Here is a 144,179-nt window from a genome sequence, read left to right as displayed (position 1 = left end):
GTGTCCTTGAAATGCTTATAAACAGGAGGAATCAATTCATGAATCTGAAAAGAGAAGTTAGAAACAATAAAAGAAAGGTTAAAATGATTATCACAATAAAAGCAACCATTTCCTCTGCAAAGCTCCTACTTTTCTACTTTTCCCCTCTTCTGTTTTTATGAACAAGTCTCCCTTGTTCCCTTGTTACTCTGTACCCTGCATTTCTATCCTAGTTGGAGAAATTATTTATTAAACATTTATTTCTAGTCTCGTTCTCTAACTTTAATGGTGTTTTCCAAAGATTCCATCAAATCTTATCTCTCTTTTCTAATACGCAACAGAAGTGATTCCATCCTATCTAGTCAAAATAATCCTTTGAGTTGCGTATTAAATATAGATATTTAAAGTCTGAATGTGAATCTCTGGGAAGAAGCCCAAGTCTGTATTTTAGTAAGCATCTCAGATAACTCTTAAATGCAGATACACTAGGAAAATAGCATCTTGGACTATAAAGGTATACCTATTTAGTGAGATATCATTTTATGCAAATTTGAGACAAATATGTCTGTTAGAAGAGACATGATCCACTAGGAGCACAATATCAGTTGACACGAAACCAAGATGGATTGGCTTATAGGTGAATTATATTTTATCCTTCTGCATTCAGAGGAAGTCATTTTGATTTTGATAAAAGAGGGGGGGGCATTCTGTCTCTCCCAGGTATGTTCCACATCCATTTTTCAGGGAATACATGTGATGTACTTGGACAGCTTTTGGTCCAGTGTATCTCCAGGTGTTGTTCCTCTCCTATTCACCAATCTTTATATAATGGAGCAAATCCAGTGATAACCACCCTCTGCTTTTAGCATTTGAAGTAGCATTTGGGACAGGAACGATGCCTCACTCTGATGAAATTTGATACAATTCAGCATCTGATAGTGAAGAAGCATCATAACCCTGTGAGTTACGGAGAACTTACACCTGATTACGCGCCTCCAAGGAGCAAATATTCCCACTCTGCTCCTGGAAAGGCACAGCTCCAATCAAATGCATCTTACCTTTTATTGTTAAACTGTTCAATTCCCTTGACTTTGTACACCTTGTTTTGGTGTCTCTATTTTGTAAAATAATAGCACTGCAAAATAGTTTTTAGTTTAGAAATTCCTTATATCTTATAACATTTCAGACTATTATGGCTCATTACCACCTATTTCTATAAAAGAACAGATAATAATAAAGCAGAGAGAAATACAGTGTCTTCCCAAGTCCACAAACTTATGAATTGTGTAGGGAATGGAGGGTCAGGACTTATTCCTCTTCCAAACAGCTCTTCCTCTTCCCTGAACAGGTCTGGACCGCTGAGGAGGGAGCATCATCCTTGTTTGGTGAGTTATTCTGGGAGAAACTCCCCTGTCATTTACCATCTGTTATCTGTATTAGGATTGTAGCAACTCAAAACTTGCAGAGTTCTAAGTATTCATCTGAGTACTTCCTCAAGTGAGGGGCTCAGAATAAGTATAGGGCTTTTGAGGGTAAAGAAAATGAACTGATTTGGTAAAAGGTCAGGCAGATATTTAACCAGAGAATTAGTGCTTTAGCTCATGACTTCCAATCATCACACCCATGTTTTGTGTTGTTTCCTACAACATCAGAGAGACTTTATATTTCCTGTGAATCCAATGAATGAACCCCCCTTCTCTAAGGTCTCTTTTCCCTGTGAAGTCTTAAGAAAGAAAAAAAATATTTCTTCAGAAAATGCTTGTTTTCCTATCAATTTTGTTATTCAGCAGTGAAGGCACCTTTCTGTTTCAATTTTATACAAATGATAAACTTGATTACATAGAGTCCCAAGACTACAAAATGATACATTTCCTTTGTACCTTCTTACAAAAAGTTCAGTATTAAAATTAGTGCTTATGGAAGTATATTTCAAATTTCCAATTTGTTAATTGACAATTGTATTGCTTAAGAATATGAGTTATGAGGCACATTCTTCACAGCAAACTTTATACCATTTTAGCCAAGATCATCACAAGTGCATTAGAAAAAAAATGTCTTTCCCAAGTGCATATTCCTGTAATTGTTGCCACTTCCACAACTCTGCCCAGTTCATGATTAAATCAAGTTCAGATTGTGCTTCTCAACCCTCTCTGATGCCATGCATCATTCTGTAGAAAAATATTTATAAAAGGAATTAAATCAAATATTCACACACACCCCAATCATTATGGGTGATTAATTTTCTTTTCTAGACTCCATTAAGGGCCTTCACTGATATTCTTACCAGAGACTGAGGTCTCTAATTTATTTCTCTTCCCCCTCCTCACAACAGCCCCCATTTAATGGCCCAGGGTCGTGCTGGGATACTCATTAGTTTCCTGCTAGCTGTTCTGCCTCGCAGCCTCCAAGGCCTCAGCGTCACCTCAGAAATCATTAACGTAACTGGCGCTGCGATCTCCACCTGCCAAGCATAGAGTAATCATTTAGAGACCGAAACCTGTTCCTCCATAAATGAGCATTTTGGAGGAGAAAGAAGTTGGGAGGGAAGGCTCATGTGTTGCAGTCATTTTCTCCAAACAAATGAAATCTCAAAACTTCCAGGAGAAACCAGATGTTTGCTAGCACCCTGGCCATGGTTGGGGAGCAGAAATGGCTTGGTGGAGAAGCAGATAAGCTGTGCTTTTGGTTAAAGAAATGGACACGATGATGTATTGAGGATCAGAGGACATCTCATCACATTTGCAGCCATCTAGGGCTGCCTGCTGTTTCCACTGTGTTCACACGGGGTGATGGAATCTATTAGCAGATGCGTCCTGAGGCTGTGATGATGCTATTCTTAGCCAAGATGTGGAAACCCATGTAACCTTCCACCAAAGAACATATAATGGCTTATATGTTTCGTGGTTAAAGATAAAACTGCTGGCATTTTTCCTTTTATCATTACTCAAATTTACATCTTATGCACTGAGGAGTGCAGGCTCTATATCAGGATTGCTGCCCCCCAAATAAAGGCCATCAAGAGCAAAAAAAAAAAAAAAAAAGTGTCGGTCAACCAGAGTTACATAGAGCTATGTATTGAGTGCAGAGAAAATGTGAATCTTACATGGAAACATGCACAGAATTTGCACAGAGGGGTTCCTGTGGGTTAGAACTCTGCCTTTCCCCTGTGGACACCACGAGCTGGGTAAGTCTGGCCGTACAGAGTCTGGTTTGTGCGGCAGCCCATAGCAGCATGGAGGAGGCTGGCATGGGTGCAGCAAGGGGCTCCATGTATCCCAGAGGCCAGGTACCTGGAGCAGCAAAGCACAGTCACTAAAAATAGGAACCCCAGGATTCCATAGACCAAAGCTGAGGGCTTACTCACTAGCTGTGTGGTTTTGCCCACACTGCCTTAATCTGTTCAAACTTGAGTTTCTTTATTCACAACATATTTTTAAAAACAGTATCTCAGTAATAGAGTTATTATAATGGTTGAAGTCATAAGTTCATGCATAGTACTTGGCACCAGTTTTTAGCATATACTTAGTAATCACTGAATAGTAATCAGAACAAACTAAGTCATTTCCCAGGTCCAGAGCAAATGAAAACGTAGGATCCCTTGTTCAAATGAAGAGGGGGAAATGGTGTTTAAGGTACTAAAATGCAAAAAAAATAAAATAAAATTGGGACCTCCCAGGTGGTGCAGGGGTTAAAGACAGCACTATCAAGAAATCACCAGCCACTGTAGCATGTGTTGGATCCCCGGCCAGGGAGCTACCCACGTGGTGCAGCAGACCTCTCCTGTCTTGCCTGCTGTTCCCCTCAGCAGTGTATTTCAGTAGATCCACCTGTTCTGCTCCTCACTCTGTCTCTGGTGAATCCTTTCACCTCCACATACCTCTGACCTACACCCCAGTTCTTGTATGCATAAATAAATAAATCATATATATATATATAAATATATAAATTCTGGGCTCTGTAGCAATGTTGTGTTTATATGTTCCTGGATATTTCATGGCATGTTTGCTCAGGTTTGGAAATAGTCACTCAGCAAGTGCAAATCCTCACAAGTGCCTTAGGGCTATCCCTATGACTCAGTAGCAAAGAGCAGCTCAGAGCAGCTCCCCACTCCCTGTTCCCCCATCCTACCAACAGACACTTGCATCTTCCCAGATATCAGCACCCCATCCTGGCAAATCTGCAAATGCAGATTGCAGTTTCTGCATTGGGGTGCAGGTTTTCTGATCCCATGCAGACCGGGTAAAGGAGGAGTCAGAGTCCTCAGTAGTTTTGCAGGTCCTTTATTAGGGTTCACCAGGCATATGGCAGGCAGGGGTGCTGGCTGGGGGGCTTCATTCTATCTAGGCTCTCTAGCGTTCGTTCTGCTGCTTCTCGGCCTCTGCTTCGACTTCTGCTGCTGCTGCTGCTGCTCGCGCCCCCCATGACGCCGCCCTTAAAAAGCACAGTCTTAGCTCAGCTGAATCCCATCTACCTATGCCCACACCCTATTCCAGGTGCCCGCCATCAGGCATGCATTCAGGACAAGGATCCATCATCTATCCTGATGGCGGAAGGGCAGAAAAGCCTGATATTTTCTTTACCCTACAGGTGCACATGAGGGCAGAGGCATGCATGCAATGTGTCTCTGACAGGCTGGGCAATGGAGACACCCCACCCTTGCCTGATAACGTGGTTTTGGGGTATTTACTTGACTTTCCTTGAGTCCTCACCAGGCTTGCTCTCAGGGTTGAAGGGCAGGAGCAGCAAGTGGCCTGAAGTACAGTGGGGGAGCTTGGCTCATTCCCTGTGTTAGGGAGGGAGTTGCATGGCAGCTGAGAACAAGTTCTGGGGAGGCAGGAATCAGCAGGATATAGAATCGCATGTGCTCCATTATTCCCCAGGACTTCACTTAAAAGCACCGATTCCAGACTGTTCGGTATTTCTGGACTCAGTTACAGAACATTAAACCCAAGCGTGGGGTCCTGAGAGCAACAGTGAGCTCTGGTGGCACATTCAGGTGCCAAGTGTAACCACTAGGACCTCCATGCCTGCTGCCAGCTTCTGGCCCTGGTTTGACAAGAAGGACCTGGATGGCTTTATCCAGGCGCTTCCTGGTTCAGGGTGTTGGAGTCCCCATGAGGAAAATAAACAGTCCACCCCCACAGTCCAGTAACACAATAAAAATTATTAATTATAAAACAAAAAATATGTAAACAAATGTTTAAAAATACTGAAAAAGATTTAAATACTTAAAAAGGTTAAACGGTATCGAAACTCTCATTCTAAGACCTCCTTTTAAAGGGCCTCCCTGGTGGCGCAGTGGGTTAAGCGCTACGCTGTGAAGCTGTCCGCAGCCTCTGCAGTGTGGGTTTGATTCCCGGCCGGCCAGGGAGATTCCCACATGGCGCAGCAGACCTCTCCTGTCCTGCCTGCTGCTCCTCTCAGCAGTGTATTTCAGTCAGTCTGCCTGTTCTGCTCCCTGCTCTGTCTCTGGTGAATCCTCTCACCCTCCTGTGCCTTTGGCCTGTACCCCAGCTCTTGCATAAATAATTAAAAAAAAGCTTCCTTTTAAAAATACTTATTTTAACTTTTCCAGTTTTATTGCAATACAATGGCCAAATAATATTGTGTTAGTTTAGATATACAAGGTGATAATTTGATGCATTGACGTTGCAAAATGATTACCACAATAAGCTTAGTTAAAATATTCATAGAATCTCAGTTGCTATTGTTTTAAGTGTGTGCTGAGACCATTTAAGATCTCTCAGCAAACTTCAACTACACAATACAGCATTACTATATAAATTCATCATGAACTTGTTAGATTCCCAGAACCTATTCATCTCATAATCAATTCTTTATACCGTGTGACCACTGTCCCCTAATTTCACCCCAAAATTAAGCCCTTAGTGGTCACCAGTCATTGAGTTCAGCAGAATTTCCTTTTTCTCATGACTGGATTCATTATGTGTATGCATCATACATTTTATTTATCCATTCATACATGGAAGTTGTCTTCAACAGCTGTTGTGAATTATGCTGCACTGAACATGGGGGTCAGACATCTTGTTGAGGTAGTGACTTTGTTCCTTTGGGTATAAACCTAGCAATGGTATTACTGGATCAAATGGTAGTTATATTTTAAATTATTTGAGAAACCACCAGATTGTTGTCCCTAATGATTGTAACCAATTTAGAATTTCATCAACAGTGCACAAATGTTAATGTTGACTTTCTCCACCCCCTCTCCATCATTGTTACCTCTTGACTTTTTAAAAATGTTAGCTATCTTACAGGTGCGAAGTGATATTGCATTTGGTTTATTACTATTATTGTTATTATTTTAAGAAACTTCTCTTACGAGCAAGACTATCTTGTAATTTTCTTTGTTTTTTTTTTTTTAATGTAAGGTGCTACCACCACATTTTCTTTCTTTTTTCTTTTTCAAATATTTATTTATTTATTCATACAAGAACTGGGGTACAGGCTAGAGGTGCGGGGCAGAGGTTGTGTGAGAGGATTCACCAGAGACACAGTGGGGAGCAGAACAGACAGAATGACTGAAATACACTGCTGATGGGAGCAGCAGGCAAGACAGGAGAGGTCTGCTGTAACCATGTGGGTCAGCTCCCTGGCCAGGGATCGAACTCATGCTGCAGTGGCTGCAGATAGCTTCACAACGCTGTGTTCAACCCCTTGCACCACTAGGGAGGCCCTGTAATTATTTTTATAAACATCATGGTATGTTGTCCACAGAGAAGTTCAGTGCATGAACACTGATTTACATTCAGTTAGAAGCCCTGTTTCTATAGCAAGATCCTAACTTCCTTGGAGAGAAACCATACCTTAAGATCCTCTTCAGGGAGGCAGCTTTATATGGTAACAAGAAATTGGACCCCGGAATTGACCAGTGGCGTTTACATCCTAGGTCTCTGGTCGGCTTTTATTTGTAAACAAACTGCCTTGGACATTTGAGACTTCACATTTGTAAAACAGGAATAAAATATCTATTGCATAGAGCTGTTTAATAATATCATAACCTACAGCAGGTCCTTGAGTCATGTCATTTCATTCAATGTGATCACACTAATGAACAAAATTAATCTTTGTCTTTGTTGAATGAAGGATACCACTTGGACGATCTGGCTTTATGATATGTTATTTCACTCAAAATGGCAATTTCCAAGAAATTATCCATGCTATTTAGTGAGGACTTACTATAATGCATATTAGATACTTATGTTACTAGGCAAGTATTTTCTAAAAAATAGCTCTCTTATTAAAACTTTGTTACTATAAGCAAATTGCTTTCATTTGAGTTAACCAATAATATGATAAGCCTCAACATTATTGCCTCTGCTATTTTATTTCTGTTCCTGTGCAAATGATTTTGATGGGGCCTGATTAAAGGAACTTCATTACTAAATTCACTATATAACATGCTTGGGAAACATTTAGAGTTTAGCTCATTGTCAAGTTTGGAGCTGCCATATGTCCCACCCTAGTCAAATGTTGGGTAAGGCAGACTCTTGTACAACTGAGATTGAAAATGATACAGAGGTTGGGCCTCCCAGGTGGTGCAACAGTTGAGTGCTCGGTTGCGAAGCTGCCCGCAGCCTTTGCAGCACCTGCTCAATCCCTGGCCGCAGGGTGAGGGTCCCACATGGCGCGCAGACCTCTCCTGCCGCCCGCTGCTCCCCTCAGCAGTATATTTCGTCGGTCTGCCTGCTCTGTTCCCCACTCTGGCTCCGGTGAATTCTCTCACCCTCCTACGCTTCTGACTGTACCCAGTGCTTGAATAAATAAATAAAATAAATCTTAAAAAAAAATTAAAACATGTTAAAAAAAAGAAAATGATACAGAGGTGAACCATCTGATTATTCATTTGGATGATCATTCATCCGGACTCATTCTCTACCCACAACCCTCCCACCAGAGATTTTTTTTTTTAAAAAAGAAATCCTTCTTGCACAGAGAACCATTGTCTAGCACTGCACGGAATTTGGTAGGTAAAGGAAGAGCCGAACCAGTAGTGCTCAATGACTTTCTCTGATTCCTTTTCCTCTCACCTCTGATCAGACTCTGACTACTTAGTAAAACAGTTATTCCCATAACGACATCCTTGACAGCAACAAAATGAACTTGGCCTGTGATGATGGATGGTGAGGCTAGATTATGATCCTCGGTTCTGCTGTCAGTGACGTCTCTGAAGTCATTTTCTGAGTGTCCAGGTACATTCAGAGAAGTGTGAAGAATGTCTAAAGAACTTTCTCTAGCCTTATTTTGTCTGTTCTGTATTGTCTTACATTTCTCACAAGAACTTGGTAGCCCACTCCTCTGCTAAGTACACTTATGTTTCCATCAGTCTCATTGGAAAGTAAGCTGCACAAAACCCACACCCTGTCATCCTGTTCATTGCTATATTCTCATCAGTACATTCAGTCCCTGGCATACAGTATAAGAAGGGAGGGATGAAAAGAAGGTATAAGAAAAAAAGTTTTATAAAGCATTTCAATAATTTTTAAGGAGACTCAGTTGTCATATGAAACAGTTGGACTTTATCTAAACTTTGTAATAACCTTCTCTCTTTTTGGAATATTATATGTGTTTTCATGCATATGAAAAAATTGCATAAAAAGTGTCAATACAGTGGCTCCAGGTATCTTTTACAAACTGATCATAATTTAGCAACATGTATAGATCTTTTAATACATAATTCATGTCAAAATGTTGTGTTGATGCCACCTTTGATATATACAATGCAATTGAACACCTCAAGGAAATTTTAGTTTATTGCTGAATACTTCCTTCTGCAAAATTAATTGTAGCATAACTCTGTTTTCTTCTCCAAGTTGCATGGTAGTTAGCAAACAAGTATTGATCTGGGAGACAGACAAGGAACAGGGCTGAGTACAAAGGGAAGATGGAAAGATACAAAAGGAAGATATGAAATAATAAGAAGTAAGTGGATTATAAGGAGCTTTATAGCCTATCAGTAAATAATGCTCAGTGAAATAAGAATGTTTGTTATGGGCCTTCCTCATGGCACAAGGGGTTAAGATGCAACCTGTGGAGCTGTCTGCAGCCTCTGCAGCACAAGTTCGATCCCCCGGCCGGACAGGGAGCTACCCACATGGGGCAGCAGACCTCTCCTGCCTCTCCAGCTGCTCCCCTCAGTAGTGTATTTCAATTAGTCTGCCTTTTCTGTTCTCCACTCTGTCTCTGGTGAATCCTCTCACCCCCACACCTCTGACACTTGCCCCAGTTCTTGCATGCATAAATAAATAAATCTTTAAAAACAAAAAAGCTTTACTAAAAAAAAAATATTAAACAAAAAAAAAGAATATTTGTTACTAGAAGAGGAGCATGCCAGCCTGAACTCTTCTTTCTCAAGTATCAGTGTGTTCCTTTTGGCCATACCTCCATGATGCCGTGACCTGGGAGTGTGTTTGTGCATGCAATATTAACACCTCCAATGATCGGCTTTAAATGCCTGGGGTTTGGTAAGAGCAAGTCACAGGCGACAGGAATCACTCTAAGCTGTGAGTGAATAGCCCTTCGGCTGAGGGATATCATGTGATAGTAAGAAAAGTGATCTATTAAATGACATGATAATGATTTTCTTAAGAGCACTACACACACTGCCAGCCTCCCTGGCAACACCCATGGGATGGCTTCTGCCTTCTGCTGAGTCTGCAGCTCCCTGTGCCTGTGGTTATGCTGAGGTTACTCTGTGGGCAGTGACAGCCCATGTTGCCAGAGATGCAAATAGAAGGATCAAAACATTGAGACCGCAAAGGAAGTGCCTCATCTACATATTTGTGAAGACTGTGAAAAGCTAAAAATTCTTACCTTCTTGTTTTTCTGAGGATGCTTTCTGCTATTTTTATCCTTTCAATTTTTTTTTTTTTCCTGGTAGGGAAATAGAGTTCCAAGAATTCACCTCTTTCATCTCTTAAGTAAAACAATGGAAAGAGCTGATATGCTGCTATTATTAAGCAACTCCCACCATTGCTAATAAAAAGACATTCCAATTTAACAAACATAAAAACAGGAAGCGCAATGCAACTGATATGCATGAAGTGGAGTTGAGTTGCTTTTGGTAGAACTGAATCTAAACAAGAGCATGAGATCTAAAATTAAAGGGTGTTAGTGCATTAACATAGATCAGAAAAGGGTGGACCTATCCCACTATATCATATACAGTATTGTAAACCAATAATACTCTGATTCAAAATAATAAAAATAACAAAATGAAATAAATGATAAAATAAAATTAGGATTAAATTAGAAATGTAAAGGATTGTTAACACCGTTATGGTACATTGTGTATTTGAAAGTGCTAATAGTATAATAGGCAATGCTAATTTTTTTTTTTAATGAGAAAAGATCTATCCACTTCAATTTGGATTTTGATAAGAAATAAATCTTGGGGCCTCCCAGTGGTGCAGCGGTTGAGCGCTGGGTTGCAAAGCTGCCCACAGCCTTTGCAGCGCAGGTTCGATCCCCAGCCTCAGGGCGAGGGTCCCAAATGGCAAGCAGACCTCTCCTGTCTGGCCCGCTGCTCCCCACAGCAGTGTATTTCGTCAGTCTGCCTGTTCTGTTCCCCGCTCTGGCTCTGGTGAATTCTCTCATCCTCCCACGCTTCTGACTGTACCCAGTGCTTGTATAAATAAATAGATAAATCTTTGAAAAAAAAAAAAATCTTTCACCATAGTCATCAACTACCCCTACCTTCTCCCCGCCTCTCCTCCCTCAATCCCTCCCTCCCTCTTTCCTTTTATTCCTTTTTTCTTCCTTGCATCTTTAGGTATATATCAAAGTCAGGTCTTTAGAATACAAATATTAATGCACCAATAATTTTTACATTCAAAGCATTTCAGACTCTATGAGCTAGATCTCTTGAATCACTGTCTGTCTGTCTCTTTGTCTGCAGCGTTCTTAGACTTAGGACTGAATTGTTACAGGGCATTCTTTTATATAACTTTGCTACTTGTTAATAATCACCACTGAGTGTGAGGAAGGAACTGGAAAAGTTCCAGTGGATTAGCCTGAGCTGAAGACAAGGGCATGTTTCTCTGCAAACCTTCTACTAGAAGATGTGTTTGTGCCTAGAATGAAGACAGGAGATGTCTTTTGTCTGCTCATCTCTTCTGATCATTAATCCATGTCCAAGATAAGCAGATATATAGCTAGAGAGACAACTCTGACATCACAGCGTAGGTACCAGGTTAGGCAATGGAGAAGCAGCATGTCACAAACATGTCCCTTAATAGCTATTTGACTTACATCCAATGGGTCTCAGTTAAGGGAATATTAATATCTCCCTTGCAGATTTAGTTTGAGGATTATGTAAGTAAAGATTTATAAAATCATTAGAAGGGTGACTGGCACATGACAAGCACTATGGAAGTGTATAGACTAGTGTCCACTAAATTCGAGAATATTCCCCTGAATATATTCTAAAAGCATTATTCTTTGTTGGACTGTATCCATCATGGTGAAATAAATCACTGCATCCAAAGGTTAAATACCAGCTGAAGAATTTTAAAAAAATCAAGTCTTGTCTGATGACTGCGTCACATTTAGGATTCTATTGTGAGAGGTGTTATGAACAGAATCTCAAACATTATCAGCTTTTTAGTTAGAATTTACTGCATTTCATTAAAAATAATTATGTTACATTTCTAAGAGAAAGTATAGGTGCTTAGAAGTTTTTTTTCACACGTGAAATTTGTCCCCAGTTTATTTGGTTTGAAAATATAGTTGAAAAGGGGTAGGGGCAGAGTTAGAGAGGAAAATAAATACTACACAGGTAATGTTAACATTATTTTAATTAAAAGCCATATTTGCTTCAGTTACCTGCCTGGTAAGTTAGCAGTTTCCCATATTAGTGTCCAGATATTTGTCTAAAGAGAAAATACTTATAGACATAGCCAAATAAGCACATGAGATCTTTAGCCTGAGTATAATACATAATAGATACTGTAAGCATTATATGATGTTTTAAATATTTGTTTTTATAAGAAAAAGATGAGTTAATAGTGTGAATGTAGAATAATGAATCTATACATAATCCTTTGAAAAATTATCTAAGAATGAATGATCCTGCAGACTATTGTGAAGTATATCTAATTAATCATTGAAATAATAGAAAAGTAATTACTAAAGTCATAATTCAGAAAAAAAAATAATAGAATTATGGAAAACAAGCAGAATGAGACAATAGCTAATAAATCATGTTATACCAACTTCATAATGCTACCAAAATTAATAAGTTAATATAAGATAATAATTACAAAAACCAGTATTAATATCACATGTAATTTTTGAATTTTAATAAGCATTTGAGTTTGGGACACCTAATGGAACAAATAGCTTGTTTCTCTCTTGCTGCTGACCACTTTGTGTGACATGTGTAGGAAAAAATGAAAGATCAAATATAATATGTTGATGAAAACAGTCACACTCCAATGCATTCACATGAAACATGAAGCCAGACCATGAATCACTTGGGTTCTTCCTTGGTGGTTACACTAATGAGATATTTTCAACTCCATTCACCATTTTTCCACAACTTCTCACTTCTGCTCTGGATTCTACCTTCTTAAACATCTCTCTCTTTGTTTTCCATTTCACAATAAATCATGGTATTCCAGTTCTTCTTTCTAATATGATCATGATTCTTTAAATCTATGTTATATAAAATTTATTGTGATATAATTTGCATATCATATAATTCACTCCTTAAATATACACATCAAATGTTAAACATTCTCATCACCACACAAGGAAACTCTGTACTCAGTAGTAGTCACTGCCCATTACTCTCTGGCCTAGTCCTGGAAAACACTACTCTATTATCTTTCATCATAAATTTTCCTATTATGGATATTTCATATGAATGGAATCAAACTATTTTGACCTTTACTTTATGTCTCCTTTCACTTAGCATAATGCTTTCAAAGTCCAGCTATTTTGTAGGGAGTGTTCTCTATTTCTTCTGATTGAGTGGGTACCATTCCCTTGAGTGGATATACCATACTTGATTTACTCTTTCATCAAGTTGATGTTTTGGGGAATGGTTTCCACTATTTTGGATATTAAGAATAATGGGGCTATGAACATTATGGTACACTTATTTTTTCTCGACATGTGTTTTTATTCTCTTGATGTTCTGCATTGGGGTACAGTTTCTGGATCATATGGTAAATCTGTGTTTAATAGTTTTAGGAACTGTCAACTGTTTTCCATAGTGATTGTAACATTCCACAATCTCACCGGCAATAGTTTATGAGTGTTTTAATTACTCTCCACCATTGGTTATTGTCTAACCACACTATTGGGTATGATGAGGTATCTCATTATGGCTTTGATTGGATTTCTCTAATGATTAATGTCTTTGGCCATCTTGTCATGGGGTTGTTGGCCATTTGAATATATTATTTGGTGAATTACTTATTAAAATATTCTATTTTTTAAACAGGTTCTTCACACATTGTTGAATCACATGTTTCTTAATGTATGTTGGGACTGTTTTCTGCTATGTAAGAGTTGTTCAGATTTTCTAGATGGTATCTTTGGAACCACAGCATTTTTAGATATGTATGAATTCCAATTTATCTATTTTTTATTTGTACTTCTGGTTTTGTAGAAACCATTTCTTAAACAATGTCACAAAGGTTTTTCCCTATGCTTTCTTCTAAGGGTTTTATGGTTTTAACTTTTATATTTAGATTTATGATGCATGCTGAGTTAGCCTTTGTATGATTTTAGGTAGGAGTCCAACTGCATTCTTTCACATGTGGATATTCAGTAGTTCTGGCTACACTTGTGGAAAAGACTATTCTTTTTCTCATTCAATTGTCTTGGCACTTTTGTTAAAAATCAGCTAACCATACACATTGGGTTTATATATGTATTGCAAATTGCAGTCCAATTATCTTTTTGTTTACCCTTATACCATTACTATCCTGTCTTTTTCATTGTAGATTTGTAGCAAGTTTTTTTTTGTTTATTTTTTAAATTTTATTTTATATATTTTTACATCATTTTTCATTTTTGCACAACGTATGCATTTTCATCTTGGTTATAGTCCTCATATAATTCCCAACCCCCTTATTTTGACCCTAATCCCTCTACCTCCCCGACACCCCCCCATAGTGTATCTCTGGTTTATAGTTGCTTGTTGATTTTGATTTTTACTTTATTATAATTAGTCTTTTACCGGTCCCTTATTTAGGTAGCAAGTTTTGAAATCAAGAAGCTTAAGTTCTCCAGCTTTGTTCTATTTGTAAGATCACTTGGCAATTCAGGATCCTTTTTATTTCTGCATGAATTTTTATGCTCAATTGGTAAATGTACACAAACAGGCAGCTAGAGTCTTGATAAGGTCTGTGCTATATCTGCTGACCAATTTGTGAAATTTTAACAATTTGTGTCATCTCAACAATATCAAATATTCCAATCTATTAGCATGGGGTGACTTTTTAATTTGCTTCTTTATTTTTTTCAACAATATATTTTACTTTTTAGTGTATTCAATATATGCATTAATATAGTCTTCAGTCATACTATGAAGTCACAATACAGAGCACCATTTTTTTTTATAAATGAGCTATAAAGAGGTTAAGCAGTCCTTCTTATTAAAACAATAACACAAAACTAAGAATAAAAACAACAATATGTTTTCTTCCATCTCTCCAATATCAATTGAAGTTATATTGAACTTTTCTTCTGCTCCCTGTATTCTCTCTGTTTTCTGTAAAATTATATTTTCATGTTAACATATGTTGATTTTGTCTTTCATGTCTTATGAAGCTTGGTGATTCAATGGAAGTCTATCTATATGTGGGATTTTCTAACTGGTGGGACTCAGTACAGGGACATCCTGACTTTTGATAGGGAAGTCTCCTTACCCCAGAACATGGTACCTACACTTCTTCTCCATTGTATCTTCAGCCTAAGAATGAACCTGCTACTCTACCATTGGAGACTATGTAAAATAACTTTAGGAACTCTGGGAAGAGACTTGGAACAAGATATTCACTATTACCATGTCAAGGTTTGGAGATTTTCACTCAATCACCATTTTCTGTGTTACACCTCATCTTTACAGCCTGTTTTACTTGTGTTCCTGAAGTTGGAAGCTACTTCATGTTTGTTTTATGGCGAAACATTATTCCAAAGGTGAATAATAGACTGGAAGGGGGACAAAGTGGAGTATCTATTTCTTAGAGATTTTTACTTAGTTCTCTGCTGTAGGCCTGATGGATCTTTCTCCTCTTCTAAAGAAATTGTCCTTTCAAATTCTAAGCCTTTCAGAGCTATTGACATAACACAATAGACTTGACTAGATTTGGATGGAGTCCCACTCTATTCAACACTTGTGTTTCAGTCCTGGCAGGCATTGTTGTCAGTCATCATGCCTCTATATGGTGTTCATTCTTCCACAAATAAATTCACATTTCTAATTCACTATGTTCCCTTTCATTCTTTACTCCAAATGTTCTATATTATTTTTACTTTTATTCACTCCCATTTTAGTAGTGTTTGAAGAGATCTTAGAGATGAATATTCATCATTCATCCACCACAATTAACTGCAAGTATTTCAGGTGTTATTTTAGGCACCTGTTTTTTTTTTTTTCTTCTCTTGAAACCATCACAGTGCACAAAATAAGTAAATAGTAAAATATTGGTAAAATCAATGGAATCACAAGGTATTGAATGGGATATCCTTTGGAAAATTAGGTGTAATCAATTTAACTAAACTTTATAATTCAGTAAAATTAATACAGAATGATTCATGAAAAACATTTTTTTCTGAATTCTAGAATTTAGCTCCTAATATAGTCAAAATATATGGAGTAAGAGAGTCACTGGATATAAAGACCTTACTCAGTAAAATCAAGAAACTGTGTCAGTGATGACTGGGTGGTCAAAGACTCTTCATGATCCCTGATGTGTGGTAAGGCTGTTGTTGGGAAGATACAGCTAAGTCACTGTATATGTTCCAATGTCCTTCTTGTTTCTCAATTGAGATATTGTCACTCACTTCCAACCATGGAGTATAGAGTGAACCAATACATCATGCAATAATCTTGACCCGTAAATGGCATCCAGTCTTTGGTTTGAGTGTATAGCAATGTTCAAGGAAGACACATGTTGAAAATTGTGGAGCCTACATCATACTTGGTCCCTGGGTGATGGTATAAGCATGAGAACAATCATTCCCAACATCTTCTTAATTAGACATAATAGCAATGATAACTCCTATTACTACATGAGAGTAGGAGTTGACAGTTTACTTGTTACTGCCACTACTCTAATAATAAAAATAGCAAAAAGATACAATGCCATCAGTATATTATTAATTGAAAATGGATGTTGGTTTGAAAACACTTTTTATTTTGCATAATTCCTGGACACCTAGCTAAGCCCATCTGCCTTCCTGAGTATTCACTTCGACTATACAATCTCTAATAGTATTTTGCTTAAAAATTGAAAGATACTTTTTTCTGTTTATTCTTCTATATGTATGTATTGTCCCACATCATGTGATTTTTCCTACTCTAAAAGGATTCAGTGATTTAGCCTTTCCTTGATATGAAAGTCATAAGTCATTGACTGAAATCCAGATATGGACTCCCATCATTGTTCAACTGAGTAAAGTTGAAAGTATCAAAATGATTCAAAAAGAAATCTGGACATTTCAACATTTCTGACAATCAGAGGAGCTGACAATGTGCAGCAACCCCACATGGCAATGCTCTGCTGAGCTGAAGGCTGCCCCCCCGCCCTTTGCCAGGGCATCTGTGTGAGTGACTCTCAAGTGAAGTATCCCCCCAAGGTTTGTGAGCACCCTTGTGCCTGGCTTCCTTTACAACACCTGTCTAGTCCCAGTTGGAATTTGGATCACAACCGATTTTAAAATGATTCCAAAAATTTGGAAAATCTGCTTACAAAACTGTATATTAAGTTTGTTTTGTTGCCTTTGAATGTTACATTTTTTCACATTGATTTATTATCATCATATAAAGTGCCTGACTTTGTGGTTATCTTAGCTGAGTGTCAGAGACGTGGATTGGATTACTATTATCTTGCTTTATGACTATTAGTGTATATTTAAAAAATCTGTTAGCTACATTTGGTCTTATCTACCTATTTTCAAGGGGGGAACTTGAAGCCGTGGTTGTGTTTCATCTTGAAAAGGAAAGTAAATTTCAGAAATATAAACTGTTATCCATATGTTGGCCTACATGAGTCTAATAGGAAGAATATGTATATTATGGATCAAACTTCCAAAAGTATTTGGAAGAAGTTGTCATCAACTCACACACCATGTGTCCACATTTCTAAATATTCTTAATAGCAATTTCAGATGTGAACTTGGGGAAATCAGTGTCTGTTTAATTTTATTTAGTGTTTAAAATAGGAATGACTTATTTTTTTTTATTTTTGGCTGCGCAGAATCTGGGGACTTCTCCACTGTACCCGCTAGAATGTATTTCATTTCCAGTAATAACAAACTTGAGTTCAAAGGCCTAAACAAACAGGGGTTTATTTTTCTTACATTACAAGAAGTCTGTATCCCATTTTTGCTGGCATTGTTTCAGTGGCTCTGTATTATCAGTGTTTGCATCTCTGTAATTTTCCTATGCTTATTGCAGCCAAAGATGATTGCTGTGACTCGGACCCTCATGCCCACATTCAAAGCAGGGAGAGTGTGGGGGAGACATGACATCAGTCGAAAGTTGTTATCATCAGGAAAAGCAAAAAAAAAAAAAAAAAGTCCCTAGAAATCTATCAACATAATTCACCATATGTCTCTTTGGCAAGAAGGATTTCAGATGGTCACTTCTAACTCAAAAATAAACTTAGATGGAAAATATTTAAAGACTGTAGTCAAGGAAAAAGAGGCAAGAATGAGTATTACTTAAACACCCATTTCTTTATGTCCATACACCATATGGATAAGGATAGAGAAGCACACACTTATCTCTCTCCTACTATAAAACTGAAAAGGATCAGATCCTAATTTACCCAGTGACTTTTGTGAAACAGATGCTCCCACTGCAGGCTTCCAACTGGATATTTGCACAGGAGCAAAGATGGTGGAGCAGTAACATTCACATTCTAGGACCAGCAGTGTCAAAAGCGCAGCAGCAATTTCTGGAGCAGCAGAGTGATGAAGGCAAAGCAAACTTTGACAGTTAGCAATTTAGAAGCACTTCAGTGAAGTTGTGGCATGTTTTTTCTGTGGCCCTGATTCCTCCTTAGTCTGCCTTATCCCTGCCAGTTTCACATACTTGGTTCTGTAGCCTTTCTGGATAGTCTTTGAATTATCAATATCCCTTTATTATATATCTTATCTGCTTTATGTATCTAAGGTGGTAACACAGAAGTCAACAAAAGTAGTTGTTGTAAGACATTCAGAAATAAAAATCTGATACTCACTATTTAGAGTTAGTTGAGACTAAAGGCAATTAAAAAAGTAATGAGAATTAATGGATCAGTGTCAGACATCCCATGATATGCTATAGAATTAATTATGATATTATCAGTCCTCATTGGGAAGGAAATATCCAATGAAGACAATGTTTAGTGAGTTGATGGCCATGAGAAATGCAATTCAGGATGGGACTGGAAAAGTTAAGTAAGCAGATTGGTAAAATTCAAATCCCTTTGTTGTTGAAATGCAGACAAAAACCCAGAAACTTCCTGTGTCTTCTTTGAGAGATGGTTTTATCTCAGAGCCATTAGACTAAGAGCCAAAACACAGACACAAGGTTTGCTTTTGTGTCCTGCCAAAATACCATGTTAATTTCACTGACCATCTCCCAGTGGCAATTTAGGGTACTGATTAGGAAAGAATGGGCCTGTAATCTTTAGTAAATTAACTAATATGAGGAATCAGTGAATTTTGAATATCAAAACTTAAGACACTTTTAGACCTTCTTGGTCGCAGGAGTGATCATTCTTCCCAATTTACTGAGGCTGCTACCTGCCTTGCTTGAAGATTTGGAAAGGTTGGAAATATGCATATTTAGTGATACTTAGTTTTGACAGGATTATAGGGACTTACAAGAAACCTGATTAGATGGTTGATCACATGAGATTTGGAAAAGAATCAGGAGGAATTCCTACTGTTGACTCAGAATGTAGGAAAATGTGTGTCCTACAGGAATTTTTACAAAAATGTCCCCAGCTCAATGGAGGTTCTTAATAACCAGAGCAATGAGTTGACTTTTATGGCACTATTACCTTGGATCCTTTTCCCGCCATCCTAAAAATTGTTTCATGGAATCATAAACAAATAAATAAATGAACCAGGGAGAAAGGCTGTATATACTGTATTAGACTCAGCCACTTTGATCCCCCATCACAAAGGCTCAAGTACCCAGTGCTATTCCTGACTAATATACTTCCAGGATCAGCACCAAAACTGAGACCCAGTTTCTATCTGTGAAGGAGAGTAGTCTGGTGACACTTACATTCTCTCCACAGCGGTAAAGGAAAAAATTCTCCCTCACTCAGAGAGTCCTATTCTGGATTTGGTTTTGCCTTTTTTCCACCATTCAGGTAAACCACATGTTTTAAAACAATAATAGCATCCCACATGTTTTAGTCTGCTGGGACTACCATAACAAAACACCATTGACTGGGTGGCTTTCATAATATACATTTATTTTTCCACAGTTCTTGAAGCTGAAGAGTTGAAGTTCAAAGTCCAACAGAGTTCAATTTCTGGTGAAATCTGTCTTGCTAATTTGAAGATGGCCACTTCTTGCTTTATCTTCACATAGCAGAGAGAGAGAGAGAGAGAGAGAGAGAGAGAGAGAGAGGAAGAGAGAGAGAAAAATAAAAGTTCTCATCTCTCTTTCCTTTTTTATAAAGACACTAATTCTATAGGATTAATATTAATTCTTATGATTGCATTAACCATTAAAAACCTCCTAAAGACTCCCAAATTCAGTAATATTGGAGGTAAGGGTTTCAACATGAAATTTTGGGGGGACTAGTATTCAATCCATAACATCACAAATGTGGTTATGAAACTAGTAACTGTCCTTGCCAATAACAAAGAAATACAAATACAAAGGAATGAAGTAAAGGTTATATGTTGATACACATTGCTTTTATGGGTCTTTTCATGTACCCACATGTCAGAAGCAGCTGATCATACAGAATGATAGAATGACCTTAAATATCTTTGTTATGGCACAATTGTCAGCTATCACCTCGTGATGCTATTTTTCTTAAAATCAGTATGCATAGACACAGAAGCTAAGGGGTAGAAGTAGGAGCGTCATTCTTCCTTTGTATTATGGAGTGATTTACTCACAAAGTGTCTGTTTCCTTTCCCCATGAATCTGAACTTTTGTAGTTCAGAGGCTCTATTACCTCGTAGAGAAAACCATTCCACAGTAACATAACAGCACCCAATTCTATTAAATTGGAAGCTAAATTTTCAATTATTTCCAATAAATTTCTAGCTGGTCATTTTGAGATCTTCACACCAAAAGATGAACAGAACAAAAAGAGTTTAACACTGTTGTCTGATATGATTGATCCTTGCCATCAAAGTGACATGGGATTGCTTTTATATAGCAGAGACAAGGAGGAACATAGATGCAACCAGGGTTTACTCTATAATGCCCAGAACTATCTTGTTCAGTGCTAAAAGTTAATGGAATTCTATAACAATTCAATACAGATGGGGCCAACAAAAGATCTAAAACAAAGGTCTGGGTTGTTTCACTCTATAAAAAGCAGCAAAATGCTAAGAACTTTATTGAAAGCAAGTGAAATTAATATGCACTGTTTTGTTGGAGTAGTAAGCTGGAAATATTAAACATGAGCTTATGCACAGTGCTAGAAATGAGGGCTAAAACCCTGTCTTGCTTTGTGTGTGTTTGAGTGTGACTAAAATTTAAATCAACCTGAAATCAAAATCACAACTGTTAGCTAAATAGCCTCATCGCCTCTAATGTTAGGATTTTATAATATCACTGCACTCTAAAAGATGCTGGGTTTTATAGGAAAGCTGTCAGTGAGACACATACACTGAGTTATTGTTTCAAGAGGGTCAAAATATTTGCACTGATCTTTAGTGTTTTCATACCTGATCCTATGTCGCCAACAGCATGAAAATAGGAGCCAAGTAGAAAGTCAGAAAAATTTACCTGGTGGTCCTCCTGGATGGCACAAGGGGTTAATCACAGCATTATGAAGCTGTCCACAGCCTCTGCAGCACCAGTTCAATGCCCGGCTGGCCAGGGAGCTACCCTCATGGCACAGCAGACCTCTCCTGACTTGCCTGCTGCTCCCCTCAGCAGTGTATTTCAGTCTGCCTGTTCTCTTCCCCACTCTGTCTCTGGTGAATCCTCTCACCTCCTGCACCATTAGCCTGTACCCCAGTTCTTGTATGAACAAATAAATAAACATTTAAAAAAATTTATCTGGTTACTCAGGAACAAGCTCTTTCTCTAGGGAAATAAACCTAAGTTATTGCCAAAGGAGCATTAGGTGTTAACCAATTGTAATAACCCATCACAGGTAATTATAATAGTAAAAGCCTCTTACAGTCTCTGTTAATAGTTTATGAAGTTCTGATATATGGATTAGCTTGTCCAGTTCTCCCAAGTTGACACACATGCATCTGACATTATTTGTTCTATTGATGACAAAACAAGACCAGAGGGATTGCAATTGAGGTAACAAAACTTCTAAGTGGAGAAATCTGACCTGGACTATGTTGTTTGTACTATGTGACACTGACAGAGTTACAGACAGTGAAAATCAATGCAGTTGGTCCTTACAAATATCTAAGGTAACTCTGATAATTTTGTTGCATGAAAATTCTCCAGAAATATCCTTGAAATTAAGTTTACAATACTCTGAGACATGGGATAGCAACGATTATACATAATTGTTGACAACTTGTCCAGTCTTCTTCCTGGACTGGATCAAGATGAGAGTTCAAAAGTCTTTATATTTTAGACATAAGGAAAGTTTTTACTTTAATTTTATCCCTTCAAAGTTGAATTAAAAGTACTCCCTGGTGGTGCAGGGTTAAAGTCTCAGCACTATCAAGCTATCACCAGCCACTGTGGCATGAGTTTGATTCCCAGCAAGGGATGTGACCCACATGGCAAGGCAGACCTCTCTGGTCTTGCCCGCTGCTCCCCTCAGCAGTGTATTTCAGTAAATCTGCCTTTTCTTTTCTCCAATCTGTGAATTTTCTCACCGCCCACAACTCTCTGGTGAATCCTCTCACCCCCCACACCTCTGGCCTACGCCCTATTTCTTGTATGCATAAATAAAGAAAAGATAAATCTTAAAAAAACACAAAGTGTGATTAAAATATATGATTTTATGCAGTTCAAAATAATGTTTCACAAGATAATTTTTAAGATAATCTAGTAACTAATATTTTTAGGAAACATTCCCTTCAGTTGTCGCTTGGAGTTATTTCATGGACAACTATTTCCCACAGGGAGAGCTGCCTGGTCATTAGACACCTATTTCAGTTCATATTATTGTAGACAAGTAGCTCTTGCCAATCTTCCTCTTTTGTCTTTGCTCTATGAAATGTCAGGAAACAGACTATCCTTCATCCTTACTTACAAATTCTGGAGTAGACATTGCACTAATTTCTGGGACCAGATAAGAGTATCCAAGCACATAAATATTGATGAAATAGAGAAATTAAAAGAACATATATTTTGCAGTATCGTTCTCAAATATATCATTCTCAAATAATATCCTATCTTTTTCAAAATAAGCAAGCTAAACACATATTAATGAGGAACTAGCAAAATCAAAATTCATAAGCAGTGATTTTTCATCATCCCTTATGGAAATAATTCATTTTCCATTTCAATTGACACAAAAATAAAATGTTTTCCTCTAACTGAGTGTCCATATTGATCTTGCTTTATGGCCCATGCTTCTTCGTGATTTCATTCGCCTCACTAAGAGCACAAATAAGTCAGAATGCATCCATTCTCTAGAGTAGTTTCAATTTTCATGATGAATCAACATAGTTTTTGACCAGAATACCAACAGTAATTCTCTTCTTTATCTCTTTTGACATGTAATTGTATTAGCACTACAAAAAAAAGAAAAAAAAATCAGCCCTCATTAATCCACATTGTTCTTTTCAAAACCAGAGGCTTAAGATTTGATGTTAGTTGTTGACTGACCATGCATCTCAAGTACCATTTTATTATATTGAAAAGGTTCAGGGGATGCTATTCATAAATGAACTCCACACCTTGGAAAACAATGTGGTTCAAAATATAGCACAGAGACCTGAATTAACTAGACATTTCGAGAGTGCTGAACGTTTACATTTTCAGCACATCTAATTAACCTTGTAGGTATTACATTTCAGTCGATTCAGGGAAACTCATACACATGCATGAAAAAATCATTGCCGGCAATGGAATGGTGTTGCTTCACACTTATACCCCTACAGGCAGTTTTCTTTTTTCAGGATTAAATAAGCATCAAGCTGCATATTAGAATTCACTTGAAACTTTTCCAATACTTGTTTCTTTTCTTTTGTGTCTTTTCACCATTAACTCCTAGAGAGAATGAAAAATGAAGATCGTGAAGACACGTGGAAGAAAAATTCTGATTATAATCTCAACTACAAGTATAAAGAAGACATAGAATTCAGAATTCATAGGACAGGGCCTTCTTGGTGGCATAGGGGTTAAAGACAGCAGTATTAAGCTATCACCAGCCACTGCAGCACAAATTCAAGTCCCAGCCACCCAGGGAGGTGACCTACATAGTGTGGAGGACCTCTCCTGACTTGCCCGCTGCTCCCCTCAGCAGTGTACTTCGGTCCTTCTGCCTGCTCTGCTCCCCGCTCTGGCTCTGGTGAATTCTCTCACCCTCCCGCGCTTCTGACTGTACCCAGTGCATGTATAAACAAAAATAAAATAAATAAATAAATAAAACATGCCTCTATAAAAAAATATCAAAAATATATTAAAAAATTAAAAAAAATAGAATTCATGGAACATTGTTTCAATCAAATTCAATCTCTTGCAGATTTATCCCTCCATTTCTAGCTTAGATCACAACATTCAAAGTTGATTTTAATGAGCAAAATGTTCAGAGTATAACTTTACTCAGAACATTATCTTCCAATATGGGTTACAAATAATAATCTTGCATGCTCATAAGAAGTCCTGTTCATAATGGGGTACAACTGACTCTTAAAAGGTAGATGACCATTTGGATAATTCCTCCCATGTACATGTTATACCTTTTAAAGTTAACTTAGAGTTCAGTTTCACATAGCAATACTATACTCATGGTTTCTTTGAATTCCAGATCACAAGGAACAAATTTTTTAAAACGGCATATAAAACTGGGCCTCACTGGTAACCTAGGGGTTAAGTCATTGCTATCAGCAAGACGGCCTGAGTTTGATCCCTGGCCAGGGAACTAACCCACATTTGGTTTAACATATGTCTCCTGTCTAGTCCACTGCTCCCCTCAGCAGTGTATTTCAGTAGATCTGCCTCTTCGGCTCCCCACTCTCTCTCAGGTGAATCCTCTCACCCCCCTGCACCTCTCACCCCCTGCACCAAATACATCTTTTTTAAAAAAGTATATAAAACCAGAGATCAACATGCATATATATCCATTTTAAATTTAAAAAAAGTTCTTTATTTCTTTAAGCAAAAACAAAGGATGAAAAAGTCACTGATACTTTAACTCTTAAATGACAAGAACATAACTCTGTTGTGTTAACTTTGTCATTCAGTTTGTTCTAAAAACTCAGTCACAAGAGAAACCATTTATGGAGATAAACAGACTCTGTCTTATACCAGCAAAGTAGACTATGAGACAATTTCATCACGAAGAAAATGCCAAATTCTGGACATAAACACAAGCAGAGGGGAAACTTCTTCAACTTCTTTGTTGTTCTACATCTTTGTTCATTTTATTGAGAGATCTGAATCGTTATTTTATTTTGTTTTGGTTCTGGTGGTTTGTTTTCATTTAACTGTCAGTAGAGACTGTTAACCCCTTTGAGGATGCACATTTCTGGTTCAGAAGCATTTTTTTTCCTCTTTTCCCTCCAGATATCCCTAAAGATATCCAGAATTAAATATGTAATGTTACCATCTCTCTGAAACAGTGAATCACACAAATACTTTCAAACAGAACATAAAACCAGAAAAAAAGTTAGGAGGAACAGACTATATAAAACTGAAATTGAGCAAGAAATCTCCCCCCATCATAATGTGGAAAAATGCTTTCTCTCCTCAAATTTTAGACCAAAAAATGTCTACGAGGGAAACTGCTTAATCTCTTTGGCAACTTCTTTCCTTCCTTTCCTTTCCTCGTTGTTTTTCTAAGGTAGACTCAGCATGCACATCAGAGAAGTAAGAGTTCTGTTCTGCAGATACCATATTACACACAGCAATTTGTATGATAATTTTGTCTTGATTGCAATTTACTTTTTAAAAATGCAAATTGTATAATTACTGCCCAAAAAGTGTTCTCAATGTGTAACAACAGAAAAAGATGCATAAAAGTGCTAGACATTTTGCAGAATAACGGGCTTACAAATGACAAAAGGAGTGTACTATATTAGATAACTCCATTATGAAGGAAAACACACTATGTTGAAAACTCTTAGAGTCAGAGATTTCTAGGTCCTTGTAATCACTACTCAGAGTCCCATTCCAAACATAAACCATTGCAGAAGAAGAAATATTTTTCTCCTTTCTGATAGATTAAATTCATCAATTAAGACATAGTGATAACAGAGAGTCTAACATTAAAGCTTCAAACCTGTATCTGCCTCAAACATAGGCGATAAAACAGCAGAAAAATTGAATCTAGGTTTTTAGCCAATTGTACAAATAGTTGAAAAGATGGACTCCTGTAAATAAGTGTACCTACTGCACACACTCTCTATATATCCCTTATCTTGAAATTTTTATGACAGAGTAGTTGAACAATGAATTTCCCTGTATCATAAACACCAAAGTTAGAAATAAGGAGTTAAACTACTCTCAGCCCCTGCTACATGCCAAGCTCTGTGCTCAGTGAGCCAGAAAGTTCTCATTCTTTATAATTCCCAACTGGAAACATGTAGGCCATCCCAATATGTAGACAAGTTGAGATACAAAGAGGGCGAATAAGACATAAGTCATAAAGCCCAGATTTAACTGCCATTGCCTGATGCAGTAGCCTGCTCCATCCTCTACCTGATTCCTCTTCTAGGGAACCACAGACCCACTAACCAGGAGGCTTGACTGGGCACATGAACAAGGTGATTAGTGGGTGTGTATCTCAATCATTTGTCACTTGACGATAATGAATGGAAGAGCTAATTTCCTTGCTTGCCTAATTCACAGAGTAGCTGTCAAATATTATACAAATAAGTTTTGAAAATTGATGTATTATCTAAATGTATACTACAGAAAGTTTTACAATTATTTTTTTTTTTTAAGTAATAATTTTTTTTTTAAGATGGCCAGATGTGCGAGAGGGTGAGAGGATTCACCAGAGACAGAATGGGAAACAGAACAGGCAGATTGACTGAAAAACACTGCTGAGGGAAGCAGCAGGCGAGACAGGAGAGGTCTGCCCTGCCATGTGGGTATCTCTGCTGCTGGCTGGGATCGAGCTTGCATTGCAAAGGCTGCAGACAGCTTCACAGTGCTGTGCTCAACTGCCTGTGCCACCAGGGAGGCCCTATTTTTGTTTGTTTGTTTTTTTTAAGATTTATTTTTATTTATTTATGCATACAAGAATTGGAGTCTAGGCCAGAGGAGCAGGGTGTGACAGGATTCACCAGAGACAGCGTGGGGAATGGAACAGGCAGACTGACTGAAATACACTGCTGAGGGGAGCAGAGGGAGAGACAAGAGAGGTCTGTTGCACCATGTGGATTGCTCTCTGGCCAGGGATCAAACATTCATGCCTCAGTGGCTGGCGATTGCTTGATAACGTGAAACTTAACCCCTGTGCCACCAGGAAGGCCCATACAATTTTTTTTGAAACATACAGTTTAAAAGTTTAACCAAATGTCTAATGAAAACTATTGTCTTTGAAATCAAACACACATGCTCAAGCCCTGAGTCTGTTATTTAATATTGCAATAATCATGGGAAAGATCCTTTAACCTGATGAGACTGAGAAAGCAGCAGGAGAATAAAAGGAGAATTCTCTGGAGCAGGATGAACTGTGGGCATCACCCCCGCTTTGTGTCCCAGTGGTGAGAATGTCAGTCCCAACTCAGCTCTAATACAAAAAAGCTACAAAGCCACTGTGCAAAGAACATGATGGGTGTCCTCTACAGCTGTGGATGCAAAGCCTAATGTTTGACAATCAAATAAAGAAAAGAAGTCCCCTCGGTGCTTGATGGCAACATGCAAAGTTTTTTGGTCAGAGGGAACTTGCGTGCTTCCTACGGACACGATGCGGGTCAGATGTGCAGGAACCAGCATGAACATGGCTTGGATTCTGCTCCAGAAGGTCACCTTGGAGGTAATGGGAAATTCACAAAATAGTTGTGACCATCTTCCTTCTCTCTTTTATTTTTCAAGATTTATTGTTATTTGTTTATGCATAAAGAACTGGGGTGTAGATCAGAGGTGCGGGGGATGAGAGGATTCACCAGGGACAGAGTGGGAGGGCTGAACAGGTGAATCTATTGAGAGACACTGCTGGGAGGAGCAGCGGGGGAGACAGGAGAGGTCTGCTGCACCTTATGGGTCAGCTCCCTGGCTGGGATCAAACCTGGGCTGCAGTGGTTGGTGATAGCTTCATAGTGCTGTGACTTTAACCCCTGCACCACCAGGGAGACCCTATCTTCCATCTTGTCTGAGGATGGCGCCAACAGACAGAGGAGAGACCCAAGGGTGAATAAGCAGGCCAGCTGGGAAGGTGACATGCTTCTCCCACATCCCAAACTCTGCTCTTCTGATCATATAAGAGAAACGAGTATTGTTATTTCTTAAACCAGTTTTGGTCAGGCATTTTGTTCCTTGTAGACAAAATCATAAAAATAAACATAGGTGTGCAGGTGCCCTTATGAATTAATGTTTCTGTGTCCTTTGGGTAAATACCTAGGAGTGGAATTGCTGGATCATATGGAAGCTCTATGTTTAGTAGGTCCAGAAATCTCCACACAGCTTTCCACAGTGGTTGGACCAGTTTACACTCCCACCAACAGTGCAGAAGAGTTCCTTTTTCTCCACACCCTCGCCAACATTTGTTGTTGCTAGTTTTTTTAATAAGTGCCATTCCCAGGAAAAAGACAAATTATAATAAAGTAACAATCAAAATCAACAAGCAACTATAAACCAGAGACTCACTATGGGGGGCAAGGGGAGGAGGAGGGAGTAGGATCAAAACAAGGAGGGGGTGGGAATTGTATGGGGACTATAACAAGATGAAAATGAACACATTGTGCAAAAATGAAAAATGATGTAAAAATATATGAAATTAAAAAATAATAAAAAAGGAAAAAATCATAAAAATAACTACGATATCTAATCTTCAAGATTGCTTTAAAAATTAATGGCGGGCCTCCCCAGTGGCGCAGGCAGTTGAGTGCAGCAGTGTAAAGCTGTCTGCAGCCTCTGCAGTGCCAGTTCGATCCCCGTCAGCTGTGGAGCAACCCACATGATGCGGCAGACCTCTCCTGTCTCGTCTGCTGCTCCCCACAGCAGTGTATTTCTTCAGTCTGCCTGTTCTGTTCCCCGCTCTGACTCTGGTGAATCCTCTCATGCTCCCTCACATCTGGCCTTTACCCCAGTTCTTGTATAAATAAAATCTTTTAAAAAAAATTAATGACAACTTGTAATTGTCATTAGTAAGACATCATTGAACATTGTTGCACTAAATAAACAGTAACTGTTTCCTTAGGATTTTTTTTATTTTTTTAATTTTTATATTCCCCATACAATTGCAACCCCCTGATTTTGACCCCAATCCCTCCTTTTCCTGCTCCCCTCAAAGTGTGTCTCTGGTTCATAGTTGTTTGTTGATTTTGATTTTTACTTTATTTTAATTATTCTTTTTCCTGGTTTCTTATTTAGGTTTTCTAGATTCCTGCTATGAATGAGACCATCCGGTATTTTTCTTTTTCTTTCTGGCTTATTTCGCTGAGCATGATCCCTTCCAGCGCCATCCATGTTGCTGCAAATTGCATGTGTTTCTCTTTTTTGAATGCTGAGTAATATTCCATGGTGTATATGTACCACATCTTCTTGATCTAGTCATCTATTTTTGGGCATTGGGTTGTTTCCAAAGCTTAGCTATTGTAAATAGTGCTGCTATAAACATAGGGGTGCAGGTGTTCTTTGGAATTGATGTTTCTGTGTCCTTTGGGTAAATACCTAGGAGTGGAATTGCTGGATCATATGTCTTAGGATTTTTAATAGAGAGGAGAGAGAGAAGAGTATAGAGGCCACAAACAAATTGAGATATAGTAAAGAAGATAGACAAGTACCCAAAACTCTCTTACATGTACCTAAACATCTCCTTTGTGCTAAGCACTGTAATGTGAGAAAGACTATACAAACCTATGAGTTTTCAGAAAGGAAGAGACTATTTCCAATTGAGATTATATTTGAAGACATTATTTGAGAGGGAAGATTTTTTAGCCTCTCCTAGGCAAATTGTCACTAAGAAATGTGTTTCCATGTGTTAATCAGGGTTCAATGAGAGAACTGCATAAAATAAGGAATTGGTATAGAAATTAGAACATACACCCATGTCTGTCTGCCTGCCACCCAACCTTGCTTATGAAGGTTGCCTTCCTGGGTAGCTGGCAAAGACCAGCACACGCAGCTGGACCACAGAGAAGGAAGCTTTGAAGATTCAGTGTGAGCTGCAGGAGCCAGAGGTCTGGACATTGCCCCACACCAACAGAATGCACTCTCAGGTCAGAGGTGTCGTGCCAGACCAGCTTGGGGAGAAGGAGGACTTTCAGAGGGTAAAAATAGTTAGCACTTCACTTCTAACTGCCAAACTATACATACAGTTCAACTATGGCTAACCCTAGCCCAGAGCCGCACAGAGAAGGGGTTGTAAGAAATCTAGTTGCAGCTTTGCTGAATGTCAAGCCACTAACCCCCTCATCTACTTTATTAAAATTATGTTAGGGCCTCCCTGGTGGCGCAAGGGGTTAAGCACAGTGCTATGAAGCTGTCCGCAGCCACTGCAGCACGAGTTCGATCCCTGGACAGCCAGGGAGCTGCCCACATGGCACAGCAGACCTCTCCTGTCTCACCCGCGGCTCCCCTCAGCAGTGTATTTCAGTCAATCCGCCTGTTCTGCTCCCCACTCTGTCTCTGGTGAATACTTTCACCCCCCACACTTCTGGCCTGTACCTCAGTTCTTGTATGCATAAATAAATAAATCTTTAAAAAATAATAAAATAAAATTACTTAATAGAATTAAAAAATTGTACTTCACATAAAGGACTAGATATATGGGCTTCCCTTAAAATAAAATGATCACATGGATATCAACAAACTGATTCTAAGCTTTACATGGAAAGCAAATGACTCAAGATAAGCCACGCAATATTAGAGGAAAAGAGCAAAGTTATGGCAGCCTGAGCTAACTAATATAAACATGCTTTTCTTTTTTCTTTCACCTAAAGGGCCTGGATTCAGAAGAGTCTTACATTTGGGAGCCTCTGTTCTAAAGAAGACTTTGAATCGATTGCCTCAGGTTTTTGGTTGACATGGAACAGGACAGGTATTTCAGGAAGAGTTACTGTAACAACTATTTTGAGACTCATGAGTCCTCTTAGGCTTGGTGAAATTTGAAGTGTGAAGTAGATTTTGGCGAGATTTGGTAATTAGAAAGTGGTTTGGGCCTGATAGCAAAAGGTCTGGAATGTCGATTTTATTTAGCAGACATCGGGAAGCAATTGAAGCATTTTAAAGAGGTGAGGGGAATGACCACAGCTATGGTATAGGAAAATCAATCTAGAAGTTGTGTAATAGTGAATTAGGTGTAAGCAGACACAGAGATGGGGACTATCTGTTGTGAGTGTGGTGAGGTAATTTTTATTAGATTACTTGTCTTTGCATGAAGACCAGTCTGGCAATTCCTGCGGCCAACAGACTATTATCTTTGTGCCATTTAAATATGTCACAGAATTTGGAGCTCTAGATTTATTTATCACTGTGCTGATAGAACTCCAAGAATTCCTTTGTTTAAGGGAAACACATTTAAGCTGGTATTCGAATTCATATCCAAGCTCCCCAGGCGGTTGGGTTGCCAAGACTGTTCTGGAAATCTTGCAAGCACTCTTCTGTGGCATTTTAGCGCTGCTACTTTCAGTCTTGGCTGGAAGCCATAAAAATAACGTTCTGTTCATTATGCTGTAGAAGAGACTCTTAGAGCTTTACAATTTGAAAAAAGAGATAGTAGGGAGAAGGCATCCCATTGCTATGTACAGGAAGGCACCAGATTGACAAACAGTCAAATCACGACTTAGGGGATATCACAGAAATGATAGTATTACATTATCACCAAAGAATTATGAGATCTAGAGGGATATTATTTTAACTAGTAAAACTGGGAGGACACTTAAGCTCCTTCCTGAGTAAACCTGAGCTTCCTCTGAATAATAAATGAGGCTGGTATCTTTTATTAGAAATCCCTAAGTGACAATGAACCAATAGGATATTACTATTTCGGAAAACATAATGTGAATCAGAGACTTCAAAAACTGCTTTGGTGAATATTCCCCAACTACCAAATGAATTCAAAATACCCAACTGCTTGAAATGGAGATTAAGAAGTAAATAAACAAAAAAATAATTTACATTAAAAAATTACTGCTTGAACAATGATTGAGAAAAATCACCAGCGTGTCTTCTAATCTGGTAGAGACATCATTTCCTTTTTCTGCTGACACTCTCTGGATTGATCCCTTAAGAGAACTTTAGCATTATGTTACAGAAATATATCTAAAAGGACAATAGATATGATTAAAATTAGAATGCTTTGGTGCTTAATAAAATAGAAGAGAGGTCCATGTTAGGGTAGCACTCTGCACTGGAATTCTTTCTTGCCATTTTGACAGTTCCAACCCTTTGTTCTATTTTGGAGAGTAGAACCTAATAGACTTCTCCTTACAGAAAGAAAAACATTTCAAGACAGGACAGAGACGTTATCCTATAACCAATGACCAGTTTTCTTTTTTGTAAGTCATCCTACCAAGGCAAGAGTCTATTCTGCAACTTCCTGGACCTTAGTCTATTTGTTTTTCTCTGTCCCCAGATCTGTTTTGAACCAAAACTCCTGGCTAATTAGTGGTTTATAAACATAGTGTATTAGTCACTTCAAGTCAAAATACCACAGCTAGCATGCTTAAACTACTGAAATTTATTTTTTCACAGTTCTGGAGACTGGAATGTCCATTACCAAGGTGTTAGGCAATTGATTTCTGGTGATAATGCTCTCCCTGCTTGCAGGTGTTCACCTTCTCCGTGTCTTAATGTCCCTGAGAGAGAGAGAGACAGAGAGACAGAGACAGAAACAGAGTCTTCATCTTATTAAACCCATCAACTGGATATTGGATAAAGATTCCACCTTCATGAACTTATTTAACCTCAAAATCCCTACCTCCAAAAATAGTCACATTGAGGGTTAGGGCTTCAACATGGGAATTAAGGGGGGCACACAATTAGGAGCATAGCACAGAGAAAGCTACTTCACATCTATCAATGTCTTCAGGTTGAAGATCAGGATAATACATTACTTCCAATGGTTAAATAAATCCAGAATAAACGAAATAGTGCCTATTCACAATATAATCGTTGTGCAGTAAATCTAAGCTTCCCCAACACCAAAATACTTAGATGACCATATTACTTCCGTGTTTTACCCATATCTCTGTTTCTACACACCCGCTGGGCTTGTATCTTTGACCAGCATCTCCGGGCCCATGAAGGCCATGATCAGATCTCTGCATGTTTCTTCTATGCTCTGAAAATTCTTATATAGATAAAATATAGACAGATAAATATGAGCTATATAGACGTCAATATGTAGATTACATCCCTGATCTCACTGATAGAAATTCTGTATGTCCTCGCTACACAATGGCCACTTCAACAATGCAGTGGAATAAATTCTAGAAGGGCTATCCAATAATTTTTTAAAGGAAAGATATAACAATATTTCATACTGGTACTCTAGATATAGCTTGCTTTTTATGTTCATATAATTACTTGCTGCTTTTACCAGACTTCTTGATCAACCTCTCTACCGACAACAGAGAAAGCATTTGAAAATGTTTTTGAGCTTTTTAAAACATAATGCTTGATTTGTTAAGAAACTTAGTGTATACACATAAACTTCTAGTCTAAGAATTGCTGATGAGCCTTTCATCTTTCGTACCGAGACCCTTGTGAGGTCTGACAAGGCATTGCTTTCTGGTTTCTACAGCGTTCATTAGCTCATCTGGTCCCCGCAAACTCTATGTAGGTGCTGAGACACAAAGAATCTGGTTACCTGCTCAAGCTCATCCAGTTAGACAGTGGGGGAGCTAGCATTTGGACTCAAGCAGGCCGTCATCAGAGACCACATTGAGCTACTAAGCCACTTCTCCTTGAGTCAGAGGAAAAGGTGTATTAGTGTAGCTAGTATCTCTGTAATTGCCGATGACCTTGTCTGTCTCCCTGCCATGGCATACACCTGCCACCTGTCTTGTCAATGCCTAAAGAATGAATGGTCAGTGCAATGACTCTATTTTTTCTGGAAAGAAGATTGCATCGACTCGAAAAAGATGTTGAGGGCACAGCCCCCATCATTCAGGTTTCTGCTTAAAAGATTAAATCTGATCAGAAGCAGCAGATTACAAAAACCTCTCCCCAAATCCCTCATCTTCATGTTACTTTAAGATACAATTTGTTTCAGAGCAAAAGACCTATAAAGATGCTTCCAAGATGAAATATTCAAAGAAAGCCTTAATGGCTGCATTTGGTTTCAAACTTACATGATACCCACAAAACACAGAAGTAGCCTATCATTTCTGTATTCACTCTGGTCTGCTTGGGAATTGAACCCTGCTATGCTCAGAATGAGGGAAATGCTGTTTTGTAGAACTATAGGCAGACTGGGAATAGGGAAAATGAGAGACAGGACGCAAATGCCATCTCAGTTCAGCTTTTTCAGTCTGTCTTATTCATACGGCATTCCTCCGAGATTTGATATTTACTTACTTATTGAAAGAAATGCACACAAAATTGTAAAAGGAAAAGACTGTCCTTAAATGTTATTTAGGTAAAATGACAGCGTAGAGATCTGAAGTCAGCTTTAGGCATCTATGTGGCATTTTAAGTCATTAATATAATGCAAACGCCCACCACTCTAGGAAAAGCATAGTAATACAGTGGAAAAACTACTAGTGCCAGAATCTTTCAATCTTGGATTTTAATCATTCTGAGCCTGAGATTTCTCATTTCTGAAGTAGGAACTCAGTCACGGGTTCTAATGAAAAACAATGAAATAACCCCAAACATTATGTTCAGGAAGAGGCAACTGTGCAGATTCAGGGCAGACCCTTGGGAGGTGGAATGTGTTCAAATGTCTCCTCTCTCTTTTATTAGCTGTGTGAGTTCAAGAGAGTTGCTTTACCACTGTGGAGCTATAAAATGGAGTTGATAATAATAGTGCTTCCCACAGAGAATTATTATGAGCATTGGATAAGTCTCTAGTTATAAAGTGACTACTAGAACAGAGCCCAGATCAGAGTAAGTACTTTGCACACTTTTGAAAAATAAATCAGACATTGGCTAGTACATCTATCATCTGTTTTCTCTAATTCCAGAAACAGCATCCCATTTTTCTTTTCAGAAGTATCACCTCCCATCTTTGATTTCAATCTTAGAGACTTGGTCATTCCAGGTGGTTCAAGTAAGTCTGACCAAAAAGGGGAATATGACCATAGCTAGGCTAATCAGATACTCGATCCCTGGAAATAAGACTCATAAATAAATCCCATGTAATTGTATTGAAATGTATTCAGCTTGACCATTGCTGTGCCTTAGAGATCCTTCCAGGAATTCCCCACTCCAGGATTCCCAACATAGCCCTAGTGTCTACCCACTCTGGATGTATTTATTTACCCTATATATCAATTCTGTGAGCCTATTTCAATATATCAATCTCTATTTTTTTTGTTTTCTTAAATCTCTTTCTTTTATTTTTAATCAAATGCACACTGAGTGCATCGTATACTTACTCATTGCTAGAATCAAATTTATCATTCTAATTTCTTCTATATTGACATTGATTGGTTGTGCAAAACATTAGTTATTTTAGAATGCCCCCCCATTAGTATGTTTGTGTTCATTTAAACTCTGATGGAAATTATTTAGTCATATATTACCTCAATATCCATCTGTGGTGAGCAAAATCCATCAGTGGATTTTGAGCAATCCATCAGTAAATCCATCCTCATTATCCATCTGTGATGAACAAAAGAGCTATTTAATTATGATCTAGCAAGGATTGGAATTGGGTACAACCTGAAAGATACTATCTCCCAGTGAGCTGTCCCAGCCAGGGGATCTAAGAGACAAACCTGACCAATCAGAGACTCGAGGTTGACTTTTCATTTCCTGAGTCTTAGCAAAAAAAATTAAAAATTCAGAGGTAGGAAAAAAGTGAAACCATTACTACTCGGTTTTGTTACTCTTACCTTCCTCTTAATGCTGAAAGACAAGGAAACACAGCAGAGAACAAAAGAAAGTGGCCGAATAATTTGAGAATGGGTAATTGGACTTTGAAAAACACACATGTACAGCAAAATACATTTCTAATGGTTAATATTCATACCCTGATACAAAGTAAATAACTTCATACTGAGAAGTTAGGAATCATGTGGTGAACAATTTGGAGAAGCAGAAAATGAATCTCTTCTGGACTGGTTAAATCATTTATCAAAAATTATAAGCAAATCTATAGAGACAAAAAGTGCATTAGTGGTTGCCTAAGGCAAGGTGGCGGTTGTGTGGGAAGTGATTGTTAGTGGGTACAGGACTGCTTTTCTGGATGATGAAAACGATTTAAAATTGGATTATGATGATGGTCCCACAGTTCTGTAAATACACTGACAATATTTGATTTCTGTTCTTTATTTTTAAGATGGTAGATTTATTTAAAATTTTGTTTATTGAGGTAAAGTTGGTTTTCATCATTGCATATTTGGGGGTTATGTGTTGAAATCTCCACAAATACTTATCTCCACACTACACCTACCACTGGTGCCCCAATAGTTCTCAACATGCTCCTTTTGTTACCTCCTTCACTCTGTAATAATCCTTGAATTTTGAACTTTAAGCAGGTAAATTTATTAGTATATAAACTACACCTCAATAAACTAATGTAATAAAAACTGTGTGAATGCTCATCTTTTGAATGATTGGAAAACTATAGCTAGCCTGAATGAAGGCTAATTGGCTTGGTTTATGGCTATCTGGAATAGGGTGGAAAACATAAAGAGTTAGTAAAATGCACCCAAGACAAATTCTGATGTTTGTATCCCTCGGATCAGAGCCACATTATTAATGGAATCCAGGGGCTGAATTACAAATAAGAAATGGGGTTGAGTTATAAAGGACATGGACGTTGGACCAAGCAGGAGCAAGTTCAATTCAACTTTATCAAGTGGGTGTCATGATCTAGTGAGCATCATTCAATGAGACATTGTCTACCGATCCTACTACCAATCTAGGATGGACTCAAAGAGCATCCTTTAGTCAAACAGTACCTAGGTTCTTAAGGGCACCCTGCATTCTTTGTATTCCCTTAGCTTCATCTTCATAAGGGTTCCCAGGCAATTACCAAGAGCTGGCCCATCAAGTCTAGCTCCACAGACTTGGCTGTCCCTACATTTCCACAAGTTGGGTGTCGAAAGGATATAGGAGGCTAATTGGTAGATTTCCTCTCTTCTTTGTGTGTCTAACAGTTCTCACTGGTAAGGACAAAACCCTGTTGGCTATCTGTAAGCCATATATTTGTCACATATTGAAAGTATCCTAAGAAATACTCCTAGATTTTCTTAGAAATGATGTCAAGAAGAAAAGAGCAGAAATCAGAATGTTCAATTTCTTTCATGGTTTTGTAAGCACTGCTTCTACTCACTAGTTTGTTTTAGCGCTAAATGAGGATTCAAACTCAGTCCTCTACAAAAGTTTCCAGCCTGGTCTTCTCTAGCACATGTGTGATAGATGGCACTTAACACACACTGGAATTCACATCTGTGGAAACTGTGGGGGTAAACTCTAGCATATGGGCAATTCACACCTCCTTTCCTTTGAAGTAAGCTTGCCAGGTGTCAGAAGAACTGGAATAATATTGTAGAAAAACTCAAAATAAAGATAAGAAATTTGGATCCTATTAGTAAAACTTTAATTACCTATCCCTTCAAAAAGATTATCACACACACATCATGCAAACACCTCCATGATCCTCCAAAGTATTTTCCTCTTGTAGATTTATACATGAGAGGAAAGAAAATTCAATTATTTTAGACATGTGCTCACACATTATCAATTTAAAATAAAGTTAATTATTTCCAAGATTAAGGTCTTCTCGCATTGCACAATCTCCAACATTTTTTGACTAATACACCTCTAAATTGAGTGTGCATTTGAACTACTAACTGGGGAATCTGTTCAAAATCTGGACTCTCACTTTGAGTTTTTAGATTTACCACTATTTGAAGACATCGCTATATTTTGTTAAGTTTATAGTGGGTAATAGAAATTTGCTTCAACAACACCCATGAAAAAAATAAATTAGAAATGAAGTTCTATAAATGGGAATATCCTCCATCTGACATCGGACACTAAATGAAGACGGAGAATTCAAGCCGGGGGCTGAACCACATCTGCCTTTCCTGCCCTCAACCATGTCTCCTTGGTGGGAACACATGGGCTGTGAATGTTTCCTTCTGAAACCTGAGAGGGACCCATAAGCATAACTTTTCCAAATGTCTTCTTATTTTATTGATTTCTTTCATTCGCTGAGATTTTTCTTCACATGATTTCTGTTTTTAAATCTGACCCCATTGTAACTTTTACTATCCATCTCCACCATGAAGCCTTTCAAGACAAAGTTGTATTTTCTCCTTAGGTTATTTACATATTTCTCCACTGGTTTCAAATCTCCTCTATAGTCAGTCTTTTAGCCATGGTACATTAAACACATTATATTCCCATATTTTATTTCTCTCTATTAATTTTCCTTTTAATCATATTTACTGCTTCCCTAGAACTTGTCTGAACTTCTTAGCTTCACTTTTGTATAAGAGGAATTAAGAAGAAATACAAGTACTCACCGTTCAAAATTTTCTACATCTGTGTCTATATAACAACACATTTCTTTGCTTTTTTTCAAGGCCTTTTTAAAAGCTCATAGCTATCAAAGAGCTCCAAACTATTTGTTATTTTTTATGTTGTGATAAAGAAATAATGGGGCAGAAGGAAAAGGGAACATATTCAGAAGGGTGGAATTGAAACTTGGGATATTTAGTTACTTATTATTTTACTGGACTTTTGGGAAAATATCAAAGAAACACTACAACTAATTTTTCCATATAGACTTCTTCAAAATTCATAGTTTAAAGGGGTTTTCTATATTAATTCAAAAGGATTTTCCCATTATTTGTGATGAAAAACATTTAGTCATTTTATCAATGATAAAACATAACTCACTATCAAGGTGTATTTTTTTTTTCCAATTGTAAGAGTGAAAGACCACCAAATCAAATAATAAAAAAATCAAGAAAACCCAGGGATGGATAACACATATTGCTTGACTTGGAAGCTATGCTTTCTTTTCTTTTTTAAAGATTTATTTTTATTTATGCATGCAAGAGCTGGGGTACAGGCCAGAGGTACAGGGGGTGAGAGGATTCGCCAGAGACAGAGTGAGCTACCGAAATACATAGACAGGCAGATCTACTGAAATACACTGCTGAGGGGAGCAGTGGGCGAGGCAGGAGAGGTCTGCTATAACATATGGGCAGCTCCCTGGCCAGCTGGGGATCAAACTTGCACTGCAGAGGCTGGGGATAGCTTCTCAGTGCTGTGCTTAACCCCTTGCACCCCTGGGGTGGGGGGATCTGGAAGCTATGCTTACTTTTTGCTTAAATTTTCTGAAATTATAGAAACAAAATTTGCACCATCTATTTTTAGTCTTGCCTGACCAACTGATTCAGACCTGTGTCTCTCATTTCTCGATCAATATCAGAGATATTGTCCATTATTCACGTCCTCTTTAACTTACACCATCACAACATTGCTTTTGCATCTTTGCCCTGCTGAAGGCCAACCTATTACCACAATAGGCAGGGCTAACCCAATCAGCACACACATCCCTGATTCTGAGAAAGTTGTACTAATCACTGAGGAGAGATCAGATAAACATACAGTGGAAACATTCAAAGTAGTTTTAGAACAGGTGTGTCTTTTCCCACTTCCATTCTTAGAGCTATGATGTGATGGTAAGATCACTTCTTACTACTCAGGAGTAGCCCCTGGGCCTGGTGTATATCTGAGGAGAATTCACTTTCCTTCCAATCTTTACTAACTCCTTTACCTTCCTGAAGATAGAAACAGAACTTCCATATTTGCAAAACAAAGACCAACCCCTTAAGAAGAGGAAATCCAGGTCCTATAACAGTGATTCTCAGCCTGGGCTGCCTATTAGACTAGATAAGGACACATTTTTTTTATATAACTGCAAAAGCCCAGGTCCCAATCCTGACAAGCAAACTCAGATCATGTCTGGGGAGTAGATCTAAAACTTTCAACCTTCTCAGACTACTTTAATATGCCCCAATTTTGGAGGCTACTTTGAAGACATGCATGTGTTTTGTTAAAAAAAAAAAAAAGAATAAATCCCAAATAAATTAGAAATTAGGATGACTCCTTCCTAATCAAGGAGTCTATTTGCTTCAATGAGAATTATTGCAAAGACAGTTTTAAAAGGATATGAAAAAGTGACGATTTAGCAAATTACAAGTGAGTAAGGTAGGAGTATATGTTTCAGTAAGGTAGGGCAATAGAAATCTAATTTAAAACCCCAAGGGGAGGAAATCACTAGGGTCAGTGAAAGTTTGTAGCCAGGGGAGATTATGTCACGTATTTACATTACTATTTAATTGTATGTTAAACAGGATTTGTAAAATGAAATACAAATCCAAATACCCCCACAGAGGCAGAGTGCTAAAAACTTTCATCTCAGGTTGACACGGATTAGAGATTTGAAAGCCCACTTCTCCTTTTACCATGTCAAATTATAAAAGGAAAAATAAAATGCTGATTTGAGTCTCTAATGAAAGGTAACTGCAGTTATTGAAAACATACTTTCACTGCAAACGAGGATCTTGTTACAGCACAGAGCTGGCCCTGCGTCTTCCTACCTTTAGGTTTTGATGGGAGATTGCTATTAACTTTCATCTGGTTTTCATTCGAAAAATCCCATCTGTGCTGAGCCTGAAAGAATTGTAAAAATACTAAAGTTACAAGCATTTAAGTAAGGTGAACAGAATTTCCTGGGTTTACTTTGCTAAAATGATGTTTAAAGAAGATTTCGGTGATGTAGCCTGTGAGACCAGGATAATATACCTGCTACAACTAATTATGTGTCTGAGATGAGATGCAAAGCAGACTTCAACCCAGAGGGGAGGGGAAAAGAGCCTGGCAGCATTATGCACTTCTACTAAGTATGGACATTTTCAGAAGTGAATGTATTATACTTTAATTATGCAAAACTTAGGATAATAGCATATTTATCTGCCATTGTATATTATAATCCAAACACTTATTGTGACATGCATAAGACATGGAAATAATGGAGTGGAGGAAAGAATGTTTCTATATTTCAAAAGAACTAAAAAGCAAATCAAATTAAATCAACCAGAAAGTTCTCTTTATGTATAACTCAGAAAGGATCAGGTTTGCTATGAGAAAACAATGGGTAGCTTAGTTACTCTGGCATCATCAAATGAAGTGTGTCTCAGGAAAAAAGAGGAGATATGAAAGCAGTGGAAATGTCAATAAGTTAAACATGAATTTTTAAAAGGCATCTTTCGATTGGACATTAAAAAAAATAAAGGACAATACTTAGATCAAACACGGTATCTGGGCGAGCAGGACAGAATATGATCCCCCTGCACCCCCACCCCCACACACATTCTAACCCTGGTAACCATTTATATGAATGGAAATAACCCAGGCCAGACACTTGAAAAAATGACTTAGATATTTCTCAGGTACCCATTCCAGGCTCAATGGAGGCACTAAGGAACTATCGGGTCTTGGATCAACTTTGGATGATCATTCATTGAGTCTTTCAAAGACATTCAAACCTGCCATTGATCCAAGAAACAGTAATTATGTTTAGGGGATTTTCATGCAGCTATTCTAAACCTTTTGCAAGCTCTACACCTATGGATGGCTGTCTCCACTCACCTCCTTGAATGTGTAGGAAAGGAGTGTATAGAGCCAAATCAGGGGTGTCTGCTAGCTAAGAGTCTCTCCATCACGACTGGCCTGGGTGGGCAGGGGTGAGCATGGGTGACATGCTCATTATTCAAAATGAGATTCTTATTGAAAGTTTCCTTCACTGGCTGCTTCTGGCCACAACTCAGTTGTGTTACAGCCTCCAGGAAAAGTCCCAAATCTGAGATTCTTGTATATTTCCCATTTATATTTCTATAATGACTTGTATATTTAAAATAAAACAACACTTTTCTATGATTACTTGTCTATTTCTCACCAAGCACTGTGAGGTTCTTGAGGGCAGACATATATCTTATTTTATTCATCACAATAAATATTTTGTAAATAAATCAGGTTATGAATGAATATTTAAATTGTCTTTACTGGACATACAGTTTATGATACCTATGTACAAGAACTTTGAGATCTTTTAATGGTGTGGTAACATACATCTTAAGAGGTGGAACCTTTATCTCTAGATGTTATACAATGTTCGAAAGCAGCTTATCTCAATAAAAAAATACAATTTTTTAAAAATGAAACATCCCATTTTCTGTAATTCTTTTAATAAGCTAATAATATCCAGTGGAACATTCAGTTTTCACTCCTTCTGTTATCTTACATATATTACTTTATATTAAGCCTTAATAATTTTTAATATACTGTATTTGAGAGAAGTTGTGGGTTCACAGAAAGATTCAGAGAAAGATAAATGAATTTCCCATCCACCTCCACCCACCCATACAAGCTCTTTTTATCAGCATCTGTCCAGTGGTAATTTGTTACAATAGATGAACCCACAATGACACATTAAATCACCTGAATTCCATATTTCACAGTAAGATTCTTTCTTGCTGTTTTGCATTTTATGGGTTTTGAAAACTGTAGAGTGACATTTATCATTATGGTATCTTATGGAGTAGTTTGCAGTCCTAAAAATCCTCATTCTCCACCTATACATGTCTTTTCCCCCAACTACAAATCCTGGCACCGCTGCTCTGTTTACTGTGTCTATAGTTCCTTCTTCAGAATGTCATTTCCCTGGAATCATGCACTATGCAGCCTTTTCAGATTATCCTTCAGTAATGTGCACTTAGGCCACCTGCTTGTCTTTTGATGGCTGGAAAGTTCATCCATTTTTACCACTGAGTAATACTCCATTATCTGGATCTACCACAGTTTACTTATCCAGTTATCTATTGAAAAGCAACTTGGTTGCTTCCAAGTTTTGGCATATTGAATAAAGCTGATGCAAACATCTGTTTATAGCAGGCTTTTCATGCAGACATAAGTTTTCAACTCATGGGGTGATCATATGTTAGGAGCATATATAATTTTGTAAGAAATCACCAAACTGTCTTCCAAAGTGACTATAGATTTTCATTCCTAACAGCTGTGGATGAGAATTCCTGTCACTCTACATTTTCAAAGCATTTGGTGTTGGGAGTGCTTTGGGAGTGCCCATTCTAAAAAGTATGCAGTGATACTACATTATATTAATTTGAATTTCTCTAATGACGTGATGTTGAGCATGCTTTTATGTGCTCTTTATCATCTGTGTATCTTTTTTGGCCAGGTGTTTGTTTTTAATAGGTCTTTTTAAGATAAAGATGTTCATTTTGTTATTGTTGATTTGTTGTTGCTGTTGTTTTTATTTATACAAGAACTGGGGTACAGGCCAGATGCACGGGAGGGTGAGAGGATTCACCAGAGACTGAGCAGGGAACAGAACAGGCAGACTGATGAAATATACTGCTGAGAGGAGCAGTGGCCAAGATAGGAGAGGTCTGCTGTGCCGAGTGGGTCAGCTCCCTGGCCAAGATGGAACTCATGCTGAGGGGTTGGGGATTGCTTCATTGTGCTGAGACTGGAATCCCTTCACCATCAGGGAAGCCCTCTCCAGAATTTTTATTTCCTCTTTTGATCTTTTAACATTCTGCATCTCCATTATCTTAGTATTTAAAGCTTTAATTTCTATCTTTAGTTCATTAAATTTCTCAGTATGTCATTTGTTTTTTCTGCATTTTCTTGCATGTCTTTGACCAACTTTTCCATGTTTCTTCTGGTTCTTTGAATTTCTTTATCATGTCAATTAATCTTATGGGAAGAAAAAAATATTGTCCATGTCTTTGAAATTGGATTCTGGAGTTTTGTTCTCTCTGTGTGATGAAATACTCCCTTGAAGACTAAAGGTGAAACATGTTATATTTTTTCATCTGCCTATTTTGTAGCTTTCCAGCTTGCTGTTTTTTTCCAAGAGTCCTAAGGGTGTAGAACTCCTAGTTTTTGAGCAGATGGTACTAAGGTTTGCTTTTTCACTTTTTCTGTCTGTCATTTCAGTATGTTGTTTCAGAAAGAACTGATCTTGCCACTGCTGAGTTGGTGGCAGGTGGGGGCCTGGAGGGGTGGTGTCACTGGTGAAAGTGGTGTGTGGAAGTGGCTTTTGTTTGTGGTACTCCTGATATTCCGGCTTTGTGGCTTTGTGGATTTTCAAACACTGTATCTGCAGTCTTCAGACCACACTCTCAAGTTACACAAGTCAGTTCAAGTGCTGGATAGGGAGACAGAGCAATGTTCTGTGCTCTGTTTTCTTCACTAGGACCCAAACCGCATGGGATATCCCAGCTCTTTCCCACGTCTTCCCTCAGTTAAGTGTGCACCTCCACACTAATCAGCTCTCTCCTTGGGACCACCAATTAAACACAGGCACTCAGTGCTAACTGTTGCATGGCAGGCTCCCACCCAGATGCCGACCCTGAGTGCCTTTCTCTACCCTCTTTTTATATGGGATTGAATTTTCTCAGTATCCCTTCTGGCATGGTTAGTACTGGTCTCTAATGTCCCAAAGGTTGTTCTAGTCTCACCCAAGTCTTAGGTTCCTCTGGGCCCAGTAACCCACAGATTACTTTCAGGTTATCCTCCTAGGAGCAAATTAAGAAAGCTTCTCAGATGTAATCTTCTTCCTGATTTCTCTGAATTAAATTTTTTAAGTTGGATGATTTAATTGAGTTTTTTCAACATTTCTACCAAATATTTAATCAATAAGCTGTCCAAACACAGTTCTCAAAAATACTGCTCAGTGGCTCTTAAGCTTAATGTTGAATTTGAGTGTTTACAATGTGTACCTATTGTCTTGTCTAAACTCATATTTTATTGCCAAACATTGCTTAAGTAGCAGTCAAACTGAATAGAATTCCAATGATGGTCATCCTCTATTCTGATACATTGGGAAAGCAAGGCTTTCAGAAAAAAATGAATAAATAGACTAATAAAATGTACTCTAGAACATTGCTTAATATAGTCCTATATAAATTATTGAATTCTAAAAGGCAGATTCAAAAAATATGTGCATTAAAATTAATTTCCAAAGTTATAATCTCCCAAGAAATATCCAGAAAGAGAACACTTTGATATTATTTGCTACCCTGTTTGTTCACTCTCTAAGATTTATAAATATCATTTTGGCTAATTTTAATAAAGAAAAGCAAAAATTTTCCTCAGTATTGGCCACCTCACAATCTTAAATATAAACTTTTTAGATTTCTAAGTAATATTCCTTCACGGTAAGCAAGGCCTTCTTGTATGACTCACTTTCTGGTGCAACAGCTTGTTAGAGAACAAAAATGGAATTCCCAATAAGAAATATATACATAATGTTCAAGTTATGTCCAGTTCTACAAATGGAAGGGACAAAAAATAGCAAATGCATTCAATTTACATATAACAAACAGATTTTCCTCTATAAGAGGCATCTATTAAAGGAGGACTCTGCTCATTTGCTTCATGCAAATCCAAATAAATCAAGTGTCAGAGATTTCTGGAACCCATTTCCAGCTTGCACAGTGTGAAATTTTAATTTTTTAAGGGAAAAGAAAGATAGAATTATATTGTTAATGAGAAGTGCTTGTGGTATTTAAAGCTTAGGGAATTCTTTAAATATTAAAATAAGTTTTATTGATTAATACTGGAAATATTAACACCTTCAAAGAAGAGTTTCCAAGATATTGATCATTCTATCACAATATGTGTATTGCTGTGAATTAACAGCCACAGTTTTTTTCTCCTTTTTAATGGAGCACATAGCGTTAATGCCCAGTGTGAATTCTGATGAAGAAATATAGTTCAGTCCTTGAATAAAACTGAAGTAAAGCACAACAGCTTTACTTCTCAGTGCTGATATAGTTCAGGAAAGTTTTATATTTCATGAACTATCTATTCATTCAGTTGATTTATTCTTGTAATTGCTTTGGAAGCAGATGTTTGCTTTGTCTGCCATTCAATAATTATTTCAGTGTCTTTAGTATGCTTGGTGCAATGTGTGTTACTTGCCCTCAAGAGGCTTAAAACATGTGATTGGCTGTCTTTATTAATTTAATAGCTATTTAGGTTATGAATTCTTTTTGATTATGTGCCAGTCCTGACACTAAGCACCTCTTAACCCTCTAATATGTGAATCTGTTGGATGTTTTTATTACCATTTTACAGATGGGGAAATTAAAGCCAAGTGCCCATCTTCTCAGTGTTAATAATGCTGGAATTCAAATCTAAGATGCATTGTTCCCAAAGCTAGTGTGATTCATTTCACCTACTTTTCTATGTTGACTTCTCTTCAACTTCTGAAAGAGGTTTCCACTTCACCTTTCCTTTTGTTGTTACTTAAAAGGGATTTCTGTGTATTTAAATCCTTTACATCTGATGACAACAATGCTAGTATTTTGTTAGGAACCCAGAAAAAAAAACAGTAGTGAATTATCAAATAGTTAAAATATTCAATATGTAGACAAGGGAAAAATTTGTTTGATAGAGGTGTGTTGCATTGGCAACACCACACTGTTAAAGAAACTGTTAAAGAAACGGGAGTCGTGGAGCAGGCTACATAATGCAGGATGCTGCTGAAGAACAAGATCCTGGCCTTTTTATACAACATTGTTTACAGCCTTAATATATAGCATTGTTTGTAAGGGGGAGGAGCAAAAGGAAAGGGAAGGAGATTAAAGAAAAGGGGAAGAATATAGAAGATCAAGGGGTGTGAGTCTGCCCTCCAGACACTTCTTATCTGCTTGATGACTCCTATTGCCATTGAGATCATGCCCTAGTTCCCTAGCCAGGGTTTTAATCTTATCAACAAGGCTTTCCACTGATTAGCTTCTGGGGTTCTTTGCTATGCATCTGTCCTCAGCCCCCTGGGCCTTCCCCACCATACTTCATGATGTATAGCCTTCCCAATGTGATCCAGCTTTGTGTTCTTGTTTGATTTGAAGGGCACCTTACAGGGTTGGGCTCCTGTAACTGAATAGGTCATTTTGACCTTGCTTAGAATTTAGAACTGTAGATAACAAAATGGTGGCTGAATAGGCTGCTTAAAAGTAGCAGACTCACAGAGGTGCTGGCAACCTTAAACTTTTACAATGGAAATATAGTCTAGAGTGAATAATTGCCCATAGTAATAACAGCAGGAACAGATAACATTAGCACCTCTTTCCTCTACCGTTTTCCCAGTAAAAAAATATAGTAGAATGATGTTTTGATTTCAGAGTATCAAAAATAATATACTTATGTTATTATATTTGGTGGATTAGGCTCAATCAAATCAGTGAATGAAGGAAAATGAGTAGAAACATGCAAGGAAATGAAGATACTAAGTCAGCGTTCTGTGTGCTGACGATTATATGAATGATGCCCAGCCAAGCACAACTTAAAGAGGACAGAGGCCTCATATGTGAGTCAACTGGTTATGCCAAATCAAAGAAAGTGCTGGTAAAATATATTGACTGAATATTCTACAGCTTGACTTTCCCTTTTTTAAGAGTATTTGTTTTAAATAGTAAATATTTTAGCTTTTCAATAAATATTAATTATGCTAACATACAAATTAAAATTTATAATATAAATTGAAATATATGTATAATATAAATTTAAATATAAACATAAATTTATAAATACACAAATATAACTAATTTATTAACACAGTATTTAAATGATTTGGCCAGTACTTTTGTAGCACTTATGTGTCAAATATTGTCCTAAATTCTTAACAGATATCATTTATTCATCTCAACAGCCCATTAGTCCTATTTGTTGTTCTTAATAACCACTGTAACTTGCTTCTGCAAGTAGTAGGTACTATTTCTCTCTTATTTTAAACTAACAAAACTGAGCTACAACACCACTAAAATCTTAGCTATAGACAGTTAGCAAGTTGCAGGTTTCAGACATATTAACCACTATGCCACGTGCCTCTCATTAACCACTATTAAGCATTATGCCACATTCCTCTCATTTGCTTAGGAAATTGTCTAGATTGTTATGCCTTAAGACAGGCCTCTCCTGCCTTGCCTGCTGCTCCCCTCAGCAGTGTATTCCAGTAGATGTGCCTGTTCTGCTCCCTACTCTCTCTGGTGGATCCTCTCACCCCCTACACCTCTGGCTTGCATCCCAGTTCCTGTATGCACAAATAAATAAATCTTTAAAAAAAATTAGTGTAGTTGAAAGCCAACTTTTAACTAATACAATAAAGGAAAAAGAAATTCCTTTCTAGCAACATTTGAAGACATTCACAGGAAACATAATTTTGGAGTCATATGTATTTATGTCCTGACACATTTAATGACTTAAGGGTCAGACCTAGTGGTGAGACAAATGGACAAGACACAACTGGCACTGTCTCGTGGCTAGTAAAATGTTAATATCTAGACATGTTCAGGGAAAAAATTAACTTCATGACTGCATTTGTATCTTTTTTATTTTGAGTTTAAAATGCACACATTTTGCAAAACTCACCTATGTGTCACCCACCTCTCGGATTGAAACATGGTTTATTTTACTTCTTTCCACTTCAAAAAAGAATGAAAACTATACAAAACTAACATGTTATTCATGCACTTCCAAAAATAATGTTATTGCTGCAGATTTCAGAAGATAGAAGCTTTGGTGGGTTCAGCTAAAGAACGGTACCAGTTTTCCATTTTTCTGGTAGTAATTTGGACTGAAAACTGTAATCAAAACTTGTGGAAGACTTTCTAGCCAATGTTATGTGCCATTTCCTGCTCATATTTAATGCAGAGGTGTAGGTAGTAGAAATTGCTTTACAAATTAGGGGGCACACACATGACACACAGGACCAGAACATCCTTTTCATCTTATGCTAGAAGCCACAATTTTAATGTTATGTCAGATGGGGCCTTGTGAAGAGTTTCATCATGCTTGACGAGAGCCTTCTGTTTATTTTTAGACTCCTGCATATGAAAAACATGTATTTATTTGTATTATCACATTAGGGAAAATTCTTGACTTTCACAGTATCTTTCCTGTTGAATCTGTCTACACAAATCACAGAACCTGCACACAAATCAGCTGGGGTATCATTAGTCTACTCTGTTTTTTGGAACTCACAAATCTGTGGTCAATTTCCTTATTCATTAAGAGAAATCAGGTTCCCAGAATGTCATCTTGTTTTATTTACACAAATAAGCATGTTCCTTATAAGAATTTCCACAGCATTTGAAATGGGAAAAGACTACTTTCTCACCCAATATTACTGTCAAAAATTATATTCAGAGCGCTGGGTCTCTGGGACTAGGATTTTAAATAATGATTAGCATATGTGTGTACTATAAACAAAAATATATTTGAAGTACATGCATTACATGTTAGTTTTGTATAGTTTTCATTCTTTTTTGAAGAGGAAACAACCAAAATAAACCACGTTTCAATCCGAGAGAATTGAATGTCCCTTATTTGCAGAAAATAAGCAATTTGGCTGATCATGTTTAATCAAATTATTCATGTGTGAGGGCTGGCATATTTTCTTTGTGGGAGCAACAGACTGTGTGGAAATGTGCTGTAATCACAAAGATTGTGTGTGAACATGCTCTGTGCGGTAATTTTTTTTGTCTCCTGTTTGCTGACTGGGATAGACAATCAGACATCTTTAAATTACCAAATGCCTACTCATTTTAAACTTTTCTTTGCTCTTCTCTCCTGCTTTTTTTCTCTCCACTTAATAGTGATAGAGGACAGGCTAGATTTTTGACATGAATGTGAAGCAAAACTGTGTTCTTCAATATACCCTTTAAAGACATTCCAGTGGTAAGTATAATCATATTGTGGTTAAAAAACCCTTTCTCGACAGTTTCTAATTTATTTAATAGCAACTGGCATGCTCACTTTCTCTTTCCTACCACCCCTGCACCTCAGCCCTGGCGTCCTGATTCTTTTCAAACTGGTTTGTCATGGAAAGAGATACAAAAATTTTGGACTTGAATAACAACGGGGAAAAATGGCTGAAAGTGCTCAGCTTGGAATCTCTGAAAGTTGTAACGGGAATCGGATGAACAAGTGTCATCACTAGGACTAGTCATTGCTTTCACAAAAATCTGTTCTGAATTTTCAGGTTGCCTAGAAGCAAAAGTAATATTTAAGCAAAACAAGTTATAAATTCAGTGTATTAGTTGGTATCCTATACGTTGGTCATTTTTTTTTAAGTATTTATTTATTTATAGAAGAACCGGGGTACAGGCCAGATTCGCCGTAGAGTGAGAGGATTCACCAGAGACAAAGCGGGAAACAGAACAGGCAGACTGACGAAACACATTGCTGAGAGCAGTGGGCACGACAGGAAAGGCCTGCAGCCATGTGGGACCCTCACCGGCAGGCCAGGATCAAGCCGGCGCTGCAGAGGCTGCAGACAGCTTCACAGCGCTGAGCTCAACCGCCTGCACCACCGGGGAGGCCCAAGTTGGTCATTTTATCTCTAAATATCTTTAAACACTCATATACATTAATGAGACACTGGGAGTTAGAGCAAGGGCCAGGAACACATCAAAATAAATAGAGAAAAGTAAATGTCCCCATTATGTATGTGCTTTGAGGGGTCATGACCAAATGTAGTTCCTCCTTACGGCTTTAAGCATGAGTGGGGAATACCTGAACCTCTTTCATTTTTCATCATTAACTCCACTGAGTTCCAAGGAATCTCCCCTTCTTGATTAAAAAAAAAAAATTGTCATCAATTTCTTAAGCCAATCTCATAGCTTTCCTGCATTGTTGAGGTACTAGAAGACTTGTCCAGAAGAATTCAATATTCACATCTCCAGCCTGGATGTTTTGTCTAATGATAGCTCTTTTGAGCTTAAGAATGAGTGTTTATAAGCAAGTCCATGGCGGATAATCCTTAAGTCAGAATTCTCCTAAGCCAACCCAGTCCTGAGCACCTTTTCTGCGTGTGGGCATGCAGCTTTTGGGGATGTGGTCTGCACCCCAGGTAGCCATCCTTGGAGGTGGGTTGGCAGTCAGAGAATGGATGTTGAGCTACCTGCTTTAGGGGCCAGTGAATGCCAGGAGACACACAAGTTATCTTTGCCCAAAATAAAAGGTAGATGAAATATTGTCAGCTTTCACTTTCGGTCCCTTCTTGTGCTCAGACGTGTCTTTCTAGGTATCTTCTCCATAAAGCAGGCAGGTTCAGAAATAATAAACATGATTATTACCAAAACCATATCCAATATGGGAAGGAAAAACATTCTTTCCTTTTTGAGAAGCCCCCCATATTTATAAGTGATTTTCTTGGCACTGCCCTTAGAGATATGGGGAATCTTAGCAGCCCCTTCCCTGGAGAGATCAGAGAGAAAACCCTAGCATTCTTCAGCCCAACACCTCTCAAGGATGAATGTTCTCTCTCTTCCTAGTCTTATAAAGTCGGGGAGGTAAGAGGCTGGAGTGAGGGTTAGACACAGAGCTTATTCTTACCAGCTTGGAGGAAGGTGTTGCTTCTTCTCATTTGGGACACATTCATCTTTAGAATATAGACTAAAGATTTAAGCTTTAGTCATCAACCCTAGGATCTGTAGAAAGCTATTTTTTAAAATGCTGTTATGCTAGTTTTGCATCATCTGCTATGATTACCCCATAAATACGGTAATTTTCAATAATGGAACCAACTAAAAGTATGCTGTTAAGCTTTGTCTTTTTAGTTGTTTTATAAATAGCTGGGGGAACAGATGCCATATTCTTTCTCATTCTATCATCCCTGTCACTGTTTCCAAGGTCCTTCCTTTCCTACAAACATTCCAAGCTAAAGAGAAGTATAATTCAGTTTATTGTCTGTAGTATAATTCAGTTTATTGTCTGTTTGTAGTAGTTCCCACCCAGCTTGAGCAACCAATCCAGTTCAAACATAAAGAATGTCTCTTTTTTTCCTTTTTTAAATTTTATTTAATTTGATTTTTTTAAAAGATTTATTTATTTATACAAGCACTGGGTACAGTCAGAAGCGCAGGAGGGTGAGAGAATTCACGAGAGCCAGAGCGGGGAGCAGAGCAGGCAGGAGGACCGAAGTACACTGCTGAGGGGAGCAGCGGGCGGCAGGAGAGGTCTGCGCGCCATGTGGGACCCTCCTCTGGTGGCCGTGGAGCAGCCGGGGATCGAACCGGCGCTGCAGAGGCTGCGGGCAGCTTCGCAACCCAGTGCTCAACCGCTGTGCCACCAGGGAGGCCCTCCTTTTTTTTTTTTAAATATTTATTTATTTATGCACACAAGATCTGGGGTACAGGCCAGAGGTGTGTGTGTGTGGGGGGGTGGGGTGAGGTGATTCAGCAGAGATAGAGTAGGGAACAGAACAAGCAGATCAACTGAAATACACTGCTGAGGGGAGCAGTGGGCAAGACAGGAGAGCTCTGCTGTGCCATGGGGGTGCTCCCTGGCCAGGGATCAAATTTGTGCTGCAGTGGCTGTGGATAGCTTCATAGGTTGCGTCTTAACTCCTTATGCCACCAGGGAGGCCCCAGAATGTCTTTTTTATCCACAGCACACCTAGGTTTTTGGAAATTCAATGAGTGTTTATGAAATGCCCTGTTATAAGAATAATCAACAGGCTGAAGAATTCTGGCTTACCCATTCATTTACTCGACTATGGATAAGACGACAATAGTAAAGTGAAAATACAGCTACTCCTTCCTTTGAAGAGTTAAAGGCTTCATGAAAGTTTTAATATTTATTGTGGAGCATTTCATTTGAAATACATAGTTATTTATTTTCTTATTTCATGGATTTGAAATTTGACAAATTGATGCACATGGTGTCTTTTTCCTGTGCTCATAATTTCTGTGGTGAAGGGAGCTGAATTGAGGACTTGGATTTTGGGAATTTGACACTAGGGAAGCTGGGCAGAGTGAGCTCTGCTTATAGTGAGGAATCTTTATATCCTTCTGTGTCCGTTGCTGCTCAGGATCAGATTCCTTTTTCCTAGAGAGAACTGGCATATGCAAGAACCTCAAATTGCATGGAAATAATTGAAGATGGCTTATTGTGATCATTCATATCACATTCAATCTATATGAGGTTGGTGAGTTATGTGAAATAACACTGCTGTGTCCTAGCCACTGGAATTATCTGTATGAATGCTTACTTGACTGTGTCACTCCAAACCTCAAAAATGCATAATGCTACTTTCATTCAAGTCATATGTGTTTAGAGATCTCTAACATGTGTCAACTTACTGTGAAAGCTGCAGCTCAGCGACAATTCCACACTCAACCCTTTATAAGCCACACTCAGGCATTTCACCTCTGGATGCAGATTCTGAAGATAGCATCTTGGTCTTTCCCTGCCTTGTTTTTAGGATGTGATATTGAAATGTATCCTGTCTCAAAACACAGAAATCTGTCCTGACAGAACACATATATTCCACTAGGTTTATTTAGAAAATTTTTAAATTGTGGCTTCTGAAAAAGAACAGCTGAAGGTACAATATGTAACAGAGCTACACTGGTTTCTGAATGGGGGTGGTGGTGGGAGATTGTCTTTAAAGGCAGGAAACTATATTCAGATACACAATGTGTTTATATGGACACACCCATGCCTGTGCTGATAGATGTGATTACTTTTCTCCTTTCGTTTTAATGCTGGAATAGAATTTAGCCAATACTTTAAAAGCATGATTTCCCTTTATTTTCTTTCCTTTCAACTTTCTTATTTCAAAGCATAGAGAGCGTCATGCTATCTGCTAGGGATAAATTGACATACTATATTTTTTCTCTACCTCATGTTTCTAAAGTCCCCGGATTCTGCCTCTATCTTAGTAAACATAAACAGGTCCTACATTTTTGCATTGGCATCAGATATCACAACACCACCATCAACTTGCTGTCCCCTGTAGAGGACAGAGTCCATCTGTAGCTCTTTTTTTTTTTAATCTTTTTTTTTTATAGATGCATGTTTTATTTATTTATTTGTTTATTTGTTTGTTTTCTTTATACATGCACTGGGTACAGTCAGAAGCGCGGGAGGGTGAGAGAATTCACCAGAGCCAGAGCGGGGAGCAGAGCAGGCAGAAGGACCGAGGTACACTGCTGAGGGGAGCAGCGGGCGGCAGGAGAGGTCTGCGCGCCATGTGGGACCCTCCTCCAGTGGCCGGGGAACAGCCGGGGATCGAACTGGTGCTGCAGAGGCCGTAGGCAGCTTCGCAACCCAGCGCTCAACCACTGCGCCACCGGGGAGGCCCCCATCTGTAGCTCTTAGTCACAGTTCTCCTGGTAACTTAAATCCTAAGGAAGAAGTGGGTCTGCACTGATAAAGGCCATGCTCTGGCCAGAACGGAATTGTCTCCCTGGTACCGATTTCTTCAACAATCTCTGGGACTTGTCAAGGACGAGGAAGGTCAAGAATAGCTTTCCCATTTTAAGCCACATGACAAAACAGCATAAAGTGTACCATTTCAGCAAGTCTGCATGAAGTTTATTCCTGTCATTGGTGCAATCAAATCAAATCTGTTCACCAGAAGTCAAATGTGTTATCTCCTTTCTCCTTTATATTTCAAGAATTAGAGAGCCCTCTACTGGCTTCATCTCCCAAAATAGTTTTTGAAACTGTGAGGAAACTGTCATGAAAATTTGAATCCCAGGTCAAATTTTTAAACCAAATAAAATGTACTTACCTTTCCCACTATGTTTGCATTGCCATATAAACATTTGCCTATTATGAATAAAATATAAGTAGACATTTTATTGGACAAATTACTAAAAAATGGAGACTATACCATATACATAAAATGAAGTAAGTTCCATTATTTAACCAGTTAATCAGTTCTTTTACACAAAAATAAATAAAATCTTCGAGAAAATGGACTACATGTTTGGGTTTTTTTTTTTTCTGGAATAATTATGAAACATACTAATTCTTGTCAGAGAATTCATTTGCTAGTTTGAAATACAATGAACCAAAATAAGGCACCAAACAGACAACATACATTTTGGCATCAAAGTTAATGTACAGGTCTTGGGGCCTCCCTGGTGGCACAAGGGGCACCTGCGAGTCTCCTCGCAGCACTGTGAAGTTATCAACAGCCACTGCAGCCTAAGTTTGATCCCCAGCCAGGTTGCTGACCCACATGGTACAGCAGACCTCCCCTGTCTCGACAGTAGATCCTCCTGTTCTGCTTCCCACTCTGTCTCTGGTGAATCCTCTCAGCCCCCACATCTCTGGCCTGTACCCCAGTTCTTATATGCATAAATAAATAAATCTTAAAAAAAAAGTTAATGTACAGGGCTTGGGGTTTGAACAGTTGAGTCCAAATGTTGCTACTCCACTTATGAGTCTGATGACTAGGGGCAGCTCATGCAGCCCTGATTCTTCTTTCTGAAAACTGAAGAACATGATATCAGTCTCAAAAATATATTAAAATTATATAATATAAATTATAAAATAGACCTGCAGCATAAAGAATCTTGAAATCATAATGTTCAATGAAAGGCACGAAGTGCTGACATCTAAACAATGCAGAAGGAGCAACTGAGGCCTTGGTGCTTGTGGGGTGTCTTAAGGAAGACCAAAATAATAGAAAATGTGCCAGGGTGAAAATGAGCTAGGAAGGCATTTTATAAAAACTTAAGTAATCTAAACATAGGACACATCAACCTGAGGAGGAAACCATGAACACATGTGATTTCCCCATGACTGGTAAAATTTTAATTTTAAGGAAGAGCTTGAGGGATGAGAGTGAAGATGAACTAAGTTGAATTTTACTCTCCAGCTAGCTGAACATAGGCTTTAAAAAATCAGTGAGGCTATCGGGCTATCACCACAGTGGCCTGAGTTCAAGGCCTAGCCAGGGAGCTACCCATATGGAGCAGCAGACCTCTCCTGTCTCGCCTGCTACTCCCCTCAGCAGTGTATTTCAGTAGCTCTCCCTGTTCTGCTCCCTGCTCTGTCTCTGGTGGGTCCTCATCCCCAGCACCTCTGGCCTGCACTCTACTTCTTCTATGCAAAAATAAATAAAATCTTTTAAAAAAATCTTAAAAAATTCAGGGAGGAAAAGAATAGAAAGTCAAGTATCAAATAGAATTAAAAGGGAAAAATATGATGAAGGTAGAGTTGCAGATAGCATTAAGCTATAAAGACAGACCTCATTTATGTGAGTAAAAACTCTGAAAGAGTCAAATCATCTTGGAGAACAGAAAATAAAGATAATGACTAAGCTGTGGGTTGCTAGAAGTTTGGTCAGTGTGAGGCTAGTATATTCACTGCAGACACCCACATTCTCTAGTGACTAAGCAAGGACTTGACTTTGGGAGCAGACCATCCCCTGCATCCAGAGCTCACTGTAGGGCAGCAGCAGTTTGCCAACTCCCTGGAACAAAGGTCTAAAATTCCTGGAAAACTTACTTGCAAAGGGAATTCGAAAGTCCACCTTCACCTGAAGTTGTAAACAAAGGTAGGCTTGGTTATTCTTTGAATATCTTTATTTTTTTTTTTTATAGAGGCATGCTTTTATTTATTTATTATATTTGTTTGTTTGTTTTGTTTATACATGCACTGGGTACAGTCAGAAGCGCGGGAGGGTGAGAGAATTCACCAGAGCCAGAGCGGGGAGCAGAGCAGGCAGAAGGACCGAAGTACACTGCTGAGGGGAGCAGCGGGTGGCAGGAGAGGTCTGCGCACCATGTGGGATCTTCCTCCGGTGGCCGGGGAGCAGCCGGGGATCGAACCGGCGCCGCAGAGGCCGCGGGCAGCTTCGCAACCCTGCGCTCAACCGCTGCGCCACCGGGGAGGCCCTCTTTGAATATCTTGATTGAAGAAAGCTTATGCTCATTTACAATGAAATGACAATAATAAATGGGTGTGCACTGTCATTTTCTTTTCAAGGATTATATAATAAATAATAGTTATTTTTAATTTTATAGACAATGAAGGTAAAATGAATACAGGGCACTCGAGCATTTTCTAAAGTCTCCCTTATTTTAGTACTAATGAAAGAGCATATTTTCACTTCAATGTTTCCATTTAAGAAAAGCTCATTAAACATGATTTGTATTAACAGTAATAGAATTAATAAAAAAAATACAAGATGCTAAAATCCTTTTATTTTCTGGCTAAAACATTTAACCATCTGCAGTGTCTCTATTCACAATACAGAATTTACATATAAGTGTCCATTCTTTCTCACACTTCCCATCTGTAAAGGCCCGTTTTCTGGTGACTATGATGTTCACATGCTGTGCGCAGTGACACATTGGTCACATGTTTTGTCTCATGTGAATGTCACCTTTGGAAATTGAAAGTAGTGGAAATCAACTTACCTCCTTCCTGAAGTAAGTTAATTTTCAGCATGGTAAATTTCTGAAAATGAAAGTTGCTCCAAGTTCCTAAAGCACACCCCAGTAGGCATCTTTTATTTTGCTGCCATTTCTTTCTCAATTACATTGCAAATATCTCTATTGCACATCAACATTTCTTTTATCTTGCAAATGAAAATCACTTCTTCTGTCTGAAGTCCCAGAGGTCTTACTGAATTCCTTCTGGAATTTATATTTCCCTTGCATTTAATTATTTTTGCTGTTGTTAATTGATCCTTGAATAAAGTGCTGTTCAAAACAGGTGCCAACCTTGGGGAAGTCAGTGGAAGTTTACCCTGCTTCCAACACAAGGACACTCTTAGTGCTCTTATCCCACATCAGAGATGAAAGAGGAACAGGATGTTCTGCTGTGTTATTAGGACAAGTTTGCCAATCATAACTATTTAAATGGTAAAGGGAGTGGTTGTCACAAAACTGGTTTGATATCAAAATAACCTGGGAGATTAAAGAAAAAAGCTTACTTAAACCTTATTTTGGAAATTCTGAATTATACTTCCCCAGGATTGAGCTATATAAATTGTGTTTTTAGAACCCCTTAGTGATTCTTATGCAATCATCCTGGAATTAGCATCAGAACTACTGGCTAGTCCAAGAACATTATCAAACTAGCTAAAATGCACATTTAAATTAGTTGGAGGTATTTATGCCTTCTACTCTCTAAGCTAGCATTCTTTGTAAAGGTTTAAGGTTCAAGTCAGATTTAATTTTTTTGTTTAATTTTCTTTGTTCTGTTGTGTTTCTACCTCAAAGCCCATTCAGGGTGGATAAATATGTGTGAGCAGAATTCTTGCAAGCAGAATTCTTGCACAAATATGGGGGGAATGAATATCATCTCATATTCCTGATACTGATCACGTTTGATAAGTTGAATGGAATTAGAAATAAGATTAGAATTTGAGAGATAATCATTAGAGACCACTTTTTAATAGGGAAAATTTAGTAAGAACCCATAATTCAAGCCATAGTTTTGAAGTCTGGACATCTCTAGGTGTTCAAATAGACTGCCCCAAGGTGATCAGAACAAGCCTTGGTTAAAAAAAAAAAAAAAAAAAAAAAAAAAAAAAAGAACAAGCCTTGGTGAGATGTATGACTTTGGCATATGGATAATTCTGAACTAAAATCTAAAATCAATGGAGATCCTGCAGGTTCACAAAAAAAGGTTTACCACTTTACCTAGAATAAAAATTGGATTTATTATCCAGAATCAAGATTTTTTACCAGCAATCATCATTATACAGGAAAATATATCTGTGAGTCAGGGCAAAAATCCAATTATAGAATCTAGGGGCTTCATCAGATGACTCAGTCTCTACCCTTCCTGTGAGTCCCCCTCCTTTTTCAGTGAAGCCTCAAGCCTTTATCCCATCCTTGAACTCAGGGTATAAATAACCCCACTTCCCCCACTTACTTTAGAATTGACATCCATGTAATTCTCCATACATATGTAATTAATTTTGTCCTTTTTTCCTAATAATCTGTCTGAGGTTAATTTGATTGCTCCACCAGACTGAGAAGAACTCACAGGCGCAAAGGAAAATCTCTCTATCCTTGTATTTTTACAGTCTTGGAAATCTTTGGAAAGCTGGGACTAAGTATGTGGATTTTCACAAAGAACTACTAGAGTTAAAGCACATCTTTCACTGACTTGTTTGCAACCATGCTGTAGTAGTTTAATCTTGCTAGGATTCCGTTTCTTCATCTGTCAAATGGTGATAATTGTGATGATTTTACTGTTATATGGCACAAGGGAAATATGGACACCAAGGCTAACAAGAAGCAGGTTTAATGCAACGGTGCTGACTCAGCAGATTTTTATCCCAAGGCTGAGCCCTTTTGTAGGAAGTCAGGGGCTTATATACACCTTCAGTTTCTACAAACTTCCAGATGGGTTTACATTGGCAGCTGTACATGGTCAGATATGACATGGTTACATACTGAGAGGTAAGTCGTGTAGTTGCATACCAAGGGTGAGTGAAGGATAAGTAGTCATGGGACACACCCCAGGTTCATCATGCCTCATGGCAGTTTATGGTCTAAATTTCATATCAGGGACTAAGTTGTATACCAGGAACTGAGCAAAATGTTGTTATTAAGGTCCCCAGGCTCCTTATCCCAAGTCACCATGCTTCACTATGACTATCATAAGAATCACATGGCATATTATAGGTAATGCAATTCACATAGTATCTGCAAAATAAGTACTCACTACCTGCTAATGAACGCTATTTTTAATATGATTGTCATCATCTTATTGCAAACTTAGTAAAAGGAACACTCAGCCATTGGAAAAAGTCAAGCTGGTTTCCTTAATTTTGTCCATCCCTCCCTAGTGCCCTTAGGAGTTAATCCTCAGTATTATAAACATCCTGGGGTAAAATTCATGATGTGGGTGCACTTACTAATTGAAGTGCACAGAAACCTGGTACTGTCTGAGATGTTCAGAATGCAGCTCTCCCAGTTAAGCTTTCTCAGTTACCTCTTGTAAGAAATGTAAACATGTGTTCCTCATGTGTCCTTGCTTTGCTTCCATGTCTATCTCAACTGCACTGCAAAGTTCTCTTGCCCATGAGACTCACAAATACAGAATTGCAGTGAGAACACTGGATGCTTTGATCCTAGCATCAGGGACTCACTTTGGGATCATGGTGAAATTACTTAATTTGTTTTCTTTTTTTTTTTTTTTAAGATTTATTTATTTATACAAGAACAAGGTACAGGTCAGATGCGCTGGAAGGTGAGAGGATTCACCAGAGACAGAGCGGGGAACAGAACAGGCAGACTGAAGAAATACACTGCTGAGGGGAGCAGCGGGTGAGACAGGAGAAGTCTACGGCACCATGTGGGACCCTGGCCAGCCGGCTGGGACCGAACCAGCACTGCAGAGGCTGCGGACAGCTTCACAGCATGGCACTCAACCACCTGCGCCACCAGGGGAGGCCCTGTTTTCTTTTTATTCCATCTTTCAAACAGAAAAAAAATCTTCCAAATCTTAAGCATTTCCATATGGAAAAATATGTACGCAGAATCAGGTAATTACAAATGCCAAATGAGATACTGTTTGGAGAGAAATTGATGAAAAGCAAAACCTTCAAGAATAATAGGTTATCCCGGTGGCATAGCAGTTTGAGCACAGCACTGTGAGTCTGTCTGCAGTCTCTGCAGTGCTGGTTCGATTCCCGGCCAGCCAGGGAGAGTCCCACATGGCGGGGCAGACTTCTCCTGTCTCACGCACTGCTCCCCTCAACAATGCTTTCAGTCTGCCTGCTCTGCTCCCCATTCTCTATCTGGTGAATTTTCTCATCCTCCCGCGTCTCTGTCCTATACCCCAGCACTTGTATAAATAAATAAATCTTAAAAATAAATAAATAAATAAGCTGAAGCTTTAAAAAAAAAATAATAGATTAAGAATGAATGGAATGACCCAGAATTTTTTACCTCTATCACTTGGCTAGTTTTAATCTCTGACTTCTATATTGTTGTTGATTAAATAAATTGATCGATCAACTGAGAGTGCTTAACTGGGAGAGCTGCATTCTGAACATCTCAAGACAGTACCAGGTTTCTGTGTGTTTTCCCACGGCTGTAGCACACCAAGGAGTTTCATCTGTACATATTTATGCCTCTGAAAATGATCTCAGTATGAGCTGTTAAAAGTTATTGCATTTGGTAAATACTCCATGTGAGTTGGTAAGTACAGCTTAGCTGAGTCACCTGACAAGTCCCCGCAGTCGAAGATTTAATTTATAACACTGTCCAGAACAAAAGAATAAAAATAAAGTACCACTTACACTCACATTATATAATATGTCTTATGTATCTCAGCTCCTCCAGAGGCCAAAGCTGTTCAGCCAGCTGGACAACTAGAGAGACTCACATTTTCTCAAGGGCGTATCCCAAAAATGTCTCTTCTCATGCGGTAGCACAGGAGACAGTTCTTTTCCCACTAAACGAAAGCATTGTTTTAAAAAGATAATTGCACATTTGCCACTGTAAGGAAATTTTAATTGTACATGCATTTTTTAGTCTAAAATATTTTTTTTTCTCAAACATGAAGCAAAATTCTTAGGTTGGAAGAGTCAATATTTTTTAGAGCTATGACAATTTATGCATATTCAGTGACCTGCATAGGACAATTGGCAGGATAGAAAAGAAACAAAAGCAGTGTATCTGGGAGTTGGTATGTTCATAATTTTTTTAAAGATTTATTTATTTATGCATACAAGAACTGGGGTACAGGTCAGAGGTTCAGGGAGTGAGAAATACACTACTGAGGGGAGCAGCTGGTGAGACAGGAGAAGTCTGCTGCCATGTAGGTCACTTCCTTGGCTGGGGATCAAACCCGTGCTGCATGGCTGTGGATAGCTTCACAGTGCTGCATCTTAACCCTTTGTGCCACCAGGGAGGAGGCCCTTGTAAATTCATAATTGATGCTTGGGAATGTCTCTAATGTAACAGAAGGAGTTTGTTTGAACATAAGAAATGCAAAACAAGGAGTGCAAAATGGGGAATACCTGGAGGCTCTCTGGGTGACGTAAGCAAGCTGATTTACATATCTTTAATATGAGAGGCATGAGGGAAGATAATCTGAGAAAATGAAAAATATAGCAATATCAATAATTATATTAATAACTTGCATTTGTTGCTTGGTAATTACATGCAAGTATTTTTCTGTTACTCCAGTTTCCTTGTTATTTTATTTTATTATTTTAGATTTTTAGATTTATTTATTTATTTATACAAGCACTGGGTACAGTCAGAAGCACAGGAAGATGAGAGAATTCACCAGAGCCAGAGCAGGGAACAGAACAGGCAGACCGACGAACTGCACTGCTGAGGGGAGCAGCGAATGCAGCAGGAGAGGTCTGTGCGCTATGTGGGACCCTCGCCAGCGGCCAGGGATCGAACTGGCACCACAGAGGCTGCAGGCAGCTTTGCAGCCCAGCGATCAGCTGCTGCGCCACCAGGGGAGTCCCCCTTATGTTATTTTAAAACACAAATGCACAAACATGATCTTAAAACAATAATAAACAAAATTCCTTAGGGATAGGACCTATAGAAAGGGAATTTTAAAACATTGGTTGAAAGATCTAAAAAGAAGGGAGTCTATGGTTCTCTTTCTACTGCATCTAAGTAAATGAATGGATCAAGAAGATATGGTATATATACACACAATGGAATACTTCTCAGCCATGAAAAAGGTAAATACATGCCATTCACAGCAACATGAATAGAGCTGGAAGGGATGGTGCTAAGCAAAGTAAGTTAGAAGAAGAAAGACAAATATCAGGTGGTTTCACTGCCAAGTAGAATATCGAGAAACCAAAAGGTCAGACTTATGGCAGAAATCCATCAGGGGTGCAGGCAGCCCTCAGAGAGCAGGAGGGAAGTTCTTTATTTATGCTGGCAGGCTTTACACCAACGGGTCCAGAGAAGCTCTCTCTCCAAAGTCTGCGGCCCGATCAACTAGGTAACAGAGTATTTATTGACTAAAGCAAGGGGTGCAGTCATCTGGGAATGCATGAATTAGGGTGTGTGTGGCCTTGAGGATGCTTATCAGCTATTCCCTGAAACTTCCAGTCTACGGGCTCTGTCCCAACTTCAGCTAATCAGCAGGTCAGCCTGACATTTTCTACTTCAAGACAAAGACACACCTTGAAAACTGGCTATAGTTTTGAGGGATCTAAAAGGAACAGGGTAGGGGTAAGGGTGTAAGCAGGGGAGGGATGGAATGGGAGGGAGAAAACAGGGGACTATAGTGATGGCCTATGGGTGCTTTGGTGGTGGGAGAACTATAGTGACCACACCTGAGGGGAGAAAGCCTATGCTGTCCAAAAACTAACAACTCTAAGAAAAAGACACTTCATTTAAAAATAAATTTAAAACAAACAAACAAACGTAAATAAAAGACTAAGAAAAAAAGAAGTAAAACAAAAAGAAAGTCCAAATACTCAGTAAGGCACCTAAGGCCTCAGTGTTATTTGTCTTTGTATTTCCCTCCACCCTCTTCCAATCACTCGAATTATGATCCAACAGGACTTGTAGGGTGGACACTGATCCTCAGCACAGGTCCTTCCTTGTGCCTGCTGGGCTTCCCCGTCCCTCTAGTCTAACTGTCAAGCTTCATTTGTATTTTCTTCAAATATCAGGAATAATACTTGCCTCCTCTGTGAATACTTTTCTCCAGTGCTGGGAAGAAGAGGAGGCAAGTGAATTTTGATGCCAGACAAGCTCAGGATCAGACTGTATATTTTTCCCCTCCTGACATCTTTTTGTTATCTTTCCTCTTTTTAAAGTTGAGATATAATTGACGTCTAATATTATGTATGTTTAAAATGCACAAAGTGTTGATGTGATACATTTCTATTTTGCAGTATGATAACTGCAGCAGCAGCAGCTAACACCTCTCTGCCCCACCACATATTTACCATTTCTCTTTTTTGATGAGAACCTTTAAGATGTACTCTGTCAGCAAATCTCAAGTATGTGCTGCAGTTTCATAACTATAATCACAACGGTGTGCATTATATCTGCAGAACTTGTTTTCTAACTGCAAATTTGTGCCTTTGACCCAATATCTTCCAATTCCCTCACCCCCAGCCCCTGATAAACATAATCCTACTCTCTGTTTCTGTGAGTTCAATGTTTTTATATATCACACACACATATATATATATAATGCAGTAGAGAATTTGTCTTTTTCTGTCTTAGTTATATCTTTATTTGATTGATTTTTAATTGAAATATTAATTGCATATCCCATCAGGTTACCACATAGTGCACCCGCCACCAATCCACCCATAGACTATTGTGCTTCCTTCCCTCTTTGTTCTAATCCCTCCCCCATCCCTTTACCCCTTCGGTGCTTCTGTTCTGTAGTTGCTATCAAGTATTAGTTTTTGTTGTTGTTGTTGTTGTTTTTAATTTAAATTTAAAAAAAAATTTATTTATTTTTATACAAGAGCTGGGGCACAGGCCAGAGGCTCAGGAGGGTGAGAGAATTCACCAGAGACAGAGCGAGGAGCAGAACAGGCAGACTGATGAAATACACTGCTGAGGGGAGTAGAGGGCGTGACAGGAGAGGCCTGCTGCACCATGTGGCAATCTCCCTGGTTGTCCGGGAATCGAACTTGCACTGCAGTGGTTGTGGACAGCTTCACAGTGCTGCACTCAACCCACTGGGCCACCAGGGAGGCCCTCAAGTGTTATTAGTTTTTAAGCTTGTCTTATCTATTTAGTTACTTTGTATTCCGCGTATCACTGACACCACCCAGTATTTATCTTTCTCCTTCTGGCTTATTTCACTTAGCATTATCCCTCCCAGCTCCATCCATGTTGCTGCAAATGGTATAGTTTATTTATTTGGAGCCATCTTTTGTTTCCACCCATTCTCTGCCTCTCTGTGGCCTCAATTGTGCAGTCATATTTCTGGCATCGTTTTGGTTTTGTTTGATTTTTGATTCAATTTACTTACTCACATGGCCTGTTCAGCTTTTCTATTTTTTCATGTTTCAGTCTTGACAAGTTGTATATTTCTAGAAATGTATCTGTTTCTTCTAGACTATGCAATTTGTTCATAGTTGCCTCTTATGGTCCTATGTATTTCTGTGGTATCAGTTGTAATGTCTCCTAGTTATTTTTTTATTTTATTAATTGAGCCCTCTCTTTTTATTTTTTTAAAGATTTATTTATTTATGCATACAATAACTGGGTACAGGCCAGAGGTGTGGGAGGTGAGAGGATTCACCAGAGACAGAGTGGGGAGCAGAAGAGGCAGATCTACTGAAATACACTGCTGAGGGGAGCAGCGGGTGAGACAGGAGAGGTCTGCTGTGCCATGCGTGTTAGCTCCCTGGCTGGGGATTGAACTTGTGCTGCAGTGGCTATGGATAGCTTCATAGTACTTGACCCCTTGCACCACCAGGGAGCCCTCCCTTTCTCTTTTTAGATAATACATATCACAATGGTGGTTTCTTCTTTGCCCAGACACACTGCCTTGTTTTCTGCATGTGCTTCCTGTCTCCCTGAGCAAATTTGTGCTGCTACCCTCAGCAGCATACTCAAGAAGTCAGCCACAGAGGAGAGGGGTGTGGGTTTGGCACTGAAGATTTTGGGGTTGATGATGGGCCACCTGGGGGATCCTTACATGAGGTTTTCTCCTCAGTTTGTGGACAGGCTTCCTGCTATAGCTTAGAATGGAGTTAACAGGAACCACATTACTCAATTGCTTTGATATTCTCTTCTGGCTTTTTCTGCATCTCCTCTACCACTACTCCCAGTTGTGCTGCTCTTGCATTAAAACTGGGTACTTCAGAAGAGAGATGGATTTCTTCAGCAATGTCTGGCACAGCTAGGAAAGCCAGGAGGTAACTACTCTCCCTCCACCCCTCTCTCCCACTCACCAGCCTCTCAAGAAAGAGTACCCAACCTCCTCTTCCTCTAAGTTGTGTTGCTGGGGGTGGGGGAGGGGTGATGCTGGCAAAGCTCCTCTTGTCCATTTCAATGAGTCCAAATTCATATTTATTTGCTATTTATTTTGTTCCATATGTGTGCTGGCACTTGTCTAAAACCTGGAGTTCTACAAAGACTTTCTTGTCTCAATATCTGCCTAAGTTAGTAATTCCCAGGTGCTCCAGGCCCACAGCTGAGAGCATTTAAGCCAATTCAAAGCCAGTGCCACAATCCAAACCAGAGTCTGTTTGCCTATTACCCAATGCACAGGTGGGTAAGACACTCAGCAGGTCCCTCTGTGTATAGTGCCGGAACCCACAGAAATATTTTTATTTGTGAACAGATGCCAAAATTTGAATGTTTAAGAGGAAAATGAGGTTTTTCTTATTCCACCATGATGTCAATATCACTTCAAACAATATCTTTATTAAACATTCTTATATTTTATTCATCATGAAATTTTGCATTAATTCTGAGTATATCTGTCAAGTAAAAATAAATGAGACTCTGAACAATTAGGTGATACCAGAAGGGAGATATGTGTTAGGGTATTGGCACTGGGACTTTGTTGGGGCCTGGGGTGAATGAACCAGGTACACATGTTGAGGTTTGTAGCTGTACTATTGAAACTATGTAGTTATGTAAACAAATGGTAAATCAAAAAAATGTGATCAATTTTTTAGTTTTTTTAAAGATTTATTTATTTATTTATGCATATAAGAACTGGGGTACAGGCCAGAGGTGTGGGGTGTGAGAGGATTCACCAGAGACAGAGTGGGGAACAGAACAGGCAGACTGACTGAAATACACTGCTGAGGGGAGCAGCGGATGAGACAGAAGAGGTCTGCCACGCCATGTGGTTTGCTTCCTGGCCAGCCGGGGAAATCGAACTCGTGCTGCAGAGACTGCCGATTGCTTCATAGGTTGCATCTTAACCCCTTGCACCACCAGGGAGGCCCAATTTTTTGAGTTTTAATACTATTTTAGTAAGATATTTATTTTAATGAGTTTTTTATCCTTCTTTACATTTTTTGCTCTAGATATTTATTCTCCTCTGGTCCCTGCCCTGCTTCCCTGCTCTCTCACCATGTAAGATAGAAGTTGTTTTCTTCTCCTTTTTATTTTGTACAAAATTATGTTAGTGCACATAGCATTCAATATCCTGAAGCTTTGCCTATAGCTATTTAATATATTTTTTTAAAAAGCTGGTGTATTTTCTATAGACAAATTTAAAGTAGGCAATAGTGTTTCTCCCATTACCCTGATGTGAATGCTGATGTTTGGAGATGATTTGTAAGTAGTCAATGCTACACACTAGTCAGAGGCAGGCCAGGGAGGTGAAAGGCAGCCTCCATAACTATGAATCTTTCATCTTTAAACAGAAGTTGGCATTGACCATATTTTTAGCTCCTGTCATTCTCTGGAGCAAGAGATGATCTAGCTGCTTTCTTTACAGATGGGAACACCTAATGTGAAGGTTGTAGACCATCCTCAAGCCCAGGGAATGTGGATTACCTCACTGAAAGAGCTAAGAAATCAGTTCTTAAAGAGACACTGAGAGGTCAGCTGCCCAAAGCTCATTTTCTTCTCCAAGTTTGTGTTCACAGTTTTGGGTACTTTCATCTCATCTGCCCTAGAATGGCTTCCTCCTCTCAGGCAATCAAGAGACAATTAACAGAAATCACTGTGCCCTTTTAACTGTTGCTGACAAGAGAAGGTGGATTCTTGTTTCCCAATATTTCAGAGTAACTTGCTTCTACAAAATTAAGTCTGTGTGACTTGTTGGCCAAACTGACTTCAAATAAAGTTATTTCAACAGATAATAAAAGTCCTCCAAGCTCACAAGACAAGGAAGACCTTAATTAAAATCAATGAAGAGAAAAATCTCTAAAAATAATTAAGCATTGAAGTTGACTCCTTTTAATTTGGGGTCTGAAGGTCATCTTCTGGAGAAATCACTAAAGCACTGGGATGATTTAATTTGGCTGCCTTGAATCAACTTTTCATACATTAGAAACAGTCTTTCAGATATTGTATAATATATAAACCAAAAAGAATTACTGGAACAGCAAAAAAAAAAAAAATAAAGACAACACAAATAAACCCAAAGAGAAAACAACATATTTACAAAATCAGTTACATGGAGGAGTTAGCTATTCTCTGGAAGCAAATCTTGCAGTTGAAATATCTTATGGGCTCTCTGTTCTCTGAGAAATAAATGAAGGCTTTTTCATATGAAGGGTCTTTGCATCAGTTTCAGGTTCTTTTCTAGAATGTAGTGTTTATTGAAGTAAGTCAATAAACAAAATAGAATCAATATACTATGATTTTTTTGTAGGTGTGTATAAAGTGGACAAAGTCATGAATGATAATGGAGATAATGCATTTAATGAGCATCTGTTGTTACTACTGTCCTGTGTTAGTTGAATTCCTTTGGTAAAATATCTCTTTCCTTATGTTTTTTATGGAGTTACTCATCCCCAGCTGTAATGCATACATGTGATTCAAGTCAGTTCTCTTCAAAAGAGCTTTCCTAATGTTCATCTCAACTCCTTAAAGGAGATATTTGATCTATTTGGAGAGTTTTCTGATTCCCTTCAAATTTACATATGTTCAACCACTGAATAAAAATTCAGTCTTTAAATTTTATGAGGCCCTCTCTCTTCTGAAAATATGATTTAAGCAAATTGGGCATCATAAAATAAGGTCATAATATAATATTTCACAATTTATTATATGGAAATGGCTTTACTATGGTCTATTGACAGTAGTTACAGGCAGAGAAAAAATGAACAGAGAAAGCTATAGATCTAAAATAAATTCAAGGTAGCTGTGGTTGACTAATGAATAAAAGCATTATGCTGAGACAGACTAAGTTTAAATAATGTAAAATATTATTATTTAAATCTGTTCAACCTAGTTTCTTTAATTTCTTAGGTCCATAAACTATTGTCAAGTAAACTACCATTGTAGCAACATCAACATTGTTTCTGTATTTAAGTTCCTCCCCAAAATGTTTATTTTGGGGTTAAAAAGGCAGACATTCAAACTAGGGAGACATTCAAACTAATGTGTGGATTTTCACTTCTCTGGTTATATCAGTCTTATTGGGACATATTCTTTAGGAAATCCATACCCAGATACTTTGGTTAATGATGAACTTGCTCTGTTATTGTTTAACATCCTTTCTCTATTCTCTTCCCATCTGTGATAGTTGACACATTCCCTACTGAGTCACTTTTGACTTGAAATTATGAAGCTATGCCAAAGATCTTTGCAAAAATAAAGTGCTCTATATATGTTTCATAATCAAAATAATGATGTTAACCTCTACAGAGTCTCCTAAAATAATTATGCTTCATATGCTCCAGATCAGTACAGCTGACTTGAGTTTCATTTATAAGCCCAGAGTAAGAAGCATTTGATCAAGTCAATGCAGTTTAATGGCAGTAGACAAGCTTGAGAAGACAAGGAAGACCTCTCTGAGAAGAGACTAAGTAGAGTCAAAACATGTTTTTTAGTAGTGTGTATATATATATATATATATATATATATATATATATATATATATATATACAAACCCAGGACCACTCCCAAAAGCAAGAAAATTGTTCCTGGTTAACTAATCCCCAAAGAGAGGGTTGATAAGCCAAAGTGAGTTAATGGCTTTTGAAAGAACAATGGGTTAGTTCTCCTTTATTGAGGATATTGTCTGCCTCCTAAACTAGCTAAGCTATGCACATGTATTTTCTCCATTATTCATATAACAACTTTAGGAGTTGGAGATTATTCAATTCCACATTATGCAGAAATGGAAATAAAGTTTTAATAGGTTAAATAGCTTTATCAAAATCAAAATTTAGTGAGTGACAAAATAGGTATTTACACAAAGCTTTGCTAGTTCCCAGAAATGACAATATTTAACAAGAAGTACCATAGTCACCATTTTCTGGGTCATATGCACCTAAAAATCACAATTGTTCTCACAATTGAAATGAACAAAGTAATCTACCACCTTATTTTTAAAGCAATTCATAGACAGAAGTTTTCTGTTTGTTGTCCCATTAACCAATATTAACTGATGAGTAGAGAGATATTTTTCCACAGTCTTTCTAATTACACATGAAAACATGGCTGAAGATTTACAGTAGAATGCCAAGGAAGCCCAAAAATGTTCAATGGGGACTGACTTCCAATTGCCAGTGTCAGAACCCTAGTGACATTAACTTAAGCAATGTAAAGTGTGAAGACTTTTAGTTGATATAACTGATAATTCTAAGGGAAGACATAGCTTCAAGTACAGCTAGAGACAAGAACTAAAATTATAATGAAACCTCTCACTTTCTGCCCAACCACAATGACCCATCTTTCATCTTGATTTCCCTTTGTGTAAGTCTGGTTCTTTTGATGGGACTATAACTATCAACAGCCTCAGAGTATAGCCCCATTTCAACAAGTGAAGTACAGTGGAAACACTTCTTTCTTCCCAGTAGTTATGGATCAATTTTAGGGAGAGAATATGAAGGGCTTGCTTCATACTTGCTTTACATGCCCAAACTTCAGAATGACGGATGATGCCAAGAGGTAGGGGAGTTACAGCCCCACAAATACTTGTGCCTCTAATTTTAATTGGGAGGAAAGAATACTAAGACAAAGTGACAAGTATTCATTATAGAGGCTGCAGTTTTCCTGTGTAATCTATATAGGTCCTTATTTAAACATCCAATGAGGCAATACTATTATCTTTATTTTAGGAAAATCTAGGTTAAGAGATCTTAAGTATGTGGTCCATGATAACATGAGTGTCATCTTCAAGACACATTCATGTTTTCAGCCACAATGCTATAATACCACTAGAAAAGCCCCATGCCACTTACCTATTGAGGTTGCAGAATATTTGTCTTCTTTTGAGCTGAAGTTGTGAAGATTCACTAAACCATGCTGGACACCAAGAAATTAGAAAAATCTTCCATGTCTTTTAAATTGGAATGTCCAAATCTTTCTACATAGTGGTTTTCTTCTTATCTGTAAAAAATGGAATCTGACTGCTTAGCTATTGCCAAACTACAGTGGAAATCTCCTTGCTGCTTTATTATCAAGTAGGGAAAGTTTATACTGCTCTGCATTCTGATTTCTGCTTTACTTAGCAAACTGATTGAAGCTGATTAAATTAGACATAGTGCCATGCAAGCTTTTTAAAACAAAAAAGAAGCTCATTTATAGGAAGACAGAGGTTCAATTAGGGAATAGAGTGTAGGCTTTTTTTCCCCAACCCTTTCCTACTCCTCTTGGATCCAAGGATAAAGACATCACTGTGATGTATTGATAGATTTGCCAGGATACGGAGCCCTCTGAAGCAGAACTAGTGAATGTAATGGTATGAGCTGACTGGCCCTCCAATTGAATGGCCCTCCAATTACTTAAGTTAGTAAAGCACACATTTAAAGGGACAAGAATCTGTTCCTTTAACGATTCCATTTAAATAGCCCAGACTACTTGATCCAAGCAGCATTGGGCAGTATCCCTCTTAATGCGTATTTCTTAACATGAAAGACAATAGTGTTTTGACTCAGTTTTTAGGTCTTTTAATGTTTTTATTCTGTTTTAAATTATCTCCCTTTAAATTTTTTTTCTATCTTAACTTTAAATTTTCCGCTTTAGATTTTAATACTCTCTTTGATGAATGTATAAAGATTGGGCATAATTAATATTACAATATATTTTAGAATATGTATTCATCTAGTTTCAATAACACCTTCCCAGTGAAGCTAACACATAATTATGTTGTGAGTTCACATAGTCAAAACAATAGTTAGTAAAGAAGGAACACCATCTGAGCCTGTACCAGGGGTGTGGGCAATAGATAATATCCCTGACTTCTAAAGTCATTTATCTCAGGAGATTTAGTCTTTTTTTTTTTTGCAACCAATAATGATTACATGAATTAAAAAAAACAAAACAAAACAAAACTGAGCAGTGATTTTGGAAATCTGGATGCTATTGATGAAAATTGTAGGTGATTGTCCAGTTTGTTGGGAGACCATATGCATTTCATCAGCCATAATTTGTGGTATGGTAAATAGTCACATACTTTTTGTTAAATTGTATCATTTTTATTAAGGTACTGTTAGTTGACAACATTGTATATGATTTAAGAATATAAATTCATACTTCTTCAGAGGTATGCTACCACATTTTTGACTAAATGTAACTAGAGCCTGAAACCTCAATTATTATTTAGAAAATTGTTATAATTTTCTGAATTTTGTTACGTAACAAAACCTCAGTTGTTATTCAGAGAATTCTGGAATTCCAAACTGAGATATTTAGATGTGCCACAACATATTAATTTTCCAAAAGTATTATTTTCCCAAGAACCTCAGGGTATTGCGATTCTCAATGAGTCGTGATGATGAGTCTTACCATCTTGTTGGTAAGTGGCAACACCTGTATATCAGATGAAATCCTAATTATCCCATTAAATGACTGAGTATCACATTGTCCAATGTTATAATCAGTTTCCATAGGTTCTGAGGGTTCTGAAGTCCTAAAGGGTTGCAGTCAGTACCTGCTGATACTTCTTCGATGAGACAGGAATGATTAGCAGGACAATGAAGATGCTGAGTAATCCTTTTCATTCCTCCCCAGATGGTAAGTATTAATTATAAAGAGATGTCATCTTGTTCTTTATCCCATCATAGCTAATCTCAGAGTTAAGGATACTGTGTGAAAAAGATTAAATTACCTTCATAAGGATTACACAAGGATTAGGTGAGTATTAATATTCTCAGCTCCTCTTCTAATAAGAATTTTAGTAAGACCTTTTGCTATTTACACTGAAGGATTCCTTGCAAATAAATAAATTATTGATTTTGACAAGCATGATATGCTAGTCAAAGGGTTATTGGCACAAAGAAATTTTGTGTCAAAAATTTAATCTCCAAATGTAATGAGTTATTTTTAAAGAGAAAAAAATACTTGTTTAAGAGGTCAATATTACTTTCTTCTTGGAACCAATGTAGAATATGAATTAGAGACTATAAAAATCTATTTGAAAAATAGTTTCTCCTTAGTTTCCTAATATTATTTCTGAGAATGCATCTTTTGGTTTTATTATTTCCCATTTTTGTGTTTAAATCCGGGAAATTCAAGTATAATTACAATGTTGAACAAAGTAGAATATGAGTTGATCCTAAGTTGAGAAAAGAATAAAGATGGGATTTGAGAAAATTTACCTAATAAATTGTAATTATCTGCTGAATTTACTTTCAAACTTTCTAAAATTCCTAGAATGACTATCACCGATGCACACACTCTCTCTCTCTTTTCTCTCCCCCCCAATGTTTTATCTATATCTGTATCTTAATAACAACAATATTCACTCCAGTTCCCAATTTGGAATATTATTGAGTCTCTTTTCTTAGGGAAAAACAAAACAAAACAAAACAAAAAAAAACAAATGATACCTGTTCTGAGCTAGGAAGGTAATAGGAAAATGCAGTGGAAATGACCTGAGGCAGCATTAGCAGTACAAAGCCTCCTGTTAAAACTTTGCCTGGAGACAATCCCAGTCCCAGTTACCACACAGTCAGGAACTGTATAATTGCTGTCAAAGAAGTTTAGCCCACTTCAACCAAAAACAGTATCAGGTTTCAAAGTCATGTTATGGAAAAGAGATTGAGAAAGTCAGCTGATTCTCACAGAATAAGAAAACAATTCACAATGATCTCTCCTCAGTTTATAAAGTTGCACCTGAACTTTGAACATTCAAGCAAACATCTCACATATAAAGTACTAGATCCATATGAAAGTCCTCAAAGTCAGGACACTTATTAGCAATTCCTGCCCTTATGTTCCACCCCCAACTTCATTGAACTTTGTGTTTATCACATGAAATTGTTTTTATCACTTGAATTTGTATTTATCTCTCTCTCTCACACACACACACACACACACACACACACATATATATGTACACACAGGTATATATGTGAATGCCACATAGTGTATATAGTGTATTATATCCCAATACATATTTGCCATATACATATGTATACACACACAAATATACCTAAAACAAATAAAATTTCATAAAAACTATAAAATACATCTTTTTCTTTAACTTGCTTTTTTTAAATTTCAAAGGCTTCTAAATATCATTTTCAAATCTATCCTTTGTTTAGTTGGCATTCCTTTATTTTCACTACAGTGTAATATCCCACTGTACTATAATCTTTAAACCGTTTTCCGTTGAGATCATTTATTTCTTGTGAATAGAAAATACTATGAATTTTTTTGATAGTACTGCCTATGCACATAAGCTAAAATTTACCTTGAGCTTGAACTTGGTGAGTCAAAATTTCTATGAATATTCAACTTTATAAAAATGCTGTTGTTTTCTCAATTGACTGTACTGATTCATTCTTTCACCAACAATGAATGAGATAGCAATTTGACATTTGATATTGCTAGATCTAGTTTTTTCCAGTCAAATGATTGTAGAATGGTTACTTGGTATGTCTTTGATTTACATGTTCCTGCTTACTAATGAGATTGATGTTTATTTATATAGCTATTATGTACAAGTTTAAGTATACTATTTTTGACCTTCCTTTATTGATATGCAAAAATCCTTTGTTGATTAAATGTGCTGCAAATATTTTCTTCTGGTTTTCAGATTATCTTTTCACATTTTTAAAGGTGTCTTTTGATGAGACAAACTATCTAATCTTAATATAATCAAAGGTATTAATCTTTGTAGTTATGGTTAAGACTTTTTTATGTTTGCCTAAGAAATCCCGCCATATCTTGAGGTGAGGAAGATGTTTTTCTATTTTTACAAGTTTCAAGATTTTTCTCTTGATATTTAAATACTTAATCCAGCTAGAGAACTATTTTTAGCTAGCTAGAGAACTATTTTTAATATATGGCATAATATATTTTTATCCACGTTTTTGATCAATATACTCCTCCGTAACTTTCTATTGAAATCAGTAATTTTATTTGCTACTTCTCTTATATTATAGATAGTATTTTTCATAGGAAATTACTGAGAAGGAATATATTGCATACAGACATGTGCACACACACACAAACTTGTCATTATGTGAGCATACTTACCAGTTCTCTAGTTCATTAAATTGGCCTATGTTTCCTTCCCTACATAAACCCCATATTGTGTTAATTACTAGTATATCTATGTAAGTCTTTGTATCTGCTTCTCCTAAATCTACTTTTAAAACTATTTTCCATCTTATTCCCAATTTATAAGTTTATGCACATTTTCTAAGCCATTATCTTACTGCAAGATATAATACACTTACAGAAAACTACATAAAATGTAATTGTGCAGTTGCATAAAATGTTGTAATAATAACAGTAAGAAACAGAACATAGCCTTTCCCCAGAAGTCCCCTCAAAGCCTCTTCTCAACTACAATCTTCTCCCCAAAGGTAACCAAAGTGCTACTTTTATTGATAATGACATTAGTGGAAATACATAGCATTATTTTCTGCCTGATTTCTTAAGATTCATCCATTTTGCAACATATACGTACAGTTCATTCATTTTTATTCCTTTATAGTATTTCACTGTAAAAACAAATACCATAATCAGTTTATTTTATGGAAACTTGAGTTGTTTCCAGTTTGGAACTACTAAAAATAGCATCTCCATGAAATGTTGGAGACTATTCTTAGACATGCACATTTCTCTAAAGAAACACTGGGACTGAAATTTAGGGATCAGGAGGGACACATATGTTAAAGTTTAATAGATAAGTGCTGAAGTAAATGAACCAATTTGTATACCCATAAGAATTATATTTTTCACAAGTTTTTGTTTTGTTTCTGTTAATGATGTTAGCTATTCTAGTGAAAGAATAGTGATATGTCATGGTTTAAGTTTGCATTTTCCTTATTACAAATAATATTCAGTCCATTTTCATGTAACTTTTGATCATGTATATTATTCCCATTGTAAATGTGTACTTTTTTTCCAATTTGGTCCCTTAATTTTTATTGCATTAGGCACTATTTTTATATTTTAGATACATTTTTTGGTTAAATTTAGTAAATTTCCTCTTCAGCTATGTGATTTACCTTTATTCTTTCTTTTTATTTTTTTAAGATTTATTTATTTATGCATACAAGAACTGGGGTACAGACTAGATGTGTGTGAGGGTGAGAGGATTCACCAGAGGCAGGGTGGGGAACAGAACAGAGAGAGCGACTGAAATACACTGCTGAGGGGAGCAGCGGGCGAGACTGGAGAGGTCTGCCGTGCCATGTGGGACCCTCGCTTGCTGGCCTGGATTGAACCCGCGCTGCAGAGGCTGCGGACAGCTTCACTGAGCCCCGCTCAACTGCCTGCACCACCTGGGGAGGCCCTATTCTCCTCTTTCTTAATGGCAGTGCCTCTCCATGAACTGAAATTCTAAATATAAAGATAATAAAATTCATTATTTTTCCCTTTGCCATTTGTGCATGTGTGCGCATTTTATAAAATCTTTCTGTATCCCAAAGGATGAAAAAATTTTTCAAGATAATATTCTAAAGAAGTTCATAGATATTATATTACAGATTTTGTGCTCCTTTATAATTGGAATTGATATTTGGGGATGTAAAGTAGAGGTGAACATTCTTTTCCCCCTCCCAGCTCTGGATGTCAAATTGTTACAAAATGTTTACTGAAAAGACTTTTCTCACTTTCTGAAATGCCACCTTTCACTCAAATTGCCAATGTAGGTGTGTTTCTACTTGGCCCTTAAATCATGTTTGTGTATTTGATATTATCCCTGCTACAAAACACAGTTATAATGTCCTCATACAGATATTTCTGTTTTCTTACCATGATCTTCATCTTATTGAGGATGCCATCTAAGTTATTCTTTTCTTTTCCATAAAATCTTGGAAAAAAATCTATACCCCTACATTATTGATTCTTCAAATCATTGAAAGATATATTTTTTTTATTAATGATGCACATGCTTTTGATAGTCTTCTGTGGTGAATTCTAAATATATACAAATTTGATTTTATAGAGAATTATTTTAATTTTAAAGAGTTTAGTATATTTCAAATTCTACATATTAGTTTGCATCAAAAATTAGAATAAATTTTAGTATAATAAATTTGTGTTTATAGTTAAATGTATACTAAATTCCGCTTTGATTTTGATGTACTTATGTTAAGTCATAGCAAAGTGATGGGATATCTTTATAATATGTCAATCCATGCACAGGTGTTATCTTCTATCAAATGACTTTTTAAATAACTTCATAATTATTTTATAGAGGCATGCTTTCTTTCTTTATTTTATTTATTTGTTTGTTTGTTTGTTTTGTTTATACATGCACTGGGTACAGTCAGAAGCGAGGGAGGGTGAGAGAATTCACCAGAGCCAGAGCGGGGAGCAGAGCAGGCAGAAGGACCGAAGTACACTGCTGAGGGGAGCAGCGGGCGGCAGGAGAGGTCTGCGTGCCATGCGGGACCCTCCTCTGGTGGCCGGGGAGCAGCCGGGGATCGAACCGGCATCGCAGAGGCTGCGGGCAGCTTCGCAACCCAGTGCTCAACCGCTGCGCCACCGGGGAGGCCCCAAGTAACAGCCCCTTTTTACTCAAAAATGCTAGGGTGGATATTACCTTACATCAATTGTGCCAAGGGTTTGTCTATTTACTAGGCATTTCCAAAGAGCTAACTTTTGTGACTGAATTCTTTGTTTGCTTTTATCTTTATTTTCGATGTTTGCTTTTATCATTATTTTCTTCTTTGTGCTGTGATTATTTTGTCATTCATTCTCTAGCTTATTAAATTGGAAAATCAATTAATTTACTTCCCCTATTTTATTTTGTATTATAAATATTTAGTACTGATTTTTTTCATTAGGATATACCTTTTGCTGTTCCCCTACAGTTTTGATATGTAATGCTACAGGGTGTGGATGTGGGTAAGTGTGTATACCTTAGCCTGGAGGCTGAGGCTACAAGGGCAGTGGAGAATGGCTATGGAAGGATGAATGACTATAGAGAGGCAGGACCATGAGATGACAAAGGAGAATCCAAAGGCAAGAGTGTAAAGAGTTGCAGGGGGCTGGGAAGCCTGCCAGCCTGCCCACACTGCACGTTGCTTGCCTCCTGACACTGAAGGGGTGGCACATATTCAGTATATCAGAAGACATGGCCTGGTGTGGACAGTAATACTTTTACAAGTGGGAGATCAATTAATTGGAAACAGTAACACAATCTACCACAGAGGTTGAGAAGAATGTCTGTTTTAATTGTTTTCTTTACAAAATGTGCTCATTAGACCATGCTTATTAATTGTATTGTTCACATTTCTGTATCTTTATTGATTTGTCTGCTTTACATATAATAACTGACAGAAATTCACTGGGAAGATAAGATGTGTATAATTGATAAAATAGTCTTATATATATGAAACAAAAATTACCAGGTCTATTAAAGAATTAAATAGATACATCATCATAATGGGATATTTCAAAAACACTTCTTGTCACTGGCTGAAAAAAAAGCATAATCTTGTCAGCTCAACATTTATGAACTAAATTGCTTGTTTTAGAAGATTTTTTTTCTACAAAATTTTGCAAATAACTTCTTTTCTAAAGACAAAAATATGGAAGAAAGGGAACATTTAATTTTGGAACTATATTTAATTTAGTGGCTTGAACTTGGAAAGACAAAAATCATTTAAGTTAAAAAAATTTTGGGCCTCCCCGGTGGCGCAGTGGTTGAGCACTGGGTTGCAAAGCTGCCCGCAGCCTCTGCAGCGCCGGTTCAATCCCCGGCTGCTCCCCGGCCATCGGAGGAGGATCCCACATGGCGCGCAGACCTCTCCTGCCGCCCGCTGCTCCCCTCAGCAGTGTACTTCGGTCCTTCTGCCTGCTCTGCTCCCCACTCTGGCTCTGGTGAATTCTCTCACCCTCCCTCGCTTCTGACTGTACCCAGTGCTTGTATGTATGTATCAATCAAACAATCAATAAGTGAATCTTTAAAAAAAAAAATTTAAGTTTTTACGTTTAAAACAACTTGTTAACATTTTATTTTTTATTATTATTTTGTCATTGTAATACAATGCAAAAGCCAGAATTCAATTATGCATATGAACTAAAAATGAATATAGAGAAATTAGAAGAAACTTAACTTTTGCCTATGACAAAATTGAGAATTGAAAATTTAGGAAAAGTTCAGGTGAAAAGTTACTTGAGTGAAGGTTTGAGTGCAAATTAAGATGATCAGCAAATGGACAAAAAGATAGTTCATTGTGTGGCTGTATGTTTCCTGCACAGAATATTCAATAGATATCTTTCTGCTGAAGGGAACAATATTACTTCTAGCCATAGCTAAAATGCTACCCTAAATAAAACAATGCTACCCTAAAATAAAAATAATACAGTGTGTGCAAAATTGTTTTTGCTATTCCAATTTAGATAACCTATAAATTTGTCATTAATAATCAATTACATGTTTCAACTCCATTTTCCAAAAGGTTTTTATTCTTGCAGAGGTTTTATTAAAATGTGACACTTGACATTTTGGAAGAGGGCAAGTCACAGGTAAGACCAGACTTTACCTGTCCCTAATAAACTTCACAGTTTCTCTGTTAATATGACTCATGTAGGGCAGAAATGAAGTAATTTCACTGACTACTTTATAAAACTCTGGCACATCACCTTCAACTGTGTGGAAAAACATATTTCAATATGCAGGAAGAATTTCAGATCATATCCCGCCCATGCAGGTATGACTACAGAATCTTCTCTAGCCATAGCAATCTGAATTCTTCACACTGCATTCACGGTGAATGAATTCTGGTCATATCCTGAAATATGAAAACCACAAAACAGATGAGTCAAACTAAGTCCACACATTTTTCTTTAACTCATTCTAACTAGATCAGCTATTGACAATAAAACTATTCTCAGTCTCCTGACTTATTCTACCGACCTAAGAAAAGATTTAGTTGTTCAGCCATCGAGCCATCCTTCCATTTGTTCATCCATCCACCCATCAATCCATCCATCCATCCAATTCAACAAATTTTATAATCACTACATCGGGCACTAGAGGTATACCTGTGTAATACAGTCAGTCACCATTCCTCTTCTTTTAGAGATCTTTAAGAAAAATTTAGTTCCTTTGAGAATTTAAATGGTTGAATTAATTGCATCTTGATTCTTGTACACTATATAATAAATTATAAGACCTTAAAAAATTCCTGATGACTGAGGGTCAGTGTTCCAATTTGCTTTCCTGTATCAAAGAGGGATGTTCAATGGAAAAGTCTGAGAAATCTCACAGTGCTGAACAAAAGTAGCTTTATATGATTTATACTACCACTGCTTTCTTTTTATTCTCACCTCATAACTGAACAGCTTTTGCAAGAATTAGTCACTAACCCTATCCTAATCCATTTGTCACTAGCTTCTGGTGTAGAACTTGTGGCATACCACTAGATGACATCATTCCTCACACCACTTGATGACATCATTCCTCACATAAAGAAACTATAGTTGCCACTTCTACCCTCGTTGCTCAACTTCAGTCAAAACCCTTTTACCTGTCCTGCCCTAATCTAGGCTCATCAGGCAATTTGTCACTCAGCAATGCCATAGCTCTGCTCAAAGCAAAGCTCTCCTCATGCGTTTGCATCATCCTATGAACTTTGGGCTTTCTAAGAGCTCACTCGATCCCACAGGGATCATCCCTCAAATGCATCCCAGAAAATGTAGTGTGAAAAATCTCACTTTGTGATCTTAAGAATATGTATAGTTACTTTTCAAAATTGGTCTTTCCTTCAAAACCAAACTGTTTTCCATAAAGGGAGATTCCATAGCAAAATGTGTTTGATCCCATTTAGTTCACCTTAGATTGAAATTGGAATTTATTGGTGAGTGAGGCAAGAATGGCAGACCAGGTAAAAAGGAAAGGTTTTCATAAGCACTGGATCAATAGAAAATGCATTTATGAGGGTTTGGTTTGCTTTCCGAAGCTGAGAAAGGTGAAAGTCCTGATTTATAAGCTAAGAATTAAGGGTGAGTTATGGGCAGTAGGAGAGACAATGTTGGATCTTTTTTCTTTTTTAAGATGAGTCATCTCTGAACCAAATCAAACAGCAGCTTGTCATTCAGACCACATTGAAGAGTTACACTTGAGTTAAAAGATTGAGGTTATCTTGTCCCCTTTCTAATTGCATCACACAATATTTTGATTTTTACTGTAAGATCAGAACCATGGATAATATGGATCACAGTGCTCCAGAGTGACATACAAATTAGTTAGTTTCATTAAAATTAAAAGAAACTGTTGAGTGATATGAGAGAAGATCTTACAACCAGAGATATCATTACCAAAGCCTTAAGAAAATCAATTATGGAAAAATTTTTACTTGCAGAAGTGGAAACAATATTTAATAATAGAAATCCTTGATTCTGAGAGGTTTTAAAGCCTTAACAAGCATAGATAAAGCAATTATTATGCCAAAAAGCCATCCATTAAATCAATTAATTGTAAGCTTATTCTGCCTTTTTTTAACATACACTTGCCATGAAAATATTAAGGACATACATTCAGCAAAACCAACTATAATTCATCACAATTTAGCTTCAAAATACAAAACAGTCCTTAATACACCAGATTTCAGGATTGAGTTATTGGAGGAAGATAGAATTCAGGGAAGCCCTTCCAAAATCTGTTTTCTGGCAATTGCTTTATTGGATTAGTTGAAGGTAAAGATGAGATTTCTCATTAGGTGAGGAAGAAGCAAATAAAACTAATTTTAAAGTTCATTTTTCTAGTCAACAGGAGACTTCTTCGATGCAGTCATTTAATCTGTAGAAACACATGTGTAGAGTATAATCAGTATTTATGCACACAGTTTTGGGAAAGAACCATGCATCAGGCTAGTCTAGTTCCTAACAAATCTCTCAGGTGACCCTACATTATGATAAGCGATCACTGACTCATGTGAAGTTGAGCATAAAAATGATATACTGTAGATGTGTTGCTTTACAAAGAATGTGATATTCAAAGAAGGGAGATGGTGTTTTGCTCATATTACTGGTAGAGTATGTGACTATACTCCCTCCCTGCCAGGCTCATTTATGTTTTTTCTGATTATATTACAGTTTCTAAGGGAGAGTGTCCAAATATTTTTCTACACTGTTCACACTGATTAACATGATTCATGTAAGAGGAGAAAGGACACACACTGGGACATCAGAACACCAGCAGGCAGGTTGGTATCAGAGGCAGGGAGAAGGCAGGGTTTGAGGGCTTGACTCTGGTTTATATGGATTATGTAACCTCCAGAGACATTTCTTGCACTTCATTGTTCTCAACTTTACATATCAGCAGAGCAGAGCTCCTTCCCTTTTTATTCTTGAGAATCCATGCAAGGATATGAGAGTACGACCTGGAGATACAGTATGGATTCATGTTTACATCCTTATTCCTATTTGTCAGAGTATCTCAATATAGGGCTGTTCTTCTGTAACACTTTTTCTTCCCCCAGCTACCTCCAAGCAAATACTGAATTTCATTCCTGATGGCTGCCTGTTTCTCCCGAAACCCTGGCTATTCTTACATGATCTCTGATTCAGCTTGTTGCACTTTCTGAATGTGGTGATGGTTCATGGGTGATAAGGTGACAGAAGAATTATGGGAACTACAATGATGTAAGAAAAAAATAATATAATTAATTAAAAATTATATAAAAATAAACAGAGGGCACGCTCCTCTCTCTCTTATTTCTGTTTGATTTAGTCATATTACCTGTTAGTTGACAAAAGTGTCCTATGAAGCAGAATGACATAATTTAAATGCTTATAAAGGATGAAGTCAGTGCATTGGTCTCACATAGAATTATTTACTCTTAGTTCAAAACATGGAGTTTCATTCCTCTTCCTTGTCCCTTGAAGCCCACTTTCTTTGCAAGAGTAATTCCCGGTACACTAGACAATGAATTTTGTGGTGTTCAACTATTGAATTGCAACAATTCCATAATGGCTCTGCACCCCATTTTTTTCTGTAGGAGTTAAGTGACATTTGTTTGCGGTTTCCTTCAATCTGTTTTGGTGGAGGTAACTATTTTCCCTGATTATATTTAAGGACATGAATGATGAGACTTAAATAAGCTAAAACCATCACTGTTCTTAATTCTGTGTCTACGCTAATTGCATGCATGTAATATCAGTCACTCTGGATTAAAGAATGTCTACAGAATCAGTACAATCAACACTGTACACAAATGAAGACCCATTCAAAAGCCAAGGCATCCCAGTGAACAGCCCTTGTTTCATCTGAACTGCCAAACTAACAATTTAAAATATCAAAATCAACAAGCAACTATAAACCAGAGACACACTACGGGGCAGTGTGGGGAGAAGTTTAGGGGGTAGAAGGAGGGAGTAGGATCAAAACAGAAGGGGTGGGAATTATATGGGGACTATAACCAAGATGAAAATTTATACATTGTGCAAAAATGAAAAATGATGTAAAAAATGTCTAAAATAGGGCCTCCCCTGGTGGTGCAGTGGTTGAGCGCTGGGCTGCGAAGCTGCCCACAGCCTCTGCAGCGCCGGTTCGATCCCCGGCTGCCAGCAAGAGTCCCACATGGCGTGCAGACTTCTCCTGCCATGCCCACTGCTCCCCTCAGCAGTGTATTTCATCAGTCTGTCTTTCTGTTCCCCGCTCTGGCTCTGTGAATTCTTTCATCCTCCCATGCTTTTGAGTGTACCCAGTGCTTGTATAAAAATAAATTTAAAATAAAAGTATAAGATAAAAAAAAATCATCCATTAGATTTCCCTCTTATTAAAATTATACACTATTTTCAGTAAATGATATGCTATCTGTGATGTGGTATTTGAATGTCCAGAATTCTGACAGAAATAATCCAGAGAACCCAAGGTCAATACTGATGTACCCAAATGTTGAGTATAACTTTCCCAAGACAACTCAGATCTGAGACTTTGGGATTATCAATGACTTGTATTAAAATTATAAAATATTTTGATCTAACATATGTACAACATCAAATTTTGTAAACTCAACATAAAGTCTAACTTGTCAATAAATAAATGTATGAAATGTTATATTACACTGAATTTGATAATTGCTCTTGTAATGCACTGTTGGTTTTAAGATTTATTTTTCTTAACGGGAAGATTTCAGATCATAGTTATGTAAACAATGGCAGCACCATTACTGTCTGATCAGCCAGCCCCTGTCTAGTGTTAATTAGACTTTAAAAATCAGTACATATACACATGCATCAACCACATTTGATCAAGCATAACAATTAATACTGAGACTTAGATGAAGAATTCAAAGAAGTACAAACTATAAAATTAGGACAGCTAGGTCAAAAGAAATTGAATACATTTATAAATCTTCTTAAATTAATTATTACTAATAGTTAAAACTACTCCTGATTTCCAATTAAAATAAAGAATTATGCCCTTACTCTTTGCACAATATTTTGTGTCACATTCATGATATTCAATAGTATTAAGAGCAGAATCTTACGCTAAGCAAAATATAGCATAGAAGACCAGTATATTTTACAGCAGATGAAATCTGCAGATGTTATGCAGAGAGGAGCCCACTGAGACAGACAGGTCCTAACAAACACCTTCCAGGGACTTGAAGAGATGTCAGTGACCCCTGCTTTTTTTTTTTAAAGATTTATTTATTTATACAAGCACTGGGTACAGTCAGAGGCGTGGGGGGGGGGGGCGGGGGGGTGAGAGAATTCACCAGAGCCAGAGCGGGGAACAGAACAGGCAGACTGACAAAATAACACTGTTGAGGGGAGCAGTGGGGGAGCAGCAGGAGAGGTCTGCACACCATGTGGGACCCTCGCCTGGTGGCCGGGGGATTGAACCAGCGCTGCAGAGGCTGCGGGCAGCTTCGCAGCCCAGCGCTCAACTGCTACATCACTGGGGAGGCCCCCAGTGACCCCTGCTTTTGAGGGAATCCTTAGGACTCTCTTCCCAGAGTAATATCAGACACTTGTATTTGAATTTTTTTTATCTTAATAACTTCTCCAAATGTTATTTTCTCAGTAAAGCTGAATTTGAGTGAAATATGGAGATTTGCCCAACTTTTTCTATCAACAATAGTGAGTTTTCCAAATCCAAAGTCATGTCCTTTTTTTAGGACACCATATTTGTCTGTAAGAGAAAATAGTAGCGATAAAATAGAGATCACAATAGGGAAGAATAGAGATGAACAGGCCAACATCATCATTAATTTGGTGTAATGGTTATAGAAACACCTAAGATTTTGGATCAGGAAAGGCTTACAATCATGCAACCCTGTAAGTAATAGCTTTAACGGGAAGAGAAAGGTGAGTTTTCCGATTGATAGATGTCAAGGAATGGATAAATACAAAAATGTCCTAAATGAGAGACTCATCTCCAACAACAGGGTCTCGTAAATTTCCCTGGTTTTATGCTAATCATGAACTTTTCTGCTTGTCACTGGCCAGTCTACCCATTATTGACCAGTCATACACCCAGATTACTTCCAGTTAATGAGCGTTTTAAAGCCATCAATTTGTAGAAGAAAAAAAAAAAATCAGTACCTTTAATCATTCACAATTATGTGGAAAATTCAATAGAAGGGGAGGGTTTGAAAACTTTATTGGGTGTATTTTTTTAATTCAGTCTAGTAATTTGGTTTAAAGAGGTTTTTAAAAAGCAATCATTTGAGAAGTTACATAACCTAAAGACTTCATTATAGACAGGATTTAGGACCCTGATGTCATATCTAAAAGTAAATGTATAAGTCCTGACATTTCAGTGTTTTTCTACAAATGTGAGATGACAACACTCATCATGTCAGCAGTGAGACCAAACTGTAAGATCATGTCAACACTTTGGTTGTAACACGCTTGTTATGCACCAAATAATTACAATTAACTTCATCCTTCGGCAAAATTAGGTTAGTGAAAAAGCCTTTAGTGGTTTAGAATAAATTAAATAATTCAACACATATTAATTAAAGCCTAACTGTGTACCAGGCACTGTGCCAGTATCTTGAGGCACAAGAAAGAAGGAGAACTTTCTCCTCCAAGGTTCACAGCCTAGTGGATGGAGGCAGCTGCCCCTAAACAATAAAAATTAAAAGTTATGACTAAAAATTTTAAAAAAGAAAAGTTAAGTGTATCTTTCCCCGTGGTTTTCCATTCTGTTTTATTTCAAGCAGAAGCAGCAGGTGATTGATGGTGCCCTGGAAAGGAGCCAAGTCTCTCCCTAGCAGCCAGGCAGCCAGGAAAGCCCCCAGGCGGTGGTAGGATCTGAGGGGGAATGACTATGTGGTAGATGTGGAGAGCTCGGGGCCCAATTTCCAGAAGTTTCTCCATGTCTTTCGCATGGTGCAGAAGAAAGAGCAGGGACAAAAGAGACTGAAAAGAGGGTGTCACAAGACATGAGGAATCTCCCTAAGGCAGTGAACTCTGCACCACCCCATGAACTTACAGAGCTCCAAAAAGACTGGTTTTGAATTCCTCACCGTTCTAACAGGGAGATGTGTAAAGTCAGAATTAAAACTAACATAAATTAAAAAAAATGTGGCATATCCTTTATGCCTAAAGCTAAAGTGGATATCTGTAAAATGAAAATACTGCTTTCAGTGGAAGCTCTGTGGAAAAAAAAAAAATAAGCAAATAAGTTCAGAAAGGAAGACTCTCTGTGGAGTGATGATTAACTGAGATTAACTGCAAGAAGAATTGTACAGACAGCTCCTCTTCTGGCAAATATTAGATTTCTGGGGCAAAACTCACCACTTTTCCACCCACCTGGTCCCTTTGTCCGAGGGGAGTGATGTGACGGCATTACTGGCCAATGAGTTGCCATTTCTACAAGATAAAAGCTGGACTTCTGTGGTGATGTGTAGGAACCCCTTCATTCTGTGCTCAAGTATGGACACTCCTCACTCACACACTCCCTGCCACCTACACTTAGATGCCGTGAACCCTGACACAACACACTTTTCCCTTTCCCTGCCTTTGCAGATTAAGATTCTCTCTGTCTCAAAGGACTTCTCAAGTCCCTCCATGTTCTTCAAGATTCAATAAAAGATCTAGTAGTGTTTTGGGTTTTTTTTTAAAGCTCTAGTGTTTTAAAGGGAGCCTCGAAGGCCCCACTCTGCTACCTCCCTGTGACAGGACAGCCTTTCCATCCATCCATTTACCAGCATTGACTTCAGATATCTGTATTCTCTGATAGCTCATAAGCAATTGAGGAGAAGGGGTGTCTTTGTATTGGCAGAATCCAGCCTGGAGAATGGTGCTTTTAAAAAAGTGGTGAACTCTAACTGACTCTGTTCTTAAGAAAACCAGGGGTAATGTTTACCACCTACAAATTATTTAGACTCTTCCTGAGTTTTCCTACATGGTTCACCTTTTGTCAGTAAGAGGCTAGTTCAGATGCCAGAGTGGACATGCAGTTTTCTCATAATTAAAAACAGGAGCTACTTCCCCGCTTCACAGCTGGCAATGCCTAGCACTTTCTGCTTGTTGTGATGGCCACAGGGGGCCTACAGCCTCTTATCCTCCTGTCCTCATGACCTGACCACTGAAGGTGCCAGGCAGTATTATGGAGCAGTTTACACCCAGTGGCAGGCTAGAGCTCTGCTCCCTGGGACCAACTGTGCTTATCTCCTCCTAAATCCACATTCACTGACTCCACATTAGTAGCTTGAAGTCAGTAATAGTAGAATTATTGCAACATGCTCATAAAAAATGCTATACATCATGCAAAGACAAAGACTGAGACTGAGGTGATAAAGATTAAAGAGAGAAGGGGAGTGAGAGAGAGGTTTAAACAACGCTCAAAGAAGTTAGGGAATTTGCTCAAGTTGGTCTAAGTGGGAGAACCAGAATTTATCTAGTACTCAAGCATCATCATCTCTTATCTCTCACCTCTCTGCCAGATGCTCTTGAAATTTCCTTTCTCAGACCCTTCCAACAAGAATGAACAAATTGCCCCAAAATGGAATTATACTAATTTGACAGATATAGATCCAAAGTCAGGACCACAGCCCAGTGGTCTATTAAATAGTTCACAAGAAGGCAGAAGGAGTGGCCAAGAAAGAATGCCTGGATGATGCCCTTGGTGTTTATTGGAAGCCCTCAGATGGTGAGTTTCCAATAAACTAGATGGTGAGACATTGCTGGGTAACAATCTGATCTACTGCAGCAAGCAAGCCTGCAGCCCCATGTCCTTATCTTAGTAAACTGTCCTCTTTTCACTATGAAACTGAATAGCTTACAATGGTTGGCATGTGCCCAAGAAGGGGGTGGGGGGTGGTTACCACTAGACCCAGAATTTGCTCAACTATGAATTATATTTGGGACAGACAAGTATGTAGAAGCACAAGGTGTTTTCAAGTGTAACCTAAGTCTCATTTTTATGTACCTTTTGACAAAAGAGAATGCACATAGTTGATTGACTGTATGGTACAATTCATTCATCTTGAAAATTAACCTGAAACACTACCTCTCTGGATGTCCCTTAAAACCCCTGTGTCATTCATCAGAGCAGAGACAGGAGCCTGAGTACATGAGATCTTAAAACTTGTCGCAACTCCCCTTTCCAAGTCCACTACAGTGTGTGTGCTTCTAAATCATGCCTCAGAACAATGACTTAAGGCAGGTGTCAGGGAAATGCTTTGCACTTTTAAAGATAAGGAGGTAGAGACACTGAGGTAAGTGGACTGTCTATGCCCTTGTGAGTCAGTAAAATTAGCCAGGAAAACAAATGGATTTCCTCTGCTAACTCCAGCAGAAACTTCTTGCTATCATTGGGAATGAGGATTTTATCATAGCCATCCATGGGGGGTTGGGGGGGTGACAGGTGGAAAAGCATTACACAGATGCCATTACCCTCAAACCTCCAATTGGAAAATTTCCAGGAGTTCAAGGGAGCCATAATGATAAACCTTTGTATTTAGGGATGTTGAACACAAATCTTAATGCTAAAACATCTGCATAGGGGGCCTCCCCTGGTGGTGCAGCAGTTGAGTGCTGGGTTGCGAAGCTGCCCTCAGCCTCTGCAGCACCAGTTCAATCCCCGGCCGCTGGCGAGGGTCCCATATGGAGAGCAGACCTCTCCTGCGCCCGCTGCTCCCCTCAGCAGTGTATTTCATCGGTCTGCCTGTTCTGTTCCCTACTCTGTCTCTGGTGAATCCTCTTACCCTCCCATGCATCTGTCCTGTACCCTGATTCTTGTATAAATAAATAAATCTTTAAAAAAAATCTGCATAGGGATCTTTCTCTGAGAGGAGCATGACTTAATGAGGTCCCTTCTTACCTGGGAGATGGAAAGAGAATATGCCTGTCAGGCTGCTCCTGAAATTGAGAGCCTGGCTCTCTACTTCTCCATGGTCTCATGATGTATCTCCATGTATTTTAAATGAGAAAAATACAAATACTCCCTCAGCAAATCCTTTCTCATTTCTTGTCAATATTCACCCCCTCCCGTCATCTTGTGTTGACAGGACCGATTTGAGAAAGAGGGTTTAACATTACAAACACCCTTTCATCAGCTTAAAAATTGAGGCCAGTCAATATTCACATCATGTTGCTGATCTTTAAAGTACATACCCTGTTTTCTGTCCTAATAAATAGCTGTCACTCCAGCCTCCATCAGAGCTTAGCAGAGAGAGCTTGGCAGGCCCAGTGGCCCCTGCATTCCGGGAACGATCTAACATTTCAGGTCTCTCTGGTGACAGCAGGTCGATTTCTTTCTCCCGCTTCTTCGTATTGGTTTCCAATGACAGACCTTATAAAACCATTTAGGTCTGCTTAAAGAAAAAAAAAATCCATAAGCATGCTGGGTTTATGTTTCCCCCTCGAAATGTGTGAAATCTAATACTTAATGAGAGAAGATAGGCAGGATGTTTTTCATTTATATTGTGTGTAATTTTTTGGCCATGTGTTTAGACTGAAACAGCAGATGAACTTCTGATGTTCCTTGTATGTACCAGTAAATGGGGAGATAGTGAACTGGGGTGAGGAAACTCTCCCATCCTTTACCTATTACTCAAATTCACAACGTCAGCACTGTCTTCTGACCTTCCATCTCTCAAGGCTGCTGTCACCACTCATGCCTAGATGAGTTTGCTGGGGCTCACTCAGACACAGCTGTCCTAACAGAATCATCCTGATTACAGGGAGACCTCAAGGTTGGCATATTTGTTTCCTTCGTCTTTGGTTGTTATGGTTGATGACACTTGCATTCCAGAAACACTGGTCTGGTTCAGTAACTCAGAATCTAGACCAGAATAAGTATTCTTTTCCACTTCTGAGCTATTTGTTTCTCAGACTGAAAAAAACAAAAAGTAACTTCAGGAAAGATTGGTAAGTACACTTAAAAAAAAATTAAGCAAAAGGAACATAAAGGGATGATTTGAGAAAATGGAAACACCTTAAAAATATTGAATGCATGTTCATTTCACTAATGTGGGTTAAGAACTATGTGATTAAGAACAAATAAGGGGGCTCCTTGGTGGCCTAGGGGCTATGTCTCAGCGTTCTCAACATGAAGACCTGAGTTTGATCCCCAGCCAGGGAGCTGACCCCCATGGCGCAGCAGACCTCTCCTGTCTCGCCCATTGCTCCCCTCAGCAGTGCATTCCAGTAGATCCGCCTATTCTGGTCCCCATTCTGTCTCTGGTGAATCCTCTCATCCCCATGCCCCTCAGCTCTGGTCTATGCAAAAATAAATAAAATATTTAAGGAAAAAATAACAACAACAAATGAGAGCAAGAACTCTCCCCAAATATCATCTTATTTCTGGACAAAATAAGAAATTGTGACAATGAAGCACATGTTCTTTGCCTGTATTTCCCTGTCTCCCTCCAACTACACAATAAAGATGTGCATTTTGACCATTGGATGGACCTAGTCCATGGAGCCTAGAGGGGAATTGGGCCACAATGATCAATGAGGGAGGAACATTCTCTCTCTCTCTCTCTCTCTCTCTCTCTCTCTGTGTGTGTGTGTGTGTGCACACGCGTGCGAAGGGGAGAATCAGACCAAATTGCAACTCGATTTCTTCTATTTCAAAAGCATTATGATGAGTTGCTATTCTAAGAAGTCACCCTACCTCACCGACAAGTCACAATGACATTTGCCCTGAGCTATTCAGCTAAAAGATGCTTAAATGTCAATTTGTGATTACTAGACCAAATAAGGGCAAGGGTTTCAGAATCTGCAGATTCAAATAAGACAGAGTTGAAGAGAGTATGAGTAATGGTCAGCCCCGCTCTCCTCTGAAATGCATCCGAGTCCATATACCCCAAGCTGAAGCACAATTAGGGAGGATTTCCAGGTAGCTGATGACTCAGCTCCTGCTATGGATTTGATGTCAGCAGGTATTTTTTGAGTTACAAATGACACCTAAAGTCACTTCTTGTACCTTATCAATAGCAGCACCTAAAAAATCATGATGAAAAGAAGAATCCTACAAGTAAATGTGCAGTAGTTAAAAAGCCTCAAATCTCAGTGGAAACATGTCTAAAACATCAATTTTAAAGGACACATTAGTAATTATCTAGATACATAGTCAATAATTAATTAAGCTATTGATTGGTCAGCAATGAGGTCAATTCCAGTCCTTGACCCCATATTTTTCTAGATAATTTCTCTTGTGAAATAAGATATTTATTTTTCTGCATGACTCCAGATAACTGGGGAGAATTTTTTAAAGTTCTTTCCACTGTTAATGGCTGCTTTGTTTTGTTTTAGCTTGGCACAGTGGAGTAGTCATTATGTGATGAGTTTTTATTATTATAGTTTCTAAAGTATGAGAGGAAATGAGGTAAATGATTAATAGCAAAGTAACTTAAAGCAAGATGGAATTATAGGAAGCCATTGAAAAATAGATGGGCAATACAGCCTCCCAACTGAATTTGGTCGCGCTCCAAGGGTAACAGTCTTATCAAAGGTGCCACAGGTTTTATTCATGATCCCAAGTGGAGGGATTTGGGTATTCAATCTTAGCAACTGCTGAGCAACAGGAAGCTTCTCGGCCCTGGCGTGTGATCCATCCTGCCTCAGAGGGAAGTCCTCTTTGCTCAAGGGCTAGCATCATTTTATAAATCAACCCTTCTTTACTTTGACTTTCTGAAGTTGGAGTTCATTTTTGTACTGGAGATCTTAGAGAACAGCTGTATGCACATTAAATAAGGATGGTTTTGTTCTGATTTTCTTGTCACCAGTAGAAAGAGTTTGATAGATGATGGATGTTGGTCACAAGACTAGGAAATCTAAATTCTCCATCTGGGTCAACTTTACAGTATAAAAATATATTTCTCCATTTAAAATGCAGCCCCTCTGACCCCAGAGGTTTTTGTTTAGTTCTGAAGAGCAGTTGTCAGATGGAGTTCAGGAATTCCAGATGAAAGAGAGCTCATCCAACGAGTTGGTTAACAGAGACCACAGCATGTTTCACTTTCTTAAATAGCCGGAATTTTAAAGTAACAAACAACTGCATTATTTTGGCTTTAAAAGTATAAGGGGGGGCCTCCCTGGTGACCTAGAGGTTAAGTCTCAGTGTTACCACCATGAAGACCTATCATGATGTTCTGAATTAGCTCCCTGGCCAGGGAGCTGACCACCTGGCGCAACAGACCTCTCCTATCTTGCCCGCTACTCCCGTTAGCAGTGTATTTCAATAGATCTGCCTGTTCTACTCCCTACTCTGTCTCTGGTGAATCCTATCACCTCCCTCCCTCCCTTCCAAACCTCTGGCCCTTGCACCCCAGTTCTTCTACACAAAAACAAATAAATAAATCTTTAAAAAAAAATACAAGTGAATACTGCCCTCCATGACACATGGTAGCTGAATCCATACCAGTTCACACACAGCCATTATGTCAATTCCTTACTTTTCCTCCAGTGCTCACAGGTTCTATCTCATCATATAACAATAATGAAAACTATATTTTTTAACTAATGGTACTAATAATAATTACGGGGGAATGTTCAACATTCTAGACACACACATTTCCTGGAATCCCACAAGAACAATATGAGATAGATTTTATTATCCTCATTTTTACAGATGCTGAAACAAATCCCAGGTTAGTACCTTCTTCAACAGACTCAACCAGGACTTGAATCCTACATTTTGTTTGATATTATATAGTTTTCAGGAAATGATTTTGGGGGTGCTCATTAGAATACATTTCCGAAAGCCTCAAGAGTTTCTTTAGCTAGGAATTCCCAAAACTGTTAAAAGAATGTTGCAAGAACCTAACTGTTCTTCTCTTACTGTAGCTCATCACCAAGATGATGTCTTCCAGAGAAAAAGCTAACAATTTAGAACCAGATGTCCCCCCTCTTTCTGCCTGCCTTCCCTCCACTACACTTCATTCATGCTGATTCTTAGCCAGCAAAGCAAATGGGGTCAAGCTGGATGTCCTTTCGAGGAGACATTCTCGGGTCAAATAGAAAGATAATATAGAGGGCCTCCCTGGTGGCGCAAGGGGTTAAGACACAACCTATGAAGCAATCTGCAGACACTGCTGCACGAATCCAATCCCCGGCAGGCCTGGGAGAAATCCACATGGTGCAGCAGACCTCTCCTGTCTCACCCGCTGCTCCCCTCAGCAGTGTATTTCAGTCAATCTGCCTGTTCTGTTCCCCACCCTGTCTCTGGTGAATCCTCTCACCATCCACACCTCTGGCTTGTACCCCATTTCCTATATGCACAAACAAATCTTTTTTTTAAAAAAAGAAAGATAATATAGATTAGCCATGTGTTGTGAGGGCATGTTCAATAACCAGGAAGATTAAGTGAAAGCCTAACAAGGAAATAAACACGGTGGTTGCCACTCAGCTGACACAGAGAAACAAGGAGACACAAAACAACCAAGTGATACATGGGTAAAGAATTTAACAGTGTGCTAATCATCTCCGCAATAAGAGATTATATTTTCTATTTGTTTTTCTTGTTTTTTTCTATGTATCCTAAGAACTAATTTTTGCAGCACTGCAAAATTTTCTTACTCTACAAAAAGTTGTGATCTATTCTTTCCAGAGTCTGAAATCCTGTCAGTTCTGGACAGTTTGCCCAATATCACTTTTTAGTCTCACTTCACGGTGTGTTGCCAGAACTTCTCATGAGGGAAAACTCCAGTTCAGAATCAGATGCCCTCTCAAGAAAGGCAGACTAGACTTTGCTTTGTGCCTGCACCAAATGACTTATTTTTTCAATTAAACCCTCCTTGTGGCTTGGTAGTTCTGTTACCTACACACTAAAGAGCCCAAGGGACTCAGAGATTGTTTTCAAAGTGAGCCATCAAACATGGTAAGGTTGAGCAGCAGGGAACCATAAGTGAATGGTTGGGGAAGAAGGTTTACTGGGGACCAGGGGGAGGAGACAGCCCGGCAGACAGCTGTCACTCCATGTCCCTTAAGGACAGATTGTCTGGCGATGAATATGAATGTTTGACAAAGAGGAAATTCAACACTGGAGGGGGGACCCATCACTGCCATAACTCATTTCTTCCTGCCTGTTTATAGAACTGTGTTATTGTACAGGTTGTTAAATTGATCCCTTAATTACATGCATTGTGGCCAAGTTATGGCAGACGGGAGAGGCATAAATCGGGTCTTTTTGACATGTTAACCAGAGCATTTTGTTAGGAAATTCTTGAATACAATTTTAATGTTAAAAAGAAGATCTGTAATAGGAAAGTTTACTTCACCAGTAAATCAGTCCTTCGTAAGGATTTGATTTGTAAAAAGGGTGAAGTAAAATCCGATGTCAGATTCGGAAGGAAATATGTATTGAAGAATTTTTAAATGCAACCCTTTTTTTGGCTAATTTAATAACTAGTTCATATTTATAGTGAGTAAAGATTGATTCAATTGGGAGTTCTGAAAATTCATTAAAATATAGGCTTGCGGAATAGATATATACCATATTTATATAAAATTTTACATATATATATATAAAACAGTTGGTCTTTGCAATATGTGGCTTTGTTGTTTTTCTACTAAATAATTATAATAATTAATTTGCTTCGTATTAAGTCACTGCTATTTGTCCTACCATTTCATTCTCAGCATCTATGGTCAGTCTTCCCTATCATCAAGCTTCCCTTTCTGAGCTAAAGTTTTCAAGTCACTGTTCTTAAACAAACATGGACAAAAGACAACTGTTCTATGAAATATTAAAAAATAAGTAGGGCCTCCCTCCCTGATGGCTCAAGGAATTAAGTCTCAGCACAATGAAGCTATCTTCAGACCCTCAGCATGAGTTCCATCCTGGCCAGTTTGCTGACCCACATGGCACAGCAGACCTCTCCTGACTCACCCACTGCTCCCCTCAGCAGTGTATTTCAGTCAATCTGCCTAGTCTGCTCCCCACTCTGTCTTTGGTGGAGCCTCTCACCCCAAAAACCTCTGGACTACACCCCAGCTCTTGTATGTCTAAATAAATACATCTTTTTTTAAAAAGCTAAAAAATAAGTATAAGCAGGTATGCTGCATATTATTTTTAGATTGTGATTCCCAAATAATCCTGTAATTGTGGAGCTATAGTGTATGGAGAAAAAGATCTTATGTTTAAAAGCCTAGAAAGAACTTCTTCAGCTAAAGAGATATTTAGGATGCTCTCATTAAGACACAAATGGAGGGCCTCCCCAGTGGTGCAGTGGGTTGAGCACAGAGCTATGATGCTGTCCATGGCCTCTGCAGCATGGGTTCGATTTCCGGCCAGCCAGGGAGAAACCCACATGGCACAGCAGACCTCTCCTGCCTCGCCCGCTGCTACCCTCAGCAGAGTCTTCGGTCTGTCTGCCCGTTCTGCTCCCCACTCTTTCTGGTTCCCACTCCTCTGGCCTCTACCCCAGTTCTTGTATAAATAAATAAATCTTAAAAAAAAAATGGAAATCTCCTAACTATTTCTTTGCATAAACAAGTCTTTTTAATATCTTGTAAGAACTGAGGACATAGTAAGGTGCTCTGTACCTAAGCTTTGAAACTATTAAAATGATAGCTAAGAAAATGTTTGGAAGAATAAATCATAAAATTATATGAGGCAAACTAAGTGGCAAGGACTGGATGGGAAAGGGATTTTTCATCTACCTTGTTAGACCCATAAATTTTCTCTCATGTAACTGCATCTTGAGTTAAAGTTAAGTATTTTAAAATATTTTTGGCAAGATGTACAGTATTTAAGACTAATATACTATATCTTGGTAGGATGAGACTTAATGAAGCTGAAGTTATGCACAATGTTTGAAGGCTTGATTATTTTTTTGTTTCTCTTAGCAGTAGTAGCAACATTCCTTTGGGAAAAAAAAAAAAAACAGCCTAAGTGAGGCTACAGAATAGACAGAATGTCCAATATGATAGCGTGGATCTATAGTCTATGCCTGTATCTATATTTATATCCATATTTCTATTTTTTTAAGATTTATTTATTTTTATACAAGATCTGGGGCATAGGTCAGAGACGCGGGAGGGTGAGAGGATTCACCAGAGACAGAGTGGGGAGCAGAACAGGCAGACTGACTGAAATACACTGCTGAGGGGAGCAGCGGACGAGACAGGAGAGGCCTGCTGCAGCATGTGGGAATCTCTTTGGCTGGCTGGGAATGGAACCCACACTGCAGAGGCTGTGGACAGCTTCATAGCGCTGCACTCAACCCGCTGTGCCACTGGGGAGGCCCATATTTCTATACCTTTGTTCTATGCCACTCTATGACCACTCATTTCATCACAGGTCAACATTTTACAATCACAGGCCCTTGTAGCAGAGGGCCCTTATTCCACCTTCCACCAATAAATGGTTCCTAATTGCAAGCTAAGAGTCAGCTGGGTCAAAATGCCCTTGTGTCTCCTGCTATCTTGGCCCAACCTCGACACCATCTGCCTCAAGCTGAGTTCCCTGGGAACAGGCACTGAAAAGGAACAGAAGTGGTAGAGTTTAAAGGATCAACACCTGTGAAAAGAAAGCAGGATTGGGCCAAGATGAAATTTTAACTCCAGGGCCTTCCTGGTGGTGCATGGGTTAAGTCTCAGTGCTATCAAGCTATTGGCAGACACTGCAACATGAGTTCAATCCCTGGCCAGGGAGGTGACCCATATAGTGCAGCAGACCTCTCCTGCCTTGCCCGCTGATCCCCTCAGCAGTGTATTTCAGTTTATCTGCCTGTTCTGCTCCCCACTCTGTCTCAGGTGAATCCACTCATCCTCCACACCACTGGCCTATACCCCAGTTCTTGTATGCATAAATAAATAAATCTTTAAAAAAAAAGTTTAACTCCTGACCAAGTCTGTGGAAATCTTAGCCAACCCAGCAGACATTGTAGCTCTGCCCGACTCAACCAGGGGATGTCCTGGGCATATCCTCAGGCAAGGAATCACTCAGGAGCTTCCTTCAAAGTTCTCTACCAATCACTCACTCATCCCCTCACTGGGTAGCTAGTCCTTCCTTGAAGGGCCTCTGGGAGGACATCTCTGTACCTGCCACATAAAAAGTTCATCTGGAAAACACATACACACACACACACACACACACAGGGTAAACCTCAAGAACTGACAGCTTAATTCACAACGAGCCTGGCGTGTTTGGCTTGCCGGCAGTCTCTCTTTGAGTTCTGGCACATTGACTTTCAAAGTTTGAGATTTTAAATGACTGTCATTCACTACCTGTTAGACTGAGGAAGAATCAGCAAAGTGATTAGGGTTTTGGCTGGAGACATGAATAAAGTTGTCCATGTGGATCGATGTCACCCTGCCACTATTAGCCTACGTGACAGTGATAGCTAACTGCCTGCAGGGCGTCTGCTCAATTGCTGCTATTACCATAGGAACAAGCCCAGCTAGATCCCATCCCTGCGCTCCTCCAGCAGGCACAGAATGGCCCCGATTTTTATTATAATAAGTAGATTGCTTCTAACAGAGCAGTCAAGCCAGCTTATTAATTGTCATAAATTTGCAAAAAAATTCCCAAGGTATATTTCACAGCTCTTTCAGAATTAAGAATCACATATATTGATGTCTCTAAGCCCCAGAAAACAGTTTTAGGCGCTGGAGAGAAACTAGGGATGAGTAAGAGTCACTTACTCCCGACTGAAATCAGCCGAGTGAGTTAAGACTCTAACACAAGTGAGGATTTGTGACTTTTTCTCAGATCTACTAAAAATAATTATAATAACTACAATTTCTTCAATGGACTATGTATTAGGCATTTTATAGACTTTACCTGTTTTGGTTTCAAAAATAAGCATGTGCAGGTTGGATTTAAAAAAATAATTCTATGACGTTCAGGCTTCCACTGATAAAGGAGTTGCCCAGAGCCCCTCTACCTTTGGATTTGAAAATAGAGCACATGAAGATTAAACAGTTGTCACCGTGAAGGCTGAGTTCTATTCCAGCCAGGAAGCTACCCACATGGCTCAGCAGACCTCTCCTGTCTCACCCACTGCTCCCCGCAGCAGTGTATTTCAGTGGATCCACCTGTTCTGCCCCCCACTGTCTCTGGTGAATCCTCTCATCCCCTGTACCTCTAGCCTGCACCCCCGTTCTTGTATGCATAAATAAATAAATTAAATAAATCTTAAAAAATAGTACATTCACATTCATTTTAAAATGTTAATCCTTACAATGATCCTTTACTTTGGGTATAGAAGTATTTTATTACGCTCTTATAGATGAGGAATTTAAGGCTCATAGGATCAAATGTCCTACAGAGACGCCGAGGCTAGTGATAATGCAGAAATGGAATCTGAATCCAAATGTGCATATTGCTTTCCTTTTCTTTCTTTTCCTTATTTCCAAAAAGGCAGTTGCAAATGATGCATAGGAAAATATTATATGTAAGCTTTTCATAAAAATAGTAAGTCCAAATTGCATATTGCCAAACTATCCAAACAATCTTCCACAAATAATGAATTTTGTTTGAGGAAATTAAAACATGCTTTATTGGAAAGGGCATTGCGCTGAGCATTAATGCCTGAGTTTCAGGCATGATTTCTCTTCCCAAATCCACTACAACTGAACTGCAGGTCTACTCCTTTAACTACTGCTGCAAACCCCACTAATGGCATACAGCACCTCTCTGCATGCCAGAAGCTCAGCTCCCTCTTCACATCCACTATCCTACATGCCTCTCTAATGACCCTGAACTAGATGTTACCATGTCCATTTTCTAGACAACAAAATGCCATCCTAGAATTCATTGCTCAAAGCCAGAGAATAGCCAATCATTAAAGAGTTCTGACACTTGGTGGTGCAAGGGGTTAAGATGCAGTACTATGAAGCTATCTGCAGCCTATGTATCACAAGTTCGATCCCCGGCCGCATGGTGACCCATATGGCACAGCAGACCTCTCCAGTCTCTCCCGCTGCTCCCCTCAGCATTGTATCATAGTAGATCTGCCTGTTCTGCTCCCCACTCTGTCTCTGGTGAATCCTCTCACCCTCTATATGTCTGCTCTGTATCCCAGTTCTTGCATGCATAAATAAATAAATCTTAAAAAAAAAGAGTGCTGACACCCAGGATCTGACACCCATGGGTTTGCATACCAGCTCAGTCACTTCCCAGCTCTGTGAGCTTGGGAAAGTTACTAAATCTTCCTGGTCTCAGTTTTAAAAGATAGAATTTGTATCGCATGTTCCCTCAGGATTCATGCAACTCTGATAGTTCTATTGTTTGATTTTCTTTCATTTAATTTTTTTTTAAAGATTTATTTATTTATTTATTTATTTATACAAGCATTGGTTACAGTCAGAAGCACGGGAGGATGAGAGAATCCACCAGAGCCAGAGCGGGGAACAAAACAGGCAGACTGCAGCGGGGGCAGCAGGAGAGGTCTGCGCGCCCTGGGGGACCCTCATTGGTGGCCTGAGATCGAACCAGCGCTGCAGAGACTGCAGGCAGCTTTGCAGCACAGCGCTCAACCACTGTGCCACTGGGGGAGGCCCTCTTTTATTTAAATTTTAAAAAATCTAGGCAAGTCCTCTGCTCTGGTCTCCCATAGAACCTCCAGCAATTTAACTGCAACTCATAATATCTAGGGTTATTTAGAAATTAATTCCAATGCCAGCAAACTCCACTCCCCATGAATGTAACTCCTGAGCTTACAGTCAGCCATAATGAACCAGGGGTAAGTTGCAATTAACCTAACTGTATAACACAAAGTGGTGGTGGTAGGGTTTTGGTCGGGGGGCGGGGCGCGGAGTCCAGAAGTGGAGTGTTTTTAACCTCCACAAACTTGGTAATGACCAAGAAAATCTATCACCTGCATCCATTCTCATACTTACATGAGTCCAACAAATTGTTTTTTTTTTTTTTAAATTGACCTTTAGCTACATTTTCAGTAAAATAGACTGAAACTAGGCCTAGAAGCCAAAGAGAAGACAAATAATGAAAATACATTTGAGATCAATGAACACTGCATGGATTATTTCCTTTCAGTGCTTGATAAGTTTCATAAATCATTCAGAAATTACAAGGCTTAATCAGTCATTCATTTTTGATTATTAATACACCATACCTTGAGTTTGGTGAACTTTCTGGAACAGAATTTTGAGCCATTGTAGTCTCTAATAATAAAAAGAAGCAACCAGCATGTTCTAGGAAAAATACACCAAAAAAAGGAACATCATTCAAAAATGCATTATATTTCAAATTTTTAAAATAATAACCAAAGAAAATTCTTGGTACAGTGAAGAGGACTAGGGATTTCATGTCAGAAAATTCAAGCTCTAGCACTCATTGGGGTGTGACCTTGGGTAGATGACTCAGAATCTCTCTGGGTCTCTGCTGTGACATAATAATAATATTTACATTAAAAGGTTTTCATGACTATTAAATGGTACCATTTATAGTGTCTCATACCAAATATGCCAAAATGAGGTCCTTAATTATTGTTGATTTCCTTCATTAAAGAGACAAGTAAAATCTAATTTCTGGTGCCTCATTTCCTAGTGAATGAGAACTGAAGGGTAATATTTTTGTTGGAAAGAATAATACTCTAGGGTGACCTTGAGGAAAAAGGGAGCTTTGCTTCGCTTCCATTTAGAACTGTTGTGCCAGAAATTACTGGACAAACTCATTTAAAATAGGAACTTTCATACCTGAGCCACTGCCCAGAAATTATGGCACCACTTCTGGGAAGTTTGGAAAAACGCTTTGAACTCACCTTCTTTAGTTGCTTTGCATTCTGCACTGCTGGGCCCCCGGCACATCCATGACTTGGCTGAAGCCGATACTGGCTGTGCCAGCATATTTTCAACCTGATCAAGGCATAGAGCCCTGAAAATTTCATGAGATTCTGTTTTTTGTGAGATTTCCAGATTCATACCAAGCTTTACAGATCCCAAAGGGATGTATAATTCAGGAAAAAATAGAGAGTGTCTACCAACTCCAAAATACAATAGCTGACACACTTAATTCAATTTAAAGTAGGGGCTAGTGGAGAGTGGGACTTTTTGTTTAACCTTCAGTGGAGAAAAATGTCTTATTTTATAGGATTGCCTTTCAAATTTCACAATAGTAGAAAGTTCTGAGAATAGAATACTGTCTGGCCATACTAATATTTAGAATGAATACCTGGCCTAAATTGGACTAGGTATATGACTGCCTGAATTAACTTGTTTTCCTGCATTTTTAATGGAGTGTTATCCAACCATACAGAACTTAGTGGATTCTTGGCAGTTATCAGATATGTCAAAATAGGCACTATTATTTTATTTTCCTTAATTGTCTATTATCTATAGACATATTCAGGCCCAAATGATAATAGAGTTTACTGTTTGCTTTCTTCTGTTGAAAAAACTCAGTCTACATTGATTATGTGGCAGCTAATTCATGTCCTCCTTCTTAATTAGAATATAAGTGTCAATCAGTTTCTGCCCAGCCCGAGGTATCATATATGGGACATTGATCTGATCTAATTCCAGGCAAAAGAAAAGAAACACGGTGATTTAATTAACATAGAACAATGGTATTATGGGAAAATGTTCAGTTTCTGCCATATATCTACAAATATTGAAAAAAAAATACTTGATTTTCCCTGCTGGTTTATCAGGAGGGTTTCTAGCCTGAGGACCATTTTATCTACTCATCCATCCATTCATTCATGTAGCAGCAATTTGTGTACATTTATTTTGCGCTAGGTGCCAGATGGAGATACAATATATCCTTTATTTGATAAATTTGACCAGTTAGATTCAGAGAGAATTATGAAAGGATGCAGCTTTCCATAAATATTCAAATAAATAGGTTCCATTGTCATGACAATAAGGTATTTCTTCTTTGACTCAGTGTACATATGGCCTACTAAATTTTGGCACTAATTTTTCCAAATCACATATCCTCATGCCATGTAAAAAATAATAAAAGCTTGTTCAGCAGATTATTTTCTAAACAAAAATGGATAAGGAAGGCTGGTGCAGGTCAGGTAAGTCTCAAATAAAACCAGAACATGTAGCATCAGGAAAAGTGATGCTTCCTCTTCTCCACTTGCATTTGCCAAGATCCTTTATTCAATTTTCATGGTCAAATGGTATTGTCTTAAAATTATTTGCATTAAATTAAACAAGAGAGATACAAAATACATGATATGTTTAGAAGGCTAAAATACAAAGTAGGTGTTTTGTTTTTTCTTTGGATGGTAGGATGTTGACCTTCTTCTGATGGCATTTGTTAGTTGATCATACCCAACCTTGTGGATCCATGATATAAGATTTTTATGCTTCATAGTTAATAGAATGATCTAGAGGAAGAAGACCAATATTTGGATACAGCAGGCCTAGATCTGAGTCTCAATCAGTTATTAGCTTCATAAATTTTAACAAAGTTATTTCATCTCTTAAGTCTCAGATGCTTTATCTGTAAAATGCTACAAATATTCATTTTATTACAGTCTCAGAAGCAGAACAGCAAAAAAAATTATCAAGCGGGCCTCCCCTGGTGGTGCAGGCAGTTGAGCGCAGTGCTGTGAAGCTGTCCACAGCCTCTGCAGTGCCAGTTCGATCCCGGCCGGCTGGCGAGGGTCCCACATGGCCCCGCAGACCTCTCCTATTGCTCCCACTGCTCCCCTCAGCAGTGTATTTTGTCAGTCTGCCTGTTCTGTTCCCCACTCTGTCTCTGGTAAATCCTCTCACCATCCCACGCATCTGGCCTGTACCCACAGTTCTTGCATAAATAAATAAATAAATCTTTTTAAAAAAATTATCAAGCAACTATGGATCAAATCAAGAGTTGATTTAGGGAAAAAAATGAGGAAGGGAAGAGTAAGTAGAAAGAGGACAGAAGCTTTATTAATCAGGATAAGTAGCACAAGATGCCAGTGCAGGAAAATCCTGAATTCTCAAGAATTTATCACAATGTAATTGTATGACACGCTCTTGACACAGTGCACAGAAGCCTACAGAGTGGAAGCCAGGGAAATTTAGTTCTAAGCGACTGGCTTAGGGACCACAGAGTCCTGTGATAGAATCTCTGCATTTGGTTAATCAGGGAGTGAAAAGATAAATTTAGCAAAAAAATTTGCGTTCAAGGCCAGGAAGTGGTATGTAACCACCTTGCCCGCTTTCTGCTCTCTGGAGCTAATCCGTAAATATTCCAAGATGTAAGTTGTCATTCACATGTAGACATCATCATGCCCATCATAAAATGGAAAAAATGATTATGAGCACATAGAATCAAATGACCTACAAAGCCTCCTGAAAGTATGAGACTTACTCCGGGTATCTAATATTTCTGAAGGAAAAAAAAAAGTTATATGTAGATTAAATGTCTAAGTCATGGATCATAGCGTTATTCTCATTGTATGGTCCCTGGATGTCTAGATGTTGATTATGTAGCAACAGGAATCTCTAAGTTATTATCTAAGAAAAACGTGCTTATTAATTAAAAAGGAAAAAAAGAACAGGATAGCTAAATATCAAGCATCTAATTATACAAGGCAATTAAATATCATTTGAAAATTACTGCTTTTATTGCACACTCAGTTATATTTGTCTTTGACTAATGCAAAATTAGAGGGTTACTTATATTTTCTCATACACATTTGTTGACAAAATCTTTCAAATACAAAAATTTTTGAGGAAACTATGAAAAGGACATAAAATAGTAAATGATAATTCTAGATATAGTCACAAGACTGAATATGTATTGTAGGAAATTAAATTTGAATTAAGGACTTTACCTTTAGTGGGTGGTCCTTCACTATTTACTTTACTCGTGATCCTCAAACGTTGACTGAAATTATTGAGTAGCTCTCCAGATTAACCAAATCAATCAAGAATACAACAGAAATGGGCATGCTGTTAATGACCATGATGTATGACCACATGAGGCTTTCTTCAAAGTCAGCCAAATAGCGGAACTCAATTGGGGTGGCACACTGTTGGAAAATATGTTCTATAACTGGTAGCCAATTTTATTGTTTTTTTTTTTTTTATTTGGGGGTGATGTATTCCAACCCTTCATTTTATATGGGAGAAAACAGAGGTTGATACAAAAAAAAGTGCCTTCCCAGTTAAAAGAAATAAATGGTTTCTGATGTTCTAGATCTAGTTATTTTCAGATTGAATGAAATGTGTCTAAGACTCAGAAATCTGTTCATCTTGAATTGACCAACATGATGTCTTAATTCCAGAGTTAGACAAGTTATAACTCTTACCACTCTTTCAGAATCATAGATAAGAAAGAAACATAACTCAAGGAAAGAAATAAAAAGTCTAAGAGAATACAAGGAAAGTTACTTTTAACAACAATGCGGACTTATTTTTCTTTTCCTCTTTAACAGTTCACTCTTAAGACAAGTGGGCCAAAAGTATCAAGGTTTTCTCATTATAGCATTCCTTTATCTTTTCCTTTGGAAACTGAAGTGGGTCAGGAGCACCTTCTAAAACAGAAGTTGAAAAGCAGTGACTCTGTGGCTATTAGATATGTTTTTTACCTATTTTTCTTTCCATTCAAATCAGTTGCCAAAAATTAAAAGCCAGGAACTATCAACAGAAAAAATAACCTGGATTTCTGGTTTCTTTTGAGAAATGGAATGATTTAACAATTCTGGGTAACATTCTAGAGCCATGTGGCAGGGACAATTTTTGTGTGAGATGATTCCTCTTCAATTCACCTGAGACTCCATCTTTCCCTGATTATTTACCCAACATTGGAGTCCAGCATCACCAAGCACTTTCCTCTGTGTGGACCAATCTCATAATGTGTTACTTTCTTAGTCACTGGAGGTTTCTAAGTTAGTGACACCTGTCTAAGATGGTAGCATGCCATCAACAAAGATTTGGGGATTGAAAACTTGATGTTTTATTTCCATTTCTGTGATCTCACGAAAGTAAATTTAACTCTAGGGGATTTCATTGGTAAAATACATGTAATTAATTCTATTGTATAACTTGTTTCTCTTTACCTAAATACATATTCTGATTCATAGGATATGCCCCATGAATAAGCTATGTCCCCTTTCCAAAATCCTCTTATTTCAATCACTATATATTCCAAAAGAATTAATTAATTTGCTGCAATTATCATATTGCTTAGCAGCATTTTAACAATGACTCTATTCAAATTATATCATCAGATTAAGTTCAAAATTGACTTATAATAATGATATCCAACATTTATCAATACTTGTAGTATACCAGAAATATTTGTCAACACAAAACATTTTAAAATGTGAATTTACTGTTTTCTGTGTACTAGAAAAAATTGTATAAATATAAAATATAAGCCATCTTCTATAATTCTGATGTTTTTGCATTGAATAAAATGGGAGAGGCAGTAGAGGGGGACTTAATTCAAAGTAAAGTTTAAAAAAAGAAAAAGTCTCATAAATAAAAATAATTTGAGTATATTTTACTTGAGTATAATAAAAGTGAAATAACTGCCATGTAATGTATAATCACTCAGGAATAATATTTTAAGAGGTTGATACCTATCTAGTCTATCATCACATTTGAGCTCTAATTCTTTGCCTCAACAGGTGCGATCACAAAGAGGTGTTGCCTATCCAGTGCTCACTTGCTAATGGCCAAGCTGTCATAGTTTTAGCTTCTCTATTATAAGAGCATTTCTCCATGGTCAGGGCTTTAAGCTGAGAATGTTACCTTCGCGGCACACCTGTCTCAGCCAGGAGACAGGTGGCTTAAAAAGGCAAGCAGGCCTAGTTCTTATGACATTTGGTTAAACAATGAATAATGCAATACTGGATCCTTTATGGCTCATGAAGTCTTGCTAATAAGGCAGATGTCCTCTGTGTAGTTCCTTGGGGCCTAAAATGCAAATATTGATGTGCTGATAATCACTGAACCCTAGTTTCAGTAATTGTTTCTATCTTCATTATCTTCTATTATTCCCCATCAGGAATCCATTCACAGCTAAGAAATCTGATGCACAGAATACAACTGATATCAGAGGTTTAATGGCCTTGCCGTCAATAAATTGAATTAAATCTCTCTTAAGGAGTAATGATTCTTCAGATGGGGCAACAGATAGATAATAACATCATGGCAATAGAACATTCAGTGATGATTCTTACACATTGAAACTTAACACCGTGACTAATTGGTCATTGCTACCTAGCCTTTTTAGCCCTATTGGTTACATTTCCTCATAAATATCTCACTCCCAGCTCACTCACTTTTAGAGAGTCTTTATTGTCAGAATGACCCATCGTTAAACTATACAATGAGGCACCCTCTTTGCTTAAGACTATGCAAACGACCATATGAGGCCAAAGGGCCCAATAAAAGAAGCCAAGTTCCCACGCAGTGACACTAAATACAAAAAACAATTTTCAACCAAGACTATCAATCTGGCTAACCATTGCCAATCTTAGATCCCCATATTTTTCTCTGTTCCACCCAAGCTACAGCTTTCTCTTCATTGTCTTATTTGTACCAATATTAAACACCTTATTTGTATAATGAAAAAAACTTGCAGGAACAAGTCATTGGAAGCAGAAACTGAAAGGTAAGATGTTGGCAATGATGTGTAAGTTTGCTGCCATCTATGGGCTGATGACAACGTTCAGGACAAAAATGAACCTTAAGACCAGGCTCACCCATACTGTTAACATAGAAATCAGGTGTTTCCTGACAGTTAAGCATCCTGGGAATTATGGGAGAGCATCTGGTCAATATCATTTGGCTTCATTTCCCCCTACTTAACAGGTGAGATTTTTACTTGTAATGACATGAGTCAAAAAAAGAAAAAAAGGTATGAGTTAGAATGACCAGCTTAAAAAATGTTAGGTTAGGCAACTCTCTTAACCAAATGTGTGTTTACTGTTAGTTGACAACTAGTTTTTTAAAGCAAGAATAGAAATTAAATATTAGTATAGATTTTTGTCAGTCATTTGAGATAAATGTAGAAATCATACATGATTTATCTGTTATCATTCCATATTCACTGTCCTATAAAAAAATTCTCCTCTTTACCTTTACATGCCATCTTTTTCTTCCTGTGCACTACTTCGTATTTATAACCACGGAATAAGACCCCTTTGAAAGAGCGTGCATATATTTATTCATGTTATTTTTCTTTTTCTCCATAAATAGCCAGGCCTCTGTGAATGCAAGTTTTGACAAGAGCTCTGACCTACTAATCTCTTCCAAAACATACTTCCTTCATCACTCTTCTGCCTCTGGATCTCGGAGCCAGTGTGGGACCCAGTGTGGAGCTCTCCAGAGGAAATGCAGAGAGGAAAGACAGCCAATTTGGGTATGGCCCAGACAGAATTTTAAGTTTGCTGAGTGCAGTGAGTTGGACAGGCAAGTGTTGCAGGCTCTGCTAGGGCCTTGCCAAGGGACCAGCAGCAGTTGCCACCACAGGTGGCTTCCAGAGACATCCCAGAGGAAAAGCAAAATCAGTTGCTAATCAGTGTATTTTACTCCCGCTGTTAACACATGTCTGCAAATCTCTCCCAGCACCACTGTCTTGTTGAGTCAGATTGGAAAAGCATGTGTGGAAGACATCTCCTTAGCTAGCTTGTCAGCCACTACTTAAGTACAATAGTTTTGTGTCCCTCACAGTCAGAGTTAAAATATTTTTAGGGCATTATGAAGCCCAGCAAAGGGGGATGGGAGGAAGGAAAAAGGAGAATGGCCTAGTCAGTGGGTCCTCATCTGCATGGTTAGGACTGAGGGCAAGGCTTGAAAACAGGCCCTGGGGAGAAACAATAACAGGGTTTATTTACTGGGAGGCAAATATAGGGAACAGAGAGAAGGGGGAGGAGAGTCTTAAGCTGGAACCTGGATGAATGGAAGAATGCCTGATTCCCTCAGCAGAGGAAGCAGGAGGCAGTTGCACACACAGGGCAAGAGAATGGCTGTGTATAGAGAAGGCTGGCCTGCCCAAGCCTGGGGAAAAGTGGGGAGCTGGCCATGGACACGGGCAAGCAGCTAGCCAGCTGCTGCCGAGGAGTCTAGAGAGCTGTGGGGTCCAGAGTCCTGAGACAGGGAGAACCAGAGGCCAGGAGTGAAGCTGCAAGAGCTACACTCAGTGCAAACCGACAGGAAGAACTCCTGGACATCCACCCGAAAAGCCAGTTGTAGGGCTTCTGGCCTTAAGCCCTCATGGCTGCTGGGCTCCACACCCTTCACAGCAGCCCCCTCACTCCAGAAGTCAGAGAGTAGCGTTCAGAGCACAATACCATTGTTTTGTCCCTCCTGGGCAGTGTCAGGATGTCAGGACAGAGTTCAAGCCATTCTCCTGGTGGGAAAAGCACAGGATGGAGCTCCCCACTGCTGCCTGGAGCTCTGGAGGCCCCACTTGACCGCCTAGCCACCCCATGTGGGGTCAGGCCAATAATCAGAAACAGTGACTGGTTGTAGAATAGTTGAAAAGACTGAGAAACTGAAAACCCTGCCACAGTGAATTCAACTCTAGGACGCCCACACCTAGTCATGTTGGAGAACTAGGAATTCTTTCCATCCCTCTCCCCTAGTCTGTGCAAAAGCAGAAAATGTGTCAATCCTTGCCAATTAAGAAGTTGACACATCCTTCTTGTTTTTATCCATTTTTATCCCTTTGCATCTTATTTCCCCAGGCATTTGGAACTTGCCTTATACCTAGGGAATGATAGTAACAGTAATGACTAACGCTGGCTGCTTATTACATTCTTAGGACTGTGACTCGTTCGAGGAACACTAGAATGAGTAACCTTGGAGCATGTTTTATGTCTTCCAAGTTAGCCTATTCCCATGTTGTTGTAGGAACGTGCTGAACTGGATATTCAAGTTGTGGCTTTGCCTTCGCGACTTACTCTATCCTATATGATACTGTTAAAGATCTGTTCTAGAAATTAGAGGTCTTGGAAATCAGTTACTTCACTAATTGAGTAAGTCATTTAATTTCATTTTCAGTCTCCTCTCTCTCTCTCTCTCTCTATATATATATATATATATATATATATATATATATCAGCTCATGTTTTTCAAAATGTTTACAATATGTTCAAGTATGTAAAAGCAATGTGCAAACTCCAAACTCCTATAGAAACACTTATGGATGGGGCCTCCCTGGTGGAGCAGTGGTTGAGTGCTGGGTTGAAAAGCTGCCCACAGCCTCTGCAGCTCTGGTTCCATCCCTGGCTGCTCCCCGGCCACGAGAGGGTCCCACATGGCGCTCAGACCTCTCCTGCCCCCCGCCGCTCCCCTCAGCAGTGTACCTCGGTCCTTCTGCCTGCTCTGCTCCCCGCTCTGGCTCTGGTGAATTCTCTCACCCTCCCACGCTTCTGACTGTACCCAGTGCTTGTATAAATAAATAAATAAATAAATAAATAAATAAATCTTTTAAAAAATTTATAAAAAAAAAAAAGAAACACTTATGGATGAATAGCTATTGTTACCACCAGATTAAGACAAAATCAGTGGAGTGATGAGTGTACTGGCCCTTCTGAGGTAGAATAGGACTTAGCACAAAGGCTGCCTCCCCTATGTTCCCCATTCAATATTTCTGAAAAGCATCTGTGCACATTTTAAAACAGTGACTCAATACCTACTAGTTTATCTCACACCAGGTGCCACTAGTTGTAAACCTCTTCTATCTTATCCAAGAGAAGTTTAGGGGTCAAGAGCTTTTGATAAATAAAATTGACCAAACTGCTTCAGAATGCCCAATCTGTAAATCCCTGTCTGTTTTGTTAAACAAAGGTGGTCAAAATCCATTAAGGATCCCATCTGTAAGCCCCTATCCCCTCAAACTAGGCAAGTACTTTTACCAGCAGCTTTAAGACACAAGGCGGGATTCTCCTGAGTGTGTCCGCACTACTCCTGAGCATGTCCTTTCACCTACAATAAAGCTTCCTTTCCAACTCACCTACACTGACTTCTGCTTGAATTCTTCCCAGCGTAGAAGTCAAGGGTACCTCAACACCCCTGGACCCCAATAGTCCCAGGACCCATTGAGTGTTCCCATTCTAAGGATTTTACTGCTTGACTGCTTTAGCCAAGGTCAGAACTTCTGTAACTGAGTTAACTGCTTTACTATCTGTATTGTCTTTAATACAGATTTGCTTCAAATACACCTGTTTTCTCAGATTTCCTGAGGTGGAGATTTTTTTTTTTTCCTAAATTAAAAAGGAGAAGGAGAAACAAATTTAAAAAGGAGTTGTTCATGAAGGGGCTCCAGGAAGATTTAATACCTATTCTAATTGCAATTTCAGTCTCTCCCAGGAGAAGTCTAAACCAATCAACTCTGAATTTCCATCACCAGCGATATAATCTGCATACAAAAACCCACCCCTGCCAAACCTCCCCCCAGGAAAGGTGATTTTGTCTGAAGTAATCCTTTTCTTTTGCTAATAACCTTGTCTTCCCAGCTGTAAATACCTTCCATTTTGTACAAGCCCTTGTAAAACCTTTCTGCTTGCTAGATAGGCTGCCCTATTTGTGAATCTTTTAATAAAACCAGTTAGATACCTAAATGTGCTTAGATGAATTTTGTTTGTAACCTAAGAAAGTACTTTTACCTTGTTATGTCCACAAAGACCATAGTTAATGGAGAACCTGTTAAAAAAAAAAAAAAAAAAAAAAAAAAGGTCATTAGATGTGCACAACCATGCAAGGAATCTGTTTTCTGTGTATCAGGATGTGGGAAAAGCCTCCAAGCCCATCCGGGTTCTTCTGAGATTGGACCCAGACAAATTAATGTCAGACAGATAACTAGGACAAGGCCAGAATTTAATACCATCCATATGGAGAATTTACATGGTTGTAAATTTGAAATAAAAACTGAAAGGACTGTGGATATTTATTATGTGTTTTAGGGAACTCAGGTGTCAAGGACCAAGATGAGGAGACTTCAAAAGACAGGCAAGAGGAGGCTACCTCATCCTTACACTGAGATTAAGTTTTGTTTGTTTTTTTTTAAGATTTATTTCTTTATTTATACAAGAACCAGGGTACAGGCCAGATGTGCAGGAGGGTGAGAGGATTCACCAGAGACAGAGTGGGGACCAGGACAGGCAGACTGACTGAAATACACTGCTGAGGGGAGCAGCGGGAGAGACAGGAGAGACCTGCCAGGCCATGTGGGTTGCTCTGCAGGCGGGGATTGAACTGGTACTGCAGAGGCTGCAGACAGCTTCACAACTCTGTGCTCAACCGTCTGCGCCTCCAGGGAGGTCCCAAGACAAGTTTTTTAGAGACAGAGGATCTGCTCACTAATAAACCTGTAAGTTAATGAGACACCCTCCCCACCAAACTATATTCTTCTAGGTCATAATATTACAGGGCAGGGAGAGGGGCAGCCCAGGCCCCACAAAACTGCCTGCTCTAAATAGTTTCTGCCATCCACCGCATCAACACAAAACATATGAGACTTTAATGAAAAGGAACTTCAATGCAATTAGTGAACAGTACAGAAAAGGCAAAGAATAGAGTTTCTAAACCAAGCACCCAAAGTTACCCGTCCCCTCATGGGTAAAAGTCCACCCAAGCAGGATTGGCCCAGAACAAGGCCCCAAAGCCTGCCACAAGTCTAAAGCAGCTTCCAGTGGGGACCCACAGAAAAGGGTCAGAAACAACCAGACAAGTCTTGAAGGAAAAAAGCAAAATCAAAATCAAGACAAAAACCACCATTGTCACCTCCCCACGGGTCTCTCACCCACATCTGTGTCACCCAGTCCACGACCAAAAGGCAAGCACAGTTTCTTCACTTGTCTCTCTGCTCCATGTGCCTCCTCCAGGTCTCCTGGCTCCACCCTGCTTCCTTCCTTCTCAGTCTTCTCTGTAGCTTCTTCTCTCCCTGCTCAGCTCCACCTTCCCTTGGGTGGGGCAGGAAATCTGGAACCTCCCCCTTTCCTGGGGACCACCCTGTTACAATAATGGGAAGATTGCTTCTCGTATAAGGAGAGTGTGAAGAAATCAGGCAAGAAGGAAAGTTACTTTTTGGACTCCAAGGTCTTCACTGCTCTCAACTCAAAACAGTCAGAATTCTTTAGTGGAAACAAACCCCAGAGTATCTCAGCATCTGGATTGACCTCTAGTTCCCATATCAAGGTGGCAAGCCCATTGAGAGAGAACTTTCTGATTGTTCGGGAACCTGACCTCACCCATATGAAAATCCTTCTTCGATGCCACTCCACAATCACCTGGCTCTGCTGGTTTTAACCAGAGCTACAGGGACTGGTTTCCACAGGGCGGCTTCCCGCACGTACAACTTTTCCCTGAGGTTGGTGAATAGCTCTTACATGCTGCCTTGGGATTGTTTTTATACCTTGGCAGCTAAAGTGGGGTGTGTGTGTGTGTGTGTTTGTGTGTGTGTGTGTGTGATGTGTGTTTGGAAGTGGAGGTCAATGCACATGGGGCCATTTTTAACCACTGCAGTGAGAACAACTGGGAAAACTCTTTCCCCCCTTTTATTCCTGGGGGAACATTCTGAACTGCATTTTCTTAGGCTTCCCAGAAGATAACATTAGGCTCCAGCAGCCTGTGGGAGTGGGCTGATCAAAGGAAAACACCTTCCATTCTCCTCTACTCTGTTTTACTACCACTGTCCAGTATTTCAATCCCTTGGGATCATATTCCCACCCCCCCAAAATACCTAAATATCATCTTTGTTGCATGCTGTTATCAGAGAATCCTAGTTAGGAGACCATCTCTAAGACTTCAGCAATAATTTGGAATTAGAATCTCAAAAATCTTTAGTGAAATAAATGGAAGCTTCCTTTTCTGTATTGCATGCCTTTAAATTCAAATGGGAGTATATGGTCATCTGGGAAATTAAAACCAGGTTTAAAAGCATAAGCAGTTCAAACACTTTCTCTAGGCATAGATTGTGCTAACACATGCAGGCATGGTCCTAAAAAGTCACAGAGTGGGGATGGTCAGACAATTAGCCCTTCTAAGTATCACCTGACCCTTTCTACTCTCAGCCCTTTAGAGGAATTGGGAAAGTGGTATTTTTTTTAAATCTCAGTAAAACCAGGATTGATCCAAATGTTTATACATCTTCACCCTCTTCACTTCTACTCCCACAAAATAAAGACAACCTGTGCCTTTATGGGGCAATCTCCACAAGGCCTGTAGCAGAATGAATCAAAGTTCCTATTTCAGGGAGTCCTTTCAGGTACCTGTCAGTGAGGTTCCCTGAAATGAGGGTCCCCAATGTTTGCTGCAGTCTAAGCACAGTCCCCCAGTAGCTGGCCCTTTCCTTGATATGACTTGTAATAACAATGATAATATGATTAATAATAATGATGAGCTGAATTTGCCATGTGCCAGGAATTTATATTTTACTGAATTAGAAAGTCATCAATCTGAGAAAGCAATGTACTCTATGATTCCAACTATATGACATTCTGGAAAAGGCAAAGCTATGGAGACAATAAAAAGATTAGGGTTGCCAGGAGTTGCTGAGAGAAGATTAATTGGTGAGCATGGAGAATTTTTAGGGCAGTGAAAATGCACTGTATGATTCTATATTGACAATACATATCTTATATTTGTCCAAACCCATAGAATGTAAATTATGCCAGGTTCAGATTTCAAAAGTACAAACTTCCACCAGAGCATAAAGGTTACCCTTATGACTCAAGTAAAATGCAAATATCCACAATATGAATTTACTGTGACAAGTCCATATTACAACAATATAAGCATACAATTCAACTGGCAGCACAAAGAAGAAGTTACAGGCCTCATGGAAAGCCTTGGGAAACAGGAAGTGCAAAGAGGGTAGAGCTAGCCCAGAGAGTTTCTGGCAGTTGTCAATCTGGAGGGAAGAAGGGTCACTTTGCAGAGCAAAAGTTCCTTGTGACTCTTACCAAAATCTGAAAAGGCTTTAGGACCATGGTCATGGAATCCATAATTTAATCCATGGCTTAAATTCAGTGCCTATATGTATACAACTTTTCAGTCATATAATCTGGACTAATGATAAATCAGTGTCTTCATAAACAAGTGGTTGCTTTTTAATTGGTAACTTTAAGTCACTGTATCTCAATTGCCTCTGTATCTCCATCAAGGTGAAAACAAATAACCTCTCCATCAGTCAGGATCATTTTCCTATAGTCAATACATTTGACAATGTACAACACCAAGAGTGAAGTTCAATGGATAATATGGAGCTCAGGTGATAATGATCTGTCAATGTACAAAAGCACAACAGTCATAACACATGGTCTATGCTTGGTGGGTGGAACTTATAAGAGGAGGTACACATGTGCGGGCTCTGGGGGTATGTGTGGGAAATCTCTGCTTTCCCTTCAATTATGCTATAAACCTAAGACTGTCCCACCCAAGTTAAACCTTTGTATAAGAAAAGGAAATCATCGGAGCCAGTCACCATTCACTCCTAACCACCCCCCCCCCATAAGCACCACCACCACCAAAAGAACAATTATTCTCCCTTAGAACTAGAGTTGTAACTCCAAAGTCATGAATATGAAAAGTGGGGAGGCAGGATTTGAACTCATGTATCTTTCCTATATTAATGACACGAAAGTAGACTATATATCTTATGGGTAGGGGATAAAAAGTTTATTTCCTTCCTAGCACTCCTCTTTATCCTGATTCTCAGACACAAAATACAGGCAAGCCTGAAGAGCCCTCACAGGCAGCCTGTCAGTCTTTTTTTTTTTTAACATTTATTTATTCACACATACATACATACATACATACATACATACATACATACATATAAGCACTGTGTACAGTCAGAAGCGCGGGAGGGTGAGAGAATTCACCAGAGCCAGAGCGGGGAACAGAACAGGCAGAAGGACTGAAGTACACTGCTGAGGGGAGCAGCGGGCGGCAGGAGAAGTCTGCGGGCCATGCTGCTCTGGTGGCCGGGGAGCAGCCGGGGATCGAACCGGCGCTGCAGAGGCTGCGGGGAGCTTCGCAACCCAGCGCTCAACCGCTGCGCCACTGGGGAGTCCCAGCCTGTCAGTCTTCATGACAACAGGTAACATCCATTTCGCTTCCAACTCACCTTAACTGACTCAAGTCCTAGAAATCAGTAATTGATAAAACTGCTTGCTGTAGAGCTGTTACAAGGTAGGGAGAGGGGCAGCCCAAACCCCGCAAACCTGCCTATTTTAAATGGGTTCTGCCATCCGTGGACCTGGAAACCCAAAGGCACTCCAAGAGCTGACCTAGCACCGCGAGCTGGCGGAGAGCCAAAAAGGAATTAGCTTTAGGACATTCTTTCCCCCCTAATAATTAAAAGGGGTGATTGTAACAGGGTGGTCCCCAAGAAAGGGGGAGGTTCCAGGTTTCCTGCCCCACCCCAGGGAGGGTGGAGCTGAGCAGGGAGAGAAGAAGCTGCAGAGGAGACTGAGGAAGGAAGGAGCAGGATGGAGCCAGGAGGAGACGTGGAGGAGGCGCATGGAGCCTAGAGACACGTGAAGAAACTGTGCTTGCCTTTTGGTCGTGGACGGGGTGACACAGATGTGGGTGAGACCCGTGGGGAGGAGATAATGGCGGTTTTTGCCTTGACTTTTATTTTGCTCTTTTCCTTCTGGGCTTGTCTGGTTGTTTCTGACCCTTTTCTGTGAGTCCCCACTGGAAGCTGCTTTAGATTTGTGGCAGGTTTTGGGGCCTTGCTCTGCGCCGATCCCATTTGGATGGATTTTACCCACTAGGGCACGGGTAACTTTGGGTGCTTCATTTAGAAAGTAGACTCTATGCCTTTCCTGTATTGTTTCCTAGTTTTATTAAAGTTCCTTCCCATTAAAATCTCATATGTTTTGTGTTGATGCGGCAGATGGCAGAACCCATTTAGAATAGGCAGGTTTGCAGGGTTTGGGCTGCCCCTCTCCCTCCCCTGTAACAGAGTGACTGGTGTGGGTTGTGGGTGAGGGATATTTTGAGTTTCCTCTAATCACTCTTATTTCTTTTGCCTGGTGATGATACTCTATTTGCCAGAAAACTATCTTATCAGCTCTCGGGTGGAGTTCTATGAAGACCTGAACTATGTGGCCAGGAGACCTTGGGATCTTGCCCAAAACAGGCTCCATTTGAACCTGTTCTGGGCCCAGCCTGAAGCCCTTCCAGGTTCAGATAGCAGTAACACACAGCACTGTCTTCGCTGCAAAGAGTTATCAGTTAGGTAACTGATAACTGGGAGAGGAGATTGAGTTAGAATGAGTGTGTGCTCATCCCCAACCATATTTAAACATGAGTGTAAATAACTCGTAGCCAAAAACCAAATGAATTTCTACTTCACCTCCATCCTATGCCCAGAGCATAAAGAAAAATCTCATGTTTTATACAAGTTGTTTTCCAACTTTAAATAATGTGCATAAGGATCACTGCTAATATTTATCTTAAAATGAAGTTTCCCAAGCTGTATCTAAGCAATTTTTATTCACAGCATCGAGAATGGTGTTCTCGGAATTTGCATATTAAAATGTGATTTGATGATTTGAAAACTACCTGTGGGAAGCATTGTGAAAAGTTGATGTCTGTGAAATGATTTTTAAAATGGAGCCAGAGAGTCATCACAAAGAAATAGGTCAAAGACTCTTTTGAAATAGGTCAAAGACCTTTGAACTCAGCCAAAACCCTACAGCAACTGTTTTAAGAAATCATCAAGCAAACATTTGTCTGAGAAGTCTTTCAATCACAATACCGGATGATGGTGTACTTTTTGGCAAAACGTAAAATTAATCAGTTCCTTTTTCATTTTTTCCCCTGGTAATTCAGTAACCAATTCTGTACTGATTAGTTTAAACTTATGAACTCTAACCAACTCTTTCTTCTTCAAGTACTTATCTCATCAACCACTTTTCTTTTTATAAAATCCCCCAAATTTATTCCCCCATGGGACAAGTTTTACATTTTCTACCTCAATCTGTGTATCCTGAATTGCATTTTTTTTTGACTCCCAAATAGATGTGGTTTGTCTTTTAATTGCATCCTGAATTTTTAAACTAACAACTGGTGTCTAGACTGTTCTTTGAAGAACATAAACCTTGACATATATGTTACAGGTTTCCCCCAAAACTCATATGTTGAAGTGTCAACCCCCAGCATCTCAGAATGTGGCTCAATTTGTAGATAAGACTTTTGAAGTGAGGTGTTCAAGTTAAAATGAGACCCTTGGGATGGGTCATCTTTAATCCAACCTGACTGGAAACCTTATAAGAAAACAAGATCAGGCCACAAAGGGAGAGCAGGGATATACAGAGGAAAGACATGTAAAGACACAGCCAGAAAGTGACTGTCTGCAAGGCAAGGAGAGAAGTCTCAGGAGAAAGCAAACACATTGACACCTCAATCTAGATTTCTAGCCTAATATTTGTGAGAAGACAAATTTCTGTTTTGTAAGTCACTCAGGCTGTTGTATTTTGTTCCAGTTACATTAGCAAACTAATAAGTATTAAATATACAAATTAAACTCCATACACAGCAAATGTAGAAAAATATTTATTACAGGAGACTAGAGTAGGAGTTGACTATCATCTTTTGTTCCTTGTTTGGTGATCAATCCACTGCTGATGACCCAGAACATAAAAAATGATCCTCTCAAAATTAAGTATGGCGTAGCATCTCTCTCGTCTCACCCACTTCTCCCCTCAGCAGTGTATTTTATTCAATCCACCTGTTCTGCTTCTCACTCTGTCTATGGTGAATCTTCTCACCCTTCCATACCTCTGGCCTACACCCCAGCTATTGTATGCATAAATAAAATTTTTTTTTTCAAAAGTTTGATGTGAGCAATACAATTTTGCAGCATACATTAAAAAAAAATGACTACAAGAGAAACTATATCTGTAAGGCTAATTAGATGATGAATATAATTTAAGGGAATTGAGAAGAAATGAAGGTCCAAGAGTCATCTGGAATGTTCATGGAGAATCTCTGAGGTTGGCTGATGCTGGTAAAATTCCAGGTGAAGATAGCTAGAGCTGCTCAATAGCAAAGTGACTTGTGGAAGTGCTGGCTTAAAACCACTTGTCAGGGTCAAGTGTGTAAAATTTCTCTTCAATTGCAGCATATAATTCTTACCTCAATCCTTTTCTGACCTTTTCAAAATCATATTCAATGATGATGTAGGTGAGCTATAGGCTAGATATTAGATAAAACAATGAGGATATATAAAGGCTTTGAGAATCAAGAAAATTTACTGGAAAATTTCCTGTCTAACTTATTTTTCTTTATACAAAATTGTGGCCAGTAATGCCTTTGTCCCCTTAACACTGAAAAATCAAATTTATAAGACTTGCATTGGGTCAAAACTTTAATTCATTTATTTTGGCAGCAAAACTAAGGTCACTGGATCCAAACTATGTGATCATTAGAAGCCCACACCCTGGTGTGGACTGAGGACACAGAAGTCATTCATTGGTTTTCACAATCTATCATGTAAAATAACATCTGCTTGTTTCTAATGCATGTAATCAATTATGAATAATATTTCCTAATATATTTAATGAATTCTTGAACCAATTTATTAGTAAGGTGTCCTGTAATATTTTATAATATCTGCTATTACAAAAAGAAATGCACCAACATTTCAGGGACTTAACTCAGAGTTTTATTTTATTCTCTTTCGTGTAATCTACCTGTGCAGGTGGTATTCTTGGTCACTGGGATGTGTCCTTCAGGTGATGCTTTGAGAATCCGAAGCATCTTGATCTTTTTGATCTCCTGGGGCTTCAATGTTGTTTACGACCCCCAGAGGGAAAGACAAGAAGTATAGAGAAGGCACATCCAGATCATAGAGTCACCGACTGGGAAATGAAATATAACCCCCTCTCTTGATTCCATACGTAAGAATTAAACAGTTGATTCCACCTCAATGCAAGACAAGCTGGGAACATTCCTGGGGTTATGGCCACTTTCCAGCAAAAACTGTGAAAACAAGAATACTAATTTTGAATTACAACTGTCTCTGTCACAAATCACAAGTTGATTCTTCAGTCAGGGTGCTGAATTTTGATCACAGTGATTCATATCCCATAAGAATAAAAACAACCAGAAGAAAATATGAAAAATGTAAATTGTAATCATTTTAGAACTGAAAAGCTATTTTCATCTTGGGCAAATAATTTGAATTTACATAGAGAGTCTTGTCCTTTCTGATGACAGGCAATTTTTTTTCTTTCCAAAACATGATTTCTCTTGAATAATAAATAGTGACTAGGGGTTAATAGTTTTATAAGAGCGGGAAACCTGGGAAAACTGTTGCCATGACAATGTAATTCACATTATTAATAACTTTTATTTGTTTCCTCTATTTCCAAATAGGTGGAATTTAAGAAAAGCTTAAAATAACCTCTAAAATGTCAGAAAACTAACAGAATGTCATTAGGATCATAGGTAGCCATATTTCCACCACTTGAAAATGATTAGAAGATTAGAAATACAGAAAATAAAATTTTTCTATAATCAACTTAGATATATACTGATTTTAATTTAAACAAAATGCCCTCCTTTTAATGTTGACCCATGTACTCATATAAGCATGTGGTATAGTAGTTTAAATTTAGGTCATTCCCTGTACATCAGATATATTGTGTGCATATTTCACACGTCATTTTGAATAAGTAGAATAAAACTGCAATGATGTTCAGAATATTGAAAATAGTTACAATTTTACCCAGAATATTGGGATGAGTAATTTGCTTCAAGTTAATTTAATAAACTGGTTCTATCTGTACATGGTTCCTATGCACTAAGTTACATTATTTTTTCCTATTGTTGACTCTACAGGGATAGGGAGATGACAATTTGCTCTATTTAAATACATATGGATGAGACCTCCCTGGTGATATAAGGGTTAAGTCTCAACACTATGTAGCAATATGCAGCCACTGCACCATGAGTTCAATCCCTGGCCAGGCCGCTGACCCACATGGTGCAGCAGACCTCTCCTGTCTCACCTGCTGCTCCTCAGCAGTGTATTTCAGTGGATCTGCCTGTTCTGCTCCCTACTCTGTCTCTGGTGAATCCTCTCACCCCCCGCACCTCTGGCCTACACTCCAGCTCTTGTATGCATAAATAAATAAATAAATCTTTAAAAATATATGAATTAAATAAATATGTGTGCATGAATCCATACATCATTCTCTGAGTCACACTAAAGCAGACTCACTCAGAGATTCTCAGGGATCCATTAAATCTTTTCTCTATTGTTGCCCGATTACACCCTATTTTATTTTATTTATTTTATTTTTTTCAAAGATTTATTTATTTATGCACACAAGAGCTGGGGTACAGGCCAGAGATGCTGGGTGGGGGTGGGGGGGTGAGGAGATTCACCAGAGACAGAGTGGGGAAGAAAACAGGTAGATTGATTAAAGTACACTGCTGAGGGAAGCAGCAGGCGAGACAGGAGAGGTCTGCCTCACCATGTGGGTTGCTCCCTGGCCGGCCAGCATTGAACTGGTGCTGCAGCGGCTGCGGACTGCTTCACAGAGCGTTGCTTAACCCCTTGCACCACCAGGGAGGACCTACAACCCTATTTTAATTACTACATGATTCTCTGCCTCACTCCCTTTTACCTGTGGCTCCAATAATTATTTCAGTGACATTTTTCATAAAAACCAGTTGACTTACACACACTTTGCCTTACATAGAAAGCAATGTCTGCTAGGGTAAGCCAGAAGGAAACATGACTCATTCAGGTTTCAGTTTTACCATAAGTCATTTGCCTCAATGACCGTGAGTTTGAAGACATTATCCTTCCAGTAGCAATTGTACAGCAATGAGACTTGTGGGTGCTCTGATATTTAGTCCATCAACAGGGGAAAAAAACACATTACATTAAAGAAAAATAGAAAACAGGCTCTTTCAGAAACCTTTTAACAGCTAATTTTTAGATCACTCTAGACTTCAGGAGAGTTTCAAAAATAGTATAGGAAATCTCATTCAGTCTACACTCAGCTCTTGTAACATCTGACGTAACTGTAGTACTTTTACCAAAAGTATGAAATCAACTAGGAACAGTGTTTTCAACTAAAGCACATCATTCACCAGTTGTTCAGTTCCACCAGTTTTCCCACTTAAGTTCTTTTTTTCCAGGATCCAATCCAAGATTCAGCATTGTAACGAATTGCCACATGCCCTACAGTCTGTTACACGTCCTTGGTCTCTTTGTTTATGACCTTGACACACATGAAGAGCACTGATGATACATTTTATGAAATGTCCCTCCATTTGGGTTTGTCTGATGTTTTCTCCTGATTTGATTGAGGCTGTGCATTACTGAGGGATGCCATAGGGGAATGTGCCATTCTGGGTACGTTATCTCAAGATGCTAATGATGTTGCTACACAGTAGCAATGATGTTTTTGGTTAAAATAATATCTGTTGGGATTCTATACTGTAAACTTCACTTGTTTTCCTTTTTCATTACTAAATATTTTGGAGGAGATACTTTGAAACTATGGAAATATCTTGTTGCTGTTGCTATTTTACCTGCTCATTTCAGCATCCATTGGTAGCTCTTGCCTGTGGAAATTATTGCTGATTTTCTAACCTAGTGTTAATATTCTAATTTTTTTACTCTTTCCACAGCTATTCATTGAAATTCTCCTGTTAGAAATAATTGTTGCTTCTCCTTCATTATTTAGTTAGTTATTAATTTTCATTCAATATGAGTTCATAGCTATTTAATTCCTTGGGTTATAATCCAATACTAGAGTTATTTATTGTGTTGTTCAAGTTGTTTCAAACAGAAGTTTTTAATAAGCACTAATTAAAAGCAATTATGTCATCTTTATAGAGTGTTGTAGAACTCTGCATGTATAATGGATCAAGTTCAGTGAGGTGGGTGGTAGGAATGGAAATTATTTGCTCTGAAAGCCCTCCTTCTGCTTTGGTTGAATTATGTGCATACTGTGGAGATAATTATGTGCATATTGGTCTTGTGTTCTGCACTCTTTTCTTGCCTCTGATCTATGGAGCCAGAGGAGCTAAAATCTGGAAATGCCATTGTTAATAGTTGTTGCTCTGTGTGCACTCGCTCTAGAACTTGCCATCTCTTGTTAGATGTTGGTCATCTAGTAAACCCACAGAGCACAAACAACCATAGACACAGGCTTTTAGTCTTAATACTTTACATGTACTAGTTCATATCAACTTATGATACATCTGCTTTTCTGACACCCATTTTACAGATGAAGAAATAGAGATCAAAAAGTTAAGCAATTATCCAAAGTCACACAGTCATGGGTGCAGGGCATAGTTTTGATGGAGTTAGGCTACAGAGACCAGGACTTAACCATTGATCATGTAATATATATCAGCATGAGATTTTACCAGTTATACAACCTTGGAGAAATATATTCTTAGAAATTGTTATATGACTTGTGAGACTAGAGGATAATAATATCTACATTTCATGTTTTTATAAAGGGTTAGATAATATATGTAGTGTGGCAACCAAGTAGCCACCACACTATCGATAATAAATAGAATATCTTTTAGATTCTGTGCACTTAACTATTAACAAACTTCTTAATCAGCAATTAGGACATTTGTTTTTTTTTTTTTTACTGATTATTCTTTTTTGTGTTTCCTTGACTTCTCCCTCCTCACACTAAGACCCCATTAATTAAGTTAGGATTATGAAAGAAAAGAGAAGGACAGAGAAAGAGAAGAAAAACCCATTTTCTCATTTTTTATGTAGCTCTTGACAAATATATGTTCTAAGTGTCTGTACATACTCATTGAATACTTATAAAATCCTAGGGTTAGATACTGTTGTTTCTGTCAATTTATATTGAATCTATTGAGACCCACAGAAGATAAATAACTTCCAAATGTATGTTACACATCAATGACTAAGTATAACTATAATTTGAAACAAGGAGGGCTACTCCAAAATCTGTTCTACTTTAATAAAAGGGAAAAAACAATATATTCTTGCATCATCTTAGCATGAACTTTGTACAGCTAGCTTCTCCAGCCATAAGAACTGCCTTGATGACAGTGATGGATTATAGGTTCTGAGTGTCTTAGTTAATATACTTCTTTTTGTTTATTTAAAGACTAGCTGGTTTATTCACTTGTTCTTTCATTTAACATTTGCCTAGATTTTACCTTATGTTAAAGACTATGCCAAATACTAGGGGGAGTAAGGGATTGAGGAGAGAATACAGAAAAAAAAAAAAGAGAAGATATTGATCTATAAAGAAGAAGACTAACACTTTTTTTTTAATTTTTCCCAGTTGTAGCTACAAGATAAATGCTTTAAGATGTGTGTTGGTGATACTGAGCAGAAGTTAGTTACCAGGAAGTGGTACATAGGGAAGACCATATGGAGGAGGTAAGATGTCACAGACACACTGAGGAATGCGGAGTCAGGTATAAAGTTTCTTCTTTCCCAGGGAAAACAATTTAAATGAAGCCTATTCCCAACCTGTTGCTCCTGTGCTGTGTGCTTTTATCACGGAGGCTGTGTGTAAATAAGCATCTGTGAAAACAAAATGCAGGTGAGACTTCCTCTGCTCCCTTCACTTTCTGTTTTTCTGGTGGAAAAATCTGCCAGAAAGTGAGAAAACATTAAAGAATGCCCATTGAAAACTGAACAGAGAAGAATTCAGCCTGCATTGCCACCAGGAGCAGGAACTTACTGCAAGTACAAAATGCTGAGGGAAGTATGAGAAGCCGGAAATGGCAGGGTTAAAAGCATTTGGTGGAAGGGGGTGATGACAGTGGGAAGGGAGAACAATGGGAGTAAAGCTAGAGAAGCAGGCAGGTTGCAATAGGTCTTGATGAGCCAGGTACCAGAATTTGGATTTTTTTTTTTCTTCTGGTGAATTCAAGCTATTAAAGTCAATGGCTTGTCAGAGAAGTATACTCAATAGAAACCAGAAAAAGAAAGTAAAATGGTGTCTAGATTTGGTGTCACTAGACATTTGCTTTGCCCCAACTTAGCTGTAACAAGCTATGAGATGCTGGGTAGACCAGAACTCATTTCTAGACTTCAGCTCCCCATCTGCAAAGACTCAGGCTCACATTATTTCTAGGATCCTTTCCAGTTCTAAAGTACTATCTATTTCCGTAATTATTCTACTTATGGTCTTTGTTTAGGAAGTGGTCTGAAACACACTGGGGAATGAGAAGCTCCACTGATCTCACCCAAAGATGCCAGGATCCTCTGAGGAAATTGGTAGCATCCATAATAAAGCAGCTGTATCTGTGACTCCCAGGGACTGGGGTGCTTCTGCTGCTGAATGAACTCAAACACCCCAGTTCCTTTATTGTGTGTGTAGAACTGGGGTACAGGCCAAAGGTACAGGGGCTGAGAGGATTCACCAGAGACAGAGTGGGGAGCAAAACAGGAAGACTGACTGAAATACACTGCTGAGAGGTGCAGTGGGCAAGACAGGAGAGGTCTGCTGTGCCATGTGGGTAGGTCCCTAGCTGGGGATCGAACTCATGCCATTGTCACAGTGATAGCACTGAGCCTTAACCCCTACACCACCAGGGAGGCCCTCAAACACCCCAGTTCTGCCCATGATTTCTCCCTCATATTTCTGTAAAGTGTTATTCTAATGTCCATGGAATAAAGTTTCAAAACTGCAAGTCACTCCATCAGAAGGCAATATGGCCCAGACACCTTACTTCTTGGAGCAATATGTTGTATTTAGCCCTCAAGTTTCTTAGGGAAAGAAGGAAAGATGAGTGTTTTGTGTTTGGCTTCCTAACACAGTTTCTAAAATGGGAGAGATCAAAAATAAGTCACACTTTATTTGTATATGTATTTGCTTAGCTGCTATATCCAATTCTTTTCTGAAGTACCTTCATGTCATACATATAACCAGCAAGTATTTGTTTTCAGTCAGCAAATATTTAACAAGTCATTTTGGAGAACTGGATTAGACACACACACACACACACACACATACATTTGGGGTCAGATAAGCTTTCTCTTTCCCAGGGAAAATAACTTAACTGAAATGTATCCCCTACCTGTTCTCCTGTGCTGGATGCTTTTTTTTTTTTTCCCCCTCCAAGGTCACGTGTAAACAGACATCTGTGAAATAAAAATGCGTGTGAGATTTCCTTTGTTCCTTTCACTTTCTGTTCTTCTGGTGGAAAAAATCCACCAGAAAGTGAGAAAATATTAGAGAATGCCAAGAAAAATTTCTTCTTGCTCAGTTCCTGTGAATTTGAGAGCAATTTTTTTTTTTTTGAGAGCAATTTTTAAAGAGGATTCGTTCCTTGGGATACCAAATTCACAGAGCCGAGGCCAAAGGTGGGCTTATATGTGCCTTTAGTTCGGCATCTCCCCCCCAGTGTCCTGGTTTCCCTGCCTCAGCAAGTCTGATTCTTCTGGGGGCAAGTCCAAGGATCTCGATGTCACCTATCCTGTTTCACTCACAGAGCACATGAGAAAGTGCTTTTTTCCCATTGTTCTACTGTTTCCATAACTGTGTTAATTTCCTAGTACTCGTCAGGATCCTGTGTCATTTCCTGCCCTGTAAGTGATGGGAGCCTGTATCTACAAAGTTCCTCAGCCCATCATCCACGGTGCATTTGCTTTCTTCCTTTATACCTTCTTGTGGAATCATCCCATTTGTGCACAACTTGTTCAGTCCATCCTCAGTTCTGGCGCCTTCCTTCAAGGTGACAGGTGTTTTGTAAATTCACTACCCAGGTTTCCAATTACTTAGGCTCTGTGACTGGAAGACTGATATGAACACTCAACCTCATGTTCTGCCAGTTATTCAGCCAAGGAAAGCAAGCTTTTGGTCTGTTTTGCTGAATCCCCATTTTAATCTTTTCTAGTGAGATTTATAAAGGGAATATGCAATAACGATAAATTGTCACACCCTCTCAAAAATCATTCTTCCATAGACGGCACAAATATGTTGCCTGAACAATGCTCTTTCTTGGGTATTCATTTTATCTCCTGAATAGCACAGAATATCTAGTGAATATCTACTTGCATTTCAAGTCCAAGCACACCTTCAAGAACCATCTCCTAACCTCTCTGGACTTCTGTGTTCCCCTCTTTCCCAAGAGGCCTTGCACTCTGTGTCCCACGTGACCACGAGCTCAAACCATGTAATCAACAATGGGCATTTCCCTCCCAGGCTAACTAGGACTTCTCTCTCATCATCTGAGATATTCATTCATTTATATATAAACTATGAAATATCTCTGAAGTATTCATTCTCCTTTAGAAGCTCATCCCTGGATCTAAAGGTTAAATAGCATCACCTTAGAAATTTTAATTTTTCCATTTTCACTCTATCTTCCTTCTCACTTTTTGCAAATATGCTCGTCACACCCTTAAAAAAAGAAAAGAAAATTTTGTGAAGATTCATCAAAGTTATGATCCATCGATTTCCTTCCATTTAATATTACTTTTTAGAAAGTCCATATCTGGTCTTTTGACTTCTTCTCTCATTCCTTAATCCCCTGACACAATCTTTCAGCCACTATAATGAATGAAGCTCCTTTTACTGAAGTCACCAGTAATTACTGACATGTTAAATCAACAGTCTCTAGAAGAGTTTACACTATTTGAACTTAACAGTATGAAACATGTAACTTGAAATGGTCACCATTATCGGCTTCCATGTCAAGATTGGCTCTTCTTTCTCTTTGACTATTTTTTCACATGGCGGAGAGTTCTAGGACTCCTAGATAGTGATCACAACTATTTTTCTCTAAGATCTAGATAGCAGATATTTCATGCCCTATGTATTTTTTGCAAGTACTCAATCTTCCTGCTATATCTTGAAAGACACAACAGACTATACATAGACCAGGAGCCAGTGTGTGTCCCAAAAAAGCTTTATTTAAAAACACTGATGGTGGTTCAGACTTGGCATGCACAGACTAGAGTTTTTGTACCCTGCTCTGGATGAAGGATACTCTGCCTATGAATGAGAGGGACAGCTTATATTGTTCCTCAGTAGGCCATTATCATCAAGTCCAAAACAGTTTTTGTAATCACTATTTTCAAAGGGCCAGAAAAACTAATTGATATTACTCTCCATTGTCACACTAGAACACATTGCAAACAATAAATGTCATTTGGATAATTCTTCCTTACAGACATACAAGGCCAAACTGTTCACCTCACACACAGTAGCTGTGAGAGGAAGGAGCAAACCAGAAAACCGAGGAAGTGTGTCAGTTCCACGCTGGGTCCTAGGCAGGGCCTCTGTTTCATTGTGCCCTGAGGCATAGAATAAAGGTTTCCTCATCAATTCCAAAGAGCACCTGCACCCCTATGTTTGTAGCAGCACTGTTTACAATAGCTAAGCTTTGGAAACAACCCAGATGCCCAAAAATAGATGACTGGATCAAGAAGATGTGGTACATATACACCATGGAATATTACTCAGCATTCAAAAAAGAGAAACACATGCAATTTGCAGCAACATGGATGGAGCTGGAAGGGATCATGCTCAGCGAAATAAGCCAGAAAGAAAAAGAAAAATACCGGATGGTCTCACTCATAGCAGGAATCTAGAAAACTTAAACAAGGGACCAGGAAAATGAATAACTATAAGAAAGTGAAAATCAAAATCAACAAACAACTATGAACCAGAGACACTCTATGGGGGGTGGGGGGGCAGGGAGGGGAGGGATTGGGGTCAAAATCAGGGGGTTGCAATTGTATGGGGAATATAAATATAAAATTTATTAAAAAAAAAAAAAAGAAGAAAGGTTTCCTGATGAGAAAATGACTATGAACTAGAGACTGTCCCAACATCCTTAGATCCTTCAGAGTGAAAAAGGGTGAAAAAGGTCTGGTGGCTAGGAGATAGATTTCTTTAGAGAGGACTGTCAATATATTATGTGCATTTCCCTGAATGTCAATTTCTTCTGAAGTTTTCTCCAGCCTTCAGAGGAGACAATCTTCCCTGCTCCAGGATAAAAACACTAGCAGATCCCACAACTTTATCTCATTTCTCTTAGGTCCTGTAAACACTTTAAGTCATAATTGGAGTCACAAAGCAGTGATTAGATTGTCCAATTGAAGATATAAATACGAATTAAAGCATGAACTTAATGTAGGTGTAAATATTTCCTTCCCCAGCTCAGAACAGATTTAGTATGAAACAGACACCCTGGTTGCCTTGCTATGGGGCTGGGTGAAGGGTACCCTGGAACCCCCAAGCCCACATCCTCTAAATGGGTTCTGCCATCTGCCACATCAAGACAAAACATACTCTGGTGCATGAGACTTTTAATGGAAGGCAACTTTAATACAATTTGTGAGCAAAAAGGAGAAGGAAAAAAAATAGATAAAATAGTTTTCACATAAAACACTCAAAGTTACCCTTGGGAGTAAATGCTCAGGCAAACAGGATTGGTCCAAAGCAGAACCTCTGAGGACCCAAAGCTTTCCAAAACTTTAAAGCACCTTTTGGTGGGGACCCATAGGAAAGGTGCAGAAGGGGCCACGCAAGTCTGGAAGGAAAAGAGCAAAGCCAAAATTAAGATAAAAGCTGCCATTGTCAGCCTCCCCAGGGGTCTCTCACCTGCCTGTTTCTTTCCATGCCCCCCAGCTCCCTGATATTATGTGTCTCCTCCAGGGCCTCTTCTTGCTCTCCACACTTCATCCAGCCTCCTCTCCAGCTTCTCCTCCTCCTTGCTCAGCTCCACCCTCCCTTGGGTGGGGCAGGGAACCTGAAACCTCCCATTTCCCTAGGGACCACCCCATTACAGCTTCTCTGTCTTGTTAGTCATTGTTTGTTCCCACCAAGGACTGTGTTGAGAGGGCAGGAGAGAGGTAAGAAGAGCCATCTTACTTGGCCATGTTCCATCCCTTTGGAGGATAAACACATATATAAACTGACTTCTGGATATAATTTCTGTATAGTTATTATACCATTACACATTTCTCTGAAGAGACAACTGTCAAATAAATTAATTTCATTCCCTCTCTGCTGATGGACATGAGAACGTCAGCAGCCACCATTTTCAAGCTCTGTATCAAGATCCAGAGAGATGCTAGGGAATATTCTACTAGCTTCACTATTTGTACTGAGTTAACTATTTGTACTGAGTTAGTGATATAACAGAAATGATTAGATATTTGAGGAAAAGGTGTCATCAGGAACAGTTCTTTCCCTCTGAGGGACAGGAACCTGTTTTTCTACTACACTAGGGAGAAGGTTGACTGGGAGTATGTCCCAGGCACTGGAGGAATATTTGAAGAATGAATAAATGTTATGTCATACAAGAGATTTTAAGATTGTTTAAAATACAAGGCAATAGAAATCTTCCGGTTTTATAGTGTGATTCCCTAAAAACAGATGTTTGGTTTCAATGGCATGTGATTTTTATTTCTAACATGTAGATAATGGACCAAAGGAACTTTAGTATTTTGCATGATAAAAGTGCATATTAACAAACATTTACACAAAATTGGCCTTTTAACAAAGAGATTTAAGACAAAAAAAAATCCTAGAATATCATCTTTTTTGTTTTGCTTCCTCAAGAAAAAAAAGGGGTGATTATGAATGGCTTTTCATTAAGGAATTACCATTTATCTTATCACAATATTTATGCTCTTTTCAAATGTTTTATGTTTCCTTATTGCTGAAGAAAGAGCTTAGAGACTTGCTGAGGGAAAATAACTGTTGATTTTTTACATTCAAATGACTATTTATTTCCCCCCAGTTTCTGATAGTTTTGCTGACAGGATGGCAGAAAACAACGCTGATGTTCAGGTCTTAGGATGATGATGGAAGCTGCCTGCACTAGGTAAGGCCCAACAGAAATCCAGCTCCGAGGGTCCGATCGCTCCTTTGCAAGCATGTTACTACAGCTCCTAAAATTTAACTCCCTTTGCCATTCTAGGCAAGGCCATGGGAAAGAACTCATTGTAAAAAAAAAAAAATTATAATAATAAAGATCCAGTAAAAGGCAAAAGAAAAACAATCCTCCCCCAAACACCTCTTTGCAAGACAGGGTGAAAATGTGAGCTTTGGCCAGACTGCTACGCGACGCAAAAGGGGAAAGGCTGAGGAGAAATACACTCGCACACACCCATTTAGATGCAGCTGGAAAAACGAAAAGTCAGGTTTCGAAGGCCCGACTCCAAAGAAAATAGGATTTTAAAACTTCTCTGGGGACTCTCTCATCTGCGCTTAATGCTGAGCTGTGTATCTTAGACTTCTGACTCTCTCTCAATTAACAGCTGCCAGGGCACAGGGCAACAGAGAAGAACACTGTCTTCTGTCTCCGGAGAGCTCCAGGTGGTGTGGCCTTCAACCCCTGACTGACCCAGGCCTCGGCCACCAGTTGCTCTCCTAGTAAAAGAACAGATTTTCCAGGGGCGCGGTGCGGGTCCCCCTCATTAAGCAAGAATGCGTTCTCAACTGGCCAGTGCTTTTCTGCTGATGACAGATTTAGAGGCACGTTTATGTACAATGGCAATTCCAAGATGTAATTACACCTTCAAACTGCATTTCTGTTTATTAAAGATGCACATACATATTAACACTAACAGTTATTGGGACTTATATTCAATGCACAGCGCTAAGTGCTTTTCATTAGCTTCTTTCATTCTTGAAACAGCCCTAGGAAATAGAAACTATGATTTCTTCACTTTTTTGGGGTAAGGGGACAGAAAGACAGGAGATTTAATGTGTGGATTTGAAACAGCCCTAGGAAATAGAAACTATGATTTCTTCACTTTTTTGGGGTAAGGGGACAGAAAGACAGGAGATTTAATGTGTGGACAAGATCATAAAGCACTAGAGCTAACATTTGAACCCTGGTATTCTGGCCCCAGCATCCATCATTTTAATCTCTACATTTAATATAATTAGTTACAAAATGAATGCCAGGTTCTCATACCTCATGGCAATGGGGATTAAAGACCTAATGAATAACCATATGATCAAATGCCCACTTTATTTGTCTGAGGTGTGAATTAAATCACATATCTTTAATTGCCAACTAACAGAAATGAATACTTGTATCAGGTCACAGTATGAAAAAATGTTTAACATCACTTGTCATCAGGGAAATGCAAATCAAAACTACCATGAGATACCATCTCACACCAGTGAGAATGGCACATGTTAAAAAAACTAGCAACAACAAATGTTGGTGAGGATGTGGAGAAAAAGGAACTCTCCTGCACTGTTGGTGGGAGTGCAAAATGGTCCAACCACTATGGAGAGCTGTGTGGAGATTTCTTGAACTACTAAACATAGAGCTTCCATATGATCCAGCAATTCCACTCCTAGGTATTTACCCAAATGGCACAGAAACAGTAATTCCAAAGGGCACCTGCACCCCTGTGTTTATAGCAGCACTATTTACAATAGCTAAGCTATGGTAGCAACCCAAATGCCCAAAAATAGATGACAGGATCAAGAAGATGTGGTACATACACACCATGGAATATTACTCAGCAATCAAAAAAGAGAAACACATGCAATTTGCAGCAACATGGATGGAGCTGGAAGGGATCATACTCAGCGAAATAAGTCCAAAAGAAAAAGGAAAATACCGGATGGTCTCACTCATAACAGGAATCTAGACAACCTAAATAAGAGACCAAGAAAAAGACTAATCAATACATAGTAAAAATCAAAATTAACAAGCAACTATAAACCAGAGACATAATACGGGGGGGGGGGGGGGGAAGGAGGGGTGGGGAAAGGAAGGCCTAGAGTCAAAATAAGGGGGGAGGTGCAATTGTATGGGGAATATAACCAAAATGAAAATGCATACATTGTGCAAAGATGAAAAAAGATGTAAGAATTATATAAAATAAAATATTTATATTTACCCAAAGGACACAGAAACATTAATCCCAAAGAGCACCTGCACCCCTATGTTTATAGCAGCACTGTTTACAATAGCTAAGCTTTGGAAACAGCCCAAATGCCCAAAAATAGATGACTGGATCAAGAAGATGTGGTACATATACACCATAGAATTTTACTCAGCGTTCAAAAAAGAGAAACACAGGCAATTTGCAGCAACATGGATGGTGCTGGAAGGGATCATGCTCAGCGAAATAAGCCAGAAAGAAAAAGAAAAATACCGGATGGTCTCACTCATAGCAGGAATCTAGGAAACTTAAATAAGGGACCAGGAAAATGAATAACTATAAGAAAGTGAAAATCAAAATCAACAAAAAAATATGAACCAGAGACACTCTATGGGGATAGGGGGTAGGGAGGGGAGGTTTTGGGGTCAAAATAAGGGAGTTGCAATTGTATGGGGAATATAAAAATAAAATTTATTTTAAAAAAAAGAAAAATGTAATTGGAAAAAATAAATAAATAAAAATTAAAAAAATATTTAAATTAAAAAATTAAAAAATAAAGTGTAGCAAGACAGAAAAAAAAAAAAAAAGAATATCCCTTCAATCCTGTAGTCAATCCTGAGGTCTCCCTGAGATGCATGGTCATTTCAGTCAGTACCCTTGGGTTTCTACATTTCAAGCTTTAGAGAAAGGAAATTATCAAAGTGTACAATGTTCTGTTTTGATACCAATCTTCTCTGTGACCACCGTCAATTAACTTAGGGGCACAAATAACTTTTTTAGGATATAAGTTGGGTGTGAGTTTTTACTTTAAGATGCAAATGATAAATACCCAACTATTGCCAATAATGTAAAATGCTGTAGGATACACTGCTAGGTAAAGAAAGAATCAAGCAGCTTTAATGGTGGTTTTTCATAATGAATGGTGATCTCCATAATTAATACCTTGACTTCACTTAGTTTTCTCAATGAGTATAAGAAGTTTTCAAAATGTACATTGTCCAATATAAATCACTTCAAGCCACCCTCTGTCCTCTTTACTCTTCTCCAGCTGTATATTTTTATTTATTTCAGATCAATACTTAGAATCTTTGACTGTAAAAGAACTTGAAAAATCACCTACTATAGCTCACCAGTGTGAAACCCAAGACCCAGAGCAGTTGTATGACTTGTGTTCCATGCCCACGCAGAAAGTGAAGAGCAGGGTAGAAACAAGACCTTCAGAATGAACATCTGGGATCCACCATAGCCATCCTGCTTGTTCAGTGGCATTGATTTAATTTGTGCAAAAGATGTGACCCTAGATGGACACAAGGACATCTCTACTTGTGAGTTATGAACATGAAGATAATGTGAGTTCTTCACATTATTTTCCTATGTAGGCTGTGGTTCCAGTGCTCCACAAGCTTGGGATGTTCAAGTTGACAGTCCATGGGCATTGACTCCTGGGGGCCAATAACTGGGATGTTTGACCTATTGGTATTATACATGAGCTGAACATGCATGTTATTACGTGTTGAGCTCTTTTCCTTGTGAAGTCAAGAGCTTTACCTTGATTCTCTCTCTCTTTTTTTTTTTTTTTGTTTTTTGTTTTGCATAGAACTGGACTATAGGCCAGAGGTGTGGGGGGTGAGAGGATTCCCCAGAGACAGAGTGGGGAGCAGAACAGGCAGATCTACTGAAACACACTGCTAAGGGGAGCAGCAGGTGAGAAAGGAGAGGTCTGCTGCGCCATATGGATAGCTCCCTGGCCAGGAATCTAAATCAGACCATGGCAGTGATAACACTGAGACTTAACCCATAGGCCACCATGGAGGCCCCTACCCTGATTCTGTTAAATAGAGACAAGAAGATAGACTTCCCATGTAAAATAGTAGCTGAAAATTAAGACATGTCAATAGTTTCAAATCCCAAGTCTACCATTAAACAAGATGTACAAACTACTAGGTCCTCAAGTTCTATAACGGGAATAATAGATGACAAAAGGTCACTGGTTTATTATGAACATTAAACGATCTGCACACAGTAGGAATAGATTACTTATATTATCATTATATCCATTTCAGACCTCTGGGGTTTCTGGTCTAACATGTGGATCTTAAAAGTCAATATTGCTGTACTTACAAGAAAAAAAGTGAACAAACTGGAAATCAACAACTTTTCTTAAAATGTGTCCAAGAACTGAGTTCATAGAGTGAGCTACTAACTTAAAAACTAGACAGAAGGGCTTCCCTTGTGGCGCAGTGGGTTGAGTGCAGCACTGTGAAGCTGTCCACAGCCTCTGCGGTGCCAGTTCAATTCCCAACTGGCCAGGGAGATTCCCACATGGCGCAGCAGACCTCTCCTGTCTCACCTGCTTCTCCCCTCAGCAGTGTGTTTCAGCAGATCTGCCTATTTTGCTCCCTGCTCTATCTCTGGTGGATTCTCTCACCCTCCCATGCCTCTGGCCTGTACCCCAATGCTTGTATAAATAACTAAATCTTAAAAAAAAAAAAAAAAAAAAAACACTAGTCAGAGAGGAAAATGCAGAAAAATCTCAACTTTCCAGGAAAAAAGCCCATAGTTATTCTTGAGGAGAAACTGAAGAACTGGTCAATGCAAACTACCCTGAGAGGTAGAGGTCCAGGGGAGAGTTCTGGAGGATGGGGCCACAACTATGAGTTTTACTCCCAAGGAAACTTATAAAATTTTCTTTGGGAAGAAAAATCTCTTGTACTTCTAGCAGAAGGAGAAGAAAAAATAACTATTTTGAAATATACTCAGAGCTTTCTCCCCTCAAGGGAAAGTATTTTACATGAGCTTTAGCCTGGAATTTTACCAGAGTCTAAAGAATAGGGGGAAAGAAAATACCTATTTCAGTACCCAAAGAAAATTTTGATAAGTTTCCTCAGGGGTAAAACTCAAAGTTGTGGTCCCTTCCTCCATTCAGGGGGAGGGAAGGCCCCAGCTCTCTCCGGCCTTCACCAGGGTTCACTGAGGCTGCAACTCATTCTGGTCAATAGAATGATTCCTCTTCCCTACACCCTACACCACATGCAGTAGGGCCCCATGTAATGGGGATTTCAGCTAAAACATCTAGAGACTACAAAGGCAATAGCCAAGGTGATGGGTATCCCCAGAGATTATCAGAGATAGAAACAAGGATGTCAGTGTAGTGTCAGATACCACAGCTATAGCAAACATGTGACACAGGAAACTCAACCAGACACACATACATCCTTGCACTGACCATGTATCCCGTGCTCTCCACTGCAGGTTTGCCTGTGATGTAGCCTTCCTGACACACTGTAGGGGGTGAATAATGGCCCCCCCCCAAATCCATGTCCACCTAGAACTTCAAAGTGGGACTTTAATTGAAAATAGGGCTTTTTTGGACCTCGCTGGTGGCTCAAGGGGTTGAATCTCAGTGCCACCAAGCTATCTGCAGCCACAGCAGCATAAGTTCTATCCCCAGCCAGGGAGCTATCCACATGGTGCAGCAGACCTCGCCTGTCTCCCTGCTGCTCTCCTCAGCAGTGTATTTCAGTCAGTCTGCCTGTTCTGCTCCCCATTTTGTTTCTGTGAATCCTCTTACCCTCCACACCTCGGGCCTGTACCCATGTTCTTCTATGCAAAAATAAAGACAATCTTAAAAAAAAACAGAAAAAGGCCTCCCTGGTGGTGCAGGCGGTTGAGTGCCACACTATGAAGCTGTCCAAAGTCTCTGTAGCATGGGTTTGATCCCCACCAGCCGGTGAGAATCCCACATGGTGCAGCAGACCTCTCCTGTCTCGCCTGCTTCTTCCCTCAGCAGTGTATTTCAGTATATCTGCCTATTCTGCTCCCCACTCTGTCTCTGGTGAATCCTCTCACCCCCTGCCCCTCTGGACTGTACCCCAGTTCTTGTATAAATAAATAAATCTTAAAAAAAAAGAAAGAAAATAGGGCTTTTACCAATATAATCAACTGAGAAGGCACACATTTTTGTGTCTTCACAAATGTGAAGGACACATTCAGACATAGAGACAGAGATATGCAGGGAGAAGAGCATCTTGTATCTATTTCCATTTGAGATGAGTAGATATAGAAAGATCAGGAACAAAAATAATAGGGAGTAAGATTTAGATTCTTTCTTAACCATCATTTCATTTAAAATTAACATGAAAAAACCCAATAAAAAAATTAGTACCTGGTCGAGTAAAACAATTTGAAGAATGTTTTGATCATTAGATGCTAAACATCTTGATTTCCTAAATAATGTAAAAGAATTGAGTGAAAAATAGATCACTGCATCTCCAATTAAGTTTTTGCAGGAACTAAGACAATTGAAAGTTAAATGTACCCTTTAGAGAACCTTGGAAAACATACCTGCTGGGATGGGTATGAGCAGGGGAGCATGAGCATTAGCTGGTATCAAGTGACTGGGACACCATGATGCTCAACTTGCTTGTAAAAATGGAGCACTGACTCCCAATTAGAAATTGATAACTTCCTTCACCAGAACAAGACAAGTTTCTAGAAATGAGGGCCATGGCTCCTAAACTGTGTTTAAAAGACGTGGTACAAGTACATCTGCTGCCAGACACACCCATTCTAAGAAAAAGCTCTTATAAGGGAGTCCACTTTCCTTCCTACGTGTGCAAAAATCTGTAGTCAATCAACATCAATTTCATCTTTGACCATGATACTAGCTTCTTTTATCTTTACTTTTGATGCACTCGATTCAATCAAATAAAAAAAAAATTAGGGGAGGTTTTGGAAAAGTCATTTACTTTCCAAGCAGTGCAGAGATATGCAGATTGTATATGCAGATATCTACATGTACCAGGCACATGTGTAGATACTAGTGATTCAGAGCTGATAAACACAATCTAATGCTGTGAATTCCCATGAAAGATCTTTTTTTCTTTATTTACACTTAAATATCCCCAGGCAGACTGCATGGATAGGGTAGGACAGTGTCCTGGGCAGAATGGCCCCTTGTAGATTCAGTCCCTCGAGAATGACACTGGAGTTATTTTCACTGCCCCAGGAGTCCCTTTCTCCAGTAAAGTTCATGAGGGTCCACATTTCGCTCATCACATCTCTGCCCTCCACAGATTATGATGAGTGGAAAGAATAATGTCTTTGGACTTAGGCAGACTAGGCTGTAAGTCCTGGTTGAACTTGACACTACATTCAAGGATTAAAAACTAAGCTTAGTGAAATAAGTCAGATGGAGGCACACACCGTATGATGTCACTCATGTATGGTATATAGAGAAACCAAACAAATAAATGAACCAAGTGAAACATAAACTTTTAGACTATGAAACTAAATCAGTGGTTACCAGAAATGAAGAGGGAAGAGGGGTGAGTAAATGAGGGGAAGGCCCTCAACTTCTATAACAGGAATAATAGATGACAAAATGTCACTGGTTTATTATGAACATTAGACAATCTGCACAGAGTAGGAGTAGATTACTTATATTATCATTATATCCATTTCATAATAAGGCAAATTATAAGGTGAAGGATAAAATTCAAATTTCGGTAGGATACTCTCTGTAGTATATACAGATTAATTTGTAATGATGCATACCTGAAATCTATATAAGGTTATAATACAATGTTACTGCAATTAAAAAATTATAAAAATCAAAAATTGGCCTGTGGACTTGACTGAATTTAAATTCTGGTGCTGTCATCACCAACTTTGAAACTGTTGCTAAGCTATTACTCTTATCAATCATTAATTTCCTCATTGGAAAATAGGACTAACAGTGCCTTTTTCAAAGGTACTGGGAAGATTAAATACATTGACATGTAAAAGAAATTTAAAACAGTGTTTGGCTCATAGTAGAAATCAAATAAATGTGAGTTACCATGATAGTAAGGAAGAGGAAAAAGATGGTGATGCTAGTTCTTTTCTTTAAGATTTATTTGTGTATGCATACAAGTACTGGGGTATAGGCCAGAGATGCAAGGGTGAGAGGATTCACCAGAGACAGAGCGGGGAACAGAACAGGCAGATTGAGTGAAATACACTGCTGAGGGGAGTAGTGGGCGAGATAAGAGAGGTCTGCTGCACCATGTGGGTATCTCCCTGGCCAGGGATCGAACTCATGCTGCAGTGGCTGAGGATAGCTTCATAGGTTGCGTCTTAACACCTTGGACCACCAGGGAGGCCCAGTGATGCTAGTTATTTATAAGTTAAGTCATTAAGAGAGGTCATTGAACTCTTTCAGACTTTGTTCCTTTACCTATAAAATTAGAGATAACACCATTTACTCTAAAAGATCTCTTCAGGATACAATCAACACAATAAATGAAATCTTTATAAAATACAAAACTATTCAATGGGGGGCAAAAGGCTATTTTATCATGTGTTTTCTTCTCCCTTCCACTATGAACCCCTTTGACAATCTGCAGAGAGTAGAGATTGGCAGCTGCTACTCATTCACAGCAGAAGGTTGTAAAGCAGCTCAAGATGGCCGGGTCTGTTGATTTTTCAAGAGAAAATGAAAATATCTATCCTTGCACAATCCTCCTCCACCTCCATCCCATAGTTTTAAATGTTGAGGAGCAAACAACACAAGTTTGGGTACTCCCCAACAGTCCATGCCATTCTGGTATCACCTCTGTTTAATATAAGTTGGTGCACAATCAGGTTTATAGCAGGCACTTCATTGATGAAGCATATGTGAAGAAGTTACAGCCATCAGATGTCAGATTACCAATCTGAGTCAACTAAGTCCATGGGATGTGCTTTGTGTATCTAGGGGCTAGTATATATAATCCCTGGTACATGGTAGCCACTAAATAAATATTAATTGAAAGTATCATAAAATTCAATCTGTACACTATGATATCAGAACTACCAAATCAAAGAATATCACAAAAGGTCTAGGAACAGCTAAAATTTCCTAAGCTTTTCAGACTTCTGTTTGTTTCTTCCATTTATTAGTTCAAAATGACATTCACTAGGTATTTACCATGTGCCGAGTAATATGTTAGAAGATATTTAATTAAGTCATGTTCAGCAGGTACAAAGAACAGCAAAGAGGCTTGTGCAGTTGAAAAGGAGAGAACTGGAGATCAGACTGTGTCAGGCTTTGAAGAAAGTTGAAAAGATATTCTTGTTTTCTCTAGACTTTAGGGAAAGCCACTGAGAAGTTTTGAATGAAGGGGTGACCTTTCCAGGCATGTTTTAAGAGAAACACATTGGCTCTTTTGTTGAAAATAGACCGAGGGTGAGAACAGAACACACAGGTAAGATGGTTTTGCAGTAATGCATGCAAGAAATGATGGAGGTATGGACCAAAGTGGTAGTAGTGGAAGTGGTGAGATGTTGATGTGTTTTGAATTTACCCTTAAAGTTAGCTGGCAGGATTTGCTGCTAAATTAAATGTGTAGAATGAAAGAAGGAAAAGAATCAAGGAAGCCAAGATTTTTTTTTTTTATCTTGAGTAATAGGAGAATTAGCATCCCCAGTTACTGAGATGGAAAGAGCTGCAGGAAAAGCAAGTTTAAGAGGTGAAATCAGTTTCAACATGTTAAATTTGATATGCCTGTGTGTTATCCAAGTGGTGATGTTGAGAAGGCAGTGGGATATATGAGTCTGGAGTTCAAGGAAAAGGTCTAGGCTACAGATATTAATTTGAGAGTTGTCATCATATAGATGCCATTGAAAGACCTGCTCTGGATGATATCATCAGGCCTTGAGTATAGCTGCACTGTCTCCCCTCCCCCACCAAGTTGTTTCATGATAATTTTCAAGCTACAATAGCCATAAATCAGCATCTTACAGTTGGCAGTCTTTTGTGAGCCCAAAGAGAATATTTTAATGTTTTAACATGCAAGCAATTTAGTGACACAGCATTCTTTAGTCTAAAACAAATGTTACAGGATGAAGGCATATGGAAAAAAGATGAAAGTAAGTTTGCTTATTTTAGAATAAATTTATTTTCCTGTCTCCCTTAACACAGAAATGGAGAACTGGGAGTAATATTTTTCCTAACTATTCTTAAACTCCAGAACTCTAAGCCATTAGCATTGTGCTTGAATACAAAGTGAACGCTTTCTGAGTTATAGCGGTCCTTTAAGGACTATGGAGAAAATCATAGCAGCTTTCCATGTCTTTAATTTTCTTGTCACAAAGGTATGTTAGACCTGGATCCTGAATATGATAGCTCTCAAACAGAAAAACTGAATCTCACCATCAATAAGAGAAAAACTAGGTCTTTGCTTCCAGTTAATTTTAATCTAATTATTAGCACAATAGCAAAGTTGTGTGAATGAACTTCATCCCATTTAGTTTCTTCTCCCTGGATGAGTAAAGAGAAAATAATTAAATTTTTAATGGAAATTAGCAATTTTCCATAGCATACAGAGGGATGGAGAATTGCCTTTAAGTGAGCACATGGCACATTCTGTTTGGCCCATTCCTGATTTTTGTTTATAATAAGAATGAACAATTTTAATTAATACACACAAAGCAGTTAAAATTAGAAATGGGAAATCAAAAATACAAAGCACACTAAACTACAAAAACTTTTCAGCGCATTGAAAATTAAAAGCATTCCTGAATTCTGAATTTAACAAGGAAGATTTTATGTGATTTGATCAAAACTAACTGAGCAGTATCTCATTACTATATAATACCCAAAACATGGAGGGAGGAAGAGAAAAATCTATGGCTCCATCCACTCCCCTTCAATTACTTTCGTGGAATAAATGTGATTCCCAATCCACTTGACAAAACTCGCTAGAAAGAAAATGGTGTTGATCAGAAATGTCCCCTAAATCATGTATGGAGTTAAAATACACTACTGGAAGGTAATGAGAAAGGCGATGAAGAGCTAATGAGATGAGGTTTTTATAGGTACTGCTATGTGGATCGTCTGAAATATGGTGACTAAGTCTATTTTAAAGTTAGAAATGCATTAGCTCCTAGCCCCAGGAACTCACGGGAACCCGAGTGTTTACACTGTGTGTACAATCCATCCCTCATTTCCTTCTTACACCAGCCTCTGTGGAGGTTGGGGGAGAAGGCTGGCTTGTCAACAAAGCCATCTTTTCATTTCTAGAGCCTTCGGTAGGGATAGAGCAGGGGGTGGGATTTGGACTTGTCAGTCCCACCTCACTTCCCCAAAACAGAATAAAAATAGCTACTTTGTTTATATTTCATTAGCGTCCTACTCCCTTTACTCACACTTAATCAAGGTCCTTTATGGACTCAGGGATGGAGAAGGGTTTAAGAGTTGCCCTCTCGTGTGCGTTGTGCTCCGAATCCTGAGTTACAGAGGCTACTGATTTATGTCAACTATTTTAAGTCAACACAGGTATGCTGGGGGCTCGTGTTCTCCTGTTGACCAAAGCTCCAATTTGCAGCTTTATTACCATTTCTGTGTGTATTACCTTTAGCGCTTTCTTTTCAGAAATAGGCATTTTTTAAAAAAATCTACATGTCACACTAAGAAGGCAATTCAAACCCTTTTCTGACTTCTCTCATAAGAGAGGGTTTTTGCTGTTTCTTTTTATCAACATGGTTCCACAGTAAAAATAATAATAATCCTTTTCTTGAGACAGCCCATTCATGCATTGCCAGAAGGATCTTTGCTATCATCAGGTTGAAATTGATTCATTTTCTTACCATAGTGATAGGAGCTTGAGCCTGACAAAGCTTTGAACTTGGACAAATCAGAGTTCAAATCTCACCTCTGCTACACTTTTGCTTGGCCTGCTATTTCACTTCCTGGGTGCTCAGTGTCTTCATTATAAAATAGGAAAAATGTCAATCTGTTGGGGTGAAGTGCAATGAGAACTAAATTTGATGGCACCTATAGAGAAAGCTTTCACAAGTGTGAGTGTGTAATCAGTGGTGTCTTCTAGATCCTGGTCAAATACCTTAAAATCATTCATTAATAATATACCTCATGCCCATAGCCAAATACTTAATGGAAAATGTGTTACATCAATAATAAATCTACATATGCTAAGGGCTATAGTAAAGATTTTGAAGAATCATCTCTTGTTATTAAGAAATCCCTCCAAAGAAAACAGAAGAAGTCTCACTTTCAGAACAGGAAACTGAGGCTAAGAAAGTATAAATAACTTGCCAGATTCATAAACCTGCCAACTGAATATCTTTGTGGACATTATGATGGAATGCAGAATAATTCTGCAGATCTCTTGGTAGAACAGTAACACCCAGCTTATCTCTAGGGACTGCATGTTCAGGAGGAGTTAATCTTGACCCTCAGTTTTTTGAAACAGGGCCCCAACCACACTGTCCTTAGCTTCTGTTCACTCTGGAGAATCTATAATGAAGGGTCCCTTGAATCATTAGTTTATACTAACGGACAGTGTTTCCCAGCCCCAGTTTCAAGACAGACTTGTATCATAACTTATAAAATGTGATTATACTGATAATTACTTGATCACAGTAAAAATTGTTAACATTTATTTACTCTAAAACAATTATTTTAGCAGAATCTCATTCAGCATGTTTCAATGTACATTCTTGAATGGGATAACAGTGGTGCAGATGATGGTTTGCCTGCTACTTCTGAAATTCTCAATCTTTATGGACAATATTTATAACTCCAGTGCCCATGGAGGATATCAGTTCTCATCCTGCTACTGGAGAAAACACATTTAAGAACTGCTGATTTGTAGTGTAAATAGAAGGGATTTTCTTTGTTCTCCCTTTGATCTGTTAACATCTATTGAGTTGTTACTTTTTGGAAGTAGTCTAATTTTAAAATAAGATGATAGGATTCTTTCCAAGGCCTCTAGGATGGATAATTCAATGTGTCATCTTGACTGGACTACAGGATGCCCATCTGGTTAAACATAATTTTTCTCTTGGTATGTCTGTGAAGGTGTTTCTAGAAAAGACATACATTTGAATCGGTGGACTTTTTCCCCAATGTTGGAGAAGCTAAATAGGAAAAAATAAAAAAAAAACCCACAAACTGAAGGAGGTTCAATGGCTGTCTGCCTGACTGTTTGAGGTGTATGTTGATTTTCTTTGGTCTTTGTAATGGGGCTTGTTATGAATTTGTCAAATAAACATTTTTTTTTTGTTTATTGTTTTTAAAGACTTATTTATGAATACAAGAGCTGGGGTACAAGTCAGAGATTTGAGAGGTGAGAAGATTCTCCAGAGACAGAGTGGGGAATAGAACAGGCAGACTGACTGAAATGCACTGCTGAGGGGAGCAGCAGGCGAGACAGGAGAGGTCTGCTGTGCCATGTGGGTAGCTCCCTGGCCATCCAGGGATCAAACTCATGTTGCAGTGGCTGTGGGATTGCTTCATCATGCTGTGCTTAACCCCTTGCACGACCAGGGCAGCCCCCAAATTAACATTGGTAAAATTAACTACATGGTTATAGACAGTCAGCTGTGGTTCAACAATAAATCACAAGACAAATTGAAATAGAGAAGTTTTAAAATGTTCAAAATCCAAAATCCATCTGGATAAATTTAGAGATCTAATTGACTTTACTATATGATTTCCCAATCAGGCAACATCCCTTCTAATAGGTAGAAAGATATTGTACAAAATGGAAGTTTTTATCCTCAGAAAGAGGGCAGGACAAGATAAGACAGATTTCAGGCAGAGGCATCTTCCTTTAGGGGAAGGCAGAGTCTTGTCATGCAGATGAACTACTAGTGCAGAGCAGAAGCTTCAGAGTGAGTAGATTAGTGCAGGAGAAGCTGAAACCATAATTAGGTTAGGTATAAAGTCATGAGGGTTTGGCATAAGGGACTTCATTTTGGGTTTGTCTTTTTTAAACATTACTTACAGTCAAGACAGAGGGCAACAGAGAGAGACTAGACTGGGGCAAGTGCTTCCAAGAAAGAGTCCGTTTGTGGAGTATGTTGGAGATCATGGGTTAAGACTAGACTGGCAACTAAAACAAACAGAGGAGTTTTAGCAAGTCCCATGGGCTCTTAGCTAAGGGGCAGGTAAGGGTGTTGAGAGGCAGGGAAGATCGTGGATCACAGGGGCTACTGGGGAAGTCAGATCCAAAGCTTAGATTTGCTTGGTACTCCTTGGGTTGGTATGTGAATTTAAGGTCACTGCAGGCTGCTTGGACAAACAAAAGGAATACTAAGGCAGCAATACCATGGAGTAGTTTAACTAAACTCTTAGCAGACTTACCCCATAGGTGCAGCTGATTCTCAGGCCTTCACACTCAGACCAGAATTTACACCTCTGGCTTTCCTAGGTCTCCAGCTTGCAGATTACACATCATGGAACTTCTCCACCCTTATCACTGCATGAGCCAGTTTTTTATAATAAATTTCTATTGGTTCTGGTTCTTGGAGAACCATGAGTCATGCACTCTTTATATGGTATTATAAACTCAGTGAAAGAAGAGAAGAAAATAAATATGCTGGTATGCTAATAATCTTCTATTTTAATTATATTATCACTATCCACTTATCCCACCCCCCAAAAATTTAGTTTTCTGCC

Source organism: Talpa europaea (assembly GCF_964194135.1).
Source record: "Talpa europaea genome assembly, chromosome: 8".
Taxonomy (NCBI): domain Eukaryota; kingdom Metazoa; phylum Chordata; class Mammalia; order Eulipotyphla; family Talpidae; genus Talpa; species Talpa europaea.
Note: the sequence above shows the minus strand (reverse complement) of the source record.